The sequence below is a fragment of the Eumetopias jubatus genome, unplaced genomic scaffold (genome assembly GCF_037043125.1).
Source record: "Eumetopias jubatus isolate StellerSeaLion01/CBP00866 unplaced genomic scaffold, mEumJub1_p1.0 scaffold_9, whole genome shotgun sequence".
Lineage (NCBI taxonomy): Eukaryota > Metazoa > Chordata > Mammalia > Carnivora > Otariidae > Eumetopias > Eumetopias jubatus.
Window position 1 is genome coordinate 118018006 of NW_028274815.1, and position 116366 is coordinate 118134371.

Sequence of the window (116366 nt, forward strand, 5' to 3'; positions counted from 1 at the left end):
GCTGACTCTATCCTGAGTCCTGGCCATACCGTGGAAAATGAAACAGGCATGGTGCCCCCCCCCCAATCTCAGAGCCCACAGAGCATGAAGGGGTAGATATTAATCAAGTGCACAAGGAACCAAGCAGAATAACTAGAGATCTTGAGAAGTCCTTTGAAGGAAACCAAGAAGGGGGTGAAGAGAGAAAGTAGGGTGGGATGGAGGAACCGTCTTAGATACAGGGTCGGGGAAGGCCCCCTTGGAGGTAATGTTTGAGCAGAAACTCGAATCAACAGAAGCAGCCGGATTATGTGAAGAGTCAAAAGGAGAACAGCGTGTGTAAAGACCCTGTGGCAGGAAATACAGATGAGGCCAGCTTGGCTGAGTCAGGATGAGGAGGCTGGAGTTTTGCCTGAGGGCAACAGGAGACCTTGAAGGAATTTAAGGGAACTGGGTGAAGTGATTCTATTTGGGTTTTTAAAAGGATGACTCTGTGGTTCTGCCTCTGTGGTCCCTTTGTTCTGAGGGTCTGGGCCTATTTCCTTCTGTCTTTTCCATACCTAGCACACAAAGATGCGTGCTGGGGGCAGGGCTCAGGGGCTTGGTCTGTGACCCCTGGAGCCTCAGCTGAGCCTAGGCAGGTTTCAATGGGGCATGGGCTCAGTGAGGCCTGGTGAGCAGCCCTGTCCCCAGAGAACCCCTCATGCCAGAGGAACTGCAGCACCCCCATGCAGGGCCCTGGATCCAGAGTTCCCTGTCAGGATGGGCAGCAGAGGAATTCAGCTTCGAGCAGAGGAGGAGGCCCTGCTCTGGGGACAGTGGGGACAGTGTTGGCCACATGACCCGAGCAGCCCAATCCAGGGTATTTGCTGGAGCCATTGCCTGCTATCTTGTTGACCAAACAACCAGTTGATTGAATGTTACGCTTTTCAAACAGTTGCTATGGACACAGACATAGGCTGGAACCAATTCGGACCTTGAATTCAACAGGGTAACGGAGCTGTCATAGATGGAAAGGATCCTGGAACCTCAGCCTTGTGGGCAAAGCCACAGAATGTGGCCTCAGGAGTCAGATTGATTCACACCAACACCCCCTCCCTCACCACCTGAGGGGCCTAGAGCAGTTGCCTTTTGCCATTTGAGGTACTTTTTCTCATGGGTGTATTGCCTATTTCTGCATAAAAAATTATGCCAAAACTTGGCAGTGGCTTAAAACAATAAACATGTATTATCTCACACAGTTTCTGAGAGTCAGGAAGCCAGGAGCAGCTTAGTCGGTGGTTCTGGCCCAGGGTCGCCCTGAGGTTCCAGTCAAGTTGCCAGCAGGGGCTGCTGCCATCCAGAGTCCTAACTGGGGCTTAGGATCCCTTTGCAAGGTGGCTCATCACATGGCTCTCAAGTTAGTGCTGGCTCTGAGCAGACCTCATTCCTCCCCATGTGGATCTCTCCTGAGGGCTGCTTGGTTGTCTCACAACATGGCGGCTGACTTGCCTCAGGGATTGAGATCCAAGAGAGCAAGGCGGAAGCCACAATGTCTGCTCTGACCTACCTCAGAAGTCATACTTGGTCATTTCCACAATATCCTGCGGGTTACATGGTCAACCCCACCTCATGTTGCGGCAGGGGAGCGTCAGGGTGCATACACAGGAACGTGCATACCAGGAGATGGGGACCACTGGGGTGCATCTGGAGCCTCACTGCCACAGGGGACTCCTCATCCCCACCAGGAAGAGCTGCAGTGAGGATGAAATGAGTTCACATTTGGGAAGCCTAGTATACAGTAAGCACTCAATAAATGATCACTGTGACTAAGTGGAGCGGAAAACGCACCATCCTGTAGTTGCCCCACTGTCTTCATCATTTCTAGGCATCCCCCAAGACCTTCTGCAGGTCTTTGATTTAGCAAAAGCTGCATGAGCCTCTCCTGTGTCCCGCCCCCATGCTGGGTGCTGGGGACACTGACGGAGACAGACCCTGTCGCTGCGGTTCCAAGCTCTGTCAGACCTAAATCTGGGCAGTGCAGCAGAGGGCTGGCAGGTGAGGTACTGCTGCTGATGGGGGGCAAGGCCAGCCTCTCTGCAGAGGTAGCCTGTGCACTGAGACTGGATGACATGAAGGAGCAGTCTTGTGTCCAGAGGGGGATGCAGCATTTCAGTCAGGCCCATGGGAAGGGCGAGAGCCCCAAGATAGGAGTTAATGACCCGTGTTCAAGGAACAGAATGGAGGTCCAAGGGGGTAAGGGCAAGAAATGAAGTCGGAAAAGCAAGAAGAAACAAGATGAGTAAGCAGACTGGCTTTGAGTCTAAGGGCCATGGGAGTCTTGTCGTCTGGGGGAGAAACGAGGGGGCCCTGGCCCCGGGCAGGGCTGTGGGGTGGTAAGTGGTGGGATTCTGGGATATCTTGAAGACGGAGTCGTTTTGAAGGCTTTGCTGTGTGATGGGATATGGGGCGAAAAGAGGAGTCCAGGATGATCCTGAGCTTTCTGACCTGAGCGAACAGGAGTGTGGTGTTGTCATGAGCGGAATTGGGGTAGACGGTGGGAGGAACAGGTTGGGGTGGGTGGGAGATCAGGCATTCGATTTTGGACCTGTCAGACATCCAGGGCGAGATGTCAGGGAGGCAGAGATAGGCATCTGGCGTTTGAGAGCGATTGGGCGGAAGATGTAAATTTAGGATTGTCAGATATAGGTGGTGTTTAAAGCCACGAGTCTGGATGAGATCAGCAGGAGAGAGAGGGTAAAGAGAAGCAAAGAGCACCCAGTTCCTCTAGAACTTAGAGGTCAGAGGAGGAGAAGCCAGCAAGAGAGAGCGCAGGTGTGGCAAGGAGTGTAGGAGGAAAATGGGAGGGGTACCCAGAGTAACGCAGCCTGCCTCCCCGACCCCACCGCCCCGCCCCAGGCAGCGCCAAGACCCCTGGAGGCTCCGTAGAGCCCATTCTTCCCCTTCCGCACTTCTGCCCTGCAGAGGCCTACGGCAGTGGCTGTGTCGGCCGTGGACTGCCGTGAACATCCCCAGAATGTTCTGCCATTCCACCCTCATCATTCCCAGCCCTTCATCACTTGGCTCACCCTCCCATGCCCTGCTCTAATTCTCTGTCTCTCTCTTAACACGGTTCAGCGCTGAAGAGGACTATCCCCTCCCTTCATTTAGACTCTCTCTCTCTGTTAACATAATCTTAGACAAAACCAGCCTTTCTGGTACCACCAGATACAGAAGATAGAGGCAAGAAATACTAAGGGATCTGGACTGGGTAAAGGGAGCAGCTGTCAAGAGGGGAAGTGGGTTTGTAAATGTCGGGAAAGGGGTTTGGGGTTTACATCAGCAAGGGTCTTGACTGCCTCACAAGGAGTTTGAACTGAGGAGGGAAGAGGATCCACAGAAGGTTCTAGATTAGGGGAATGAGGCAATCAGGTGAGTTTTGCATCAGGAAGAGCCATGCTGGACTCCGTTCCTGGCCTTGTCCCTAATTAGCTCACAGGCCACTCTGGCTCCAGAATGAGTTGCAAGGGCAGGGAGGCCCCACTCTGTGCAGATGAGAGTAGTGACAGCAACCATAGTTGCACCACCGAGCAGGGAGGGTTCCGGGGCGGCAGCAGCTCCGCTACTTCCTCCATGTTTCCGTGAGGGCAATGAGGCTTATATTAATGAGAGATAATTATGGGCACCTGGAGGGGCCTAAGTATAGCTCAGAGACAAAAGCAGTGCGAGGCAGCCACCTGCTTCCCCTGCAAGGCCCAGGCCTGCCTATTTTAAGACCTTCCCAAGGTGAGGCTCCTGCCCCTGCTAGGGGTTGGGTGGCTGAGGGGCTAGCACCCAGTGTCCCAGGTACTCTGACCAACAGTGTTCAGAGGGAATCAGTGTGACCAGATGCCCACATAACCCTCACTCAAACCCCCACTGCCTAGAGGTGGAAATGGAGGCCCAGGGTGACCAGTCCGAGGCTGCAGCAAGGGCAGAGCCAGGACTTGAATCCAGGTGCAGCTGCATGCACTTTGCACGATGCTCTGCAGCATCCCTACCCCAGAAGCATCGGCCTGTCCCCAGGAAAGCACAGTGAGGTGGCGGGGGGAACATGACTGATGTTTATTGAGCCCTAAGTGCCAGATGTCCATATGATATCACAATTAATCCTCATCATAATCTTGAAAAGTAAGGATCCTTATCCCCATGCTATAGAAGAGGAAACTGAGGCCTAAGAGGAGTGATTAAATTGCTGAATGTCCTTTGGTAAGGAGGGAAAGAAGTTGAATCCAGTTATGTCCTGTCTTAGGGTCAGGTTCCCCAGGAGACAGACGCTGAGGTTTGCATGGGAAGTCTGGGAATACCTGTGACAGGTGAGGGGCAGGAACTGAAAGGAGATGCAGTTGCAACAAAGGCTCTGCTGATCCCATGGGCCGATCTGGGGCTGGGCTGGCCCGTTAAGGTTGTTCTGAATTGGGCAAGGGGGCCAAGCTTTGGTGCCCACACATCAACCGGTTACTGGCTGCTGGCTGCCCAGAGAAGGAGTGTAACTGTGGGTGAGGCATCTCCCTTTGGCTGAAACCAAGTGCTAGCAGTTGCCCAGCGTGAACTGTAAGCAGCCCGTGCTTGGCCGCTGGAGACATTATGAGTACCTCAATCCTATGAGGGACCTGAACGGCCATCACAGCGTCCACTACATGGCCATCCATCTCCAGATCCTTTCTCATTCCTCTGGCCCCCAGATGAGAAGAACCAGCCCTTGCCCACAAGGAGGTTATGGGAACATAGACTCATGTTCTTTGTGGGGCCCTCAGGCCAGGGGATGCTGCAAGCAGGGAGGCCATCAGTGCTAATGAGGAAGGAAAGAGTAAGTGGCCAGTCCAGGCAAAGTGTAAAAACACTACCTATTTAAAACCTGTAGGGACAGAATGGGAGGAAACTATTGAAAATCATATTATAGGGGCGCGTGGGTGGCTCAGTCGTTAAGCGTCTGCTTTCGGCTAACGTCATGGTCCCAGGGTCCTGGGATGGAGTCCCACATCGGGCTCCCGGCTCTGCGGGAAGCCTGCTTCTCCCTCTCCCCCTCCCCCTGCTTGTGTTCCCTCTCTTGCTGTGTCTCTCTCTGTCAAATAAATAAATAAAATCTTAAAAAAAAAAAAGAAAGAAAATCCTATTATAAGGACAAGAATATGTAAAAAAGTCCTGGGGCGCCTGGGTGGCTCAGTCGGTTGTGTCTGCCCTCGGCTCAGGTCTCCCTCTCCTTTTGCCACTCCCCCTGCTTGTGCTCTCTCGCTCACTCTCTCAAATAAATAAAATCTTAAAAAAAAAAAAGAACTCCTACAACTCAACCACAAGAAATGACAAATCACCCAATTTTAAAATGAGCAAAAGTCTTAAATAGACATTTCTCCAAAGAAGATATGCAAATTGCCAATAAGCACATGAAAAAATGCTCAACATCATTAGTCATCGGGGAAATGCAAATCAAGATCACAATGAGATACCAGTTCATACCTATTAACATGGGTATAATTTTTAAAAAACCCAAAAGCAAACAATAACTGTTGGTGAAGAGGTAGAGAAATTGGACCCCATACCTTGCAGGTGGGAATGTAAGATGGTAGGAAACAATTTGGTGGTTCCTCAAAAAGTTAAACAGAATTACCGTATGACCCAACAATTACGTTCTTAGGTATATACCCAAGAGAATTGAAAGCAGGGTCTCAAACAGATACTTGTGTGCCAATGTTTCTTGATTGCAGCGTTATTCATAATAGCCGAAAGGTGGCAGCAACCCAAATGCCCATTCAACAAATGAATGGACAAACTGTGGTCTCTACATACAGTGGAATATGATCCAGCCATAAAAAGGAATGAACTTCTGGTACATGGCACAATCTGGATGAACCTTGAAAACATTGTGCTAAATGAAATAAGCCAGATACAGAAGGACAAATGTTGTATGATTCCATTTATATGAAATATCTAGAATAGGTGAATTCATAGAGACAGAAAGTGGATCAGAAATTACCAGGGGCTGGAGGAGAGGAGAGAATAAGGAGTAATTGGTTATAGGGGCACCTGGATGGCTCAGGCAGTTAAGCGCCTGCCTTTGGCTCAGGTCATGATCCCAGGGTCCTGGGATCGAGCCCCACGTCAGGCTCCCTGCTCAGCGGAGAGCATGCTTCTTCCTCTCCCTCTCCCTGCTGTTCTGCCTACTTGTGCGCTCTCTCTCTCTCTCTGTCAAATAAATAAATAAAATCTTTAAAAAAAAAAAGGAGTAATTGGTTATAGAGTTTCTGTTTGGGGTGATGATGAAGAGTTTGGGATGTAGATAATGGTGGTAGTTGCACAACATTGTGAATGTAATTAATGTCAGTGAACTGTACCCTCAAAAATGGCTAAAGTGGCAAATTTTTATGTACATTTTACCACAATTAAAACACATGGGAAATAGGTAAATCCATAGAGACAGAAAGCAGATTGGTGTTTGCCAGGGGCCAGGAGGTGGAGGGAACAGGGAGTGATTGTTCATTGGGTACTGGGTTTCCTCTGGGGTTAAGAAAATATTTTGGAACTAGATGGAGGTAGTGGTTACACAGCATTGTGAATGTACTGAATGGCACTGAATCATACGCTTTAAAATGGCTACTGCTGTGTTACGTGCTTTTCACCTCAATTTTTTTAAAAAGAGGAGGAAAAACCTGTGGGGAAATAAAATCTATGAGATGTAGCCAAATAGGTACTCAGGGAGAAATGTATAGCCTTTCCAATGATACATTTATAGAATATAAAAAATCAGAAAATGAGTGAATTAAGTTTCCAACTAAAAAAATGTGGACCAGGTGTTAGAGGAGAGTATCTTTGACCCCAGCTTTAGAAGGGGGAGCTGGAGTAGGTTTCTTCCTGGAGTTGCGTTTGAAGTTCTAGAACTGTACTATCCAATATGGTAGCCACTTGCCATATGTGATGTTTAAATTTAAGTTAATTAAAATTAAAAAGGCAGCTCCTCAATGTGCCCTAGCTGCACTTCAAGGGCTCTGTAGCCCATGTGTGGCTGGCTAGTGGTTAACCATATTGGACAGGACAGACCCAGGGAACAATGAACAGTAAACTAGCAAGCAAGGAATATGTGAGGGTTTCCAAGAGTGATGAGAGCTATGAAGAAAATCCAGCAAGGTAATGAGTTTGGTTGGCAAGGGGAGCAGGGGATGGGGATGAGGCTGGAGACACTAGACCATGTCTAGTGTCTAGTGGCGAAAACTAGACCATGCTGGGCCTTCCAGACTTCCCCTCTGCCAAGGCACCTCCTCATGTTGTCCTACCCTCCTCACCCTCTGCTCCTCAGCTGGCAATCCTGGCCCCTTCTTTGCAGATCTTCAGTTTCAGGTGAGCCAGTGGGCTGGGGCCTGGGTTGAGTCAAGAGACCCAGGTAACGGGGAGTGGCCTTGCTGTGAGGCCTTATGCTGTCCCTTCCTCAGGCTGACACTCTTTAGCTCCAGAAAGCCATGTGCCTGAGACTGACAGAGGTCTACAGAGAATAGCTCTCCAATGGCCTTGAATGCCAGTCCCAGGAGTCAAGCATTCATCCCAAGAGCCAAGGGGAGCCACTGAAGAGGAAGAACACTAGTGCTTTGGCATTTCAGCAGTATCACTCTAGCTGCAGCTTGGAACCTGCAGGGCTCTTAGAGTGGACACAGAAACACCAGGAAGAAGGCTGTCCAGCTGTCCGGGTGAGTGGTGGGAGCGACAGAGGCAGAGGATGCAGAGGAAATGGCATCAGGAGACACAACCGAGGCAGAATCACTGGGACTCAGTGACTGTCATACCTAAGGTTTCCCAGAAACATGCCCAAGACAAAGATTCAAGTGCAAGTACCTCATTTGGGAACAGGCAGCACAGTGTGGGAGGGGAGAGGTAAGTCAGGGAAGGGGAGGTACCCAACTAAGGGAATGTTATCAAGCAAGTGACCACTGCAGATAACTAGAACTCATTCCCACTGGGCAGCTCCAGGAGTCAGTGTAGAGCCCATTCCTCAGCTGTCCCACCTGAAGCATGAAGGAGCTGGGGTATTTATACACCAACTTCCCAACGGTCACTGGTTGAGAGCTGTAGCTGGTTTGGGAATGGGGGTGGGGGTGGGATTGTTAAGGCTCTGGCAATTTCTGCCAGCCACATGTGAGCAGAGCAGGCTCCAGCTGCTAGAGAAAGCTTCCCCGCCTCCCACAGGGATGCAGATGCTGAGAGTTTGAAGTCAGTCTGTTGGGCAGCGCAGTGATGAGGCCACAGGAGATAAGAGCAGGCACCCACAGCCACCGCTGTAGTGACCAACTGTTCATGAGGCCAATATTGGTCAGGGTCTTGTTGAAAGACACAGAAAACCAACTCAAACTTAAGCAAAAAGTCTCGACTCTCATTTCTGAGACCTTAGGCAAGATCTCAACGAAGGACTCGAGGCTGACGCTCTGCCAAGCACAGCAGCCCTAACAGAGAAAGGCACCTCTTTCCGAAGAGTCCAGCCATAATCCCAGGGCCAGCTCTCATTGGCTAGGAAGGATCCTGTTTCCATCTCTGAGCCAGTCAGTACTCAGGGATGCAGGGCTCTGATTAGCCAGACCTGGGTCGTGTGTCCATTCCTGGGGTTCTGGGATAGAGCTGGCTCCACCTAGACTATAGGATGTAAGACTGGGGTGGAATCATTTTCCAGGCACGGTGGGTATTGTTACAAGGGGAAGGACATAGAAAGTCAGAAGAGGGAAGAATTCCAGGAGATGCCCAGAGGTGTCTCTGAGCCCCACTGGGTGACACTGAAGAATTTTACTGATATGGGGACACCACGTGCCCACTCAGAGCCCTGGAAGGACAGACACGTGGGCCCCAGAAGTCAGAGAAAGGGACTCTTAACGATGAGGGCTCAGTCACAGGAAGGAAAGAAGATGAGAGGTTACTTGTGGTCATTAAGGTGTCTAGGTCTCTAGAGGACTCCCTGATGGTGGCAGCCCCATTCTCCCTCCTGTAATTCCAGTGGCACCTCCAAGGCAGGGACCCAACTCCCCCCACCAGCCAGATGAGGGGCCTCATCAGTCAAGACCACCACCAGGTCTTGGGCCAGGGTTTATCTCCTAGGGAACGAGCGTGTGCCAGCATTTCACAATTCACCAAGCGCTTGCCCACACTTTCCTTCACTTCCTCTTGGCCCCATTTAACACAGTCTGAGGCTTAGGGAGGCAGCCATGGTCCCAGGCTCACATGGTCCTGTTGGGGCAACCCTGGATTCCTGGGGATCAGGAGTGCCTGTGATGTGAAATTGAAGCCAGCTTCTCCCTGGGAAGGATGGAGAAGGTGCCCTGGGCCCTGGGCTGAGAGAACTGAGTGTGGTGTGCACTTCTGGGGCAGCGCCCCGCCACTGCCTTCTGCTCCTGGTGACCAGCCCTCTCCACCTCCAGCATTTCTGGGGCGTCAGGCCCCTGCCAAGCCAGCGAGCCAGCAGGGCTGTGTTTGCAAATAGTGTCCTCCGTTTTCAGGATCTGGCCTTACTTGAGTGGGCATCAAGGACGTATTGCTGCACACACAGTTCTCCAGCTAGAGAACCAAGGAGGCTGGCCCTTGAGCCCAGGGATCACTGCAGCCCCGAGGGGATGCAAGGAAGCCCAGAAGGGATATGGGGGTGGTTTTGCCTGAAATTGTCTTCAAGAAGAGGTTTGCCCAGAGGGAGCCGCTGCTGGCTGGAGCGAGGAGGATCCTTGACTTTCTGGAATACTGATGGGGCAGCTGGTGTCGAAGTTACCCGTTGCGCCTTGGCTAGAATGACCCCTCCCAGCCTTGGTTTCCCCATCTGTAAAATGGAGGTTTCCCATTTCATGTGGCTGTTGTGAGGATATGATGTAATAAAGATGTCAGTCAGTGGACTTCCTCTCCAGCCTGGCGATAAGTGCTCTCACAAGTCAGCTGGTGGGAGCAGAGATGCTTCTCAGGAGCTGCTCAGCCACAAGGGCTGTCATGATGGTGCTCTGGCCTCCAGGGTGGGGTCCATCAGACTCCTAGAGGCAAGGAGGGTGTCTGGCAGGGAGGCAGAGAATTCAAGCCAGGTGGACCCTGCAGAAGTCTCAGGGCTTAGGAAGGCTTAGGGCACAGTTGGTCATGAAACGTCTAGGTCCAAGGAAACAATCCTCAGATCCTTGAGGGCTGTGGGGCTGGCCAGCTCCCGGTGACAGTTGCAAGGCAGCTATGCAGAGGAGTAGGAAGAGCTGTGGGTCCCCCACTGGCCCTGCCACTGGGCCCATTGTGTGACCTTGGGGAAGTTGTTGCCCTCTAAGGGCCTCGGTTTCCCCACCTCTATGATGGGGGTTTCACCTAGGCCAGTGTTTTTCACGCAGTGTTTGGTGGGATCTGGAATTTGCCTTAAGAGCTACTCTTAAGGGGTGAGAGGGAGTCTCAGACACCAGAACCCATTTAGTATAATTGTTTCCTATCGCTGCTGTAACAATTTTCCAAAAACTTAGTGGCTTTAAACAACACAGATTTATTATTTTACAGTTCTAGAGGTCATAAGTCTAAAATGGGTCTCAGGACGGCACTCCTTCTGGAAGCTCTGGAGGAGAATCTGACTCCTTGCCTCTTCTGGCTTCTAACAGCCGCCCACATTCCCTGGCTGGTGACCCCCACACCCCTCTGACCTCTGCTTCTATCATCATATCTTCATGCCTCCCTCTTAAAAAGACCCCTGTGATTAGGTTTGTACCCTTCCAGATAATCCAGGATAATCTCCCCATCTCAAGATCCTTAATCATATCTGCAAAGACCCTTTTAACATGTCAAGTAACATAATCAGAGATTTGGGGGATTAAGACATGGGCAACTTTGGGAGCCATCATTCTGCCTACCACCCTTGGCTTCAGCCAGAGCCTGTCTACTCTGGCCTGGCCCAGCCCTTCAAGATCTCTACCCCCACTGCCCTTGTCCTCACTTGCTCTGTTCCAGCCACACTGGTTGCTTTCAGATCCTCAGCACACCGGGCACACAGTCCATAGTAAGCTGTGGCACTCCTCTGAGTCGAGCTGGGGGTGGGGATAGGGCTTAGAAAGCTCGCTAACCTCCCCTCTGCTTCATGGTACAGATGGGAAGACCGAAGCACAGAAAGGAAAGGTACTTGCCAAAGTACTGAGACTGGTATTTCCAGCATGATCCTGGATGGAAGATCGAAACAGTCCAACTGCCCGATTTTACAGATGGGGAAACTGAGTCACAGTGATTCCACCTAAATGCCACCCCCATCCAAGGCCTTGTCCTTCCACCCAGTCCTGAGGATGTGCTCCGGTTATTGACTCACTCAGAACTCTGTTCAGGCTGACCATCGTTGATTTGTCCCAGTCGGAAATGATGTGCTAATGGGCTTGTCTTCTCTGATGTTTGCAGCCCCCAGCGCCTAGCCCAGAAGTCACACTCGGTAGACATCTGTTGAGGGGCAGAGTGGGTTTTTATAGAGGGTCTACATGTGTCATAGGATTCCTCTGCTAAAGTGAGAGTTGGACAGTACTGCCCTCAGACTCAGGTGAGATGGGTCCTACTCTTTAGAAGGCTTCTCTGGCCCTCTTTCAGCCATGTTGAACTACTCATAGGCAAGAATGTTCAGGGGCCAAGAGGACATGTTTACCCAGAGCCACACTCTGGATACTGGGGACCCTGGAGTTCCCTAACCAAATGGCCCCAGGCCTGTTTCCACAGCCAGCACAGGATCTTCCCATGGGTGGCCTGCACTGCCCATGCGGCCATCCCTAGGCCTGAGGGCATGTGGAGCGAGCTTGGGGTGCATGGGGGCGTGTGGCTCCTTGTAGCAAGGGATAGAGTCAGAGATGGGAGGAAAACAGAGGGTGAGCCACTCCCCCCACCCACTACATTCGATCATGGAATTTGGAGGAGACCAGGAAGTCTGAGTTCGAACTTGGCTTTCCAGGTGATTATGAAGATATGTTCATCAAGGTAGGATCTGTTTAACAGTTTGCCAGCCTGAACTACGACTTTGAATTACACATACAGCACGTGGGCCTCCGTTTGTCTTCTTGTCCTCCACCTTACAGTGTTAAGGGTAGGCCAAGAGTCTTCAGAAATCCTCCCCATCCTGAGATCTGTGGGGGCCTGGGTGACATTCCCAGCACCCTGTCCCCTCCAAATTCAGCTGATTTCCTCTCTGTTTTTTCTCCCCAGGATAGCTGCCGCCCGGGAGACGCAACCCGGGCGCCCCACTAGGGCAACGGCCCCTGCCCTGAGGGCCGGGATCATGAAAGGCCTCGGTGACAGCCGCCCTCGCCACCTCTCCGACAGCCTGGACCCACCGCATGAGCCCCTGTTTGCAGGGCCTGATCGCAACCCCTACCTGCTATCGCCCACGGAGGCCTTTGCCCGCGAGGCTCGATTCCCTGGCCAGAACGCTCTGCCTGGGGATGGTCTCTTTCCACTCAACAACCAACTGCCGCCTCCAAGCAGCACCTTCCCCCGCATCCACTATAACTCCCACTTCGAGGTGCCAGAGGAGAGCCCCTTCCCCAGCCATGCCCAGGCCACCAAGATCAACCGGCTGCCTGCCAACCTCCTGGACCAGTTTGAGAAGCAACTGCCCATCCACCGCGATGGCTTTAGCACGCTCCAGTTCCCCCGTGGTGAGGCCAAGGCCCGAGGTGAGAGTCCTGGCCGCATCCGCCACCTGGTCCATTCGGTCCAGCGGCTTTTCTTCACCAAGGCGCCCTCACTGGAGGGCACGGCAGCCAAGGTCGGTGGCAATGGCAGCAAGAAAGGTGGCCTGGAGGACGGCAAGGGCCGGAGGGCCAAGAGCAAGGAACGGGCCAAGGCTGGGGAACCCAAACGGCGTAGCCGCTCCAACATCTCGGGCTGGTGGAGCTCTGATGACAACTTGGATGGCGAGGGTGGCGCCTTCCGCAGCAGTGGCCCAGCCTCTGGGCTGATGACGCTCGGCCGACAGGCGGAACGCAGCCAGCCACGCTACTTCATGCACGCCTACAACACCATCAGCGGGCACATGCTCAAAGCAGCCAAAAACAACACCGCTGAACTGACTGCCCCGCCACCCCCACCCGCACCCCCAGCCACCTGCCCCAGCCTTGGGGTGGGCACCGACACCAACTATGTCAAGCGGGGCTCCTGGTCCACTCTGACCCTCAGCCACGCCCATGAAGTCTGCCAGAAGACCTCAGCCACCTTGGATAAGAGCCTGCTAAAGTCCAAATCCTGCCACCAGGGTCTAGCCTACCATTACCTGCAGGTGGGTCCCTCCATGATTAGGGGTGGGGTAAGAAATATGGGGAGGGCACCTGTTCTGAGACTCAGCTGTACCACAGATTTACTTGGAAAGTCGCTTCATTATGGGCCTCTGTGAATAAACACCCGTGAAATGGGTATCTGGTGGTACTTGCTAATAAGGGGATTCCTTCCACCGGTCATGCTTTCAGCGGACATTGATTAGGGTTCTTCTGAGCCCAGCCCAAGAGTAGGAACTAAAACGTGTACCTGCCCTCTAGAGGACAAATCTGGAAGCTGTGCCCTCCACCCTCCTCATAGGACCGATTGCATGGCATTCTAAATGCCAGCCTCCTGCCTGCTACCCCCACCAGACCAGGGGCTCCTTGAAGACAGGGACCACATCTGACGCAGCTGTGTGTCCCTAAGGCCCAGGACAGGGTCTGGCAGAGAGGAAGTGCTCAGGAAATGTGAGAAGAGAGAGGGCCAGAGGAACAGATGGACATTTAAGTGAACAGAGCTAGAAATAAATAAGACAGAGCCCCAATTATCAGGATGCTGGGAGAGAAAGATGCATGAACGGATAGTCATGTCAGTGTGAGCAGAGTGTGATGGAGATCAGCATGGAGGGCTGTAGGAGGCCCTAAGCCAGCTTGGGGGACTAGCTTTCTCCTTTCAAGTGTTAATGTTTACTGAGGCACTTAATATGCACTTTGCAAAGCCACACTCCTGGAAATTGGCAGAAGGCTCAGAGACATCTCTGTTGCTACACATCCCCCTGGGGCCCTCAAGAGCAAAGCCCGGGGTTATGAACTGGGTGCAGTTCCTGGGGGCAGAACCCAAGCTGTGGGTGGAAGTTACAGGAAGCAGATTTCAGAACCCACCAAGATGGAAGGGGCTGCTTCTGTAGGTAGTGAGCGCTACATCCTGGGGGGTAGCCCAGCACAGTCCTGGCCAGCCTTTGGGAACACAGATGCATTTTGAACCAGATGAACATCAAAGTCTGACAAAGCCCTGAGTTCTTGTCATTCTATATAAAAATTCCAAAGACAGTGAGACTATGGGGGGAAAAGCTATTTTTTTTTCAATAGGAGGAAAATGGAAATCTAGGCAGTATTTTATATATATAAGGCTTTTGTGGCTCTCAATCCACTTCTTTGGTTTAGAAACATCAGAGAGGGTGGTGTGTGACCTGGCTTCCTCTCAAAATGGTTTGGTTTGGTCTGATCATGTGAAAATGCTTCAGAAACACCATGAAAGGGTGGCCCTGCAGGCTCTGGGGTTTGTGCTATCTGCTTGGGTCATGGGAGGTGGGTGGGTGGGGTGCTGAGGTAGCAACAGGTTTTAAGCAGGAATATCGAAGGCCACCTTCCCAAGGGACAGGTGAAGATAGGGAAGATGGACTAGCAAATGGTTTGGGAGGTAGAATGTGTGGGCCTTAGTGACTGGTTGGGCAGTTAGCTCAGGGGGCGGGGGTCCTGGGGTGGGAATCCCAAACTGGGACCGTCCCTCAGCCGAGAATTGGCCACTGGCAATACGGGCACCTGGAAGGAGGTTGTATCTGTGTGGATGTGATTCTGGGAGTGCAGTTTGCATGTGGTGAAGAATGGCGATGCTGTATACACCGAGAAATGTGTGTCACCCAGGCATCTGTGGTGAAGTGTGTAGAACCTAGCGAGGGTTGTGCACTCTGTATGTGTTGAGGCAAAGACACAGCGAGGTGGGGGACATGCTGCCGTGTGTCCGCAGTGCGGTGTGTTCGTGAGGAGGGTGTTGAGTATGCTCTGTGTTCACGTTGTATACTTGTTGAGGGGCATGCAGTGATGAGTGCCTGCTGGGGGACATGTCCTTGGGGAGATGGGGGGTGGGGGAAGGTACGTTTGCTCTCTGAGATGTGTGTACATGGCAAGGTGTGTTCGCTCTGTGCTTGGGCTGAGGGACCTTGTAAGTGCTAAGATGTGTGAAATCTTTCATCGTGAGGTGAATGTCCACTGTGTATACATGTCAGATGGGAAAACAGCCCCTTTTCCAGGTCACTACCTGGCTGCCAGACCCCCACCAGTCTCTGCACCCTGTGCCTGGGCTTACCCACTAGTAAGGGATACAGGTTGTCCATTGGCTCCAAGGACCCACCCGATCTACTGATGTGCTGGCATCCTCTGACCAGTCCTCCCTGCCCCCACCCCCATCCTAGGACAGGATCTTGGTGCCAGGTCTGAGGGCCTCAGTCTGGTCTGATGTTCTCATCTGTGTAGTGGGATCATAAGCCATCCTCTAAGAGCAGGGTGACGAGATGGGAACACAGTGGGTACTCAGAAAAGGAGCTGCAGTGAACACCCACTGTGATCTTACAGCCTGGCCCGTTTTGCTGGGGCACACCCAGCCTGGGATCCGTGGAGAAATCTGAGGCTTTTGAAGAGGGGCAAGGATTTGCTTAAGGCCACCCAGTGAAGCTGTGGCAGAGCCGACTCTGGAACTCAAGTGTCCTTCCCAGCCCGGGGCTCTGCCCTGCTCCTGGGTGGCTTCAATGGCAGTACCCAGCACGGAAGGCTGAAACCCTCCGAGGCGGGGAGCCGGGGAGCTTCAGGGTCCGGAGCATCATTCTCCAGGTGTTGTGCGCGAGGATGGGCGGCCAGCGGCGCGCTGAGAGTGTGCGCTGCCCCCGATCCCTCCCCACCGTCGCTGAGGTCTGTCCACCCATCCTCAGGTGCCCGGCGGCGGCGGCGAGTGGAGCACCGCGCTGCTGTCCCCGCGCGACGCGGACGCCGCGGCCGAGGGCCCCATCCCGTGCAGGCGCATGCGCAGCGGCAGCTACATCAAGGCCATGGGCGATGAGGACAGTGATGAGTCCGGCGGCAGCCCCAAGCCCTCACCCAAGACGGCCGCGCGGCGCCAGAGCTACCTGAGGGCCACGCAGCAGTCGCTGGGAGAGCAGAGCAACCCCCGCAGGTGAGCGCCCCGCCCCGCTTACTAGAGCCCCGCCCACAGGCTAGCCCGGCCCCCCCGGAGCCCCGCCCCCGGGGAGAGCCGCTGCGAAGTCCGAGTCCCGTCCCAGGAGGTCTCCGAAGTCCCGCCTGCTGGGAGCCCCGCCTACAGGCTTACCAGCTCATTGGAGGCCTCCCCGCCCCCCGCACGTGAGCTCTCCCCTGGGAAAGCCTCCTCCGCTGTCACAGGTTCCGCTCACTGGCAAGGCTAGTCCATAGGTGAGCTCCTCACAGGCGTGTCCCACCCCCGGGAGCCTCGCTTTCCTTCCCTCCGGCCCCTTAGGAAAGCCCCGCCCCATAGGTGAATCCTGCCCTACGGCCTCAGATCCAGGTGAACCCGGGCTCCCAATAATCCAGTCCCCCTAGGTAAACCCGACTTTAGGTTAGCCTTCTCCCTGAGCTCCTCGTCCTTAGGTTGGCCCCTTCCTTTGACGAGTTGACTCGGGAGAGCCGCGCCATTTGGTGAACCACCCCATAAGCCCCCCCAGTTAAGCCCTGACCACCGGTGAGTCTCATCCTTTGGTAAACAATAAGGAGAGTCTCTCTGGAGTGATTGGCCCTGCCCACAGGAGCCACATCACCAGGTGAGTTCCACACCCACAGGGGAACTGGGCCAGGGAACCCTCTTCTTCAGGTTAGGAGAACCCTGCCCCTAGTGATCCCACCCACTTGTACCAGCAAGGTACTTGCTTTCCAGGGAAGGCCAGAGCCCCCTCTGCCCTTGGCCCTGTAATTGATCCCTGTGGTGAGCTCCTAGACTGGGGAGGAGGATGTATCCAGAAGTCAAAGAGAGATAGACAGCCTTCACCTGTCCTGTCACCCTGCCTGGAATTCCACCATTCAAGCCCTTTCCTGTTGCTTTAAGACTTGGAAGAGTTAATGAAAGTATGAACAAATGAGATGCATGCACACAGAAAACAACAATTAAAATGCTAGAGAAAGGTGAGACTTTCGCATGCAGAAATCACCACTGGGATCAGAACAGAAAAGAATGAGAAGGGGGAAAAAAAAGTTACAGAAAACCCATCATCAAGTACAAAACAGGTAAAACTTAGGAGGGAATCAAAGTCCTTTGAGGAAAAGAAACAAAAGCAAGTCAGAAACAAAAAGAAGCATTAAGGGAAACAAGCTTAGTCCTAATTCTTCAACTACTGGGGGCAAGAGCCGAGGCTCCAGGGAGGAGGGGGCCTGGGAGGGACTACGACAGGGGGAAGAGAGCAGGTAGGGTGACGGAGCGCTGAGGCAGAGGGGCAGTGTATTCCGAGAAGCCCGGAGTCCCCTTGCCACAGGGATTTGCTTAGGGGGTTTACAGTGGGACAGAAGGCAGGGAATGGCCTCCAGCTGGGAATTCAGGACACCGCTGGCCAGTCCCAGGTCCGTCCCTCTCTGAGCCTCAGTTTCCCCATCTTTACGTGAGGGGGCTAAGCTGCATGATCTCTAAGACCCCTTCTAGTCCTGGGAGGCTGCATTTCCATGGACGACCAGCGGGCACTGAGGTGGGAAGGGAAGACAGGACCCAGGCCCAGACCTTGAATGAGAGGAAATAAATAATAGTAATAGTATCAGTAAGTAATGGGCACCATCTGTTAGCACTTGCCGCACTCTGGGCTCTGTGCCTGCCCCAGTGCACTTTAGTGTGATTCCCGAATCCTCCTCATCACAGCCCCACGCAGGCAGGCACATTGTCACCCCCGCTTTGTAGGTGAGGAAACGGAGGCATAGGCAAGGGATCATGACTTGCCCAGGGTCACCCAGGGAGGAGGCTCCATTCCAATCCAAGCCCATCTATGTCAAGGCCTGAGCTGTTGGGTGCTTGTCTCCTAACCCCAGAGCAGTGAGTGGTGAGGGAGAAACCCAGGGTCAGGTAGATGTGAGAAAAATTGAAGAGCAGGGGCCATGAGAAGTGCTGAGTCTGGGGGGGCCTGGTGGAAGCTACCTGGATATCGTGTTGAAACCGATGCCCTTTGGGCAGCTCTAGCCTGAGATCAAGGCCGTGAGCCTTGACCTACCTCCTCTGTCCGGGCATCGGATTTGCCCCAGACCTGTGGGGGAGGGGGCTGTAGCATTGGGCTGGTGTGGCCTGCCTCCTTGGAAATGGTCAAATGGTCAAAAGTGAGCTTGTGCTGCCACCTCGTGGCTGCAGCGGACATGACATGTGAGGATCACCCCACCCACCAGATTCAAGCCTCCCAGAGCTGGGAGCTCTCCCCTTGCTCAGTGTCCCCGACCTGCCCACCCCGTCCCCCCGCCCCCCGGACACTGCGCAGTCTGGCAGTGGCTTCTATTTTTCCCTCTGCCACTGGATGGTCTTGGCCAGTCTTTCCCCCTCTGGGCCTGTTTCTCAGGCTGAGCAATGGGTGGGCTGAGCCCTGTCTGCTCCCCACCCTCACCAGGAGTCTGGACCGCCTGGATTCAGTGGACATGCTGCTGCCCTCCAAGTGTCCGAGCTGGGAGGAGGACTACAACCCGGTCAGCGACAGCCTCAACGACTCCAGCTGCATCAGCCAGGTGAGGGTGGCAGCTAGCCAAAGTCAGTGGGCTTGGGAGATCCCCAGCTCTCACCCAGGAGGGCCCCAGGGCGAGTGGTCCCCAGATGTCTGCACTGTGCTTCTGCTTGGTCTTTGTTCCCATAGCTGCCTGTGTACGTATGTCTGTCCCACTGACCGTCCTGTGGCTGGAGAGCAGTCACAGGGCCTGACATGCCATAGCCTGAGCTGAGGGCCCCGAGGGAGGGGCCGCAGCACTGCTATAGACCCAGGAGCCCTGCAGAGAGGGAACTGGAGACCTGAGCTTGAGTCCAGTCTTGTCACTGAGAGTATGAATCCAGGACAAGTCACTCCCTCCCTGAGCCTCAGTCTCCTTATTTACTCAGAAGGGTGATAATTCCTATTTCAAAGCGTTGTGAGGAATTAAGGAGGTAGGAACATAGTGTTCTCAGCAAAGGGTAGCTAACTTTATGGTTATTATTGTTATCTTGCTGTATGACCTTGGGTAAGTTTCTTCTCCACTCTGGACTTCCATGTCCCACAGGCTCAGTAGAAAGTCAGGATTTCAAGGTCCAGACGCGTCTGCCACTAACAGCAATAAGCATGCTGTGCTGCACTTTTCATTCTCTTAACTCCCAGCTCCTTGAAGCCACATCGGGGGGCGGGAGGGAGGTGTGCTTCTTATTTATATCCCCAATTCACAGATGAGGAAACTGAGGCTCAGCTGGTGCGCTCACACAGCAAGGAGGAGGCAGAGCTGGGCAGAGATCCAGAGCTGTCAGACCTACACCTGGACCGCAGCCCCTGCCATGTGCACAGTACTTTAGGGCTTGCAAAGGGAGGACCAGCCATGTTTCGAGGGCTCCCCTATAACGTGGATGGGGAGATGAGGCCCAGAGAGGGCAACACCTGCTAGGAGTAGCAGAGTGGGGCAGTGGAGGCACCCCGTGCGGCCCCAGCCTCCTTTCTGGGCAGGGACAGGCCCCAGGTCCCACTGCACGTAGCCCCATGGCCCGGGCTAATGCGCTGCTTAGCACTGAAAGGCTTTCGGATCCCAGCTCCTCACCACTCCGCTGTTCCTGGCCCAGCCGTAACAACCCCCCTTGAGCCCCTAGCACTGTCCTCAGCGCTCAGCACTGTCGTTCCCAGACCAAGGAGACTGACCTCAGACATGGGGAGGAATAGAGCACCCCAACCATGGGACTCTGTCCCTGCCACCCTCATGCAGGCCCCACCAAGTCTCCTGGCCTCCAGGCCTGCCACCTGCACTCTGTTCCCAACGGCCAGAGGAAGCTTTGTGAAGGATGGAAGGCAGATCACACCATGTCCCTGCTGTAAACCCTCCATGGCTCCTGCCTGCCCCCAGTGAAAGCCAGACTCCTTACGCAGCTGGGTGCGGGCCTGCCTCCCTCTGACACGGGATCGCAGACGCTCTGTCACGTGTCCTGCTCCAGCCACACCTGCCTCCTTTCTGCTCCTCACACACCTCACACACCTTGCTGTTTCCTCTCCCAGGAGCACCCCTCTCTCAGATCTCTGCTCAGCTGGTTCTTCTCTGTGTTTCGGTCTTGGCTCAAATGTCACCTCAGGGGAACCTGCCCTATCACCCGTCGAAAGGTCGAAAGGAGCCCTCAGGACACCATTCCCTTATCCTGCTTGATTTTCTTGACAACACTATCACTGTCTGGAGTTATATTTGTTTATTTACTTGATGTCTGTCTCACTCTTAAGACCGGGAGCTCCCCGCAGGTGGGGACCTTGTGCTGTGTGGTTCCTTGTCCTCAGCCCGTGGCACAGGGCACATGGGTGCCTGCTGAATGGATCGCTGCCCCCCCCGCCCGTGTCTCCTATCCTGCCGCGCTCTCTTGTCTCTCAGTCTTCTGTCTTGGTATCTGTCTCCCTCTGTTTTTCTCTCCCCTCATTCACATTTTTATCTGACTCCCTCTCGTAGGTCCCATATCCATGTTTCTCTCTGAGTCTTTCCCTCTCACATACCCCATTTTCACCTCTGCCTGGCCCTGGCATCTGGAACACTGTGCTTTGGCTACACAAAAGGGTGCATGGAATCAGCCAGGCTGGGGACCCCAGCAGTCTCTGCCACTACCCTCTGCCCAGCCCAGCTCTCTCCTAAGCCAGGGTCCTCTGAGCCCTCAAACCCTCACCCCTAGAGGCTTGAGTGACCCGAGCCACATATGTGCCCCTAGAGTCAGAGATGTCCCAGCTCTCACTGTGTCTCTGAGGCCTTGACTCCTGCCAGGAGGAGCCCCCCTCCCACCAGGCACTGGACTATGTAGGCCCTGACCAGGGAAGAGAAGGCTCTGGGCTCTGGAACTAATCTGTAGATCTGGGGGGTGGGGGCCTGCCTGCCTAGGTGAGAGGCAGCAGACAGGGCATGTCCCAGGGGCCAGACTGAAAGAAAGAAGCATAAACAGCAGATTACAAAGCCTTGGTAGCACCCAGCCCCTGAAGGAGTGAGCCTCCCATCCCTGGAGGAAGCTAAGTGAGACTTCCTAGCAGACTAGGCCTCAGCCAGTCTGAGGAGGACGTTAGCCCAGCCAGCCACTAGTTCTCTTGCAGCCGAATCTGAATACCCTACCCCAGCCCCCAGCCTCGGTCTCCCCATAACCCTCCGCCTCTCTTTCCTGCAGATTTTTGGACAGGCCTCCCTGATCCCCCAGTTGTTTGGCCATGAGCAGCAGGTCAGTATGCTTGCCATTCTCTCGTACCCCAATCCCAGAGTCCAGGGCTAGGTCTGAGGCCTGGCACCTTAGTGGTCCCAGCCCCTGGCCCCAGCAGGTGCCAGCAGAGCCAGTGCCAGGAAAGGCACCATCCTTGAGCACGGAGTCGAGGCTCACGCTCTGCCCTGACCTTTCCCTCACTGACCTTTTCACTTCACTTTTCTGCACCTCAGTTTCCTCTTCTCAAAAATGGGAAAGAATGGGCTAGGTCCTATGGATGGGGCAAGAAATAATCCCAGGGTAAAGGAAAGTGGACCCTGGGAGTCTTCTAGCTAGGGAGACTTTTATTTGGACACGTTGGCAGCTGTGGGCTAGTGGTATTGGCCTCCAGGTCCCAGACCCCAGATTCCCTAACTTTTCTCCTTTCTTGGGCTCCAACAAGACCTTTAAGGATGTTGGGGTGTTGGCATGAATGCAGAGACTTTTCCATTTTACAAAACTTGGTGGGGTGGAGCTAGTCCTGGCATGCCGGCTGTTTGCCCTAAGGGTGCCCCCTTCCTGGGCACACCCACTCTGCCCCGGAAGTGGCCCTCTCCTCCTTCCCAGCTCCAAGACCAGAACGAGATGCTGAAAGGGGCCCCAAGCTCATCCCCTCACTGTGGCCAGGAGTGGACAAGGGACCTGTCCAAGGGGCAAAACTAGGACTGGCCCCTCACCTCCTGATTCTAGCCATGGACGCCTCATGTGCCTGCCTTCCACGTTCAAGTCATAGTTCTTCTTGAACACAGTGTTCCAGAGGGTCTTTGGGGAGCCCACAGGGGGCCAGCTGACCTCTTCCTCTGCTAACTTCCACAGGCTTGTAGTAAGGATGTGATGTGCGAACATACAAAATTCCAGGGTGTTCCCTGCACACAGTAATTCCTCAGTGACACACATACCAACAGCTCTGACCAGCTGGCCTAACCTCCCAGAGCTCGGGAGCATCTTAACCGATACTTACAAATCCTTGTCCTCACCCTACGGAGCTTCCTTTAATAATAGGGACAGGTCACCAGGTGCTTATTCTCCTGACTCTGTTCTCAGCATGTGATATGAATGATCTCATTTAATCTTGACAACAATCCTATGAAATTTGGTCTCTAATTAGCCCTTATTTTATAGATGGGGAAACTGAGGCACAGAGCGGTTAAGTGACTTGCCCATATTCATACTGCAAGGAAATGATGGACCCAGGGTCGAAACTCTGGCAGTCCAGTTCCAGAACTGTGCCATGCCTGCAATCCCAAAGCAAGACCTCATTGCCCTTGGCAATCACAAGGGCCTCTCAGTGTACTTCAGGTTATAGCCGTGGAGGATAAACACCTGTCTCTTTCAAACCTACTCCAAGTAAATGTTGGGTATGTCACATGGCCTACATTTTAATTTATCAGTGTTGTCCGAAAGAACTTTGTGTGAAGATGGATATGTTCTGTACTACACGCTGTCCCGTAAGGTGGCATAAGCAAGTGAAACGTAGCTAGTGTGGCTAAGGAACTGAATTTTTTGTTCAATTTAAATTAATTTAAAACCTAAATAGCCACACGTGGTTAGTTGCTACCATATTGGACAGCACAAATTTAGACCTTTCCAAACACATATGCTCCAAATTGGGTGATGATCCATCTAGTCATTTTACCTGATGCAGTTCCAGGCATTTCATTTAGATAGGAAACACTGACCCAGAGGATGGTGATAGTCGGAGGTCACACAGGCAGAGCTGGCCCCAGGCACAACTCCATCTTTCCTCCACATGGTGCTCAGTCAACTTCTGCCCCCTCCCTTCTTGCCCAGGCCTCCCCTCAGGACCTCCACTCAGTGTCCATCCTTTGCCCGCCGACTCCTCGGCTTATACTCTGTGGTCTCCAGTTACCATCATGACCTAAGACCTGGGTCATACAGACCCTTCCAGAACCCTTGGAGAGTATATGTATGGCGGGGCCCCGTATGCTGTCACACTCTCAGCTGCAGATCTGTAGGATCTTGGATGGCCATCTCTAGAGAGACACTTAGAAACCATCTAGATAGGGTTGAACTAGGTGTGAGATGACAAACAGTATGCATGTCACCATTCTCCATACAGCCCTTGACATCACTAATCAATCCTCACTGCCACTACCCTCGTTCCAGTTTTCTCTTCTCTTACCAGACTGTCGCATCAGCTTCATCTCTGGCCTCAGCCTCCGTTCCAGACTCCCTTCCCAACATTCATTCTGTACCCCAGGGCTAGACTAATCTTCCTTAAATTCATATTTGGAGTATCGATTCAGCCACTTCCTCACTGGGTACACCTGGCAAGTATCTTCCCCTCACTGGCCCTCAGTTTCTTTGCTTGTGAAAATAAAGGAGTTGGACCATAAGATGGTAAATATCTAGCACACCTACTGCCACCTCCCATTCCAACATTCAAGGTAGACATTACTAATTGATGAGAGCCTTCTTTGTGGCTGAATTCAGATGTGACCTCAGGATCTATCAGTTGATCAGTTTGAACACATAAGATCCACTAAGTATCCTTAATAGTTTCTTTTGCGTTGTAGACATGGGAAAATTGAGGTCCAAAGAGTGAGATGTGAGGAAAGGGTGGGCTGACTTGAGCCCCCCACCGCCCCGACTCTCCAGCCCTGCCCCTACCAAGCATCCCATCCCTCCAGAGTGGGCGCTGCTGGCCCCTGACGCCCGCCTTTGCCCGGCTAGGTACGGGAGGCAGATCTGAGCGACCAGTATGAGGCAGCCTGCGAGTCTGCCTGCAGTGAAGCGGAGTCTGCAGCCGCCGAGGCACTGGACTTGCCGTTGCCCAACTACTTTCGCTCCCGCAGCCACAGCTACCTGCGGGCCATCCAGGCGGGCTGCTCGCAGGAGGAGGACAGTGTCTCCCTGCAGTCCCTCTCCCCTCCGCCCAGTACTGGCAGCCTCAGCAACAGTCGCACGCTTCCAAGTGAGTACTGAGATTGGGGGCGGGGGGTGTTTGTTTCACACAAGGGACCCCCAGGGACCATTCCTGGTGGACCAGATGTGGGGAATGCTGGGGAAGAATCCGTGGTGGGCCAGCCAGGGTTGGAGGGATAGTTAGGGGCGCAAGCAGGAAGGCTTGAGACTGAACTTCCCACCAAAGGACAAATTGGAGCTCAAACGGGGGTCACAGAGGGAGATGTCATCACTGGCAATAGGGTGAGGGGGTCAGAGAGGGCCCCTGCTTTGGGATCCCGACCCTGGCTCAGAGGAGCCACCTGCCGGTGGGCAGGGCTTCCTGAAGCCGCACCTCCCTATTTGGATTAGTTCGCGTAGGCGAACCTATGGGGAGGTCAGAATCTGCAAAGAGGAGGATGGCGTCTGCACTGAGCCTTCTCAGCAGGGTGGGTTTGCAGGTGTCTCTCATATGCACAGAGACATCCCTGTCCTTCCTGACTCTTGTTGTAAGTCCTCCGGTGACAGTCTATGCATGATCAGAGAAAAGGGGGAACCCCGCGTCACAGAGTAAGCCATGAAAACCAAGACCAGGGAAAATCATAGACTATTTCTGGTTTAGTAGAGAGAGCTTCACTCTTTCTCTGGCTAGCTAGTTTTCCTCTGGGAGTCTCAGTTTCCTCATCTATACACTGAAGCATAAGCCAGGCCCCAGAGAGTTCTTGGGGAGATGAGATCAGGGAGTGTTCAGGCAGGGCCTTGCACATGGTGGGAGCTATTATTGTTGCTTCTCAGACATGACTCCCGACTTTCCTGGCAGTCAGAAGCAGTTGGGATTGGATTGTTGTAGGAAAAGAGACATGTTTTGAGTGCTCAGTTGGTGTTTGATGTAAATAAATGAACTTGAATCCTATGCATATTCTGTACAAAGGAAATTAGTCTATCGAATGAATGAACTTGCCTTTGCAGGGGCACAGCAAGAAACGACTTTGTCGCCCTATTGTCTTTCCAGTCCTGGGTGATTTCTGGGCAGATCCCTGAGCTTTTCCAGTCACTTTTAGACCGTAAGGAATAGTCTCATGTTTAGGTGTTAAGAGTCAAGTCTGGCCTCACTGCAAAGCTTCAGTCTTACCAACCTCAGATCTCATGCTTCTGCAGGTAGAGCCTGACTCGGGCTCTGAAGCCCACAGGAGGAGCTGGGCATGGTGGTCATTGTCGGCTCTGTCCCTTGTTCCCTAGTGGCCATTTCTGGTCCGTCCATGTGGCAGGGGAAGGTAGCCAGCACAGGTGTTGTCCGATGTCGGGACTTCCTGGATGCCCGAAGCCACATGCTGGCTCTCTCTGCTAAGTGATGCTTTCGGAGGGCCTCACGGTGCCTCCTTCCCTGGCACAGGGAACCCACTGCTTCTTATTCCCCCTCTGCATCTCCATCTGCTGGTCCCCCTCCTCCCCACTCAGCTTCTCTTCGCTAAGGGACTTGGCCTTGCCGGGCGGGCAGCTTAGACAAAAATCCTCTGATGACAACTCCAGCCTTACTTTCCTCCTTGACTCCCATTCTACCTGTGTGACAAAGAGGCCCTGGCCCTGGGGAGCTCTGGAAGTATGGGCTTCTATGCTAAGGCCTTCTTCTAGACCTGCTGTCATGGGTAACCCTGCCAGTCTCTATTTTAGAGGTCTCCTAGCAGATGCTGAGGCCCGGTTCTAGGGCCTCCAAATCCAGGGCATCCCTGCCAGGCTCTCCCAGGCACCCTGCTACGGTCCCCCTAGGAGCCTCAGATAAGGGACCAGATTCCCCCTATCATCAAGCCCGTGAGATGTTCTCTAAGCATGAGGTGGGCCGGCACTTTTCTCCAAATAGACACTCATCCTCTAATCTTTCCCAAACCAAATCACTCATGAATGGACTAAGGATGGGTCATGGGCTACATGTCCCGGAACTGCTTGGGTCCCTGTATTGATCAGCTATTGCCACAATAGTGCTGCATAACAAAGAACCACAAAATTAGTGTAATACAACAATTAACACTTATTTCTTGCGCCCACATTTGTGGGTCAGCTGGAACAGTTCTGTCCCACATCTCTCTCATCATCCTCCTAGAACCAAAGGGTCCTCCCGGAATCAGTGACCCAACCAGGGCATGTTCTTTTCATGGTGATGGCGGAAGCACAAGAGAACAAGCCTAAGGACACAGGCACATTTCAAGGCCTCTACGTACATACTATCTGCTAAAATTCTATTGGTTAAAGGAAGTCATATGACTGAGCTCAAAGACAGGGGATGGAGAGGTACCCTCCTACCTTTGTGTAAGAAACTGTATTTTTATGGCAATGGTGTGGATACAGGGAGGGGTGAAAAGTTAGGGTTAATAATTGAATCTACTGTAGTCCACTCTCTTGGCCACATTTATTCATGTTCCTCTCACGTAGAAAATACACTTATCTGGTGCACATGGGTGGCTCAGTTGGTGAAGCATCTGACTCTGGTTTTAGCTCAGGTCATGATCTCAGGGTCGTGAGTGTGAGCCCTGCATGGGGCTCTGCACTCAGTGCAGAGTCTGCTTGAGATTCTCTCTCCCTCCACCTCTACCCCTCCCCGTGGTGGTGCATGCACTCGCATGTGCACACTCTCTCTCCCTCTCGTTCTCTAATAAATAAATAAATAAATCTTTTTTTTAAAAAAATGCACTTAGCCTCAAGACCCCCAAAGTCTCTTCCAGTCATAACAGTGGGATCTCATGATTTATGTCGGGTCTGGATGTGGCTCCTCTTGATTGAGTAGCCTAAAATCTAAAAAGAAAAAGAGGTCAAAAATTCTATCAACCACACCCACCCCCAACAGTCTGTCCTGTATGGGTGATCCAGCACCTGGCTTTAAATATAGGGAGTAGGCCTCCAATTATTTCTCAGTTTGGGGGCTGTAGTCCAAACCAAGACACTCAAGAAAGTATCATGTCGCAACAATACCTCACACCTACTCAGACATGTGTGCACAAGTTCACCTACTTACAGACATACATGAAGTTGTAGACCCTTAGACCTCTGTATATGAAAAGTTATAAAAACACATGCACATGGATATTCCCCACATGTGCACATATACACGTCATCTCTACATACACCTGCATACACACACACGTGTGTCTCTTTCAAGACTCATGCCCCCTCCACACCTGTGAGGAAATCATGCCTCTAGCAGATTAGAGCCACCAAAAAAACTCACCCCCAACATTTTCCAGGTCAGCCCCCCCTCAAGTCTCCACAGTGACCACTACATACTTGCTCGTCTCTCCTCCACCCTCCAAACCCCTCAGGCTCAAGAGGTAAACCCACCTGCCTTACAGGGAAAACCAAAGCCACCAGATTTTCCAACCTGTGCCCAGAGCTGCAGCTGATCCATACGGTACCTTTGTGCTGGGTTAGGAAAGGGCACTCCCCCCAAGATACTTAATTGCCGTCTGTTGGAAAATTGTCACGATGTATGATTTTTATTAGAACAAGGTCTTTTTCTGCCATCTGTCACAAATTTGTCGTGATAAATATGTAATTCAATTATGTCTGTATTGTAAACAGCACCCGCCCTGTATGTGGCATCCTTAATCAGTGGAAAACTTGCACAACCATCCATGGCAATTCTGCCCATAACGACTTCCCTCCATATAGACCCACACCAACACCAACACGCAGGCCCACCCTATCTCAGCCACTGTTGCCCCGCAGGGGTCACCCCTGCTCAGAAGGCAGCCTCCTCTCCTCAGCTCTGTCTCCAGGAAGTGAGAAGTCCAGGCCCCAGGTACACACACACCCTTAGGGCTGTTCTGAGCCTCCAGGTTGCTGAGGGGTATGAAAGCTCTTTGTCACTCGCACGTGGGCACGCATGGACTCAGGTCATATGCAGGCAGGTGGGTGGATGTGGGCGAGGAGGGGTTATTGAGGCAGTGAGAGCCCGGAAGGGGAGGGCCTCTCTAGAGTGGCCGTGGGCAGAGCCTGGAGCTGCCCACCCACCCACCCACTTAGAGCTCACCAGCTTCCCAGCTGCCAGGACCGCTGCCACCACTCCTCTCTCTCCCCCTCCCCCCTTCTGACCCAGATTCCACATTCCAGAAATAGCTCTGGCAGGTGACTGGCAGGCAGGGTCAGCTCCAGCTTGGATGGTGGGGGAAGCAGCTTGGCTATATATATGTGCCCCTCCCAGCCAAAGGGCCCACCTGGAAGGGGCCACAGGGGTGCCATCACCCTACAGTCGGCCCCATCCTGCCTCCTCTCACCCTCTGGGAAAGAGAAGAAGAAGAAAGAACAAAGAAGACTCTCCCTCCCACTCCCTCCCTCCACGCAGCTCCCATCAGTGCTCATTCTCCTCTCCTCCCTCCTTTTCACTATCCCTTTCTTCCAGCTTCTTCTGCCCTCTCTCCCACCTCCTTAGCCTTTGGTCTGCCTCCATCAACGCTGTTCCCCCCACAGCCCCCCGCTTCCTCCCCTCCCAGTTTCTGGCCATCCTCCCTCCCTGGCCTCCCCTTCTGTGTCTCTCCCACTCTCTCTGAACCACAAGGGAGGCTGTGGCATCACCCAGGGGCCTGGGTGGCACCCCCCACCCTGCAGCTCCTGCCAACTGTGCTCTCTGTACCAGCACATGATTCCATGTGCATGTGTGTTTACACACACGCACATACACACACACCAGGTTACACACCAGGTGACACACACTGAGGGGCTCTCCCTGCAGTCCTTGAAGCTCTAGGCTGAGCTGGGATAGGTTCCTGGCCTGGGATGCACATCTGCTCTTTGCTCAGGAACCCTGAGATCTAGTTTCCTCTCTCCTGTGTCACTCTGGGGGGTTCCAGTCCTCCCTATGCTTCAAATTCTCCATCAATGTTGTGACGCTTGAGTTTGAGGACCCTCTTCCCCACTCAAATACTTCCCATCCAAGTCATCCTCCGGGTCCCTTCTTTGTCCCCTCCCCTCTCCCCCAGAATGTTCCCAGTTTCTCCTCTGATTCACTCCCTCCTCCACAGAGGAAGGGAGGCTGACAAAATTCCAGTAAGCAGTCAACGGTCAGGTCAGCCTTGTCCCCCTGCAGCCCTCCCCCAGGCCTAGCCCTCCACAGTCTCTGATTATTACACCATGGGTTCCTGTCAGAATGAACACTCCAGTTGCCAGAGTGTCAGGGCTGAGAGGAACCTCAAAGACCATTGTGTCCAGAGATTGCAAATAGACTTCAACTCCTGTGTTCATCTCCGATCCCTGGAGCCCAAGACTGAGATTTAGTTAAGCAGAGAAGTGTGCCACCATCGACTGGTGATGTCTGCTGTGGCCAGAATATTTACATATATCTGACATTCCTGAGTTAACCCAGTTTAACCTCACATACATATGCATATACACATGTGACACAACTCTTTCAAAGAAACTACAGCCTAGAGAAGGTGAGTGTCAGGTCAAGGTCACCCAGTTAGTAGGTCAGGGAGCTATTTCCCATCTGGGTCTGCCTGACTCCTAAGCCTTGAGTTTCCCATTATCCTGTGGGCAGGGGAGCCATCCAGGGTCTGGTAAAGAGGTATGGCATGGCTACAAGAGTTTCAGGGAGAATTACATGGCAAGCTGGCCAGGATGGGTTGGAGGTCCAGGCAAAGCAGTGAGGCCTAGGCAGGGACCATAGAGTCAAAGAGTAATGAGAGGATCCAGGAGGCCTTCCCGGAGTGAGTGATGAGGGGTCAGAATTCCCTATTGCTGTACCTCTGCACAAAAGGCACTGAGCAGAAGGCAGGCTTCCTCCCAGGGCTCTACCAAGCCTTGGTCCAGGACATTCCTGGTTAATCGAGTGCCTACTGTGTGCCTAGTGCACAAATCATCACCCTTCTAAATCCTGTTTTTAGGCAGACCCATTGAGGCTTCTGGGGGAAATAATGACTGGGCTTAAGGACTGGTGGGCAGGCTATGAAGCCAGGATTGAGATTCATGAACAAGGGGCATGACTAAGGTCCTTCAGTGGAACCATGGAGCTCCTACTAAGTAGTGGTTAAGGACATGAGCCTTGCAATCAGGCTGCTCTTTCATTGGATAGATGCTTATTGATCACTTACCTACAGTGGGCCAGGCCATGCTCACCCGGTACGCATCAGTGAACAAAACAGAAACTCCTCCCTTCGTGGAGAGTGTATTCTGTTGGGGGTTGGGGGTACAGACAAAACAATAAATAACACATAGAAGCATATGGTTCTTTGGAAAATAGCCCAGAGCAAGGGGAAGGGTTGCAGCACAAACAGGATAGTTAGGGTAGACCTCGCTGAGAAACAGATGTTTAAGCAAAGACTTGGAGGAAGCTGGGGAGGTATGCCAGACAAGGAGGCGAGGTCCTGGAGCAGCAGGGTGCCTGGTGCACTGGAGCAGGGGCAGCGTTCTCTGTGCCTGGGGCCGAGCAAGACTGAGCATGGCTTGTCCTTAGGGGTGTCTTGAATTTTTTTAAATAAGTCAATTTAAAGATGAATGCTACGTGAATAGCACAGGTGTAGCACAGTGACTGTGAGAAGGACAGAGTAAGCTAATACTTTCAATGTGCCTAGCATAGTGTCTGGCATCGATATGGCTCAATAATCCTCCCTTTCTTTTGTTATTAGTAAGCCTTTATACCAAAATCGCTACACTGGTATCAGAAACACTGTATCATCTTACTAAAATTCTTTTCTCCATTTTACATTTATTAATGAGATGCACAGAAAAGGTAAGGGACTTGCCTAAGTCACCCAGCAAGGCAGGTCAGGGAACAGGAGTTGGGTCTGTGGATAGCAGACCTACTATAGGTACAGCCTGGAGAGGTGAGGCCGTAAGGAAACGTCTCAAGACCAGGACTAAATGAGAATGGAGAACAGGGCACAGGGAGATGCCACGAGACACGAAGGGAATGATTTATGGACTTAGGCAGCGCCTACTACACTTTGCCCTTCAGGGCACACTGAGTGTGCTGGTTTTATTTTTGCTGAAGAGGAATCAAAGGCTCAGGGAGGCTGAAAGAGCATCTCGTACAAGGTCACACAGCTCTCCAAAGGGTGAATCAGGATTCGAACCCAATCGGGAGGCCTCTGTCTGAGGACAAAAGGGAGGATGGAGCGGAGGGGACAACTAGAAATACTTAGGACGTAGAGTCCATAGAGTACTTGAGGTCTAATTTGACCATGCAGGGTTGAGAGGACCAGCTCAGGATGCTTGCTGTGACCCTCAGTTTCCCCCAGTGACAGCGAGGTGTCGCCACGGTGAACCAGTGCGAACTCGCACCGCTCCTCCCACGGCACGGAGCATGCGTCCCGTTCCAGCTGGAACCGGTTTGGCGGGGCGGCTCGAGGGGCGGAGCTCCCAGTGCTCAGGCATGCGCGTGCCGACGTGGGCGCGCGCTCCCTCTCACCGTCAGTCGGCCTGGGCGTGGGCTGGCAGAGCGCGCCCAGCGCTTGCGCACCGGCCAAGCCGCGCGCGCGCGCGCGCCAGGCCACGTGCCGAGCGGGCTCTGCGCGTCCCCGCCCGCTCCGGGAGTCCCGGGAGGCGCGCGCGCGCGCGCGGCTGACGCGGGGGGCGGGGCGGGGCGGGGCCGGCGTGGGGCTTTAACACGGAGGCCCCGCCCCTCGGGCGTACAAAACCGGAGCTTCGGGCCGGGCCGCGTGAGGGAGGAGGGTGAGTGCCCGCCGCTGGCCGCAGCTGTCGCCAGCCTCGTCCGTCACTCCATCCGTCTGTCCGGTCCACGCCGTCGCCGCCGCCTCCTCAGCCCGGACGCCCGGGGCCCGCCCAGCGCCGCCCGGAGCAGCCGCGGCCCCGCAAGGAGACGGGCGCCGCCCCCGCCCGGCCCTGCCCCCGCCCTCCTCCCCGTCTGTCCGTCCGTCAGTCCACCCGCCCGCTCGCGCTTCCGTCCTTCTGTCCGGCTGCCAGCCTTCGGGCTGGTCTCCCCGCTCCGCCCGCTTTGTCTCTCCCCGGCTCGCTGTCTCTTTGTCTCTGCCCTCGCGGTGCCTCACAGCCCCTCCCTCACTCCCCGATCTCGGGTCTCCCTCATAGCGCTCCTCTCATCCCTCGGAGCCTCCCTTTCTGGGCGCCCCCGTTCCTCGGGACTCCCCCTTCACGGTACCCCCCATCTTTGGGGGCCTTCAGAACACCGCCCTCCGCCACGGCTCCCCTCTGAGCTTCCCGCACATTCTTTGGGGGGGTCCTCCCATCTGTACCCTCAAATCCCTGTGGTCTTGCTCCTCTGTTAGCCCTCATTTCCTCGGGGTTTTCCCTCTCAGTGCCCCCCCATACACGCTGGGACCTCCGAGATCCTTGGGGTCTCTCTCCTTGGGACCCCCAAAAGCTCCCCAGCTCCCAGACTTAACCCCTCCCTGCCTTCCCTTGGTTTGTCTCCGTGGCTGTCGCTCCTTGTTCTCTCTCAGGCCTCCGTGGCCCCCCAGTTCTGGGGGTTGGGGGGGTCACCCGCTTTGCTCTCCCTGCCTCTACCCTCACATCTGTCTCAGTGGTCTCACCACTTAGTGGCTCTTGTGCTGAAGGCCCCCTTTTGAGCCTGCTCCTTTCCCCAGGGTTCTTGGCCCCCTTGCTTTCTCTGCCCCTGATCCCTGTCTCCCTTGCTCTCTGCTCCCTTGTCTCTCCCTTTCCCCTTTTCTGTCTTTGCCAGTCTCTGGGTCTCTGACCCCCCTCTGGCCCTCATGGCTTTGTGTCTGGAGCTCTTGAAGCAATGTGAGTGGTGGGGTGTCCGGGTCGGGCCGGAGTCCACCCGCAGGCTGGCCGCGGCGAGGCTCCATGGGGTTGGCGCTGGGGCTAGGGCTGGCGCTGGGGCAAGAGGCTCTGGAGCCTCCCAACAAAGGGGCAAGGAGGGAGGGGCCAGGCCATCTGGCAGAGGTGGGAGTGGGGGGGCCTTTTTGCTCTGAGGCTTCTGCTTTAGTTGCTTGAGTGTGTGGAGAGTGCCACGGGCTGGACGTCCTGCCCGCTTGGTCCTGCATGGCCTGGCACTTTGTGATTGCTTGTGGGCAGGCCTGGGCTATTTTGGAGTTGGCAGGATGTGATATCACTTGGGCGTTTATTTAGACCCGGTTGGGGGTGGGGGCTGCGTTCTTGCCAACTTGAGTAATGAAATTTTGCAGGGGGGTGCGGCCTTTAGGCAGCTGGGCTGTAGTGTTTGTGGCAAGAACTTTGCAGGCCACCAGACTGGGCAGGTGAACAAGTTTACTGTGCTGCTTTGGTCTTGCTGAGACTCAGGATGAGGGGAGAGAGTCTTAATCTGACCACCCTTGACTATTCCGTTTGATGATCTAAGAACTCTGGGCCTTGATTCTGCCAGCTTCAAGCTGTGTCAGACCCTCGATCTCTCCAAGCCTCAGTTTCTCCATCTGTAAAAAGGGAATAATTGTGATAGTCTTACCAGGTTGTCATGAAAACCAAATGAAAGGTCCGTAGACATGCTTTGTGAAGTGTTAACTGTGTCTTTAAACTGAGCCCAAAGGGAAAGCCGCTTGTCCAGGGTACACAGCTAGTTCATGGCAGAGCTAGGACAGGGATCCAGCCCCAGGACTCCCCACAGATTTCTTTACCCTTTGCTCCATTATCACCTGATTTTTCAGGATTACAACTGCCCTTCCACTGGGGCAAGGAGCAAGCTGTCCCTTACTTATGCCCTGATTCCTCTTTGTCAGTTTGTAAAGATAAGCAGGTGTGCATAGCTGGATGTCTGCTGGGAGACATTTGGATTTTCCATGTTCCATCCCATTGTTGTTTGAGGGTGGGCCCTGCGTGGCCAGTGGCACTTGGGAATAAGGTCGGTCAGTTTGTGGTTGTGAACCTCTGCTGCTTTTCCTGCTTCCCTGTAGAGTGGGGGAACAAAAGCCTCAGCTGGGAGAGGCTCCACAGACCAGGGTGGGGGTGGGAGTGGGGGTTGCCGTCAAGGAGCCTAGGATGTCCTAGAACTTTGGAGCAGGAGATCAGCTGTTGTAGCATCCTTGTCTTATGGATGAGGTCCAGAGAGGCCAGGGACCTATACAGGGTTGAGCGAGGACTCTTGGCCCTGTTCCATGGCACTGCCTCTGAAGAGGTCACTGTCAGGCTGGTGTCACTTGCCCACTGGTGTATAATGACAATTTCTAACATCCATTGACCTTTTACTACGGGTCCTGTGCTTGACACACTACTCAGACTGTGTGCAGTGGGGAGCAAGAAGGGCTTGGTTCTTGGCCTGGAAGTAGGGGCTTGGGATTCTGGTCCCCACATCTTACCACTCTCAGGGAGGCCACTTTCTCCTGGGCTTCAGCTTCCTTATCTGTAAAATGGGAATGAAAATCTTTGTCGTAAAACTGATTCTGAAATCATAGAATTCCTAAAGAAATTCTGTGAGGCAGAATGCCAGGATTCTATTCCTGGCTATGCTAAGATGCAATGTGACTTCAGACAAGTGTTCCCCTCTCTCTGTATTTTTCTTTCTGAAAAGTGAGGGAGTTGGATAGCGTGGTCTCTTAGGTGCTTCCAGCTCTGACATTTCAGGATTCTGAGGTAACTCAAAGGCTACCCATTTGTACTTACATCTCACCTTACCTGTTAAAGGTGTCGCCTGATTATAGAACAAGAGGGAGAATGTGTTCAATGCTGCAGGGTGTGTGCTGATAGGAGAGACATCCTGTCTGGGCAGAGGGTTCAGAAAAGCTTCCAGGAGGAGGCAGTGTTGGAGTTGGGCCTCTCTATACCAACCATGTTTGGCCTCTAATACAAACTGTTACAGAGAGTAGAATTAATGTGGGATTTAGAGCCATAAACACCTGGTTTTAATTGGTCTCCATCATTCACTCCCTGTGTAATCTTGGGCAAGTTACTTTCTTTGGGCTTCAAGTTTCCTCATCTGGACTCAAGATAATCATATTTACGCTACAGGATTGTGGTGAGGATTAAGTGAGATTATATATTTAAAAAATACCAAGTACGCAGTAGGCACTTAATAAATATGAACTTTCATCTCCCAGTAATATCTGGATCACTTTTTTCTTTGTGGGAACAAGACAGACCCAGCTTCTCCCCGCCTCCCCCCCCCTCCACCGACCCCCTGGTGCTGAGGTTCAGGTTACAAGGAAAGCACCTGACTGTTGTAGTAAATAACAGGAGTAATCCTCTAATCCCTCACTTGATATGTGAGCCATTGTGTAATCTGTCAGGTGCTTTCCTGGCCATTGTTCCTCACGACAGTCATGGGAGGAAGTCAGAAACCACTGGAGTTCTCTCTGCTTCACAGGTGAATGGAGAATAGGGGGCCCAGAGAGGCACGAGGACCTGTTCAGGGTCCCATGGCATGCCAGTGTCGGGGTGGGCTTAAGCCCAGACCTCTTGACTTGTCTCCCACAGCTTTGCTCCAGATGTATTGCTTCTGTCTGGTAGCCTGCCCCTCAGGCCTCCTCCTCTAGTCTGGCATCTATTCTGTAGGGAGGGTTTGCTTGACATTTCCCCAGCCTCTGAGCTCATCCCAAACTTCAGTGGGACTAGCCTGAGGCTGGGCGGGGACTGAGTCACCACCTTCCCTGGCTTTCTCATCCTCAGCAGCTACCAGACTCACCCAGAGGGCCAGAGACCTGCCGGTTGTAGGACAACAGCATGGCAGGCTTTCCTTCCAGCAGCTCAGATTGGCTCAGGGATGTTTCTCCCTGGGCTTTTAGGGAAGGGCTGCAGTGGTGGCTCCCGAGGGATCTGGAAGGACGAGCAATACTGAACAGCTGTCGCCTGGCCTTTCCTGCTCCAAGCCTTTATCTGTGCTGTACCCTCCCACTGTGGTACCTTCTCTTCCCTTCAAGGCCCACATTGTCAAATGCCACCACCTCCTCCAGGAAGTCTCTGATTGCTGCTCTTGAGTAAAACAGACTGAATTCTGTCCCAGGTCCATACTTGCTGAAAAGTGGTTGCTTCACCCCTCTGTGCCTCGGTTTCCTAATACATATAAAATTTAGGTTCCTTATCTTTGTAAAGTTTAGGTTCCATCCCCAAAGAGTCTCCTTTGGCAGATCTGGGGTCAGGAATCAACTTTACAAGTTCAGCCCTCTGGAGGAGTCTGATGCTGAGAACCTGTGGGCTGCACTCTGGGGAAAAGCTGAACTGAGAGTTTCCTGGGTTGGTATCACAGCTTGGCTTGTCCCCACTGCATGACCTTGGATTGATCAACTTTCTGCACCTCAGTTTTCTTTTGTCATATTGGGATCGAAATCCCTTCCTCACACGTTGCCAGGAGAACGAGAACTCCCTCGAGAAACGGGCACCTTTATGCTCTGCCACCGTTTACCAGGTGTCAGGGACTGTGCTGGATTATCTTGGTATCATTGCAGCAATCCCGTGATGCAGATACCAGTACTTTCCTCCTTTTATGGAGGAGGAACCTGGCTCCTCCTCATCTTTGTTGTGGGCAGGGTTGATTGTTTCCAGAAGCAAGTCACCCTTCCCTTGCTCAGCCCTGGCTGCAGATACCAGGCCAGGGTGAGGGCTGTGGAATCGAACACCTGGGCAGGAATGCAATCCAGTTGTCAACAGGAATTTAATGAGGTCAATGAGGTGTGCAGTCTTATCACCTCTCAGATTCCCGGGTTCCCCAGTCCTGGCTGTAGCTGCCTCCTCTCCCTCAGGTTGTGTTGGAATCAGCTGGTTCTTCACCCAGCCACTCCTGGGAACCAAGGCTCCCTTAAAGACAAATAATATATGTATTATACAGCTAAAAGATTATTGTTCCTTATTTCACAGTGAGGAAGCAGGCCCAGGTAAGGGGAAGGACAGGGATGTGCCTAGGATCCCAAACCAAGACCATGCCAGAGCTGGGCCAGAACCATAGCCCTGCCTGCCCACCTAGGTCTCCATTTCTGTGTATCACTGGCCTGGGTCAACCAGTGGAGAGTGGGAACACTGAGGTTTGGTTTGGCCAGTGAAGTTTCCTCACAGGACAAGAGCAGGAGTGGTCCCAAGTGTTTGGAGCTAGACTTGGCTCAGCCTGGAGCTGGTGGGGCTTGGAAAGCACTTTCTGAGGCTTGCCCTCCCAGCCCTGGGCCGGGCTCTGAGAGGATGGGAAAGAACAGACAGGGCCTCTGCCCCTGGGAACTTATGGTCTGACAAGGGAGACAAGGCCTACAATTATGAGAGACTGTGTGACAGTCTGTAATTAAGCGTCTGCTGAGGAAAAGCATTGTTTGAGAAGTAAGAAGTGAGTGTGTGCCAGAGGAAACGAGCCCTCTTGAAGGGGGCTTGATTTGCAGAGACAGAGGGTGGGGCTGACATTCTAGGGAATGGTTTGTGCAAAGGCAGGGGTGCGGAGGCTGGAAGGTAAGCATGTATTTAGGGAAATAGTGAGTAGACGGTTTTGCTGATGCATCAGGACTCTGGATGCAAAATCTGGGAGAGGCCAGGAAGTTGCAGGCAACACTGAACATCAGCTGAAAAGCAGAGGCTTTGGGGAGCCATGGAAGGTTTTACAGCAGGGGTAGCACAACTGGAGGAGTTTTTTTTTCAAGAAGGTGAATCGGGCTGGGTGAATTGGAATGAATGAAAATGATGACAGGGAGGAAGCTTCGCAAGCATCCAGATGAAAGGAGCGGGTGAGGTTTGGGTGGAGCCAGGAAAGGACAGCTGGGCTAGCAGAGGGTGCTATGCCTCCCTCAGGAGAGCCCATTCAGGGGTTTGATGGGCGAGAGGGTGTTGCTGCTTTGGGGGAGGAAATAACAGTCTGAGCAAATTGCTTGTACACCTGCTCTCTGCCAGGGCCTCCATGGGTGCTGTCAGAAATCCTTACACCAAGCCCGACGCAAGTGGGCTTAACATCCCCCTTTTACAGATAAGGAAAATGTGGCTCAGACCCAGGGCTGACTCTCCGCAAACCCTGACTCTTCCCACAGTTCAGCTCTGCTTCTGGGAAAGGAAACTCTATTAGGGTCCCAGGAATAATAGCCTTCTTGCCCCTTGAATTGGAGGTGCACAAATACCTCCCCTAAAGCCTACAAGCCTTTACTTTCTAAAGATCTGGAAAGTTGGGACCGGGTGCCAGTTTAGAATTTCTTCAAGGTAGGAGAGTCAGGGAAGTGAGGGGCCTTCACATCATCAGTTTTACTCGCCAGGCTGTGAGCAGCCTTCAGAGTCAGACCTCATATGTGTCTAGTCCAAGAGTGGGCACATCCATGACTAGGTCCATTGGGATTCTCAGCCAGCTGCCACCGGAGAGGGTGTTCCCTTGCCCATCCAGAGGAATCAGCCGCCCACAAAGACAGGAAGGGACTTGTCCCAAGTTGCTCTCGGCATTGGAGAGCCAGGTGATGGAGCCCAGTTCCCATTTTCCGGGCTGCAGCCAGGGATACCTCCTGGGCAGAGAGAAGGAGAAGGGAACTGGTACTTACCGAGTGGCTTCCATGGGAGGCAGCAAGGGTTGGTCCCAGTGTGCATGTAGGAAACTCATGGCTTGGCCATTCTCCTCTCTGTGTCCGCCTAAGCTGGGCCTTGGGTCATGAAGCAGAGCCACCACATGGAAGGCACGGCCTCAGCTCTGTGCATCCCCCCACCTTGCCTCCAGTAAACACCCCCAGGATCCATATGCCAGTCTACTTTGGCAGATGTTCTCTTAGCCCAACCGTATGCAAGGTAGGATTGTAACTGCACCCCTCTTCTTCTTACCAAAATCTAGACAGAGGCTTTAATGAGGGATTTTTGTGCTCCTTTCAATCAGACACAGCCTGAGAAAATATTCAGACATTGGAACAGTGGAGTAGAGTGGCCTGTACTGTCCCTTTCAAGTGTAATAGTTCATTTGAATAATGCTTTGCCATTTGCCTCATGCTCTCTCATAAATTTGACCATACACACGTATATTCATTTTTTATCTTATTTCAGCACATTGGTTCTGAATCCTTAGCATTTGTTTAGCCTATTTTTGATTTGCAAAGCACTTTCATCCACCTAATCTCAGTAGATCTTATACAACCCTGGGAGGTCATTACTATGCTTGTCATCCTTGTTTTGCAGAAAGTGACTTGACCAAGGTCATTCTGGGATTCACTGGCTGAGCTCATTTAGTCGACCAATACTGGAGTGCCTGCTGAGGGCCAAGCAGTGAGCTGGCCCTGGCACTACAGTGGCAAGCAGAGCAGGCTTAGAGACTCAGTCACTCACCTGCCGGCGTCCACAGTATCAGTTAGATATAGCCAGGACCTAGCCCAGCACTCCTGACCTGAACACTGGGCTCTTTCCTCTGCAGACCCCTACAGTTTGGGCCTGTGGCTTAGGTCTAGACTGTTGTAGCCCGTGAGCCCTCGACCTAGAGCATCATGGTAAATCAAGCCAGGGCAACAAACAGTCTCTGCAAACTGAACTTCCAAAGTGACAAAGACGTCTTCAGTAATGACTTAATTATTAACAAGAAGGTGAGGAAGGGCATCTCAACAGAAGGCCATCTGCTCCTTCTCTTGGGGGCGGGGGGGGGGCGGGGGGCGGCGGGGGGCGGCGGGGAAAGTTGCCTGAGGGCTGCTATACCTAAGATCCTGGCCTGAATTTTCTCTAGCCTCCAAATATTTGATTACAGTCAGCACAGGTGTGGAGCCCTGTGGCCATGTGCTGAGCTGGGGACCCTCCCTTGCCTCCTTTAATATTAAATGAGATGAAATAAAGGCAGATCCTAGGATTTCTGGCCCAGCACCCTCAGGTCCCATGAGTGGGAACCAAGTGTAAGAGAGGTAGGGACCTGTCAGCATCTCCTGTTGAGAGAAACAATCCTTCCTCTTTCCCTGTCTTACCAGCCTGGCATCATTTCCCCATGCTCCCTGTAGGAACTCTCAGCTGAAACTGTTCCACATTCAAAGCCCTCTTCAGATCCTCCCTATACCTTAAGGCCAAGTTTTTCCTGAGTCTTCTCTGACATTGTCCCTCCTGCCCAGAGCCCTGCAGTGTCCAGCCTGCCTCCATCTACTCTCAGAGGCTGGCCACCTGCTCTACAAGGCGGGAGCGGCAGCCTTTGAGGAGCCTTCAAAATCCAGATGCCTGGGCCCTGCCCCCAGGGACTTTGATTCCCCGAGCCATAGAGAGAGGTTTCTATGGGTAAACATTTTGCTGGAGTTATTTTTATGTATAGAAACTACGTTTTTATTGAAAAAGCAATACATGTATGTGTTTAAACATCTCAAACTGTAGAAAAAAGTGCCCAGTGAAATATGTCTCTCCCACTCTCCACTCCTAGAAAATCACTATGAACAGTCTTGATGTTTCCTTCCAGAAATACTCTTCATATGCAGGCAGCTGTGTCAATAACATCCCTTTCTATTACACAAACGGTAGCATATTCTCTCCCTACAGCCTACCATTCTGTATTTTGTCTTTACACAAGTCTCTGTTGTAGATGCACACAGGTCCATGGCCCCCTTTTCCATGACCATGTGACAGTCACACCGATGGATGGACCACCAGTCGTTTGTCCAGTCCTCTACTGGAGGACGTTTAGGTTGTTTCCAGTCTCGCTGCTGTGAGCAGTGCTGCAGCAAGCACCCTTCCCCACGTGTTCGTATGCGGGTGTGCCTGCATGAAACTTGTTACAAAGAGTCTGTGCACCTAACATTTTGTGAGATATTTTGAATTGCCTTTTGCATTCTGAAAATGTGTATTTTTAAAAAAAGTACCCTGCCTTCCCTAGATTCGAGTTCATTTCCTTAGTTAAGAATGAACTATGCTAATTTGGCCCAGACAGGGAAAGGGGGTTGGCCAGTATCACTCAGCAGTCCCTGGCAATGAGGTATTTCCAGAGTAAGGTGTAGCTGAGAGGAAGTGAGGAATGAAGGGAAGAAATGGGCTGGAGGGGACTCTGTTACAGGTACCTGGGGACCTGTTGATGACTTGGTCTCCAGGGAGAAGCATCCCCCCACCACACACACACACTGCATCCTCGTTCCTGCATTTCTTGGGTGTGGCCTGCACCTGCTTGGCAGCTGTGGGGCCGGTGAACTCATTCATTCAGCAAATATTCACTGAGCTCCTGAATCCCAGTGCAGGCTGGGCAGTATGTCCCTGCCCTTCTCTGAGCCTCAGTTTTTTCATCTGAAAAGTGGGGAGGTTCATCTGTGCCTTTCTCATGTCACCAGGCTAGTGGGAAGATTTGGTAAACCAGCCAGTGGGGAGCCCCCATAAAATAGATTATAGTGGTCTTAGCTAGACACTGTGCCAGGCACCCTGGAGTTGCTGAGTCTGATGTTAGTTCCAGTTCTGGGTGGGCTGCCTTCAGTCTTAGCAGATGGCCTGGTCTGTCCTCAGATTGGGAATTTGGGGGCAGCCGTTGGTGGGTGTCTCCACTTGCTGTGCCAGGACAGTCAGGCTCATGCCTAGGATGCCTTTGCTCTGCCCTAGGATGCTGGAACTCTCCAGGGCCCGCCTCAGGATGAAGGTGATCAGATGACAGGTGAGGAAGAGGTAGTCGGAGCCAGGAGGGTCCCACACCGAGGCCAGTTTTGTCTCCTCCAAGCCAACAGAAAGGTCCTTTAGTGTCCTTTACAGGGCATTTCTACGGCTCCCTCTCTGCCTTCAGCGGTGGTAGGGATGAGGAAGGAGAAGTTCTCTAATTTTTCTAGTTCAAGATGACTAGTTTAAATCACAAGCCTAGTTCCTCCCTCCCATTTTATCAACGGGAAAACTAAGTCCTGGAGTTGAGGGCCTCCTCCCAGGTGAGCAGGCAGCCTTAACTGAAATTAGAAGCCAGGGGTTCAGCCCTCTTCGGCCTTACCTCTCCCCATCTTTCCCACATCGTCCCAGTCTTTAGTTTCACTTTGGGGTTAAAAACCAAAGTGAAAGAGAAAGGCAAAGCCGGAAGCAGCTGCTTCAGACCCAGCCCAGGCTGGGATTGGCCCTGGGGGACCCAGGCCGAGCTGGCCTCCCAGGAGGGGGCCGGCCTCTTCTCCCTCTTGCTCTGGAGGCCTGGCAGTGGCTGGGAGCCCAGTAGGGCCCCACAGGAGAGGCGCCAGGCTACAGACGCGCTGGCGTTGTGGCCTGCCGCTGTCTGGAAGACGGCCGGTCGGACGGGTTCCCTGGTGAAAGTCAGCCTCACCCGGGTGTGGTCACAGGTGAGGAGCCTTTTAAACGCCCATCCTTCCGGGGCAGGGCTGAGCTGGGCCTCTGCTGGCCTGGGGAAGAAATTCTGGCTTCCCAAAACCAGCTTTCACAGAACAGTTCCACTCTTCCTGAAGGTAAGAGCTAGGGCCCTGTCTCCACTGTGAAGACTTTTAAACTTTCGGTCACTGTGGGGTGGGCACTTACCTCAACTCCTGGCGGTTTCTTAAGGACCCAGGCGGCCTGAAAGCCTTTTGGTTTCTTGGTTCTGGTCCCAGCCCCAAGAACTTGGCGAGGACAGGGTTTGGGGGAGCAGGAGCCGTGGCTTCTCCCTGAGTTTTTAGGTGACCTCAGGCAAGATCCTCTCCAGCTCTGGGCTTCAGATTCCCTATTGGTTTCTTGGCAGGAGGAGTTTCTTATAGCTCTGCTGTTCAGTTGAATCAGTTTTGGTCCCTTGGAAGCTAGCGAGTATCTTAACACCTGATTTGGTTGGCCTGGGTATTTCAAAGATTAGCTGTTATTGAACTCGCTGAGGTCTTGAGCTCCTATTTCTCTGTGCTTTTTCTAAGAAAATTCTCAGACTTGCCAAAGCAGATACAGTATCAGTCTTGTGGCTTCAACAAATACAATTTCTGTGTACCTCTCTTGTCTGCACAATCACAAGGTCCCCAGACACAGAGCCATTTTGGTTCAAGGCTGCTCCCTGAGCGCACACACTGAGCCCAGGGTGGGAGATCGATCAGGTGGGTCCTCGGTGAAGGACTGCATTGATGATCCACACCTGGCCGTGCTGCCTCTGGAATGCAGAAAGCTCACATTGATGAAGCCCAGCTGTAAGGCTGAGCCAGGCACTGGGGGAGGAGCCCAGAGGTCTCGCAGACCTGCAGTCAGGAGCTTAGGTCTAGTTGTCCTACTGCTGGGGTTTAGATCCTGGGCCGCCACCGAGAGCTGTGAGACCTTGGGCAGGTTCCCTAAACTTTCTAGGCCTCAGTTTCTTCACTTTCAAAATAGAGGTGATAATATTACTGACATTAGTTTCAGTGTGAGGACAAGAGAAAAATGTGTGTAACGCACTGAGCATAGTGTCTGATACAGAGGAACCACTGAAAAAATGTTTGCTGCTATTATATCCAAGGGGAGAGAGAAGACTTGAAATAGCTACAGACTGTCCATGTCCCATGCCTGGAGAGAGCGATGTAGGTGGACTGGATGGGGTGTTTGGAAGGACACCAAGTTATTGTTTGCCAAGTGCAGGGCTCTGATGGGGACTCTGGAGTGAATCAAGGCAGGCTTTCGGGAGGAGGTGGCCTTCAAAACCTCAGAAGCTGGGTAGGATCCGGATGGTTGGAGATTTTGAGGGAAAGACACCCTAGGGTATGGACACGCCCTTTGTAGGGGAGAGGAAGGTGTTGTGGGTCGGGGAGGGATGGCAGGGGTTGGCTGCCCAGGGGCCAGGAGAGCTGAGATCAAGCTAGAATGCCTGATCAAGCTAGAATGCCTGCCGAGGGCAATTAGAATCCATCAGGCACTCATGGCTGGGCACTCAGAGCCAGAGCTTGTCTCTGGAGGGTCATCACTCCTCAGGACGGTTTCCTGCTGGGGCCCATTACTGAGTGTGCTGTGAAGAGATTTGTGAATTCCTGCCTCTCCTGGAACTTTCTTGCCTTCCCGGTCTTCCTACACTTCATGACATGGTATTGCCCTGCACAGGGGTGTGGTAGCAATCTGGAAGTGCCTGCCTGCCCGGGGGCAGTCGTGGGCCAGGGGCGGGTAAGAGGAGCGGGGCTTGTCTGACAGCACCTATACAAGCTGGCTGCCTCCGCTCCTGCTTCCCCTGCAGTTTCCTCAACGGAGACACACATATCCGTGCATGGGGACAGCCCGGGGAAGGGGGTTTGGGTTCATCCCAGCCAGTTCCTCCCTCCTCACCACCCAACCTCCAAACAGCCACCTCTTTTTCCAAACGGTCAGCCATTCCTGTGCTCAGAGAGCCCGGCGCTGAGCCCCGGGGGAGGGGAGAGAACAAGACACACTTGGTCTCTTTCCTCAAGGAGCTTGTGTCCAGCTTGGAGTCCCCATCCCAGCAGGTGACAAACAGGAGAGATACTGTCTGCTTTCGAGAAGAGCCCTGAAGGAAACAAATAGATGCTGAGAGGGACCTATTGAGAGAGGATGGGGAGGGCAAGTCGGGGAAGGTGAGGTGGCCAGTGGGAAAGAGGCAGTCTGGCAGTGGGAACAGCAGGGGCGGGTCAGGACCCTCAGGTGGAAAGTGTTTAGCATATTAAGGAACAAGGAGTGATCTGCAAGGTCAGGCAGGGCCTCATCATCTCAGGGACCTTGTTTGCTCTGAAGCAAACAACTTTGCCCTGTAGGAGCCCAAGGTGTCAATGGGTTGAGGTGTTTTTGGTTTTGTTTTAAAATTAACATGGGGCGCCTGGGTGGCTCAGTCGTTAAGCGTCTGCCTTCGGCTCAGGTCGTGATCCCAGGGTCCTGGGATCGAGCCCCGCATTGGGCTCCCTGCTCCGCGGGAGGCCTGCTTCTCCCTCTCCCACTCCCCCTGCTTGTGTCCCTCTCTCGCTGTCTCTCTCTCTCTCTCTCTCTCTCTCTCTCTCTCTCTCTCTCTCTCTCTCTGTCTCTCTGTCAAGTAAATAAATAAATAAATCTAAAAAAAAATTAAATTAACATCAGAACTCCCAAATACTTACCTTCTGATTGGTTTTCATACTAATCCCTAAGTCATCAAGAAAAGGCTTCTTCACTCTATTTTTTTTAAAGATTTTATTTATTTATTTGACACAGCGAGAGAGGGAACAAAAGCAGGGGGAGTGGGAGATGGAGAAGCGGGCTTCCCATCCCTGATGTGGGGCTCGATGCCAGGGCCCCGGGATCATGACCTGAGCCTAAGGCAGACGCTTAACGACTGAGCCGCCCAGGCGCCCCTTCAGCACTCCGTATTTATTGCTCGCTTCCTCTCACATACTCCCTCACAATTCACGAAGCTTTGTTGCTTCTTCTGGCGGTTTGTTTGCAGTTATTATTGCTGTTTTTAGAGGTGATGGAACAGAGAGGTTAAGTGACTTGCCCAAAGTCACACAGCTTAATCAAGATTTGAAGTCTTCGGTCACTGTTCTTTCTATTCCACCACACTACTGTGTAAGAAGGCCAAAGCGGAAGTTTCTATTTCTTTTTAGCAAGGTTGCAATTCTAAAATGATCACAGTTAGGGCTCCTGGGTGGCTCAGATGGTTAAGCATCTGCCTTCGGCTCGGGTCATGATCCCGGGGTCCTGGGATCGAGCCCTGCATTGGGCTCCCTGCTAGGCAGGGAGCCTGCTTCTCCCTCTGCCTCTGCTTCTCTCTCTCTCTGACTCTCATAAATAAATAAATAAAACATTTAAAAAAAAATGATCACAGTTAAAAAAGTTTTGGTATAGAATGATATTATAATAGTAATTGTGTCCAGGCAATGAGATTAGAATGACCTTCCCCTCCCCCTATTTTCTATAGTTAATTCTTTTTTTAAACTTTTTATTTCCACACACTCCCATCCAACTCTTTTCCAAGGTTCTGATACCATCACTGTCCTTAAGGACTTCGGATCTTCCTTATTTTCTATTTGAATTCTTTGTTTTTATTTCTCTTCCTTGAATGTCTGAAAAGAGAATGCAGGCAGGTCATAGATCAGCCTCTGCTCACAAACACATTTAACTCAAAGCAGAAATTTTTAAAATTTATGCATATAGGAGTTTTAAATACCTTATTCTGTCACTTTTGGATTTGGGGTGTAAAACAGCAATTTGATAATTCGGCTCATTTGTAAGGAATCAGACTCCTTGCTAGCCCCCCCCCCAAGCGATTTGAGATAAAGTGCACCTAACAACAGTTTGCCATCTTATCTGTTTTGAAGTGTACAGTCTAGTGGCAGTAAATACCCTCACATTGTTTCACAATCCCCTTCTCCAGAACTCTTTCCATCTTGCAGAACTGAAACTCTTCACCCATTAAACAAAAGCTCCCCGTTCCTCCCTCCCCCCAGCCCCTGGCAACCACCATTCTACTTTGTCTCTTGGATTCGACTCCCCCAGGTGCCTCATTCACAAGGCCGTCTTAAGAGGATGTATTTGAAAAGGAGGTTATATGATATCTCTGAACAATGAAGTCTTTGGGTGGTGATTAATTCTCCCAGTTAATGCACACTGCAACTCACAGCTTCATGTGACCGCGTTCCAGCAGAGTTAACAGGCTGATCATCTCCTGGGAGGACTTTTCTTCGCAGAGGTAGCCTTGGTTCCAAGGCCCTGTGGCTGCGTGGAACCTGGCCACAGCCTCCCTGTAGAGGTGGGATGATAGGATGGGGAAGGCTGTGGATGTAATCCTAGGACCCAGGCACAGTTCCTCAGCTGCTTACCTGCTGTGGGATTTGGGCCAAGTCCCTCCACCTCTCCGAGCCTCATCTTCCTCCTCTGAGACAGGACAGTACTTTCTGTCATGTGGACATCCCAAAATCAGTGAGATAGATAATGGATTTCCCTTGGCAGTTTTGAGGATCCTAGCACAGTGTTCAATTGTGATTAAATGTAAGGGAAACGGGACTCCTGATCCCCGTGTTACAGAAGCAGCAGAGACTTAGAAGTGGCGTGACAGGCCTGAGGTCATTCAGCACTTTGGCGTCGACCCTGGGCTGAAACCCAGCCACCCTCAGTCACAAGCAGCTACTGTGGGTTCCTCGGTGGTCAGTCTTTTGATGGGTAGGAGACTGTGAAACAAATAGTTGCTTTCCCATCTTACTGGATTGAAAACATTGCCCAAGAAACTCTCTTGTTGGTGGGCCTGCAGGGGAGGACACAGGGTGAAGGTTTTGGTGGGGAGTCATGGATAGTGATTCTGCATCATGGGAATAGAGTCCTAAAGCATTTCTGTGGTGATCATCTTGCCCAGGGACAACACAAATCTTGTACTTCGCAGTTACTTCCCATACTAGGCCTGTGGCAAACATCAGTCAATCACAGGCAGTCCTCACTGAGCCCAGACACAGCTCCAGGATCCTTCTTAACACAGGCAGGTCCTCCCAACCACCCGGAAGGAGCGCACCCAGTGCAACCAGTGCGATCTCCAACCTAGTACGGTCCCCAGCTTTTACAAACAGGTGGCGGTCCTGGGAGGGAAGGGACTGCTTAAGGGGCAGGTGATGTCACAGGTCTCTTTGTGAGAGCAGAAAAGTGTCCTTTGGCAGGACAGCCCAAAGCCTGGAGAGGTGTGATGAGTATGCTTGCAAAAACATCGCGGCACAGCAGCTCCCAGAGGGGTAGAAGTTGTCGAGGTAAAGTCCACCTTCTTCAGGTGTTCTTTGCGGTGCTGGCTTGGGCTTGAGGTCTTTGTGGAGGCGCACTCTCCACCAGCAGAAGGAGGAGACCAAACTTGTCTTTCTATAGCAACTTCTAAGCTTTGAGGGAATGTGTGTGCAGTCTTGCTCGTCAGTGAGCTTGTGTTTTTACTGTTTGTGAGACTGGATGCTGTGAAGGTTGGGTTCTGGAGATTGAAACCTATAGGGTTTGCACTCACTTAGCAGATAGAATGTGACTTGCTGTGTGACGCTGAGCAAGTCCCTCAACCTCTCTGGGCCTCCGTTTCCTCAGCAGCACAAAGGGAGATGGTGAAAACATATCCTGAGGGGATCAAATATAAGATGCAGGTGTAAGGACCTCGGACAGTGACTGGGCCACTGCAGTAGCCACCAATTCCTGAGCAGACCCTAAACACTGGTAATTATGACTATTAGCCGCTAATTTTAACCCACTTAGTACCCTGTGCCATTGTGGGGGCAGGGCTCTATGGGCAGGGCGGGGAGGTTGGTGACCTTCACTTGGGTAGATGGTTCTTTCAAAGAGATCTCCCCAAATGTCACCATAATGTGCTTTCAGAGGTGGTTGGGAAAAAATTGAGCAGGAACGGGTCCGGGGGCATGAGGAGGGAGCCTGCAGTCACGACTTGTCCCAGCGCCTCTGTCTTCTGCTTGCCAAGTCACTTCTTACAGATTTTTTTCTACTTGCTGTGTCCTCAGTCTTCTGGGGGAAGGCCCTGTAGGCCTGTACCACTTTTGGGGTAAAGTCAGAAGCAGGGTCCTATCTCCTAAATATCAGCAGACATTTGCCTGGGCACCTCTTCTGGGCTGGAGACAGGGTTATAGGGATGGAAACCAAATAGCCACTCCCTTCAGGGGCCTCAGGGTCTAAAGGGAGAAGGAGAAAAGCAAACAGCGCCGAGGGCCTGGAGCACATCTAAACATGGGGCGTGGACCCAGTGAGGGAGCCAGTCAGGCAGTCAGGGAAGGCTCCTTGGAGGGAGCCATGCCGGAACTGAAATCTGGAGGAGGCGGCGGAATGAGGGAGGAGGTAGGGTGTTGCAGGCAGGGAGCACCCCTTGCCGAGGCCTGGAAGCTGAGAATGTGATGTGTTGGCGTGAAGAGGGTGGTGGGGAGAGAGGGCAGCTTGGCAAGACAGGGACACCAGTGGTCACCAACCAAAACTATCAGACGGTGATACACGTATGGCATGGAGGGGGGTGGGCAGCTGTGGGTCCTCACACAGGGCACTGAACCCGCCCTCCCCAGCCCCTGGCCTGTGGAGTGCCTCGGCGGGGCTGGGATGGGGCAGCGGCTGCGTGGGCCCCCGCCAGGCCCTTTCGCACCTGCATCCCAGACACTCAGAGCAGTTCTAGGGCAGGGGGCAGGGCAAGTGGCTATTGGTGGCATGTTATAGATGAGAGAAACTGAGGCCCAGGAGCCTAGTGGTACCATGAGTGAGTGCAGAGCTAGTGCTCAGAAGCAGGTAGCGGGTGCTGACGAATCTCCTATTCTGAGGGTGGGCTTATCATCTCAGGTGGGGGCGCTGTGCTGCCAGACTTCCTGGAGGAAGGCATCGTAAGCCCTGGCTGTGCCGAGGCCCTGGTGTTAGTCCTCACATCATTTCCCATGTAGCTGGGCTGAATGAACATTGTCCTCTGTCTCTTTTGCTTGTTGATAACAATTCTCTGGATGGGGGAAAAAAAAAAAGTTCGAAGTGTGAATGTCATACACACACACGAATGATGTCTAATGTCCCGTCCAGAACTGGGTGTGATGTAGGAGGGCAAAGAAAGAACAAACACCTCAGGCTTGGACGGAATCCGAAGGGTCACACCCATGAGGGCTTGTGTCTTCTCCCAGCGGCCATCATGCCTGTGCCTGGCCCCGCTGCACCCTTCTGGGCAGCTCTGCCCTTTAGAAAGTGCCTCCTTATAATGCAGAATCTGGTTCCCCTTAACAGCCTCACCTTCCTGCCCCCACTAGGGTTGTAGTGTGATGACTTGGAGCACATGTGTGTGCGACATCTTCTAGGTATTTGAAGACAGTAGCCATGCCTTTCTGAATTGGCTTTCTTTTCCAGAACACTGTCCCAGTCTCTCCAAGCCCTCACTCGTGTTGAACGAGGCATGACTCGTGTACACATGTATCACACCCCATCTGTGGCACATCTCTGACAGGCAGCACTAACCAGTCACAGCATTCGTGATCAGTCAGTCCCGGCTTTCTCAGGCTCCCTGTGGCCCCGCACAGCAGAGGAGGTGTTTCCTCGCCACCTCGGCATTTACTGCGAGTTGCCTCAGCACAAGGACTTACGCGTCCTGGATCATCCGGCCTGCCCAGGACCCAGCGTGGGACTTCCCCGCTGTAAAATAGGCATTTGTCATCACGGATGGATTTGAGACTTCTGCCCATGTGAATTGCCTTTTCCTCGGGCTCCAGTTGGGCAATGCCCCTTGTCCAGAGTCGCCAGCATTACCCATGGCATCATCCCGAGTTCAGTGGGGGCTGCTCCCCCTGCCCCGCCCCGGTCCTGTCCTGTACCTTTTCTGTCAGTGCAGCCTCAGGCCATGTCTGTGGTCAGCAGGAGTCGCTAAGGCATTTTCCCACGTGTGCTGCTTCCTTATGTAATGGTCTAACATGGGATCCAAACTCAAAATCTTAATATAAGCTCTGAGGACAAGGCCCTCTCCCTTCTTATGTCTCTGTCCCCGGGCCTGGCACCAAGGCAGGCGGCACCGCCAGTGGTGACCTGACCTGAACCCAAGGTTTTCCCCATTCAGTTCCACCCTGTTTGTTTCATCCCATCTCTCAGCTGCCCAGGCTTCTTGGCTCCTGATCCTGTCACCCGATATACCACCTGTCACTCTAGGCACAGTGAATGAGCCCGTTAACACCTTCTTTCTATTCTGGGATCCTCTCGGTCATTCAGAATGACGAAAGAGGCCAGCAATTCGGGTGCATGGGGCCTGGCAGTGTCTGGCTCTGGACACGGGGGCCTGTGACAACTTATAAAAAGCCAGGCTTTTGTGACTCATCACCAGGGTTTGACGTCAGCCCTCCAGAAGTAAGGGTGGTTTTTTAAGGCTTTTTTTAAGTTGTATTTCCCAGACTGGGCTCCTGAGACCTTGGAAAGGCAGCAGTGAAGCCCACATGCTAGAGCCAGTACTTGAAAAGCCAAATCGTGGATTCTCCACACCAACCCCCCAACTCCCCACCAGGCCAGGCAAGGGACTGTACACATCAGCTTTTTACACAGACTGGGGCCACAGCAGCCCGTCACTCTGGGTATCATCTCCGCAGCACCCCCTCCTAGTGGTTGTAACTTTGACATACAACAAGAAAGTCATGATTCAGTAACTGCAGCTTGGAAGCTGCCATCTCTTTAAAGCTCGGACTCCCAGGGGTGGTGGTAATAGGTGTCCTGGGGGTAGGGCAGGGGCCCCTGAGCAGAGCTGCTGGCAAAGTGGACTCCACAGGCAGGTCTCAGAGGATAAATGAGATAGCCAGACGATGTTTGTGGCAGATTCCAACACAGAAGGGATGAGGAGAGTGGCGCCTGGCTGGCCCAGTTTGGTAGAGCGTGATCTTGGATTTGTAATTTCAAGCCCCACATTGGGTATAGAGCTTACTTAAAAATAAAATCTTAAAAAAAAAAGAGAGAATGGGCGAGGAGTGAATGTTGCCTGACAGGTTGCTTACCGGATACTTTGCTGTAATGGTAGAAGTGGATTTTGAGAATAGCATGCTATTTGGGGTCCCCTGGTCAGGGGCTGGAGGAGGTAGGGCTGCCTTCCTGAACGCCTGGAGCGTTCTCCAGGCTGGGAACCTGAAGGCATCTTCCTTTCTCAGTCTGGGGAGAAGAGGGACACACCCACACTTAGAGCCCCAGGCAGAGGCCCCTGCTCTGCCACTTGATCCTCAGCACATGTGCCTTTCTGATCCTCAGTTTCTTCCTTTGTTCTATGAGGAGGCTGAAGTCATGTGGTGGGTCTCGGAGTACTGTGTGGGAATTCCATATGGAGAAAAAATGGGAGTCAAAAAGGCCTTCCTCATTTCCCCCCTGGGGGCCCTCAAAACCTGGTTTGAAAATTACGGGCATTATTATCTCCTAGGACTCTGGAATTTGGAAGCTCCTAATCCCAGCACCCCTTCAACCAGCTGTGTGACGTCTCTGGGCTTTACTTTGAAGCTGTAGTGATAGCCAAGCTGGGGAAATCCTGGGTAACTGGGGAACCCATGTCAAGGGTTCTGGTGTTTCTGGTGAGAGGGCCAGAGTGTCTGGGACCACACACCTGGAGGAGAAGGGCCTGAGGAAGGGCAGTGGGCAGCAGTGGTCACAGGTGGGGGTGGGGGGGGCCACCTTTTCCTTCCATGTGCTAGGGTTCTGGTCTAGGGGGCACCAGGCCTCTGGCCAGCAGAGCCAGAGGCTGCCACCTTCTAACTTACTCAGGAAATCATCAGACCCTGCTTGAGGGCCCCAGGAGCAGAAGCCCGTCTAGGTCGTGCCTGGGGAACTGGCCTGGCCGAGATCTCAGCCAGGTGCTGCTGGGTGGCACCAGACTCCAGCCATGGGTATCATGGTGCAGTAGTAGCTACAAGCACTGGTTCTGGGATCAAAAAGGCTGAGCTCAGATCCGGGCTTTTCCACTGTGCGACCTTGGGTTGCAGAGACCTGCCTGCCACCTGATGTGGCACATAGATCTGTGACTGCTGGAGCAGTGGTCCTCACTGGCTGTGTGACCTTGGGTTGCTCACTTCTCTCTGTGCTTCACTTTCTTCCTCTTTGAAACTGGAACGGTCAGCCTGGTAAAGAGGTAGTAAGCTGAAACCCTTAAAGTGCTCCATGCTAGGCCAGCTCAGGGCCACCCTCAGCCAGGGGAGGCACCCTGGAGCTTGTGAAGTCTCCCGACCCACTGCTTCCCGTCCTGGAAACCCAGCTGAGCTGAACTCTGGGTCCATCCGGAGGGCATTGTGTAACCTTTCCTCTGCCCCTCTGGCCTGAACGTGTCAGGACAGAACCCTCGCACACCCTTGCCCCAGCTGGGGTGTAAACCATGCTTCTGAGGAGCAGGAGCAGCTGTCCCCGGGGCAGGGGGCAACCAAGCGGGGCCCTCTCAAACAACTGCTCCAGGCCCATGAAGGGGGTTGGCCATCTGCACTCCGGACCCTGTACTCTCTCCCCACCTGTGCCCTGGTGCCAAGAACCTAAAGCCAGACCTGGCCTGCCGACCAGAAGGGGCTTTCTCTGCTTTCACCCAGCCAGACCTGAGCCACCGTCAGAAGTACCTCCTGGCTGCCTTAATTTCAAGGTTCCCAAGGGTGTCCTGCCTTTCCAAGGGGGAGGGTCTTGCAGACAGAGCAGGGGGAGAAGGAGCAGGGGAAGAGGGGCTAGAGCTCCAGAAAAAGCAAGGAGGTCTGAGGACTGCTGCTCCAGCAGTCACAATCTATGTGCCACGTTAGGTGGCAGGCAGGTACCTGCACGGTGTTTTTTAAAACTTTGACTGAACTCATTCCATTTAAAAACATAAGGGTTTTATTATTTTTTTTTTTAAGTCCAGATTTCTGACTTCTGTCACCCGGTCTCCACATGGCAGCTGTGGACCCAGAGGGGTTAGATAACCAGTCTCCTATAGACATTTGAACTTGTGACCCCCATTCAAGGCCAGTCTGCTTAGTTTACAGCTGGGGAAACTAAGGCCCAGAAAGGATCAGGTCCTGTGCAAGGGACACTGGCCCACCACGTCCAGTGTTGAGTTTAGAACCTGGCACCTTGGCCTCATAGAACAGAGCTTTTCTATACTGCCACTTGAAAAGCCTGCTCCCTCATCTGTAAAACATCAGTGATAATTATCTCCCCTCCCAGGCCTATGTCTGGAATGAAGTAGCACCTGGGCAGGACTCATTCAGTAATGATCCTTTTAAATCTGAACTTGTGATACGCCTGGCCTGGAAAATGTTGCTGGAAGCACTGTTTACTTTCTCTCTCTGCCAACTTTTAGGAATGGTTATTTTCAAACAATTTCTGACACCCATTCCTTAGGGTTTATTGAGCTCTCATTCCCACAGCCTTGTTACCCAACCTCAAGCAGTGTTGCTCAAGGCTTTACATCCCACCAGACTGTGTCCCTGTAGTGTGCCTGCATGTGTGCATGCATGCGTGTGTGTTTTGGGACTGACCTAAAAGGAGCTCAAAGCCCTGGCCCTGGGCATTGGATTCCAACTCAGACTCAGGAGTTGATCATTTTGCTTCCTTGAGCCTCAGTTTGCCTAACTGTCAAATAGGGGGCTGTTCATTTATTCAGTATTTACAGAACCCAGCCATGTATTGGCCTGGTGCTGGAAAAGCGTTGTAATTATACAAGATATTGAGGGTCTCCACCCTCAGGAACCTGTATTAGATACTCAGGATCCCTTTCTGGTAGGAGAACGACAGAAGACAAGTAAACCAGTAAGTTGATGAATGCATGAATGAAACAGGGTGGTCAGAGAGGTCCTATCGAGGACCTGACTCCTGAGCAGAGACAGATCAGGATGGGAAGGAGTAGACATGCAAAGATGAGGGTGGGGATCATTTCACAGGTTCAGCGGCCCTGAGGTGGGCACGTGCTCAGAATGTTTGAGAACAGCAAAGAGGCTAGTGCAGCTAGAACAGAATGAGCAAGGAGAAGGTATAGGAACCGAGGCTGGAGGTGGGGGGACAGGGGGGCCAGATCTTATTGTAGGCCAAAATGAGCAGTGTGCCTTTTATTCTTCATGGAGTGGGGAGCCTTTGAAGGCTTTAGAAAGGGAAGGAAGTAGTCCATTTTGTACTTTAAAAAGATTCCTCAGGCTGCTGTTGGGAGAGTGGTTGTGAGTGGGTTGGGCCACTGACAAAGCAGAAAGGCCAGAGGACAGAAAGTGGCAACCTAGACCAGGCTGGTGGGGGTAGAAGCCAGTCTCTATAAAATGTGCTTTTGTGGGGGAGGGGCAGATGGAGGTGGATGGGAAGCGGGGGCATTCCCAGGCTTCTGGAGTGTGTAACTGAGTGCATGAGGTCCCCGCTCTCTGAGAGCAAGGCCATTGTGGGGGAGGAAGGGATTCAGATTCATTCTGGACACTCTCAGCTTGAGATGGCCTTGGCACTTCACGTGGAGCTGCCTGGTGCACTGGGCTATTAAGATAGGTGATCTGCCCTCCAGCTGCTGTCAGGTCTGGTGCTATAAAACCCTCTGACTGTAGGCCAGTTGGGAGGGACTTTATGAGGGATACTGCAGGTAGGAAGAAGATGCCTCTGTTCCTGACAGCCCCAGGAAGCCAAGGACACAGCCCTCAGGCCTCCTTGCCTCGGTCCCTGTCTTCCCTTCACCGGCAGCATTACCTCAGTCCTACTTGGCCAAGCCATGCCTTGCTCACAGAGGATCCCTTCACGTGAAAGCCCCACGTTTCCTTGCCACTGGGTGACTTGGGTCTCCAGGAGGTGATCACTCTCTCCTTGATCCAGAAACCATGGTAATAGTAGTTGCAGGGGCCCCGCCCAGGATTATAAAGCTTCCAATCTGTCATCTCTTTGGCTCCTACTCAGGGCATATTGGGTATCACACCCCATTTTCTGGGTGAAATCATTGATGTGCCCAAGGGTCATGTGGAGGCAGCACCCTTGATGCAGTGGGTGGGAGGCATAGGGTAGTAGCCTTCCGGCAGCCCAGGTTTAAGTCCCAGCCCCAACACTGCCTCTCTGGGAGGTGAGCTAGGGCGTTGTTCCGCCCCTCTGAGCCTCATCTGTAAACTGGAACAGTGGCAGACCTACCTCGCATGCACCCATTTTAAGGATTCAGTTGGCTGGAGTGCAATCCATTCTCCTTATTTGCAGTAGTTACATTCATGAAGTGTGACAAACACTGAATTAGTGAATGCGTTCTGAATCATGGCTCCTGGGGGAAATCGAGGCCCTGCAAGACGTTGGTCTCATTTCCACCAACTAATCAATACATAACCTTGTTTTCTGTGTCTTTCTGTTTAAAAATAATATACTGATGGTTTATTAACATTGAATTGGCCAGTAGCGCTATGACTCATGCCTGCACAAGGCTTGTTGGATACCTATTTTCTCCATAGGCATGTCACTGCCTTCAGTGCTATGGAGAAATCACCAACAGAAAGAATAAAAATGTGAAAAACATACTCCTAAATAGACCAGGAAAAGCACACTGGTTTACAGTAGGAGAGCTGAAACAAGGCAGGGTGTCCCCTTGTTCAAGCTTAGCTAAGAAAGTGTGCACTGGGTGGGTGGCTCCGCTTCCCTGTGCGTATCTGGCAGTGACCACAAAAACCCCGTGAGTGTTGGTTTCGGAGTTACAAACAAATGTTATCAAATAGGTGAATTCGGATAGAGAGTCCCGAGTCATGGGGACTGACTGTGTATGAAGCCCCTGCTCAGGCCTGGCCCAGCCAGTGCTCGGTAAGGGCCACTGTTGGCATCGGAACACTACGAACGGGAGCGCATCCTGGTTTCTGGACCGGACTCCATGAATGGGGCCGGGGCTCCCTGAGCTTTGTTGCTTTGTCTTCCCCAGTGTGCCACGTTTGTGACCTCTTGGCTCCTATGCACATTGGGGTCCAAGGCAGGTGTCGTTTCTGGAGGCCCTGAAGGCCCCCACTGAAAGGTTTGTTCTAAGTCCACTGGGTGAGTTGTGGCACCATGGAAAGGTTTCAGACTAAGCCATGATGTGGTTGCATTTCTCAAGTGGCCGACCAAGGTGGAGGAGGGACTGGAAAGGCAGCACAGGAGGTTGGGGGCCAGGGAGAAGCAGTCTGGGTGTTCTAGGGGAGGCTGGCTCTAGATCAAGGGGACAAGGAATGGATGGGAGAGGCAGTTAGGAAGCACCTGGTCCTGGGGAGTGGTGGAGGCTTCCCAGGAGGACGTTGGGGTAAGAGGTGCTGCCAGGCGCTCTCGCTGGAGTTTGGAATTAAAGTTTGACGTTGCGAGCTCTGAAGGCACAGCGAAGGAGGTAGCTTCCAGACCGACACAGTGGGACCGTGGGGTCACGTGGGCTCAGCAGGAATGTGGCTCTGAGAGGGCAGTCTGTCTCTGATCCTGACCTTGCTGCTCGGGATTACTTCCCAACTTCCCCTGTTTCGGGAGAAGAAACAGAGGGATGAAGGGAGGCCTTTGAGGCTGGTAGGTGGAAGCCTTGAGCTGTTTTTCCCATAGCACCCAAATGGGCTGCCCCGTTGAGCTGCGTCATTTGACAGGTTGCTCACTGGTGAGAGAGGGCAGGGATCCCATAGGCCCTCAGCCCTTCCTCTGACAAGCCCTTTCCTCAGCCTGGCAGGGCCAGCAAAGGGAGTTAAGGCAGCTCTGGCTCTGAGGCCAGCGCTGTCTGTCCTCACGGGGCTGGACGTGGGCCCCACGGCCTCTTGTCAGGCCCGCTGCAGTGGCTCCCACGCTGTCTGGGGCCCCCTGCACCCGCTGTTCTTCAGGAGTCTAGGCCTCTTCTTCAGCTCCCCCGCCAAGCTTGGGCCCCCGGTTGCCAGCGGCAGGAGGGCCATGCTGGGCCTCCAAGGCACTTGTAGGGGGCTGCCTGCCCGGGGTGGCTGCGTCTGTATCTCTGGGGAGACGGAGTCACATCCAGTCTGCTGAGTGTCTAAAGCTCTATTTGGTCATCTTGTTACACGTTGACTTAAAAAAAAAAATGCAGAAATAAATTCATTCTGACCTATAGAGTTTGCTGGATAAGATCTTGAAGCAGAAGGCAGAAATGAGACAAAGGGAGCTTCTACTTAGAAGAAGCAAGGACTTGTGTGCTGTAGGGCAGGGAGGCTGGGCTGGATGTCTGGGGCCGGGGGCAGACTGCACGGAGGAGGCCTTGCACAACCGGCTCCTGTATGAGCCTGGGCTTGACAGACTGGCTGGGCCGAGATGGGGGCAGGGAAGCATGCAGCTCCTGGGGTGGGCGGGGGGCGGGAGGGCCTCCGGGTGCACACTGCTGTGGCTCAGCTGGAGGCATGTTCACTCTCTAGCTTCCTAGGCAAATCTGAAAGTTTTCCAGAGTGAATGGACAAAAAAGTTGGACCCACGTGTCATGTTGTTATAATAAATTGTGGCACAAAGAATGTCTCCCCTGGGCAGGGAGGGCCACAGTCCCATCCTGGAGGATGCAGTGCTTGCCAGGTCCAACACCTTGGGTCTCTGGGGGCACTTGTGCCCCTTTAAAGTTTAACTGGCAAATGATGATTGTGCTGGATCCTGGGCTGGGTCCTGGGCTGGTGACATGCATGGGACACACAGTCGGGCACGGCCATAGCCCTGAGTGTTCCAGTTGATCCACAGAGAAATGAGAGGGGCAGACTGCCTGGGCCAGCAAGAGCTTGGGGCGGAGGGACTGGCTGAAGGACCCGCAAAGGGATTCTGGTAGGCCAAGTGCATGTGCAAAGGCTTGGGTGCATGCAGAGTGTGGTGTGTTTGGAAAAGCGTACATTCGGTTCTCTGAAGTTGGAAGGGCCGTGCTAAGGGGGTGGGAGGACAGGAGATGAAGCTGCAGAGATGGGTGGTCAGTTGGAACCAGGCTTTAGAAAGGGCTCCCAGTAGGAGAGGAGACAAGAAGCTTACATACTCCAGTGTTGGGAGCCTTCGCTAAAGCTACATGATCTTGACTTGGGGCAACTAACGGGTTTTTATAGCAGGGATGAGGTTCATTTTCTCATTCGACAAATATTATTGAGAGCTTTCTGAAAAGCCTGAGGTAGTACCCTGGGCCTGGGATATGACCTGCTGTGCCAAGACAGACAGAGTTCCCCCCAACAGCCCCAAGCCTATAACCATCAACAAATAAATGCCTAAATGAGCGGATGACAAATGTGACAGGGGCTCTGACAGAGATGCTGGCTGAGTAGAGTAGAGGGCAGTCAGAGGAGACCTCTCTGAAGAAGGGACACTGGAAGCGTGAGGAGTGGGGACTTTCCAGGTAGAAGGAGCAGCGTGTGTAATAGCCCCACGCTGGGAAGAAGGGCAGTGGGGGCAAGGAACACAGAATGGCCGGAGTGTCCAGTCCTGGGCCTGTTTTTCATCCTCCTGCCCTGGGGATAGACAGTGCTCAGAGCTGAGGGATGCCTGCCACCCAGGGAGCCCCCCAAGGCCCTGAAATCCTCCCTCTTAGTCACACCACTTATCTGGCTGTGACTTGTGCCCCAGGAGACAGAAAATCCTAGATAACTTCACCTTTCCTCTTATCACATCTTAGCCATGTGGCCTGGCCCCTTGCTAGTTCACTTTCCCTCTGAGCGTGTGTCAGCAGGACTCTGGACCTGGACAACCCTGAGCGAGAGGCTGGAGGGTTAGTCTTCTTTCTGGGCACCCCCACTGTCTCCTGACGGGGATACCTCTTCCGCATAGGTCACTGCACACACTAGCTCCTTTAGGCCAGTGATAGCACCACCCCACAGATGGGGACAAGGACCGTGATGAGTCCCACAGCCTCAGCCAGGCTTAGAACCCAGTTCTTGCTCTGCTGGGTGCTGTTGGCCATTGGCTTCAGCAAACTGCTCTTAATGTCTAGCTTGTGCAGGAAAACTTCCCCAGGGTTGGTCAGAGAACCAGCCCAGCCTCTCTGACCAGTGACCCCAAGGGTAGCTCACCACCCCCCACCGCCACTCCAGGTCTGGCTCACTCTGTACCAGAAACTAGTAGGAGCCATGTCAGCCCTGGGCCTGAGCCTTACTCTCTGTGATGTAGCCTCTGTAATCCCTTCCTGTGGCTACCAAATTAGTATAAGACAGAGCTGGGATCTGAACTCCGGCTTGTCTGGCTCCTTACCATCAAAGGAATGACTCTCAAATGGTAGAATTTCAGGCAGTGGAGAGAAGGGATTTAGAGCAGGAATCTCTCCTATCCTTGAATGAGAACCAATAGGAAAATGCTTTGAGTGTCAAGGGCCGTGTGAATATGGTGTGCTACCACCTGGGTTAGAACTCCTCCCCACCCACTGAACAGATGGGGGTACTGGAAAGTCCAGAGTGGGCCAGAGACTTCCATGAGTAATTGCCAGGGCCTCTGCCTTTAGTCTAGGCCCTTCCTCCTCCAGCAGTCCGATCTCAGCTTGGGCATGCCCCCAGCAGACGGGCTCCAGAATCTAGCAGGATACTGCGGGGCACAGTGATCAGTGCAGCCCCGTCCTAGCAGGGAGGGGCCTAAAGCTGGGTTAGCAGAGTGAGAGAGGCTGCGCAGCTGAACGGATGCTGGTTGCCACTTGCTGTGAGCAGCTCTGGGTAAGTTATCTGACCTTTCTGAACCTCACATGCCCCATCTGTAAAGTGGGCACAATCCTGTCCCCGCCTCACAGGGTCACTATGAGGTTTAAATTACAAAGCCATAAAGCTGCTGAGTACAGCTCAGTGAATGACCCAGCTTGGGGCTGAGCCTGTGCCTCATGGCCAGCTGAACACAGGAGCCCCTCTTCCCCGAGCAGGCCCATCCCTTCTCCCGTCAGGCAGTGCATGGAAGGGTCATGCTCCTGTTGACCACAGCCCCACCTCCTCCCTGCCCTGCCTGTCTTCTTCTGCCCATGGGCCGCCCTTCTCAGGCTGAGAGTGTGTCTGGACGGATCCCTCCCTCAAGACCTCAGCAGGACTGGGAAATTCTGAGCAGAATGGGAACTGAGTGCTCCTGGCTCAGAGCTCCCAGAGCTCTTCGTCACCTCCAGACTCAGACTTGAGGCCCGGCTCCCAGGCTCTTCCACTGTGGCCTCTGTTACCGTTCAAGCACTCCTTTCATGACCGATTCTCTGCTGATGAGACTCCTAGCTTTCCTGGAGTCTATACAGGGCCTGGCCTAACCCATTTGTCGGATGAACCGACTGATGGAAGGGCTTTTTAAATTAAATTTTTTATTTTTAGGTAATTGCAATGTACATACAGTTTTAAGAAATAATAAGAGGATCCGATCTACTCTTTTCCCAGTTTCCCTCAATGGTATAATCTTGTAAAACTAATATAATATCATAACCAGAATATTGACGTAGATACCAGCCAGCCGGTCTCACTCAGACTCCACCATTTTCCCTTTACTCGCTTTGTGTCCAGTGCTGTGTGCGTTCATGTGTCCACCGCCTGTCCCCACTTCTTAGCACACGGAGAATCCTTGCCACCCTTTTATAGCCACACCCATGTCCCTCCCAGCCTCTGCATCACCCTCTCCCCTTCGTCTCCCCACCAACCAATAATCTGCTTCCCATCTCTTGTAGTCATGCTGAATAGTATGTACCTTTTTGAGATTGCTTTTTTTCACTTGGCATAATTCACTTGCGATTCATCCAAGTTGTTGCTTATATCAGTAGCTGGTTCCTTTTTATTGCTCAGTAGTATTCCAGTCTGGATGTGCCACAGGTTGTCAAACCAGTCACTGAAGCGCATCTAGGTTGTTTCTAGTTTTTGGCTAGGACAGATAAAGCTACCATGAACACTCATGTAGGAGTTCTTTTGTGAATATGTCCCCATTTCTGTGGGATAAGTAAATGCCCAAGAGTGCAATTGCTGGATTGTATGATTAGTGCATATTTAGCTTTAAAGGAAACTGCCGAGGGGCTCCTGGCTGGCTCAGTCAGTAGAGCGTGTGACTCTTGATCTCCGGGTTGTGAGTTTGAGAGCCCCTAAGTAATAGAGATTCTTAAAAATAAATAAAATCTTCAAAAGAAAGAAACTGCCAAACCATTTTCCAGGGTGGTGGTACCATCTCGCATTCCCAGCAGCAATGTATGAGTGATTCCGTTTCCCCACATCCCCACCAGCACTTAAGTGTTGTCACTGTTTTGTAATTTAGCCATTCTGATAGGGCTGGGTAGTGATTCTCACAGCGGTGGACGGATTCTGCTGTGCCTTGCTGGTGGCCCCTGCGGCACCGGGCCTGGTTTTGTGGGTTTCCGCTGGGCCATCAGCATCACCCTGATCAGTAGCCCCTTGAAGGCAGAGCTTAAAGTCACTCAGGTAGAGGTTTGTTTTAATCCTCATGGGGGAAAGGGCATTTGGAATTAAGATGCTGAGAAAAGCTGTCAGGTCTGACCCAGCCCCTCACAGCAAGTGGCGACTGCTGTTTGAACAGCACCTTCTGTTTCAGACAAAAAGTTGGGCATTTAATAAGAGGCCAGCTGTGGGTCTTCAGCGTTCTGTGCCCCTGCTGTGGGCCAGCCCCAGGCCAGATGCGTTAATTACATCTGGAATTCAGAGATGACCCCAACTCCCACCCATGGTAGGTCCTGGTTCCCTGAATCATGGGGAGAGTGGGGAATTGGACCAGGTACGGTGGAGTCTTGAGGGAGGCCGACTGGTGTATGGGGTTTCCACATAACTTGGGCAGGGGATAGCAAGATGGGGGTAGGGTTAGCTGGACCCTGAAGGAGGTGTTGGCCTTTGACCAAACCGAGAGGGCGCGTCCAAGCAGAGGGAAGGTAGAGGAGGAAAAGTCCAGGGGGAGCAGTAGGTCTCTCAGTGAGCTTTAGGAAGCAAGGTTAACATTGCTTAGCATTCTTGCGCTCTACTCTGCTGTCACTGTCTCCCCTCGCACTGGGTCAGGCTCTGTCACAGCCTGTGGCACCATGAACTTTATCATCTAGCCCATGTCCCAGCTGGAAAATACCTTTGTATGGGACTACGAGGTGGAGGATGTCTTTAGTCCATGTTGGCATCCCCAGCTAGACTTGGCCTTGGGCTAGTAGGAGGGTAGGCAGGGCCTGTGTCTGTCTGTCTTGGTCATTGCTGTCAGCTCCCCCCCACTCTCCTGCTCCAGAAATCCTCCTTGAGGGAACAGCTGAGGCCAGAGCTAGGGCCTGTCAGGTGGGTTCTCGAACCTGGAAGGGTTTCGCGAGGGTTGGGACCTTACCTTCTCCCTGTTCTCCTCTCCCCTCTCTGCAGGTTCATCATGCCTAGTGGCGTATAAGAAGACCCCACCACCAGTCCCTCCACGTACCACGTCAAAGCCCTTCATCTCTGTCACGGTCCAGAGCAGTACTGAGTCTGCCCAGGACACCTACCTGGACAGCCAGGACCACAAGAGTGAGGTGACAAGCCAGTCGGGCCTGAGCAACTCATCGGACAGCCTGGACAGCAGTACTCGACCGCCCAGTGTGACACGGGGCGGAGTCACCCCAGCCCCTGAGGCTCCTGAGCCACCCCCAAAACATGCAGCTCTGAAGAGTGAACAAGGGACGCTGACCAGCTCTGAATCCCACCCTGAGGCCATCCCCAAAAGGAAACTGTCATCTATAGGAATACAAGTAGGGGTCCCTTTCACACTCTTACGTCCTCAGCCCACTCTGCACCTACCTGTGTGTAATTACATCTGGTGGAGGCCCACACGGGCTCTGGGGCAAAGTGGTTTGTCTGTATTTGGGGGGGGGGTTGGCTCCAAGTGGCCAAACCAAATTCCATGCATAGCCACGCCTTCCTTGCATTCGCCCACTCCTTTGGCAGTCTGCAGCTGTGGGCATGTGGCCCTGCTCCTCCAATGGGCTGTCCCAGTGAATGTAGTTACACTCAGCCAGCCATCTCCTGTCCACTGTTCACCTGTCCACCGTCTGTCTGTCCACTCTACCCTTTGCCCTGCCAGCCGACTCGTGGGAGGTGGGACTGGCCTAACAGTTCTCTAATCCAAGGTCAGCTCGGGTGCGGAGGCCACAGCCCCGCTTGGCGGCGGGAGCAGCATGGAGCCTAGACGCCGATGGGCCTGGGGCCCGGGACTCAGAGCCCTTGAGCCATGGGGGTTACTTGAGGGAAACTTTACCCAGAGCCCCCTCGGGCCCTGGGGACAGGTAGGTGGCTCGAGGCACCAGGCCCATGTCAAATTGAGAAGTGTGATGCTGGTCCCGATGCCTCCCTCCACGGGAAAGGATCCAGGCAGATATTTCCCTGGGACCGAGTGGCCAAAGCCAGCAGACCCTCCTAGAAGCCAAACTCACTATCCACCCATGGCCGCAGCACGCGGTGGGACAGGGCACACCAGCCTCCCCTCCCCTGCTTCACTGCGCCTCCTGCATGCACCAGACAGCAGTAATCTGTTTTCTGGCAGCCGAGCTGGGGCACCTGGAGCCCTGCGTCACAGGAGTCAAGAGTTGCTCTGAGTCCAGAGTGAGAGGACTCTCCCTGCTCTGGCCAGACCTCAGACTAAAGCGGACCACACTCAGGGCAGGGAGGAAGGGAGGGCAGCTGCGGTGAGCCTTGAGCTTGGGGAAGGTGGAGCCCTCAGGGAGGTCAAGCTGGTGTGTGTTGTGGCTTAGGGCTGCAAGGGCTCCCCATTTCCCCAGCCGCCCCTGAGCAACCGGATGTGGCCGAGTGGATGGCAGAGTGCTAGAATGCCCGAGGAACTTGAGACACGAGGAAGACCACATGGCTCTGACCACAGAAGGCTCACTAGCCAATTTCTTGCACTGGCCTGAATTATTTTCCCCCTAAGAGGCAACTTGGGGCTTGAGTTTCCCCACAAATACAGGAACAGAGTTGTCTGGGAGACTAATGGTTTCTGGGCTCCTCCTTAAGGAGTCCAGCCCCCGCCCTGTGAAGCTGCTCCAAGAGGGATTCTTAGGGACATCAGAATAGCCTAGTCTCTTGGCCTTGACCACTGAGGGTCATGGTTTGGGCAGCCCCACCCTCTCCTTGGCCAAACCAGAGGCTCCTGTCTTTTCAGAAGATCTGACCTAGGCTCACCGTTGGTTCCTTTCATCTAGAAATTCACATGGGGTTGAGGATCCTAGCTCTTGGGACCATCCTGGGCTTTCCCCTTCCTGGGATTCACCCCCACCCCTGTGCCGAGCTCTTGTCACGGCTCTTTGAAATCCGTGATGCTGCACTTCCCAAGTGAACTCTTGTTGCAGGAGAAATGCAGCTGCGTCCCCATGGCGAGGAGCCTGGCGCCCAGCCTCTGCCCCAGAAAGCCTTGCAGCCCCCCTTCCACATCTGTGAAGACAAGGGACTGGGAGTCCCCAATTTCCAGGGATGCTCTGACAACCCTCATCCCACCCCTTGGTACCTCAAGCCCTAGGTCAGGTGTGGGTTCTCTCTCATTCATGAGCAGTGACGGAAGGGCATGACTGCTGCCGGGTTTCTTTCCACTTCACAGGAGTGTAGGAAAAGTGCTAGCTTTTGAGTTAGCTGGCCCTGGTCCTTCCTACTGCTCCCCAGGCCCACCCACGGCTGAAGGTCACCTCGGCCATCCAGGCCCAGGGACGGCATCCCAGAGTGTCCTGGGGCTTCACTGTATCACCTTGGGGCAGTTTCCAAATCCAGAACTGCTGTCCAAGGTTTGGCCCTGAGACAAGCGCCTCCAGCCTGCCCTTCAGCGGCAGTGTTGGGGGAGCCATCCTTGCCTCGAGACAGCCCCCAGCTTCGACTACACCAGATAACGGCTGTGGCTTTGTGTGTGTGTGTGTGTGTTTTCTTTCTCTCTCGTCGTCCTTCTTTTTTTTTCTTCTCTGATGCGTGTAAAGGAGAGGACTAGAAGGAACGGTTCCCACCTCTCGGAGGACAACGGACCCAAAGCAATCGATGTGATGGCACCCTCCTCAGAGTAGGGAAAGCCAGTCATCTCCACTCCATCCCCCCTTCCCGCCCACCTGCCCGCCCGCCTCCGCGCGAATGAGCAGTGCCCGGCTTCACTGGGTCCGGCCTCGGGCCCATGTGCAGTGTCCGCATGCCTTGTGTCTGTCTGTCCTTCTGCGTCGTCCCACTAATGTGAATTTCAGCAGCAAGTGTGGTGTTTGTTTTTTATTTTTGTCTTTGTCTCCGTGCGTTGCTGTCGTTGTCCTTCAATAAGGTTGACTGCATTCAGCCAGTGCCAAAAGAGGAGCCCAGTCCCGCTACCAAATTCCAGTCCATCGGGGTTCAGGTAGAGGACGACTGGCGGTAAGTCGCACAGAGGTGGTGGCTGCTTCTCCCCCTCCTCTCCCTCCCTCTGCTCTCACCTCTCCTGCGCCTTCTCCTCCTGCTCTCCCTAACCCACTTCTCCTTGCTGGATTTCTAATAACCAAGCTGGGTTTGGGGTTTGGGCAGTGGCCCAGGCATGGGAGGCTGGGCAGGCAGGTGGGTGGGCCAGTGAGCGCTTGCTCTGCGAGATTAATAAGCCCTCAGGGGGCCGAGGCCAGCAGAGACATGGCCCAGCACCCCGATGTTGGTGGGCTTCCTGGCCCCACTGCAGTAAACAGGCAACCTTATGACCTTGTCCATGTGTGTGTGTGCGCGTGCGCGTGTGGGCGCGGACGGGTGGGGCAAGGGCTGAGCAGAGAATGAGACGGGGGGCTGTGGGACCCGCTTCAGGCGCATGGTGAGCAGACGATGCATCCGTTTCTCTGTCTCCCGTGTGTCCGGGTTGGGGTGGCCTCTGGTCCCTGGCCCTCCTGGTGACTCACCTTTTCCTGTCCCCGCCCCACTTCACCCCCCCCCTCCCACCCCCTAGAAGCAGCGCCCCTTCTCACAGCATGTCCTCCCGACGGGACACCGACTCAGATACCCAGGATGCCAATGACTCAAGCTGTAAGTCATCTGAGAGGAGCCTCCCGGACTGTACCCCACACCCCAACTCCATCAGCATCGATGCCGGCCCTCGGCAGGCCCCCAAGATTGCCCAGATCAAGCGCAACCTCTCCTATGGAGACAACAGCGACCCTGCCCTAGAGGCATCCTCGCTGCCCCCACCCGACCCCTGGCTCGAGACCTCCTCCAGCTCCCCGGCAGAGCCAGTGCAGCCGGGCGCCTGCCGCCGGGACGGCTTCTGGTTCCTGAAGCTCCTGCAGGCAGAAACGGAGCGGCTGGAGGGCTGGTGCTGCCAGATGGACAAGGAGACCAAAGAGAACAACCTCTCCGAAGAAGGTGAGTGCCGCAGGGACGGCCTCCGGGCTGGAGAGAAGGGGGCCCGGCTCGTGCCTCAGGTTCCCTGCTGGAGTCGGCTGTGAGCTCACCTCCTGTTTCCCTTCTTTCTGCCATCTCTCTACCTAACCTAACCTTTCTCCGGGAAGGATTTATGGCAGCAGCTGCTGGGGGCACAGGCTGTGTGGGCTCAGCCACACCTGGGCGGGGATGCTGCTCTTCCCTTCCTCGTGAAGCGACCATAGTCACGTGCCTCCCAGCCTCAGTTTGTTCTGTGTAACAGAGAGGTAGATACTCCTGCCCTCCAACTGTGTGAGCGTTTGTGAGGATGGAAGGTGGCCATGCGTGGCAGGGCCCGAAGAAGTGGCTGACATGGAGACAGCTGGTACCATACTTATGCCTTCAGCAGCTCCTTACTGAGCACCTACCATATGCCCAGCCCCAGGGATCTAACCTCAGGCCTCAGCAGGGTGTGAGGAACTGTGAACAGATGACACAGAAGCCAGCTACTCCGCCACTTCTGTTACTATCTGTACCGTGCCCATTTCAAAAAATTCCCTTGAGAAATGAGTCCCAGAAAGAGCTAAAATTACGCGGGGAGCCTAGATTCACAGGTGGTTGATAACCTCCAGGCCACGGCCCCAGGGGCCACAGCTCATCCTCAGTCTCAGTGAGGGCCCTCTCCAGAGAACATGCAGGAAGGACAGGTCTCCAGAGTATCCAGAAGGGATGGAGCCAGCATCCCACTGACCCCAGATGGCATGGGGCCTGAGGAGAGCCCCCTTGGATGGGTCCGTATCCACGGACCTTTAGGCAGGTGTCCCAGCTTTGATGTCACATGCTGCTGCGCAGAGAACAGTCATAAGAACTTTCCACAGTGAGAGTATTTAACAAGTCAGAATGGAGGCAAGGCCCAGAGAAGGCAATGAAAGCCTTCAAACAGGAACCAGGTAGCCCACTACCCGGCCCCCACCTTCCCTGCTTGCAGCTCTTGGCAGCTGTGCGTTCTGGTATTTTATTTCCTCTCAAATTCATCATCATGTATTGATTTCCTGCTCCAAGAGATGAGCAGTTAGCTCTGTCACGTCTGCCTCCTGTCCCACCCTCCATGTGGGACGTCACCATTTGGGGTTAAATACCACCAGTAGTTCTGAGCACCGTGAGCATGGAAATACTGTTCACTGCAGAGCCTAATACTGTATGGTGATTTCATTTCCTTTTCCACATTTTATTTTTCCTAAAATGAATGATTGCCTCATCTTTTTTATACCCGTTTTCTAAGCTCTTGTTACTATCTCACACGTTCCACCAGATCTGCCAGCCTGCATCTGTGTTATTTCCCAGATCTGCACACGTATCAGATAACCTCATGATTTCATATTTTTCCTGGTGCCCTCTCGTTCTCTCTTCTCATCTGGCCGGATTACTCTCTCGGCCTGCTGCCTGGCTGCTGTCCAGAGACTTCCCTTTCCATCACCTGGGACTGCCCTTGGCCACTGTCCCATGGTGGACACCCCGCTTTCCAGACCAGTGGCCTTCTGCTTTCTTGGCTGTCGTCCCTCATTTTGCTGCCACACACCTTCAGTTCAAGATAAATTTTTGGAAACTGCGTATCTTTATTCAGACCTCGCATGGTTGGGCTGGGTGTAAAGTTGAAAATAATAAATTATATATGTAAATGTGTAAGTTTATAGGTGTATACATTATACATAACCTACATCTGTAACCTATATATATACACACACACAAACACACCTATAAACATAAAGTTGAAAATCATTTCCCCTCAGAATCTTCAAGGCTATATTGTGTTTAGCTTCCTTTACTTGTACTGGAAAGTTTGATGCATTCCACCTCTCAGGCCTTTGTGGTTTTTTATTGGCAGAAGCTGTTAGGCTCCTCACTTGACCTCTCTTGTGAATTCCGCAGTGCCATGCCGCGTAGGGCTTTGTTCGTGTGCTAGCAGCGGATAGGCCCTTTCTAGGTGGAGACGCAGGTCTTTTGTTTCTGACAAATAGCCTTGCATTAACTTTCTTTTAAAGATTTTATTTACTGATTTGAGGGAGAGTACAAGTGAGAGCACAAGCAGGGGGAGTGGGAGAGGGAGAAGCAGGCTCCCCGCTGAGCAGGGAGCCCGACGCGGGACTCAATCTCAGGACCCTGGGATCATGACCTGAGCTAAAGGCAGATGTTTAACCGACTGAGCCACCCAGGTGCTCTGCCTCGCATTTACTTTTAAAAATAATTTCCTCACTTGCATTTGTTCTGTTCTCTTTCCGAGATCCCCATTGCTCAGATGTGGGACCTGCCGGCTGGAGCCTCAGCCTCTCATCTTTTCTTCCTTCTATCTTTCAGTTGTCTTTCTGGAAGCCTTTCTTTTTCTTTCCTTTTTTTCACGCTGTAACAGCTTTATTGATCTGATTCACATGCCATGAAATTCACCCTTTTAAAGTGTGTACCGTTCAGTGGCAGCTAGTACACTCACAGTGTTGTTCAAGCTCACAGTGTTGTTCAACCCTCACTACTGATTTCATTTTCAACGCTCCAAAAAGAAACCCTGTAACTATTAGTAGTCGCTCCTCATTCCCCCCTCCTCCTCAGCTCTTAGCAACCATGAATTCCATCTCTGCTATTCTGGATACTTATACAAATGGTGGTCTTTTGTGTCTGGCTTCTTTCATTTTGCGTAATGTTCCCAAGGTCCATCCAAGTTGTAGCGTCTATGAGCACGTCCTTCCTTCTGCTGTTATGGGTATACTTCACTAGTATCGGTAACACTGCTGTTGAACACGTGTGTGTGTGTGTGTGTGTGTGTGTGTGTGTGTGTATTATGTTCATTTCTTTTGGATACATGCCTAGGAGTAAAAGTGCTGGATCATATGGTAACTCTGTGTTTAACGCTCTGAGGAACGTGCCAAACAATTGTCCACAGTGGCTGCACCATTTAACATTCCCACCAGTGGAATATGAGGATTCTCATTTCTCCACATCTTCACCAATGCTTGCAATTATTGGTCTTTTTGAATCTAGCCATCCTAGTGGACATGAAGTAGTATCTCCTTGTGGTTTTAATTTGCATCTCCAAGATGGCTAATAATGTCAAGCATCTTTGCATATACCTGTTGGCTATTTTTACATTTTTGTTGGAGAAATCTGTGGAGATTGGGAGGTTTTTTTTTACTTTATCTCCAAACTCTGTCCATCAAATGTTTACTATGGCCATCCATATAAGAGGTCGTCCTTCCTCTGTTCCTTTTTCATGATTTTTTTTTAAAACATGGACGAAGCCAGTTTTGTTTTTTTTTTTTAAGATTTTATTTATTTGACAGGGAGAGAAGAGAGGGAGAGAGCACGAGCAGGGGGAGCGGCAGAGGGAGAGGGAGAAGCAGGCTCCCCACTGAACAGGAAGCCTGATGAGGGACTCAATCCCAGGGTCATGACCTGAGTGGAAGGCAGACGCTCAACGATCTGAGCCACCAAGGCACCCCTTGTCCATTTGTTAACTGGGTTGTCTTTTTGTTGTTGAGTTGCAAGAGTTCTTTATATGTTTTGAATAATGGACCCTTATTAAATATGTGATTTGCAAATACTTTCTCCATTCTATAAGTTGCCCTTTCATTTTCTTGATAGTATCATTTGATACACGGTAGTTTTTTTATTTTTTTAAAAGATTTTATTTATTCATTTGAGAGAAGAGAGAGAGTATGCGCAAGAGAGAGCACGAGCAGGGGAGGGGCAGAGGGAGAGGGAGAAACAGACTCCCCAATGAGCAGGGAGGCTGATGCAATGCAACGCGGGGCTCAATCTCAGGACCCCGAGATCATGACCTGAGCCCAAGGCAGACACTTAACTGACTGAGCCACTGAGGTGCCCCTGTACATGGTAGGGCTAAACTATCTAGTTTTCTTTCACTGCTGTGCTTTTACTTATTTTTAAAGTTGTGAACATATAGTAATTTAATAAAAATTAAAATTAGGGGGGTGCCTGGGTGGCTCAGTTGGTTAAGTGTCTGCCTTTGCCTCAGGTCATGATCCCAGCATCTGGGATCAAGCCCCACATTGGGCTCCTTGCTCAGTGGGGAGCTTGCTTCTCCTTCTTCCTCTGCCTGCCGCTCCCCCTGCTGGTGCTCTCTCTGTCAAATAAATGAATAAAATCTTTTTAAAAAATTAAAATTAGGATAAAAACATCAAGGCACTGAGAAACTGGCAGCTCTGTGTGGGCAGGGCTTGTTGAAAGGTAGGTTTTTGTGGATACCTCAAAAAATTGGCTTTAAATCACATATAGTAGAAATTATATCACAATAACAAAGGAAACCAATTATATTAATAGAGTCATCAAAATGTATACTTTTTTGTTAAGACATTAACACAATCTAGCAGTGAGTCTAATTACTATAATTTCCAAGTAGTGATGACAGTAAACATTATTTCAAGATAACTGTGACAGCTGTAATGTGATATGAAATTTTCTGTGATTTCTATTGGTGCCAAAGTGACAGGTACTGCTAACATTAAAGTGGTTTTATTGCCCATCTAAGTTTAAGGACATCCTGCTGGAGGGTGACAAACTGGCCCTTTCCTTAGGGAAAGACCTTTAAATGCCAGTACTCTTTCTTGGCAGTCCTACAAAATCTTCAGAGAAGAATCTTGTTACTCTAGGGGTCAATATTTTCTCTGATACTATCGCGTGTGTGGTTTTTTTTTTTTAAGATTTTATTTATTTATTTGACAGAGACAGAGAGAAGGAACACAAGCAGCAGGGGTGGGAGAGGGAGAAGCAGGCTTTCCGCGGAGCAGGGAGCCCGATGTGGGGCTCCATCCCAGGATCATGACCTGAGCCGAAGGCAGCCGCTTAACGACTGAGCCACCCAGGCGCCACTATCGCTTGTGTTTTAAAATTAATGATTTTGGGGATGCCTGGGTGGCTCAATTGGTTAAGCATTTGCCTTCGGCTCAGGTCATGATCCTGGGGTCCTGGGATCGAGCCCCGCATCGGGCTCCTTGCTCAGTGGGGAGTCTGCTTCTCCCTCTCCCTCTGCCTGCCACTCTCCCTGCTTGTGCTCGCTCTCCCTCTCTGACGAATAAATAAATAAAATCTTTAAAAAGAAAAATTAATGATTTTGTGGGGCACCTGGCTGGCTCAGTCGGTAGAGCATGCAACTCTTGATCTTGGGGTTTTGAGTTTGAGCCCCACACTGGGTGTAGAGATTGCTTAAAAATAGAATCTTTAAAAAAAAAATTGGGGCACCTGGGTGGCTCAGTCAGTTAAGCGACCAACTCTTGATTTCAGCTCAGGTCAGGATCTCAGGGTTGTGAGATTGAGCCCTGCATCAGGCTCTGTGCTCAGCAAAAGTCTGCTTGTACCTCTCCTTCCCTCTCTGCCCCTCCCCTTGCGTGGACATGTGCACACTCACTCTGTCTCAAAAAAAATAAATCTTAAAAAAATAAATAAAATGAATGACTTTTTTAATCACTAACTTTTTTTTAAAGATTTTATTTATTTGAGAGAGAGAGAATGAGAGAGAGAGAGAGCGCACATGAGAGGGGGAGGGTCAGAGGGAGAAGCAGACTCCCTGCTGAGCAGGGAGCCCGATGCGGGACTCGATCCCGGGACTCCAGGATCATGACCTGAGCCGAAGGCAGTCGCTTAACCAACTGAGCCACCCAGGCGCCCCTTTAATCACTAACTTTTAAATTTGATAGGTTCATATCAATCTTTTACACCCTTGATTTTTTTTTTGAATTTTTTACTGTGGCAAAATGTAACATCTTAACTGGTTTTGTTTTGTTTTTAAGATTTACCTGTTTACTTAGAGGGGATGCAGGGGAAGGGGCAGAGGGAGAGAGAGAATCTCAAGCAGACTCCCCACTGAGCAGAGTCCAACACAGGGCTCCATCTCACAACCCCAAGATCATGACTGGAGCTGAAATCAACAGTCGGATACTTAACCAACTGAGCCACCCAGGCGCCCTGTATCTTAACCGTTTTTAAAATGTTTTCAGTGGTATTAAATACATTCATATTGTTGTACAGCTGTCACCACCATCCATCCCCATAAACTTTTTATCTTGTAAAACTGAAACTCTACCCATTAACCAATAACCCCTCATTCTCCCTTCCTCCCCAGCCCCGGGCACCCATTATTATACTTTGTCTTTATGTTCCAGCTACTCCAAGTACCTCATAAAAGGTACTTCACACAGTATTTACCTTTTTGTGATTGGTTTGGCATTAACGTCCTCAAAGTTCTTCCATGTTATGGCATATCTCAGAACACCATTCCTTTTTATGACCGAACAACACTCCATTGTGTGTGTACACCACATTTGCTTGTCCTTTCATCTGTCAATAGACATTTGGATCGCTTCCACGTTTCAGCCGCTGTGAGTAATGCTGCTGTGAACGTGGGCGTACAAATACCTCTTCAAGTCCTTGTCTTTCGGTCCTTTTGGATTTATACCCAGAAGTGGAACTGCAGGATCGTATGGTAATTCTGTTTTTAGTTTTTTGAGGAACCACCAGTGTTTTTCACAGTCACTGTATCATTTTACACTCCCACCAGCAGTGCTCAAGGATTCCAGTTTCTCCATGTTCTTGCCAACACTTGTTTCCCATTTTCTTTCAGAGTAGCCATCCTAATGGGTGTGAGGTGGTATCTTATTATAGATTTGACTCACATTTCCCTAAGGATTAGTGATTCTGAGCATGTCTTCATGTGCTTGTTGGCCGTTCATATGTCTTCCTTCAAGAAATGTCTATGGAGGTCCTTTGCCCATTTTTAAGTCAGGTTGTTTGCTTTTTTGTTATTGAGTTTTAAGAGATATCTATATATATTCTAAATATTAATTCCTTACCCAGATATATGACTTGCAATATTTTCTCCCATTTTGAGGGTTATCTTTTTACTCTGTAGATGACTTTTGTAATGCACAAAATTTTACATTTTCATGAAGTCCAGTTTGTTTTTTCTTTTGTTACCTATGCTTTTCATGTCATAGCCAAGAAATCATTACAAATCCAATGTCTTGGGGCGCCTGGGTGGCTCAGTCATTAAGCGTCTGCCTTCAGCTCAGGTCATGATCCCAGGGTCCTGGGATCGAGCCCCGCATCGGGCTCCCCGCTCCACAGGAAGCCTGCTTCTCCCTCGCCCACTCCCCCTGCTTCTGTTCCCTCTCTTGCTTGTCTCTGTGAAATAAATAAATAAAATCTTAAAAAAAAAAAAAAAAAATCCAATGTCCTGAAGCTTTTCTGTTTTTTCTTCTAAGAGTTTTACTGTTGTAAAAAGGTCTTACATTCAGGTCCTTGATCCATTTTGAGTTAATTTTTGTAGATGGCATTAGGTGGGTCTAAGTTTTGCATGTGGATGTCCAGTTTTCCCAGCCCCATCTGTTGAAAGGACCATCCTTTCCCATTTGTCTTGGTACCCTTGTCAAAAATCATTTGACCGTATATGCAAGGGTTTATTTCAGGGCTATTTTATTCCATTGATCTATGTCTTTATGCCAACATCACACTGTTTTGATTTCTGTGGCTTTGTAGTAGGTTTTGAAATCACGATGTAGGAGTCCTCCCATTTTGTTCTTTTTCAAGATTGTTTTGCGTATTTGGGGTCCCCTGAGATTGCATATGACTTTTAGGATGGGTTTTTCTATTTTTGCAAAAACACACTGTTGGGATTTTTGAAAGGGACTGTATTCAATCTGTAGATGGCTTTGGGTAGTATTGATATTTTAACAATATTAAGTCTTAAACAGGGGGATGTACTTCTGTTTATTGCGTCTTCTTTGATTTCATTCAGCAGTGCTTTGTAGTTTCCATTGTACAAGCCTTTCTCCTCCTTGGTTAATTCTTAAATATTTTATACTATTTGATGCTATTGTAAATGGAATTGTTATTTCCTTTTCAGCTTATTCATCCTTAGCATATAGAAATGCAACTCATTTTTGTTAGCTTTGTATCCTGCTGCTTTGCTGAATTCACATAATAGTTCTGTGTGTGTGCGTGCATGTGTAATCTTTGGAGTTTTCTACATAGAATATCATATCTGTAAACAGATCATTTTACTTCTTCCTTTCCAATTTGGATGTCTTTTCTTTTCCTTGCCTAACTGCTCTGGCTAGACCTTCCAGTACTGTTGAACAGACGTGGTAATAGTAGGCATCCTTGCCATATCTCTGGTCTTAGAGGAAACACTTTCAGACTTTCATCATTGAGTATGATGCTCACTGTGGGTTTTTCATAGATGGCTTCTATTATGTTGAGGCAGTTTCCTTCTATTCCTAGTTTGTTGAGTGTTTTTCTCATGAAAAGGTGTTGGATTTTGTCAGGTGCTTTTTCTGTACGAATTGAGATGATCGTGTGGTTGTTTTCCTCATTCTGTCGATGTGGCATAGTAGTACACTGATTGATTTTCATGTTGAATCATCCTTCCATTCCAGGAATAAATCCCACTTGGTCATGATATGTAACCCTTTTAATGTGCCAATGAGTTGTATTTGCTAGTATTTTCTTGAGGATTTTTGTGTTGACATTCATAGAGATACTGGTCTGTAGCTTTCTTTTCTTGCAGTGTCTTCATCTGGCTTTGGTTTCAGGGTAATGGAGCCTCAGAGAATGAGTTAGGAAGTGTTTCCTGCTCTTCAGTTTTTGAAAAGTTTGAAGATTAGTGATTAGTTCTTTAAAACTTTGGTAAAATTCACCAATGAAGCCATCAGATCTAGGACTTTTCTTTATTGGGAGATTTTGAGTACTGATTCAGTCTCCTTACTAGATAAAGATCTATTCCGATTTTCTGTTTTTTCATGATTTAGTCTGGCAGGTTTTGTGTTTCTAGGAATTTGTCCATTTCATCCCAGTTACCCAGTGTATTGGTATGTAACTGTTCTAGTATCCTTACAATCTTTTCATTCCTGTAGAATTGGTAGTAAATGCCTCCACTTCCATTTCTGATTTTTGTATTCGTTTTTTCTCTTAGTCCATCTAGCTGAAAGGTTTGTCAGTTCTGATCTTTTTGTTTCATTAATTTTTCTCTATTGTTTTTCTAGTCTCTATTTATCTCTGCTGTAATCCTTCTTGTTTTCTTCTTTCTGCTGGCTTTGGGTTTATTTTGTTCTTCTTTTCTGGTTCCTTAAGTTGTAAAGTTAGATTGTTGATTTGAGATCTTTCATAAGTTTTTAACGTATATTTTATAGCCATAAATTTCCCCCTTAGCACCACTTTTGTTGTTTTTCGTAAGTTTGGGTATGTTTTATTTTCTTTCATCTCTCAGTATTTTCTAATTTCCTTTCTTCTTTGACCCATTGGTTGTTTAAAGGTATATTGTTCTCTCTCTCTCTCCCTCTCTAAAAAAAAGGTGGGGGGTGGTGCCTGCGTGGCTCAGTCAGTTAAGCATCCAACTCTTTATTTTGGCTCAGGTCATGATCTAAGGGTCATGAGATCAAGCCCTGCATCAGGCTCTGAACTGGGCATGGAGCCTGCTGCTTAAGACTTTCTCTCTCTGGGGCGCCTGGGTGGCTCAGTTGTTAAACATCTGCCTTTGGCTCAGGTCATGATCCCAGGGTCCTGGGATCGAGCCCCGCATCGGGCTCCCTGCTCCGCGGGAGGCCTGCTTCTCCCTCTCCCTCTCCCCCTGCTTGTGTTCCCTCTCTCGCTGTGTGTCTCTCTGTCAAATAAATAAGTAAAATCTTAAAAAAAAAAAACTTTCTCTCTCCCTCTCCTCCCTCCCCCTCTCCCTCCACCCTCTAAAAATAAATAAGTGTATTGTTTATTGTTTAATTTACACAGTTTTTTGAGTTTTCCCGTTTTCCTTTTGTTAAATTGATTTCTAACTTCATCCTGCTGTGTTCAGAGGAGATATTTGTATGACTTATATCTTTTTAAAAATCTATTAAGACTTAATTTGTGGGGACATCTGCCTGGCTCAGTCAGTGTAGCATGTGACTCTTGATCTTGGGGTTCTGAGTTCAGGACCCATGTTGGGCCTAGAGCTTACTTTAAAAAAAAACTTGGGGGGAAAAAAGACTTAATTTGTGCCCCAAACATATGGTCTGTCGTAGAAAACGTCCCATGTATACTTGAGAAGAATGTGTATTCTTTTGTTGGGTAGGGTGTTCTGTATAAGTCTGTTAAATCTAGTTGGTTTATTTTGTTGTTTAAATGCTCTATTTCTTTATCTTCCGTCTTGTTCTGTTATTGTGAGTGGGACATTAAAGTCTCCAACTGTCACCATAGAACTGTCAATTTCTCCCTTCACTTCTGTCCATTTTTGCTTTCATGTATTTTGGTGGTCATTAGATGTATACATGTCTATAATTGTTACATCTTCTTGGGGCGCCTGGGTGGCTCAGTCAGTTGTGTCTGCGTTCAGCTCAGGTCATGATCTCAGGGTCGAGCCCCACTTCAGGCTCCCTGCTCAGTAGGGAGTATGCTTCTCCCCCTCCCTCTGCCCCTCTCCCCACTTGTGTTCTCTCTGTCTCAATAAAATCTTTTAAAAAAATTGTTACATCTTCTTGCTTTACTGAATGCACCTTTGATTCTTAAGAATATCTGTGTTCCAAAGGTATAGAGATTTTTTCATGGTTTCAAAATTTGGGTTTGGTTTTTTTTTTCATTTTTTCATATTTAGGTATTCATCTGCAGTTCATATTTGTGCATTCTACAATCTCGTTTTGTTTTTTTCATATGGAAAGCCAGTTGTCACAACACCAGTTACTGAAGTCCTTACTTTCCTCACTGATGAGTGATACTGGTCGGTCATAACCGCTGCCAAACTTTACGTACGCAGGGCTGTGCTTCTGGGCTCCATTCTGTTCTGCTGTTCTATTTCTGCGTTAATACAGCTGTTAACTGCCAGAGCTTTTTAACATTCCTTGGTACCCGGCAGGGCGAATTCCTCTTCCTTACTGTGTTCAGAAATAAAAAGTTCATATACTTCTTCATTTGTCCAATACTAATTCTGGAATTAGTATAGCAAATTCCTTGGAAAAATTTTGCTGGAGCATTGCCTGGAAATAGAATTTATAGATTAATTTGGGAAAACTTGATACCTGTAAAATATTGAGTCTTCTTAGCTATGAACAAAGCTCCTGTCTCCATTTATCCAGCTATCCCTTTTATAGCCTTCTCGTCAAGTTTGATGAATTGCTCCATGATGGTTTTACATATTTTTATTAGGTTTATTTCTTGGTGCTATCTAGTTTTTTTATAGTCAAATCAATCCGTTTTCTATTTTGCATATTCTGATTAGTTATTTTGAGATTTGTACGTTGATCTCATGTGCAGCAACCTTGTATAACTCTGCTCTCTTGGATTTACATTATAAATAGTATTTGATATAATGACAATTTTGTGTCTAATTTTACTGTGTCTCATGCATCTCTTTTCTAACTGTGGGAGCGTCAGGACACTGGAGCAGTTGGAAGTTTGTAGCACCCCCTCCCTGGTCCTACCTTCCCTCATTCTGTGAATATTTACTGGCACTTTTTCTAGCTTCTGGGGAGAAGGCAGTGAACAAAACCAAGCCCCTGCCCTCGTGAAGCTTATGTTCTCATGGGGCGAGACAGAAAATAACCAAATAAGCAAACAACATGGAAGATGTTTAGACGCGCAACAGAGAGAACAGCACAGAAAGCAGGACAGTGAGGGCTGCGGGGGTTGGGCGGTGTGGCCGTCCCCACAGCGTGGCGGGGAAGGAAACCTGATGCAAGGGAGAGAGCAGCAGCAATCCTGGAGGCCTGGAGGGCAGAGGCAGGGGCAGGGATTGAGAGCTCCTGGGGTGGGCAGGTGTCTGACGGGCTCCAGGCCCAGGGAGTGGCCGGCGTGGCTGCAGCGGCAAGCGGGACGTGGGAGATGGAGTCGGGGCAGTGGCGCCCCACATCACACAGGGCCTCAGAGGGGTAGGAAGGGCTTGGCTTTTACTTTCAGAGGAGAACTCACTGGAGAGTTTTGAGTGCTGCAACTTGACATTCTTTTTTAAAAGGGTGAATCTGGTTTCTCTGTTCAAAGGAGAGTGGAGTGAGGGGCACAGGTGGAAGGTGGGAGGGCGGAGGAGGGTGTCACCATAATCTGGGTAAGACAAGATGGTGGTGGCCACGGAGCACTTCTGAGAGAGGGGGCAGTTCTGGATACATCTGAAAGGCAGAGCAGACTTCCTGACAGATTGGGTACAGAATAGGAGTGAAAGGAGTCAAACCCGGTTTGGAATGTGGGTGACAGAAAGGACAGAGGTGCTCCTGGGATAGGGAAGGCTAGGGTAAATACCAGGAGCAGAGTCGGGAGTTCCGTTTCCAGCATGTCACATGCGACGCGCATCATCCGCTCTCAGAGTGGAGCCGTCAAGCGGGCGGCTGGATACAGGAGCCGGGGAAGGCCCAGGCTTGAAGGTTCTACTGGGAGTCCTCGGAGTATACGTTAAGGTCAGAAATGAGATGGCAGGGGCGACTGGGTGGCTCAGTCGGTTAAGCGTCCCGCTCTTGGTTTCGGCTCAGGTCATGATCTCATTGGTCAGGAGACTGAGTTCCGCGTGGGGCTCGCGCTCAGCGGGGAGTCTGCTTGAGATTCTCTTACTCCACCCCTCTCCCCACTCACACGTATGTGCTCTCTCCCCTCCCTCCCTAAAATAAATAAATAAATCTTAAAAAAAAAAAGAAAAAGAAATGAGATGGCAAAGCCTAAGGAGTGGAGACATGAACACTGAATGGTGGGAAAGGAGGAGTGCCCGGTGAGGTGGGAGGGAAAGCAACTGGAACGCACCTGAAGAGTTTTCTAGAAGAGAGACTGCTGGGTCAGATGCTGCCGCTGCTGTGGGCACCACAGGTTCGATCTAGAGACGGAAGGTCGTTGGAGACCTTGAAGAAGGGGGCTGGTGGACGCGGGGCAGCCTGACTGGAGAAGGGTTAAGGGGAAACAGTAGTAATTGGAGACAGCAAGTATTGTTTAATCGTATGGATGACTTTTTCTGTACAGGGAACCAAGAAATGAAGGGCTACAGGGTCAGAGGACAGGGTTGGGGGTTTTTGTTCCTTTTGTTTTTAAACAGAGTGATATAAGCATGTTTAAATGTTGAGAATGACCTTGTAGGGAAGGGGAAATTCATCATGCCAGAGAGAGAGGGGACAACTGCTAGGGTGGTCTTCTTAGGTGAGTGAGAAGAAACTGAATTAGTGCTCAAGTGGGAAACAGGCAGTTGCAGGGAGTGTTTGGGGGGCACAGAGTGTAGGATTGTGATATTCCTGATGAATGGATAGTAATCCACTCTATTTGTCTGGATGTATATCATGTTCTGCTTTAAACTCTTATGTGTTTTGAGTTCTGCTGCACAGCTGTCCTGTGGCTATGGTCTGTCTGGTATACCACGTCTTTCCGGGCACTTACTTTCAACTTCTCTCTCACTGTCCTTATAATCATATCTCCTATAATCAGCATATGTCTGGATTTTGAGTTTTGTCCAGTCTGTTAATTTTTACTTCAGAAGTAGACCATGTAGTCCATTTACAATGGGATTTCTATATACTTGGGGTTGTTCCTACCATGTTATTTTGTGGTATCTGTTCTATTTTTTGAGGGTTTTTTTTTTTTCTCTCTCTCGCCTTCTTTTGGATTAACATGCCCCTCTCCTGCTTCTCTTGTATCGAGGCTGTATTAATTGGTATTAAGCTTGCCTACAAATAACATTTAAAAAAGAAAAAGTGGTTTGAACAAGACTGTTCATATCTCTCAAGTTCAAGAATGTCTGAGATAGGAATGCTAGAGCCCCAGGCTTGCTTTTTCTGAGGTTTGATCTCATAAAATTGGCTTCCATTCACCAAATCTTACCATTCTGGGGGCCTGAGTGGCTAGTCAGTTGAGTGCCCGATTCTTGATTTCAGCTCAGGTCATGATCTCAGGGTCCTGGGATCAAGCCCCATGTCAGGCTCCACACTCAGCATAGAGTCTGTTTCTCCCTTTCCCTCTGCTCCCCCAGCTCACGCTCACCCTCTCTCTCTCTCTCAAATAAATAAAATCTTTAAAAAAAAAAAATCTCATCATTCAAAGTGGCTGCTGGGTTCCAGAAGTGCCAAGTGCATTCCAGCCAGCAAAGGCACCAGGAGCATACAGGAGCAGTTCGGCCCCACACGCTACTTTTTCCACCCACTTCATTGCTTGTTGCAAGGGTAGCCAAGGGAATGCTTGGGTCCAGGCTGCTGTGTGCCCAGTTACAAATCGAAGGTCCCTATACATCTCTTGTTTTCAGAATCCTTTGCTGTGCTTAGCAGAGCGTGCACATTATAGAGATGCGACATAATACCAGTCACAGAAGTCCTTATTCTAATCCTGATTCTAGTGTAGCTTGTTTTGGGGTTCTGATCTTGTGCATACCCTGCCTGTTTTCCATTTGACAGTACTTTGTCCTGGAAAATTCACACTATGCCTAAGAAATTTCTGTATTTTTACCTCATTTGAATACAGTTTGCTATTTGACATCTTGAATCTCAGAGGTGTTATTTCTGAGGGATAAAGAGAAACAAACATTGGAGACAGCCAACCTTAACTATCACAGGAGTTACACACTGCACTGCTATTCTTTCAGCCCTTAAAATCTTAACATTAAATTATTTAACATCTTTACCTTTCTCCCAGACAACACAAGGACCTTAAGATATGATTTATCTAATTGTTTTCTTATGGTTAAACCCCGCCTCCCCGATGATTCTTTTTTTTTTTAAGTTTTTTTTTTTTTTAAGATTTTATTTATTTATTTGACAGAGACAGAGACAGCGAGAGAGGGAACAGAAGCAGGGGGAGTGGGAGAGGGAGAAGCAGGCTTCCCGCTGAGCAGGGAGCCTGATGCGGGCTCGATCCCAGGAGCCTGGGATCATGACCTGAACCGAAGGCAGACGCTTAACGACTGAGCCACCCAGGCGCCCCCCACTGATGATTCTTATATAATTATGGGAATAATTTTTTATACATGTATTTATATTTACCTGTGTGTATATCATTTTCTTTGCTCTTCCCTCCTTATTATCTCAGATCTTCCTTCTTTGATCTTTCTTTGCTAAGTACATCCTTTATTGTTTTTTAAGGTTCATTTTGTTTTTAGTAATCTCTACACCCCATGTGGGGCTTGAACTCACGACCCCAAGATCAAGAGTCGCATGCTCTACCGACTGAGTCAGCCAGGTGCCCCCTGAGTACATCCTTGAGAACTTCCTTCACTGAGAACCTGAGAGCTGGCATTAACTCTGTTATTTTGCTCTCATTCTTCTTAATCTTTATATACATGCAAAGAGTAGACAGAGTAAAGAGAAATAAAAAGAACACTCATGTATCCACCACCTCGTTTACAAATAGAATGTTACCATCTTTGAAGTCCAGTGGTATCACCTTCTTTCTGCCATAGCAGTAAGCACTATCCTAAAGTTTAATTATACCCTTTTCTTTTTATACTTATACCACATAGATGTGTAACCCTAAGGAATATGTTTTATTTTGCCTGTGTTTGAATTTTATACTAACAGAACCACAGGGTATGTAGTTTTCTGAGGCTTGCCTTTTTTTTTTTTTTTTTTTTTTTTGTGGAGCCCAACAAAAGCCTTGAACTCACAACCCTGAGATCAAGACCTGAACTGAGATCAAAAGTCAGATGCTCAACCGACGAGACACCCAGGCACCCTGAGGCTTGCTTTTTCTTTTATTCAACCTTGTGTTTAAACTTCATCCATGTTAATGTCTGTACCTGTCGATCATTCTTCTCATTGATAAGTAGCACTGTGGGGAGCCTGGGTGGCTCAGTTGGTTAAGCGACTGCTTTCGGCCCAGGTCGTGATCCTGGAGTCCCAGGATCGAGTCCCACATCAGGCTCCCTGCTCGGCGGGGAGTCTGCTTCTCCCTCTGACCCTCTTCCCTCTCGTGCTCTCTATCTCTCATTCTCTTTCTCTCAAATAAATAAATAAAATCTTTAAAAAAAAAAAATAAGCACTGTGCTGTATGAATATACTATTGCTTCTCTACTCCGCTGATGAGCCCTTGAATTGTTTCTAGTTTTCAGTTGTGAACAATTCTTTAATAACAGCATTGAGATACAATTTATATATCATAAAATTCACCCCTTTAAAATATACAATTCAGTGGTTTTTAGTATATTCACACAGTTGTGCAACCTTCATCACTACCTAATTTTAGAACATTTTCATCACACCAGAAAGAAACCTTGTACCCATGGAGTCATCATTCCCTACCCCTCTCTCCTGCGCCCTCCCACCTTAAGCAAACACTGATCTGCTTTCTTTATGGATTTTCCTATTCTAGACATTTCACATAAATGGAATCACACAATATATGTGGTCTTTTGTGGCTGGCTTCTTTCGTTTTGCATATTTTTGAGGTTTATCCATGTTATAAATTAGTATTCCGTTCCTTCTAATTGCTGAGTAAAATTCCATTGTATGGATATACTGTATTTTCCTTATCCGTTTGCCAGTTTTTTCCATTTTTTTGGCTATTAGGTATTCTTTGAAACATAAAAGTTTAATTTTAGTGAAGTCCAACTGTTTTTTTCTTTGGTTGCTTGCGATTTTGGTGTCAGGTCTAAGAAACCATTGCCTAATCCAGGATCTTGAAGATTTACTCCTATTTGCTTCTAAGAGTTTTTATAATTTTAGCTGTTACATTTATGTAATTTTTGTGTATGGTGTGAGGTGTATGGGTCAACTTTTAATCTTTTACATTTGGATATCCAGTTGTCCCAGTACCATTTGTTAGAGTAACTGTTCCTTCCCCATTGAATGGTTCAGGTCATGATCCCAGGGTCCTGGAATGGAGCCCCGCATCGGGCTCCCTGCTCAGCGGGGAGTCTGCTTCTCCCTCTGCCCCTCCCCCTGCTCCTCTCTCTCTCGCTCTCGCTAGCTCTCTCATATAAATCAATAAATAAATCTTAAAAAAAAAAAAAAGGAAATGCGAAATTTTCTGAAGTGATTATACCAATTTATTATTTCCTCAGCACAGTGTGGATGTACCCAGTGCTCTACATCTTTGCTTACACTTAGTACATCAGGTTATTTTCAATCTACAAATATGAAACAGTGGTTATAATTTGCATTTCATTGTTACTAATGACACTCAGCATCTTTTCACATATTAGTCATTCATGGTTTCTTCCCCTGTGAAATTCCTGTTCATGTTTTTTCCCCATTTTTCTATTAAGTTGTCTGCCTTTTTCTTACTGCCTCACAGGTGATCTTTATATATCTGGATTCTAGAATTTTGTCAATTTTTATATATGGTAAATATCTTCTCCCAGTTTGTGACTTGTCTTTTCACTTTCTTTATGGCATCTTCTAAGTAAACAGATATTCTTAATTTTAATGTAAAATTTCCTTTTATGATTTTTTACTTTTTAATATCTAAAGAAATCCATCCTTCTCCAAAACTCAAAAAGGTATTTTACTGTATTCTTGGGATACCTGGCTGGCTCAGTCAGTGGTACATGTGGCTCTTGATCTCAGAGTCCTGGGTTCAAGCCCCACATTGGGTATAGAGATTGCTTAAATAAATAAACTTTAAAAAAATAAAAAATATATGTGTGTGTGTGTGTGTACACACACACACACACACATACACACATATTTTAAAGATTTTATTTTTTTATAAAGATTTTATTTATTTGACAGAGAAGGACACAGCGAGAGAGGGAACACAAGCAGGGGGAGTGGGAGAGGGAGAAGCAGACTCTCCGCTGAGCAGGGAGCCCGACGCGGGGCTCGATCCCAGGACCCTGGGATCATGACCTGAGCCGAAGGCAGACGCTTAACGACTGAGCCACCCAGGCGCCCCTTTAAAGATTTTATTTTTAAATAATCTCTACACCCAACATGGGGCTCAAATTCACAACCCCGAGATGAAGAGTCACACGTTCCACCAACTGAACCAGCCGGGCGCTCCCCAAAAGATATATTACTGCTTTCTTGTAACAGTTTTCATCTTCCCCATATAAGTCTTCGATCCCTTAGAATTGATTTGTTCTGCAGTGGAGTGAGATAAGGCTCTATGTTAATTTTTTCTTATTGGATAATGATGTATTAAAATGTTTGTCCTTGTTCTGTTAACATGCAGTAAAACTCTGACAAATATCAGGTTTCCTGTATGTGTTGATCTGTTTCTGAGCTTTCTGTTTTGTTCATTAGTCTGTACCTAAGCCCACACTTTCTTCATTGTTATAACTGCACAAGGAATCTTGATAATAGGAAGGACAAGCTCCCCGTTCTTGAACAGTGTGTTGGCTAATCTTGGCTCTCTGCTTTCCCATATAAATTTCAGAATCAGCTTTTCAAATTCCAGGTTGAGATTTTGATTGGAATTATATTAAATCTGTAGATCAACTGGGGGTAAGATGACATCTTTATAAAATTAAGTCTTTGCTATCCAAGAACATGATTATGTGTCTCCATTTAGGTCTTCTTTACTGTCCCCAATTAGATTTTGTATTTCCTCCATAAGATTTTGTCAAATTAGTATTTTCATTTTGCAGTGTTAATGTATTTTGTTTATTGTTAATGAAATGCTCTTGACCTTTATAGTGATGTTATATCTAGAAACCTTGTTATATTCTTACTATTTGTAAATAAGGAATTGCCTTTTCAGGGGCACCTGGCTGGCTCAGTCCATAGAGCATGCAACTGTTGCTCTCTCAGGGTGTTGAGTTCAAGCTCCATGTTGGGTGTGGAGCCTACTCAAAAAAAAAAAAAGAGGAATTGCTTTTTCACATTGTACCATTGAGTATGATGTTTGCCATAGGTTTCTTGCAGATACTCTTTTTCTGGTTTAAGAAAATTGTTGAATTTAAAGGAACTTTTTTACTGTATCTGTTTAGATAATCATATGGTTTCACTTTCTTAATCTAATAATGTAAATTTTATTAAGAGATTTTCCTCCTTTCTTGACTTCTTTTTGGATTAACCATGTATTTCCACTTTTCTCCTGTTAGCTTATTATTCTTTCAGTAGTTACTCTGAAGATCACAACCTGCATCTGACTTTGTAAAGACTACCTTTACCACTTCACAGATGATGCAAGGACCTTAGAACACTTTTATTTCCTTCCTGACTTGTGTACTATTGCTGTGAAGTGTTACAGTTCTATAAATAGTCTAGCTGCTACAAGACTTTATTTCTGTTTTATGCAATCAATATTACAATGAAGATTTACTTAGCGTTACCTTTTTTTTTTTTTTAACCTCTTCTGTTACTCTTCACTCCTTTATTTCTATGCTTCTACTTAGGGTCATTTTCATTCCTAAAGAACTAAAGCAAAGGGCACCTGGGTGGCTCAGTTGGTTAAGCATCCCACTCTTGATTTTGGCTCAGGCCATGATCTCGGGGTCCTGGGATAGAGCCCTACATCGGGCTCTGCACTCAGTTGGGAGTCGGCTTGAGGATTCTCTCTCTCCCTCTGCTCCTCCCCCCACTTGCATGCACTCTCTCAAATAATCTTTTTTATTTTTATTTTTTTAAGATTTATTTATTTGACAGAGAGCGAGAGCAGGAACACAAGCAGGGGGAGTGGGAGAGGGAGAAGCAGGCTCCCCGCTGAACAGAGAGCCCGATGTGGGACTGGATCCCCAGACCCTGGGATCATGACCTGAGCTGAAGGCAGACGCTTAACGACTGAGCCACCCAGGCGCCCCTCTCAAATAATCTTTTAAAAAATATTAAAAAACGAAAGCAAAAGCCTAAAGAACTCTGCTCAGTATTCAATGCAGTATTTGTCTTAAAATGTCTGTAATTGTCCCATCTTTTTTTTAATAGTATTTCTGCTAAGAGTTGTAGGTTGGTATTGATCTTTCAATACTTTATGTCTTTGATTATGTTCTGATTCCCAGCTTTTCTCTTAGTCATCTGTCAGTCTTCGTGCTGCTCCACTGAAGGATCATTTGTTTCCCCCTCTGCTTTGAAGATTTTCTCCTTGTGTTGTAGTTTTATCAGTTTTTGATACCTGGGTGTGGTTTTCTTTTTATTTGCCCAGCTTGATGTTCACAGGGTTTCTTGAATCCTGGGCTTTCCTCACTTCCATCGGTTTCAGACAAGTCCTAGCCATTATTTCCTCAGATTCTGCTCCATTTTATTTCTTCTCTCCTGGGGGTGCCAATGACACGTATGTCAGACGGCCGTGTTTTATATTTCTTCATCCTCTTTTCTGTATTTGCCCTTTCATTTTCCTGCTCAGGGCCTCAGTCTGGGTATTTCCTGCTGGATTATTTTATAGGTCAGCTGTAACTAATGTATTAAATCCATCTCTTTGCAGTCCTAGTTTCAGTTACTCTATTTTTTAATTCTAGAGCTTCCATTTGATTCTTTTTGATCGATTCTTGTTCTCTGCTAATGTTCTTCATCTTGCCACATATTTCCTTGGACATACTCAGTTATTTAACACCCTTGTCCAGTAACTCCAGTATCTACATCCCCTGTGAGTCTTTTTTCTGTTTTCTGTCTTTTGGTGTGCAGTCATTTGGGCCCTTGTGTGCTATGCTTGGTAATTTTTATTCAGAAACTATATATGAAAACAACTCGGCTCAGGATGATTTTCTGTTCTTCAAGAAAGGATTTACTTTTCCTTCTTGCAGGCAATCAGAGGAGGGCCAGATCAACTGAATCCAGTATGGGATTGAACTGTTTCAGAGCTGGGTGTTTTGAGACAGTCTGGTTCTACTTCCCCTCATCCTACTGTGCACTCTCCAGGGAATCCCAGAGAGAGCCTGCGGTATGCTCGAAGCCCCTCCTCCCTGGCAGACCCTGAACTCCAATTTTCATCTCCCACTCAAGACTACGGGAAGCATTGCTTAGCTTAATGCACTCTCCTGACTTCAAGTCCTCTCTCCCTGGGTAGTTCTGAATCCAGTTTTGTTTTCCCTATCCCTACGGAACTGCCTCAGGCTCTGCTCAGCTTCTCAGCCTCCTAAGCACCACCTTCGGCTCTCAGCCTCAGCATTGTGCTGCTTATAAATTGGGAGATGCCATAGGGTACAAGCAGTGCAGAATATCACACTCGCCTGAATATTGTTTCCCTTCTTGCTGGGGATCTTAGCCTCTCAGATTCTGGTTGCTTTGGTAATTTTTCGATGCCTTTAAATTTTCTTGGGTTTTGTTTTGGTTTGTGTTTTACTTAGTTTTTTCACTTGTTCCTTGTGGGTTTGGTTTGTCTCCTACTAACTAGTTTTTCACGGCCAGAATCAGAAGTCATTAGAATTTTCTAATGTTGGATCAGTCTTGTATTACCAGAGTAAACCCAGATGCATAATGATATATTAGTAGTATATTGCTGGGCTCGATTTGATAATATCTGACTTAATAATTTTGCCTTTGTTCATGAGAGTTGGCTGGTAATTTTCCTTTCTCATGCTTGTCCTATTTTAGTATAAAGGTTATCTAGCTTCATAAAATGAGTTTGAGATGTTTCCTCTATTCGTATGCTTTTTTGTTTAAGAACAAAATTATCTTTTATTTCACTGTTTCTTAGAATTTTTAAAAAAATATCTTTTCCAGGGGCTTCTGGATAGCTCAGTCAGTTAGGAGTCTGCCTTCAGCTCTAGTCATGATCCCAGGGTCCTGGGATGGAGTCTAACGTCAGGCTCTCTGCTCAGCTGGGAACCTGCTTCTCCCTCTGCCTCTGCAGCTCCCCCTGCTTGTGCATGTGCTCTCTCTCTGTCAAATAAATAAAATGTTTAGAAATATATATATATATTGTCCAGGGGCACCTGGCTGGCTCAGTTGGTGGAATGTGCGGCTCTTAATCTTGGACTCATGAGTTCAAGCCCCATGTTGCGTATAAAGATTACTTTAAAATCTTTTAAAAATATATATCTTTTCTACTATGGTTATGTCATATGATTCTTTTTTCCGTTCATAATATTTTTTGTTTGCACCTGTCTCCTTTTTATTTTGATCAGTCTGGCAGGGTTTGTTAATTTTATTAATCCTCTATTATTATATGTTGGTTTATTTATCAAATTTCTCCTCTTTTTGGGCTCATTGTATTGTTCCTTCACTAATGTCTTAAATTGGGTACAATTTTTTTCAGCCTGTCCTTTTTAAAAATATGTTTTGAAACCTCTGGATTTCCCTTTAAGTACTACTTTAGCCATATCTAACAAGTTAGGACATGTAATATTTCTAACTTCCACTGTGATTTCCTTGACCAGTGGGTTATTTAGAAGTTTGTTTTTGTTTTTTAAATAAACTCTACACCCAATGTGGGGCTCAAAATCACGACCTCGAGATCGAGTCACACGCTCTACCAACTGAGCCAGCCAGGTGCCCCTATTTTTGTTTTTAAACATGAGAGTTTATATATGAGAACTTCGTTCCTTTTTTATGGCTGAGTAATATTCCATTGTATGTATATACCATTTTATCCATTTATCTATTTTTTCTAAAGATTTTATTTATTGATTTATTTGAGAGAGAGAGCACGCACGAGAGGGGGGAGGGAGAAGCAGACTCCCTGCTGAGCAGGGAGCCTGATGCAGGGCTCGACCCTGGGACTCTGCAATCATAACCTGAGCCAAAAGCAGACGCTCAACCATCTGAGTCACCCAGGCGCCCCTCCATTCATCTACTGATGAGCCCTCGGGTGGCTTCCACCTTTGACTACTGTGGACATTACCACTATGACTATCAGCACACAGGTAACCTGTTTACTCTCTTTCCAATTCTTTGGGGGTATATACCTAGGAGTGGAATTTTTTAGTTATATGGTAATTGGATGTTTAACTTTTTGAGGAACCGCGAGACCGCAGCAGCTGTGCCATTTTACATTCCCACCAGTGAGGCACAAGGGTTCTAGTTTCCCCACATCTTTGCCAACTTTGGTTTTTTGGTTTTGGTTGTTTTATTTTATTAACAGCCATATGAATGGGTGTGAAATGGTATCTCGTGGTTTTGATTTGCAGCTCCCTAATGGCTGGCAATGTTGAGGAGAAGCTTACTGACCATTGGTGTTATCTCTGGAGAAATGTCTGTTCAGCTCCTTGCTCCTTTTTTAACTGGATTATCTTTCTGTTGTTGGGTTATAGGAGTTCTTTATATTGTCTGGATGTTAACCCTTTGTTAGATATGTAATTTGCAAGTAATTTTCCCATTATGTGGGTTGTCATTCCACTTTCTTCATAGCATCCTTTGATACATAAAAGTTTTGTTTTACTGAAGCCAGATTTATCTTTTGTTGCCTGTGCTTTTCAGGTCTTAAACTACTGCCCAATCCCAGGTCATGAAGATTTACTGCTTTTATGTAAGAGTTTTATAGTTTTTGCTTAGATTGGTTCTTCAGGGTCCAACTTCATTTTTTTGCTTGTGGATAGTTTTTCCAGCACTCTGCGGAAGAGACTGTCTTTCCCCATCCACACTCATTCTGGAATGACAGAATACTACATGCAGAGAAACTCACTCAATACTTTTCCGTTGTTGTAGTTGAGAAATTTGCTGTTGAATTCATTTCTTTAGCAGAAAGATTGTTGTTAATCTTTCCTTGCCTTTTGGCTGCTTTTTAGGAGCTTCTCTGTGTCTTCCGTTTTATTGTCAGTGTGAATTTGCTTGGGATTCATTTGGCTTCCTGAATGCCAGGTGTCATTAGCCATTTCTGGAAAGTTCTATATCATGAGCTCTTTCTATGTGTCTTCTCTTCCATTCTCTCTGTTCTTTTCTTGTAGAGCTGACCGGTATACACAAAGGCCCACTCCCTTCAATATCTCTCAGCCCCTTTCTTTTTTGATCGTCTATTTTTCATATTTAGTTGCTGCTTTTATTTCAAAAAATGAGGTGCCCAAGTGCAATCTTATGGTTGGGAATTCTCAGGAGAGACCTTCCCTTTTATTCCTACTCTACTCTAGACCAAATGTCTCTGCTACCTGCCTTGAGAAGGGGGTGGGGAATGGCTCATTTTATTCCCCGCAACTTAGCTATTCATTTAAAAAGACGTCTTGTTTTGTTACCAAGCAGTTGAAGTGTTTCACACCAGGAGCCTTTTCACTCCTCTTCTCGTCCTCGGGGCCTGGGGGTGGGCTTTATTCCACGATGGCCCTGGTTTCCGTGACGGTGATGGCCTGGCTTTTCTCTCATGCTAGTTCCAAGCTCTGTTGTCTCTCCTGCTTCTCAGGGCACCTCCATCCTGGCCTTGAACGACCGCTTGACATATTCATGGCTTTTCATTTTCTAGCAACAACTTTCTGGGGAATGTTCACGTGCCATTTGCTGTTCCTGTCATCTGTGTAGTTCCTTTTTACTTTTTCTGAATGAGGCAGAATTCTTCCTTGATGAGTGCGTGTGAAGTAGATCACTGTGAGAGAGGGGCCAGGTCTGCGTCCCAGGAGGACAGGAGTTCCTAAGACACAGGGACAGGGGCTGTGTTCCGCCTTGTCCTCTCCCCCGTTACGATGCCAAGGCCCCTACCCCCTGGTGTTGAACCAGGTTCAGGAAAGCTCTTGCTCCAGTCCGCACCCCCTTTTCATTTCAAATACGAGAGAACTAGCTTCTCCCGTCAAGGCATGCTGCTTTGGAGAACTCGAAACTGCCACCTCAATCCAGACTTGCAGCCCATGTCACGCCCAGTGCTGCCGAGTTCTGTCACAGGAGAGTTCGATGTCGATTTCTTCTTTACTCTGTTTTGCTTCGCAGTGATTGTGCGGCGGCTGAGAAATAGCACTGTCTTCATGCTACAACTACTAAAAGGTCAACCTTACGTTCCTGGGCTGAGCCCTTCACGGCTAACTCGCCTGTTGGAGTCTATTTGCTTATATTTTACAAGCAAATAGACTCCGAGACTTTTCCATTTATGTTCAGAATGAAGGTGGTCTATTCTTGGCATGTCTTACCTGTTCTCAAGGCTCCTGAAATGAGTGGTGTCATTTCTTATGTTTATGGACTCTCTGGAACAGTCTGAGTATATAATACCAGGATTTTCTGTTCCTTGAGATTTTATCAAACGTCACCTGTAAAACTACATAGTTTAGCTTGGTTCCTTTTTCTGGGAAGATTTTTAACTTCTTCAGTTTTTTAAAAACAGCTTTGGTCTAATAAGATTTTCTGTTTCTTCTTGACTCTATGATAATTCATGTTTTCCTGGAAATTTTTTCCATTTAAACTCAATTTTCAAATCTATTGCCATAAAATATCCGTAGGAACTAGGGCATGGGGCTCACTTTATCTGTAGTGTTTGCATTTTTCACGAGAGCAGATTAAAGTGGGTGTAAAATGAAGACCAGGTGCCATGCACCCAAATGATGACTGGTAACCTGGGGGGGTGGGGGATAAAAATCCCCGATCCTGCCTCCTACCCCAACAAACCCTGTGCTCTGCTCAGTCTCTCTCTCTTTTCTCTTTCTCAGTCTTAGGAAAAGTCCTCAGTGCTGTGGGCAGTGCCCAGCTACTGATGTCCCAGAAATTCCAGCAGTTCCGGGGCCTCTGTGAGCAAAACCTGGTGAGTGTGATTCTTCTTCCCCCACTGCGGGGCCTCCAGCCTTTGCTGGAATTAGCCCAAGCCTCTGTGCCCTCCTCCCTAACATGGAGAAGGTGCTGGTGACACATGTCCGTGCCTTGCATGAGGAGAGGGTCTTCCAAATTTCTAATGCCTCTTCAAATAGAAAAGCAAAGCCTTTGTGAAAAAAATCAGCACTAATTTGTGTTAAACGTGCTCTAAGACGACAGGTGAGGGCTGAAGACATACCACCCCTGGCTTGCTGGGTTTCCTTTCCCTCTCTTTCAACCTTCCCTGTCAGGAGGGCAGCGTTTCCTGTGGAAGCCTCGCCTCACTCCACCTGGCCAGGGGCAGTGTGCTCCTAGGGCCGGAGGACAAGGGCGAGTGTTTGTCTCCAGGACCTGCAGGGGTGTAGCATTGGCTGGGGCAGTCACCATGAGCAGTGTGTTGTTGGAGAACAGACTAGGGGGACAGAACAGAAACCCCATGGATTCTGCAATCCTACCCACGTGGCAGGGATCCTGGCTCCTCCCCGTCTTACTGAGCTCACGGCCAGGAACTTCTGTACAATGAGACCAGCTCTTGGCCTGGCATACAGTAGGAGCCTGAGGGCCTTCCTCCCCGTAGCCCTACAGCGGTGGTCAAGGCCTCAGTCCCGTGTATGTGCAGGGCCTGCTCTCACGATGGGACTGTCTCTTTCTCCCAACGATCTGCCCCATCAGGGCTGGCAGTGAGCAGGAACTGGCTTTCATTCCCTCCTACAGATCCTGATGCTGGGAATGGGGGAGCAAGACGAGGCCTCCAGAGACCCTAACCAAGGCCGGCAGGGCCACAAGGCCATAGTTGGGGTGGGGTGCAGGACGAGCGCCTACGTTGCTCGCCCCACTGATCCCCATCTCCCCCCGCCCCCCACAGAACCCTGAAGCCAACCCACGTCCGACAGCCCAGGACCTGGCCGGGTTCTGGGATCTGCTACAGCTGTCCATCGAGGACATCAGCATGAAGTTTGATGAACTCTACCACCTCAAGGCCAACAGCTGGCAGCTGGTGGAAACCCCCGAGAAGAGGAAGGTGAGCATGGAGCAGTGCGGAGGGGAAGTCCAGGGACAAATTCCTGGTCGGCACTAACGCTGCCCACATCGGTCAGTGCTGCTTGGCTCCCTTCTCCGTGTGTCGTTTTCGAGCTGGGGGCTCACGTCCATCAGTGCGCGGGGTCCATGCTCGGCTCTCGTCCAGCATGCCGCTCGCTCTGTGTCGTCCAGGCTGCCCCCCGAAGCATGCCATCCCGCCCTGCATGTTCAGAAAGGGGGCTCCTAGGAGACAGGTGCCCACAGCCCTGAGCACAGACAGACACGTGACTGTCAGAACTCTGGAGGCAGAAGATCAGTCCTCCTGGGGCCAGCCTCTTCCGTGAGGCGCGGGCTTCCTTCCGTAAAACCATGGCACCCAAGGACCCCTGTGGTTCTTGGGTACTGTTCTGACCCCCTCCCTCCCCCCGCCCGGGGAAGAGCCTGTGACATGTGGCCTGGGGGCCCGAGGCCCTGAACTGAAATCCCAGCTCAGGCTGTGTGACTCAGGCTCCCCGTGGTTCAAAGCAGGGGTGGGAAAGGTGCTCTGTCCGTCCCTTCCTGCTAGAACATTCTAGGATCCTAAGCTTGCTTTTTGCTCCTATGCCTTGTGCTGTTCCCACTATCATCGCTTCTTGGGGCTTTCTGAGTCCACGTGTGTGTTGCGTGTGCCCGACGTGGGGAGGCTGGGGCGGAGGCTGCGGCTGCCAACATCGAGCAGGAGGGAGCGCCCCACAAAAGGTGCACCTTTATTTTATTTTTCTCCCCTCCTCACTATCTCACTAAAGGAAGAGAAGAAACCACCCCCTCCGGTCCCAAAGAAGCCAGCTAAACCCAAGCCGGCAGGGAGCCGCGACAAGGCCTCGGACGCCGGGGACAGGCAGCGTCAGGAAGCCCGCAAGAGACTCCTGGCGGCCAAGCGGGCGGCCTCCGTGCGGCAGAACTCAGCCACCGAGAGTGCGGACAGCATCGAGATTTACGTCCCTGAGGCCCAGACCCGACTCTGAGACCAGGAAGCAAACAATTTTAAGTCATTAAAAACAACACCCACCACCCACACAAACTAAATGTGAACGGAACACCATTTTCTCAACCTTTAAGATGGTTATTCTGTCCAGAGACCCTGAGCCAACTTTCAAATTGACGCATACAAAGGGCTCACAATTTGGCTTTTTTGGGTCCCTCCCAGCTTTAGGTTATGAAGACTTCATACAAACAAACTCTCAAACGTTTTCTCCCCTCCGGCTGGCCGCGGTGGGCTAGGTAGACGGACCTCGGCCCCTCCCGGCCCAGCCTCCAGACCGCGGTCTTTTTACTTGTTCTGTCTCACGAGAACTCGCACTAGCTTGTTTACAAGACGAGGACGGTCCGAGGACAGCCTTGGGCCCCTGCCCCGCCCTTCCTCCTCCCGCTGCCCCGCTCTAACCTGGCAGTTTCCGTTCCTCGGCTCCTCTCCCCGCAGCGCTCACCAGGCCGCCGTGGTGGCGGCCGGCTTGCCCTCGGCCCCGCGCCCCTCATGCTCACGCGCACCGGCAGGCGCGGGCCCGCAGCGGCGGCCGGCCCCCCGGGGGGAGGGGGAGGGGAGGGCCGGCCTCTCCGAGAAGGGGGAGGGTTCAAGGCTTCGGGCGGCGGGGGGGGGGGGGGGGGGGGGGGGGAACGACAATGAGATAAAAGCCACCATTACCACACTCCAGCCTCCCGCCTCTTTCTTCTCTCCAGCCCCCCCTCCTTCGGTAAAACGTTTGACTCAGAGTGACTTGCAGGGGACACTCGAGAGAGGGACCCCATTTCCCAGGGGTCGTCTGTCCCTGGCCGAGCCTGTGTCCAGCACCCGAGGGGCGGGCGGCTGTGTCTGTACGTACGTGTACATATGCACATAGACCTTAGAGTGTATATTTAACGAACGCCGATCTGCTCACCCATGCCCCCCAGCGCCGCCGCTGGCTCTCGGGGCACCTGGCAGGAGGCGGGTGTGTGAATAGCATATATTTTTACATGTACTATATCTAGGTGTGTGTACAAGTGTGTGTAAAAATATATACCTTGTGTGTAAGCGGCCTTTTTTTTGGTCTCCCACCTGCCCCCTGCCGTAGGCCCATCTGCCCCGCCTCTTTTTTTTTCTTTTTAACCCCAATCATCCTTCTCTCTCCCGCCCCCCCCCCCGCCCCCCACAGTCCCACTCCCAGGGTGGCATGAGCCCTGAGCTGCAGTGGCCCGGGCTTGCAGGGTGGGGGTGGGCAGGGGGAGGGGGAGGCCCAGTGCAGAGGGCTGCTCTCAACCGCAGAGACCACAATGGCATTGGAGACGTCCTCGCGTCCGACACTCGCTGCAGGGGCCCCGGGTGAATGGAGGGCCTGCTCTGGGGCCCCATTCCAGCTTGGCCGCCGTCTGTGACCTTGGGCAAGTCACTTGACCTCTGTGTGCCTCAACTTCCTCCTCTGTAAAATGGGGACAGTCCCTGCCCCTCCCTACCTCACAGGCATGTTGTGAGAATAAATGAGGTAACGTGTACCAAGGGCTCATGGTGTTCTTGCAGCGGGACGGGCCAGGCTGGGGAGAGGTGGGCGGACACCCCGGGAGACTGAGCCAGACCCCCTGCCACATGGCAGCTCTTCGGAGACAGGGTGACTTGCGTGTAAACTGTCATTCCAGCTCTGGCACAACCCGGCTCGTGACCCTGGGCAAGAAAGCAGCCCCTGGCTCCCTGACCTCAAAAATGAGTAACATCCACCTTAACCTGCCTCCTGTGAGAAACAGACACTTAATTCACAGTTGCTCTATGGAAGCCAAGCTAGGCTGCCCTGGCCCTCACCCCAGACCCCAGGACTGGAACTCTGTCCCCCCAGCAGCTGCCTCCCCCTGACAGTCGTTCACAGAACCACACTCTGGTGGAGGAGAGAGACCGTGAACGAGGCCTACGTGAGTTCAAGTCTACCACGGGCGGCAGAACACAAGATGCAGCACCAGGAGGCTGCAAGAAGCTGTGATGGCAGCATCACACGCAGCCTGGGCAGGAGCACTCTGCTCCATTCCAGAAGCACGGCGGGTATTAACCTGCTCTGGGGGACGGCAAGCCCGGGGAGAGTGCGTTCTAGGCAGAAGGACGTTCAGCGCCAATGCCCGGTGGTACAAACTTGCCTTTCAAAGTTCTTGGGCCAAGCTGAGCTGCAGACACCTGGTCTCCTCCCTCAGCCCCACCCAGCTAAGATGCAGTGACCTCGGGCTCAGGGGCTGCACAGAACCGCCTCCTAGGAGCTTTGTTCAGGCTGCCCCCCCGGGGGCCCCTCCTGAGCTCAGCTCCTCCCGCGGGCCAGACCCCCTGCGCTCAGAGCAGCGTGCCCTCCTCTCTGGATCGTGTTAGTGGTGGCTGAGCACCCGCTGACCACAGGCAGCTCCGATGACCTGCCGGGGCTGGCACTCCCTGGACCTAGCCCTGCCCCGAGACCTGGCGGGGCCGGGGGGGGGGGGGGGGATGACTAGAAGAGTAGGTGAAGAGGTTTCAGGTTGCCGTGGGCACTGAGCCAGACACTCAGAGGTGAGTGAACGCCGGAGGGGGCCAGACTGGACTTGAGGGCCACCGGCCAGCTAGCAGCCCAGCTCTACTCCTGACAGCCTCAAGGGAAAAGGGGGGACCCTTACCCCTCAGGGCCTCAGTGTTTCTGCTACAGCAGGCGAGGGGCCTTGACAGTTGGGTCAGGGTCTCTGTCTGGCAGGGATCCTGCACTCCCTGCAGCAGAGCACCACGATGTGCAGAATTGGGGCCTCCACTCCCCGCCCTACTGACGCCACAGTGAAGGAACCCCCCCAACAGCTGAGAGAACAAGATAATGAACACCAGGTCCTTTACCCAGAATCACCAACCATCAACACTGTGCCGTGTTTGTACCAACCCTCACTTGCCCCACCTAACCCGGAGGCATTCGAAAGCTAGCTGCAGACACCATACTTCAGCCCCAAACACACCAGGCAACGCCTGAGAATAAGGACCTTCCTGCACGACCACAATACCATTGTCACCCTCTAATTTAAAAAAAGACTGGTCTACGAGCCTCCCCCCATTACCCAGGAGAGCGCCCAGTGCCCAGTAATGTCCTCTCTGGCTCTTCCTTTGTACCCACCCAGGATCCACATACGGATCATTCACTGCTTTCAGTCATCACGTCTCTTTAGTCTCACTGAACCAGACCTGACATTCATGACATGACATCTTTTATGTATCCAAGCATCTTGCAGAGGGTTGCATGATCTGGACTTACATATTCTCGTGACTAGATTCGGATTAAACAGTATGAACCAGAATATGACTAAGATAATAAATATCCCATTCCCTGTACTTTCAAGGAGGCATTTGTCTGTTTAGGAAAAGACCGACAGCAGCTTCCCAGGGAAGCTGCATTTCCAAAGCGCAGTCCTGGAGGGACAGAAAGGGTCAGGAGGGAGAGACTGCAGGCTGAGGGGTGCTGGCGAAGAGGCAGAGGGAGACGGAGCCTGTGCGCTGACCCTGGGTCCCCGAGAACCAGCCTCAGGGCGGCACATCCTAGAGCAGGAGGCCCAGGGTCCTGAGTTCCCAAGCCTGGCGTCTCCCCCACCCCGTGGCCTGAGCAGAGAGAGAAGGCGGGGCTGCAGCCAGGAGCAGCACTGGGTTCAGAGGCCTTCTGGCCAGGACGGTAGAACAAAGCCATCACCAGGCGGCCTGCCAGCCAGGAACCACGTAGATGCCGGCACAGCTAAGTGCTCCAGAGGATCCCCAGCCCAACTGAGAAGCTGTTTCTGCCACCATCGCTGCAGTGGAGTTTCTTTTCTCTTTTTTTTAAGATTTTATTCATTTATTTGAGGGAGAGAGAGCAAGTGAGCAAGAGCACAAGCAGGATGAAGGGCAGAGGGAGAAGCAGGCTCCCCACTGAGCAGGGAGCCCCGATGTGGGGCTCGATCCCGGGACTCCGGGGTCATGACCTGAGTCAAAGGCAGTTGCTTAACCACCTGAGCCACCCAGGCGTCCCTGGAGTGGAGTTTCTAAGAGAAACACAGAATGAAGTTGTGGCTCCTGCGCTTTGGGGAATCTGGCTGATCTGAAAAAGCAGTGTGGCAACTGCTAATGCCAGAGGGTCTTTACTGCAGTCTCGCCTCCACTGGCTCCAGAAGTCACCCTCCGCTCAGGAGCCTTTGCAGCCTGCCCAGGGCCAGCAGGAGAAAACCCAGCTTCCTCCCCTTGGCCTGAGAGGCCCCTGCCCCGCTTTCCAGCTACAGCTCCCGTGGGATCCCCTTCCGTGCTCTGTCCTCCAGCCTCACCTCAGGCCTTGCACGGGGAGCCCCACCAATGCAGTTAACGTTACCCCAGCTGGCAGTTCCTCGGGGAAACCCTCCGGAAGTACCTGGGCCAGGCCAGGCTGGTGCAAAACCCCTGCTCTGGCCTTGGAGCATGAGAGCCACTTGGCTTGTCTTTCTTTGTTGCGGTCGCTGATGTGAGGATACCCCTATCCGTGTGATTATGAGTACCTGTCTCCACCAGGAGACGGTGGGCTCCCAGAGGGCAGGAAGCGAGTTTGTTCACCAGCCTCAGTGCCTAGCACAGACGAGAGCTTCAAGACCGTTATTTCCTGGCTAGCTCAGCCGGTGGAGCATGCGACTCTTGATCTTGGGGTGGTAAGTTCGAGCCCCACGTTAGGTGTAGAGATTACATAAAAATAAAATATTTAGGGGAGAAAAAAGGAACTACTATTTCCTAAACGAGTGAGCTTGTTGCGGAGAGGAGGGGTGGGACTTTAGAGAAGACTCTGAAGGATGAGCAGTTCTCCAAGCTGAGGCAGAGAGAGGCCAGCACACAGGCAGAAGTGTGAGGCTGCTGGGGCGCAGGAAGGGCCTCAAATGCCAGGTTTAGTAGTAAGGGCTTTGAATGGAGCAGAACCCAGCTTCCCATGAGACGGGCCCCCAGTCCCAGCTTCTGGGGGGGCGTGGTCCCCTAGTGACCCACCCAGCATCGGGGTTTAATCTCTGGCACATGTGTGCAGAGTCCAAACCCGGTGACGCCCTGTGACCAACAGGGAACATGGGCCCTGGGCGGGGGGGGGGGGGGGGGAGGCTCAACTGCTAATGCCTCTAACCTTCTGGGGACTGACAGATGACCCCCACATCTGAATCTGCAACCCAAATTTCCACTCACATCTCTACTTGGATGGCGAACAGGTGCTCCCAAAATGAACATGTCCAGCAACCAGGAGAAGTAAAAGGAAGTGAGAAGGGCCAGAAAGTGACCACTGAGCAGCTGTCACAAAATTGAATACCAGTGGGTGTTACAAGTCATGGGTGGAAGTTTGCTGAGGGACAGAATATTCGGTCTCAAAGGAGCAGCCCACAAATTACTTACTCACGAACATACTGATTACAAAAGGGAAAAATGTAACTTTCTGATGGATAACCAGCAGACACTACCTCAGCAAGATGGCTGAAGTTATTCTTGCCAAAATTTTCTTGGGAAAAATTAACATCCTACGTCTCCTGTTGAGATACACTGAGAAGGGCACAACATCATTTCTGTGATATTCCTGTCAAAAATCCATCACTTGAGGGGCGCCTGGGTGGCTCAGCTGGTTGAGCATCGGACTCTTGATTTCAGCTCAGGTCATGCTATCAGGGTCGTGAGATCGAGCCCAGCGTTGGGCTCTGTGCTCAGAGGAGAGTCTGCTGGAGATTCTCTCTCTCTCCCTCTCCCTCTGCCCCTCCCCCTGCTCATGAGTGCATGTGTGCACACACACACTCTCTCTCTCTCTCAAATAAATAATCTTTCAAAAAAAAAATCTGTAACTTGAAGCTAATCATGAGGGAGCACCATGTAACTGGCCTGGACTCTCCAGAAGTGTCAATGTCTTGAAAAACAAAAGCTAAGGAACATATTAAAAGAGATTAAAGAGGGGCACCTGAGTGGCTCAGATGGCTGAGTGTCTGCCTTTGGCTCAGGTCACGATCTCCAGGTCGTGGGATGCAGCCCCACGTCTGGCTCCCAGCTCAGTGGGGAGTCTGCTTCTCCCTCTCCCTCTCTCCCCCTGCTTGTGTCTTCTGTCTCTCCCTCTCTCGAATAAATAAAAAAATCTTTAAAATAAAAAAAAAGATGTTAAAGACATCTCAATAGATGCATAAAAAAACATTTGATGAAACCCAACACCCTTTCATGATAAAAACACTCAACCAGGAACAGAATTTCTTCAAGCTGATAAAGGACATCCAAGAAAAACCCACAGCTAACATCATATTTAATGGTGAATGACTGAGCTTTTCCCCTAAGATCAAGAACAAGACAAGGAGGTCTGTTTTTACTACTTCTCTTTTTTTTAAGATTTATTTATTTATTAGAGAGAGCACATGTGCAAGAGAGCAAGTGAATGCGGGGGGGGGCGGGGGGAGAGGGAGGGAGAGGAGTTCAAAGCAGACTCCCTGTTGAGCATGGAGCCCACTGTGGGGCTCCATGAGGGGCTCCATCCCAGAACCCTGAGATCATGACCTGAGTCAAAATCAAGAGTCGGACATTCAACTGACTGAGCCACCCAGGTGCCCCCATTTTTACTACTTCTATTTGATGTACTGGAGGGCAGTGTTGGCCAGGCAAGAGAATGAATGAATGAATGAATGAATGAAACCCAGATTGGGAAGAAAGAAGTTAAACTATCTCTATTTGCAGATAACATGATCTTTCATAAAGAAAATCCTAAAGCATCCATAAATAAACTATTAGTTAATAAATGAGTTCAGTAATGTTCCTGGAAATAAGATCAATACACAAAAATCAATTGTAGGGTGCCTGGGTGGTGGTGATGGTTGCACAACAATGTGAATGTGCTTAATGTCCCCCAAATACAGATTTCAAATGGTTAAAATGGTAATTTTTATGTTTTGTTGTGTTTTTTTTTTAATGTCCCCCCTCCCCCCACACACACACAAATTAAAGAAACTTGATAACCTTGGACTGGCTCCTGGACCAGAAAAAAAAATTTCTGTAAAGGACATTACTGGGATCATTGACAAAACTTGAATATGGATTGTAAATTAGATAACAGTATTAAATCAATGTTAAAATTTTTCTGATTTTGATAAATGTACTATGGATTTGGAAAAGAATCTCCTTTTCAGGAGATACTCACTGAAGTATTTCCAGGTAAAAGGGTAATGAAGAATGCAAGTTACTCTCAAATAATGTTGGCAGGGGCAGGATATACACACAGACACACAGACACACAGAAGAGAATATAATAAAGCCAAATGTTAGCAACTGGAGAGTCTGGGTGAACTCTTTGTATAGTTCCTATACCTTTACTGTAAGTCTGAAATTATTTCAAAGTTAACAGTTTTAAAAAATTAATAGGTCCAAAATAGAACTGAGCTCTCCTCAAATCTGCTCCTTCCATAGCCAACCCGTGTTAGAAACAGGTCGGCTCTCTCCCACTGCTCAGACCAAAACCCTTGGAGTCATCCCTGACTCTTCTCTTTCACACACATTCCAATCCATGTGCAAATCCTATTGGACGCAACTTCAGAATAGTTCCAGAATCCCACCCCTTCTCCCCAGCACCAATGCTACACTAGTCTGAATACATCATCTTGCTAGAAAGCTCCTCACTGGCCTCACCCAGAGGGATTCAGTTAAAACATAAGTCAGATCATGCCGTCCTTCCGCTCAGGACACTGATGTCTCATGGTGGCCTACGAGGAGCCCCTGGCAAGGCCCCCACTGCTTCTCAGACCTCATCTCCCACCCTTCTCCCCACAGTCACACTCACCTCTGGCTGCTCCTAGACCGGGAGCTGGGCAAACTCCCCCCACCTGCCTCCCTCACTCACTCACTCACTGGGCATGGCTTCTGGTTGTCCCAAATGTCACTTCCCAGGAGGCACCCTCCTCTCTCTTTGGTCACTCTGCTTTATTTCCCTTCAAAGAACTCACTTCTCTCTCCGAGCCATGGAGCTACTTACTTGTTCACTGTATTTCCCGCACAAATACTGCTTCCCCAGGGTGATTACTTTAGTGCAGTGCTGTTTCCCCAGCACTTGGTACAGTGCCTCGCACGTAAGAGGGGTCGGTTCATACAGACAGAGTAAGTAACTGGGTGCTGTAAGGTCTGTGACGGTCCAAAGTGCGGCAGGGAGAGAAAAACGGGCTGGAGTCCTGGTGAGTAGCGTGTTCCTTCAAGGGTCAAAACGACGGATAGGAGCTGATGCATGATGGGGGAGCCAGCGGTCTGTCCTCTCCGACTCCCTCCTCCAACTAATGCCAACAAGAGCGGGTAAGGGGTGCTGACACCTGAGGATACACCATGCTCCCCCCAGCCCCTGCCCCTCTCACTGGCCCCCAGGGTGCTACTTGGCCCTTTCTGGACACTCTTTTTCCTGAATCTTCACCACCACCCTCCCATTTTACAGGAAACTGAGGCCAGCTGGAAAGGACAGTGACTTGGCTGAGGTGGGCTGTCCCCAGCACAGTCTGCCTACCCAACACCCAGGGGAGCCCCCACACCAGCAGGGGCCTGACCAATGACCCTTCACGTGAGGATGGTGAAGACCATCTGACACGCCTTCTCTCGGATTCGGAAAAAAGCCATACTTGGCCTGATGGAAGGAAGCCCTCCCACGGGAATGGGCCAGGCAGCGTGGGCCTTTGGGGGAAAGAAGGATGGAGGGCCTGAGAACAAGAAGCCCTGGGCGTTCTGCCTGCCTCACTGACGAGGAAGGGGCGGCCCACATAAATCCCCCTCCCCTGACAATCAGGGGCGAGGGGGCCCAGCGCTGCCCCGCATCATCGCACGGTATCACCTCCCCTGCCAATTCCGGGAAGGCGCCCCGCCGCCGCCGCCCGTGGGTCAAGGCCAAATAAGGCTGTGCCGGAGCGCCGCGCCGCCCCGCCCCGCCGCGCGCATTCTTCTGCCTTGTAAGGCCCGCGCCACCGCGCCCACCGAGCCCGAAGCTGGACCGACGGCCCGCCGCCCCGCACCGGCTCCGCGCAGCGAGCGAAAGAGCAAGTGAGCCAGCGAGCGAGCGCCTTCTCCGCACCAGGTGGGAGTCGCGGCCGCGGGGGGCTAGAGGAGGCGGTGTGATGGCCCCACGGACGGGGACGCCGGAGGGTGTCGGCGAGGACAGCCCTCGTGGGGCTGGGGCTGCGAGTTGAGGGTCGGACGGGGACTCTGGCAGGGGGTGGGCAGCAGGGAGGCTGTTCCAGGCTCGGGCAGCCGGTGGTCCTTGGGCGAGGGAACTCTGTCCGGGCCCTGCCCCTTTGCTATGGAGTTACAGGCTCCAAGCCCAGAGCTCTGGGGTGGGGTGGGCAGAAGGAGGGGAGGGGGTTGTGGTCGCTGGTGTTCCCTGCCCCAGTAAACCCATGTGTGTCAGACAGGAAACTGAGCCCTGTTAAGGCTCCTTGAGACTCCTCCAGAACTCCTAGGGCAGGAGAGAGGGATGGAGACTGGGGTAATGCACCCCCCCATCCATACACACCAACGCTGTGTGCATGCACTTGGGCCTTCGACGCACTGGGCCATCTGCCCAACTGTGTCTGTTGGGTGTGGAGGGTCTGCCAACGGCTCTGGGGGCTGGACAGGGACCTGGGCTGGGGGACCTCGGTCTCTGCTCCTCCTTTCCAGCCCTCCAACTGCCCTGAGGAATGAGTCAGATAACTCAGCTGCAGAGGAGTTGAGTTTACTAGCAAGACATCTGGCACTACCAGCCATAGGGACCAAGAGATAATGGGGGACACAGGCCTTGTCTTTGCTGTTATGGGGGGATTTCAGGCACCAGAAGGGGGGAGGTGTCACCTAGGTGAGGCCAGTCCAACTACCAGCTATATATGATCCCTAGTGTCTAGGACCTCCAGGAGCAGTAGGGCATGGCTCCAGGGCTAAAATCCTAAGCCTGCCTCTCTAACCCCATTTCCTCAACCAAGCCTAGAAACTGCCTCTGGGCACACAGAGCCCTCAGCTGCAGCAGGCCCACCATGAGCCTCTTAGGGTATGTGTTTCTTCATGTGTTCAGGTGTCAAGGGCACCAAGGGCTGGCCATTACCACTCACTGACCCAAGCTTAGCCCAAGGGATTGGACTCTATCCCTCTCATGAGCATGCCACTTCCCTTCTTGGGCATCACTTCTTAAACTGCACAGTCGGGGTGGGGGGTGTCCCCCCAAGAATGCTGGGTTGGACAAAACCTAAAGTTCAGTGCTTTCAGCCACGTCATGGCCTCTGGACAAAAGAGGGTGGGGAAGGGGGAGGCCTGGAGACAGAAGGGCCCAGCCAGTATCACAGCAGTGGGTGAGGTCCTACCCGTTCCATTCCTCTCTCCTCGGGGCTGAGTCTGCCCCAGAGCTGTGCAGACAGGAGGGTGGTGGCAATAGCGATGATGACCATCACAGCCCCTCGTGGCCATGGACTACTCCTTGGCTGCCTTCCGTGGGTGCCATGAGTCAAAGTTCCCAGTGAACAGTGGGCTCGGGGAAGGACTGGGCCCCTCAAAGCACTAAACCCCTGCCGATGCCACCATCCCACTCCGACCCAGGTCATGGGTGAGAAGGGCTCTCGTCTACCCACCCCGAACCACGTGAGGATCACCCAGGGCCAGCCGTGTCAGGCCAGTGGGACACAGCAGCCTGTGTGGCCCTGGGGAAGGACTGCGGCTGGCCGGGATCCCTGCTCCCGGTTTAGGAGCTAAAAGACCAAAGTCTGAGAATGACCAAACAGGGTCTTGGGATAAAGGCCTGGAGATAGGTCGAGGAACATTCACAACCACACAATTTGGGGCTAAAAACAGGCAGAGGCTTCCTGGAGGCTGGCCCTCAACCGAGGGCTCAGGGCAGAGGAGAAAGGGGGACAGGAGTCCTAGGGCCTCAGCCAGGCCCACAGCTGCCCCAGCTGAGGGGCACACAGCCCCGGGTCTTCAGGGGCAGAGTCCCCACAGGCCATGACAGGGGTTCAGGGAAAGAGCACCTTGTCGTGCCTCAGTTTCCCCATCAGTGCAGTGGGGGCAGTAGACTGGCTGCAATTGCCCTCACAGCCATTCATTAAACAATCATCTATTAGCCTACTGATTGGTAAACCAGGGGAGGGAGAGAAAGATCTCTAAGTGCTTACTGTCAGAGCAAGGGTGCAGGAACTGCTCCCCAAGGGGGTGTCTCAAGAAGTAGGCTGGAAAAGGAAGGGCGTTCAGGGGGAGGGACCAAGAAGGAAAGTCTGGGGGTGCCTGGGAAACATCCAGAGGTCCAGCATGGCAGAATCACAGAGGGCAAGAGGGACACAGTGAAGGGTGCCACGGTCCGTCAGAGAGAAGGGTTGGAGGGCTTCACACGGGGTCTTAAACGCCAGGCTCGGGGGGCCCAGACTTGTTCCAGGAACTTTTGAGGGCTTCACAGTGAAATGACAAGTACTACAGGTCTGGATCTCTATGGGATGGGAGAGACTGGCTAGAAACTAGGAGGCCAGGTCTAGACAAGGGTGACAGGAAGCTGGGGCTCCCAGTCCGGGGAAGCCTCATGCCCCTATAAGCACGGAGAAGTGAGAACAAATCAGGTCTATCGCCCACCTAAGGGGCTGGTCAAGTGTGGGCAGGATGGGGGAGGGGAGACTGCCCAGAGTACATGCCTTCCAGAAAGAACACCCAGAGCAGGGAGCACAGCTGGATGGGGAGGAGGGAGAAGGACCTGACAAGAATGTCAGGAATGCAGGGCCTCCGACTGCTGGGGGCAGGGGAGCCGGCAGGGAGCCTCCCAGCCTCCCAGTTTTCAACCCACCTTGTCACTTGGAGGGAGAGAGACAGTGTAAATGCTCAGAGAAAGCAAGGACAGGTTGTCACGGAACCCAATCCTAAGTGTCATACGCAAACAGCCACAGTGAAAGTCGCTTACTCTGTGCCTGGCACCATTCCAGGGGCTGTCCCCGGCACCATTCCTACTGCTGGGCATTCCTCACGTCCCCGTTCCCACATGGGCAAACTCCCCCAGAGAGGTAGAGAAGCTGTTTACGATCACACGGAGCCCACGCCTGTCTGCTTTTGTGACAAGTTGGGTGACAGGAGCCCCAAGTCTGTGGGAGGCTTTGAAATGCCAGGCCCAGGTGCTAACAGCCAGTCTGGGGTGGGCAGGAAGACCCCTGGCCCAGGGTCATAGGCTCTTCCCCCCACACCCACTTCCTGCAGGGAAGCCCCGCCCACCCGAAGCCAAGATGTCCAGTAAGCGGGCCAAGGCCAAAACCACCAAGAAGCGGCCACAGCGGGCCACATCCAATGTCTTCGCGATGTTTGACCAGTCCCAGATCCAGGAGTTTAAGGAGGCCTTCAACATGATCGACCAGAACCGAGATGGCTTCATCGACAAGGAGGACTTGCATGACATGCTGGCCTCACTGGGTGAGCAGGGACAGGGGGGCTGGGGTCTAAGTGGGTCCCGTGAGGGTTACAATTGTTGCAGGCAGCAGGGCTGCTCATCACGTATGGAGTCCTTCCCGTGGAGGGACATGTGGTACCCACCCTGGTGAGCAGATGCCAGTACTTTCTCCATTTAACAGATAGGGAAACTGAGGCACTGGGCACTGGATCTGAACCCAGGCTCACTCCAGAGCCAGACTGCCTCAGGCAGATTTGTGGTTGGGCTGCCTGGTTCCACTTCATTTAAAGAAAAGGATGGGCAACTAAAGAAAGTTGGAACTGCACAGACTTTCCATTGTATGGATGGAGAGCTGCGGCTGGAGAGGGGCCAGAGTGCCCCACCCCTTTAGAAGTCACCCAAGCCAGTCCTTAGAGCCTCTCTGACTCCACGACTTCCCTAGAGTCAGAATCTTAGAGCTGAACGGGCTCAGGAACTTTGTACAATGCACACTGCTCAGATGGGGACCCCCCCCCAAGTCTGTGGCCCTGCCCCCACATCCCTCCCCTGTGCTCGCCACAGATACCACCCCAGCCCCAGTTCCTGGCAGGCCCTTGGTCCAGGTCAGACACTGGCTGGGGGAGAGAGGAAGCCTCTGGTAGTGGAGGAGGCAGCTTGTGCTGGCCAAGCCCCAAGCACTGAGGCCAGACAGGCCCGAGTGAGTCCCTGGCCCTCACAGCAGGGCAGCCCCACTCTGCCCATTTCCCTTCCTGCGCAGTGGTGCCCGAGGCCCTCATGTCCACGCCCAGGAAGTCTGGTGGGAGGACAGGGCAACCCTGAGTTTCTGGGCATCTACCCAGAAAAACCTGCATTCCTGTTTGTAGCTCCTGTCGGTGGGGCCACCGGTGAGTCGTGGCCTTCTGGTTAAGAACATCATCCTCCGTTTAGAAAGTAAGAGCAGCAGACAACAAAAGCTGCAGCAGCTGCACAAGTATCTTAAACCTCACAGCTGTCCTACTGGGTAGATGTGATTAGCGCGTCATGGTGAGCTCGCAGCGCGGCGAAGGTGAACGCAGGCAGGAGGCGGAGCAGACCCGCGGGCAGTCAGCACAGGGTGGCCCTTACACTCCGGGGATCACGGATGTCCGGACCGGAGGCTCTAACTGGTCAAGGGGCCTGGAGAGCCGGGAGGGAGGGAGCAGTCAGAACGCTGGCCACCCCAGTGAGACACTCCACAGTTTACAGAGCTTAGCGTCTCCTGCCTGTGGGACTGTCACACAGGCCATGAAGGGAGGGGACAGGGAGGCAGGAGGGGACAGGGCAGTGACAGCAGGAATGTCCCACCTGCCACAGGGAAGAACCCCACCGACGAGTACCTGGAGGGCATGATGAGCGAGGCCCCGGGGCCCATCAACTTCACCATGTTTCTCACCATGTTTGGGGAGAAGCTGAACGGCACAGACCCCGAGGACGTGATCCGAAACGCCTTCGCCTGCTTCGATGAGGAGGCCTCAGGTCAGCAGCCTCCCGATGAAGGCCTGGACAGGGCTGGAGCTGAATGCTTCACCCAGGGCGCCCCCAAGGATGCGAGTGGAGCTGGGCTGCGCTGGGACTGCAGGGTCCCTGTCCCCAAAGGCCAGAACAGAAATCCCCCATCTGCTGGGGTTTCCGTGGCTGGAACTGGAAAAACTAAGCTGTGTCCTTGTTCCCTTCCCCCAGATGCTAGACCACAACAGCCCACGTCCACCAAGGCTTCCCACGTCTTGAGTTCACCTGTTGGCCCAGCACACTGCCCCCACGTTAGACCTTCCCAGAAACCAAATCATTCCAGGCCCTTCTGGCCAATAAGGTGCAAAAACCAGCCCCCATATCAGACTTTACAAAGGACTTCTGTCCCACAGCTAGTGTGTCCCAGGGACAGGCCAGAGTGACACTGCCAGTGATTTCAGTAGTTTCTCCGGGGCCACAGGCCCAATTCAGAACGTTTTCCTGACGACCTTCGTGGTCCCCTACCAGGATGGCATATTTTCATCTCTATTTTCCAGATCAAACAGGCACAGAGAGGTTAAATAACTTGCCCATGGTCACACAGCCGGGAAAGGGGATAAGCATGCAGACTCAGGCAGTGGAACTCTAGGGCTCATGTCAAAGTAAGACATATCCAGCCCCCACACTCACAGCCCCAAGGATCCCACAGACACACTGCAGAACGCCTCCCCACCGTGGGGTCCCGGGGAGTTGAACTGGCCGGAGACCCACTACGAGGACTGGTGGTGGGCCGTGGGCTGAGGGTGTTGGGCATGTCCCAGCCTGAGTCCCTGTCTCATGGGCCCTGGCCCCACCCCCAGGTTTTATCCATGAGGACCACCTTCGGGAGCTGCTCACCACCATGGGCGACCGCTTCACAGATGAGGAAGTGGACGAGATGTACCGAGAGGCCCCCATTGATAAGAAAGGCAACTTCAACTACGTGGAGTTCACCCGCATCCTCAAGCACGGTGCCAAGGACAAGGACGACTAGCCCACCCCGCCCCCATGCCCGGGCCCCTGTCCCACTCTGCTGCTCCCCAAACTCACTGTGCTCCATGCCCACAGGACCCTCTCAGGGGAGCCTCCCCCTGAGGAGCTAGGGGCCCAGCTCCCCGTGGAGAAACAGGCGGAGCGCGCGCAGTGCCAGGCAAGCGGCACACGGCCAACGTGAGGCAGGTGTTCCACCAGGACCCCCCCCAGAGAGGACTGTCTTCCCGGGAGCTGGGCCTCATGGCTGCTCCCCACCGGACGGGCCCTGTGTCCTGTCGGACACAAGTTCACATGCACCCCCACACAGGGCATGACCGCTCTTTCCCAGCCACTGCCACTGCCACAAAGCTCACCAAGGTCCCTTCTCAAAGGACAGGATGCCAGGCCCCTCCTCTGTGCCCTGCCCAGCCACCCCACTGGGAGTGTGGTCCAGAAGATGCACGCAGGGTGGATACTGGACCAGGGGAGGCAGAATCTCCAATAGAAGTCTGCGCACTGCTTTGGGTCTGTGTGTCTGTTGCCGGGATGAAATAGAGGAGCTCCTAGTCCCTAAACACCCTCCTGCCCTCTCCTGTCCCTACTGGCTGCCCAGACCCCCACCTCCTCCCAGCCAGGGAGAGGCTCCCCTGAGACCAGACCAGCAGTCGGGGGCAGACAGAGGTGCTGCGGGAAAACAGTCCTCCTGGGAGAGAGAGGCCCAAGTGCAGAGGACCCTCAGGAATCACCACAGCGTATCTCGGTGGGGGGTTTGGCGCACTGGGAAGACAGGGGTCAAGGTCACCCAGCCTTCAGGACTAAAGCCTGGATCTCCAGGGACACAGCAATGCTCCTGGAAAGCCAAGTGGTCCTGGAAGAACAAGGAGGCTCTGGAAACGGGGAGGAGGGTGCAACCCAGAAGCTCCGGGTGAACGTGGGAACAATGGGTGTAAAAGATTCCCTGAGGTCAGCTCCAGGCAGCCACCACGTGAGGCCTGGGCTGTGCCCTCTGCACCTGCAAGGTCAGTTCAGCCACATGACCAGTTTTCACATCGCACACAAGGTGGGCAGGGCTGGGATCTCTGTTACACATGATGATGGGGACACTGACCAAAGTGCCTGGGGCACAAGAGGAACAGAAATATTGGTTGAACAGATAGCCAAGAGGGGCAGGGACTACCTGAGGTGACCCAGTGGATCTGGGGCAGAGGGACAGCTGGACCCTGGCCTCTAGATCCCCCAAAGGGCTCAGACCTGGGCTAGACACATCCCACCAGACCCCACAAAGGTCGGGGAGCAGCTGCTGGGCCTGGTGTGATCCTGATGCCTTCCCTAAAGGTCACCCATAGTCAGCCAACCACATCACACAGCAAAGGTCCCAGATCAGATCTTACTGCTGAGCACTAAGAGAACCGTGTATTGGACGAGGAGGGTCTAACTTCCCACAAGCCTCTGCCCCACCTCAGCTCCAGGCCCTTCCCAGCCAGGTCTTGGCCAGAATGCCATGAAACACCCCCTCTCTTGCCTCTAGATGGAGCCCCACAAGTCCCTGATCTCCACTCCTGATGGAGCCAACCCCAAACAAGTCCTGACCAGGCCCAAATTCTGCAACAGACTCAGTCCGACCGTGCCCTCACCCCCGGCCCTAGATGGGAGGGCCGCTCACTGCAGCTAGTCCCAAGGGAGGGACCAGGGAGTGGGGCAGGCTCTGGGTGTCCTCTGAGGACCCCTGGAGTCTGGCCACAAATGCCCTGCATCAGGGTCACAGGGCACTCTGCAGAGCCACTGTGGCACCAAAAGCCTTTCTGAAGATGGCAGGGACAGGGTTAGAAACAAGCCTCCTCGGGTTCTGACCCCTCAGTCTGCAATCCTGTCACAAGCCTCCTCCCCCTTCACCCCAGAGAAAGGGACAGAACCCATCCAGCCTCACTGGTTTCCTAGCTGGCGTGGGCCTGACCTGACGGGATCCAGAAGATGGACAAGGGAAGTGTTGTGTGTGGAAGGGCAGGACCAGCAGACAGGAGGAACGTGCAGGAACGGAACTGGAGGAAGCCGTGTGAATGAAGTCCGGGAGCAGGAAGGCATACAGCACATTCAGAAGCCAGGAAGATGGCAGTTTTCTAATTGTGAGCTCATTTATTAAGATCCTAGCAGCTTTTTAGAGAAGCAGCAGTACCTACTGTTTTCTCTCTCACAGGCAACATCTACAGGTAACAGTGAAACATGCCCAGAACTTTTAAAGTCTGGCACAAAACTCAGAAACCACAAAGGAAAAGACTGATACATTTAAATCCATGAAGATTATCTCTTAGGGCTCCGGGCCAGCTCAGCGACTCTTGATCCCAGGGTTGTGAGTTCAAGCCCATTGAGTTCAAGCCCATGCTGGGTATGGAGATCACTTTAAAATAAATTTTTTTTTTTAAGATTTTATTTATTTGACAGAGAGGGAACACAAGCAGGGGGAGCAGGAGAGGGAGAAGCAGGCTTCCCGCAGAGCAGGGAGCCCGATGTGGGGCTCGATCCCAGGACCCTGGGGTCATGACTTGAGCCAAAGGCAGATGCTTAACAACTGGGCCACCCAGGCACCCCTAAAATAAAATCTTAAAAAAAAAATCCATGAAAATTAAAAAAAAAAACAAAAAACCATAAGGAGGGGTGCCTGGGTGGCTCAGTGGGTTAATTGTCCAACTCTTGATCTTGGCTCAGGTCATGAGCTCAAGGTCGTGAGATCAACCCCCACATTGGGCTCCATGCTGGGTATGGAGCCTGCTTAAAATTCTCTCTGTCTGCCACCCCACTCACTCTCTCACTCTCTAAAAAAGAAAAAGAAGAAAGGGGGGGCACCTGGGTGGCTCAGTTAGTTAAGCGACTGCCTTTGGCTCAGGTCATGATTCCAGAGTCCTGGACTTGATCAAGTCCCACATTGGGCTCCTGGCTCAATGGGGAGCCTGCTTCTCCCTCTGACCGTCTCCCCTCTCATGCTGTTTCTCTCTGTCTCACAAATAAATAAATAAAATCTTTAAAAAAAAAGAAAAGAAGAAGAAGAAAAAGAAAGGGGCACCTGGGTGGCTCAGTTGGTTAAGTCTCTGCCTTCGGCTCAGGTCATGATCCCGGCCCAGCATGGGGCTCCCTGCTCAGTGGGGAGTCCACTTCTCCCTCCCCCTGCTCCTGTGCTCTCACTTGCACTCTCTCTCTCCCCCGCCTCAGATAAATAAATATTTAAAAAAAAAAGAGTAAATGGCCATGAGTTGCCAGATATTTATGAAAAAGAAGAGGAAAATAAGATGTAACTTCTAGAATTCAGGGCTTACCATGAAGCTATAGTAAACATGATGATGGTGTGATACTGGTGAAGAGCCAGACTGATCCATGGAATGGAACAGAGTCCAGGGACAGACCCACACATTGATGACTCTTGTTACATGACAAAGGTGGTATATCATAGATCAGTGGGGAGATGAGAGATTTAATAAATGAAGTTGACACCCACCAAAAGGGAAACAATGAACAAAACTCCCAAAACCAAGTACTGGTGAGGAGGGGAATGGAGAGCATCTAGAATCCTCACACACTACAGACAGGAGTGTAAACAGGTACGATCACTTTGGAAAACAATTTGGCATTACCTCCTAAAGTGGAACATCCATCTACCCCATGACTCAGCAACTCCACTCTTAGGAATGTACATACCCAATAGAAACGTGGACATGTGTTCACCAAAAGGCACCTGCAAGAAGGCTCACAGCAGCATCACTGTAATAACCCCGTACTGAAAACAGCCCAATCTGCCCAACAATGGAATGGACAAGGAAATGGCGATGAACTATAGCTACATGCATCAACATGGATAAATCTCACAAACATAATGTCAAAAAAAAACAAACAAACAAACAAACAAAAAAACCAGACACAAAAGAATACACATTTGTATCAGTCAGGATTTGATCGGGGGCAGAAACCACACTGGTTATTTCAACAGAGATTATTTAATATAAATAACTGTTAATTAAGTATAAAGTTTTAATTAAGTAACTAAAAGGATAGAAAGGGAACTCAAGGGGCACCTGGGTGGCTCAGTCAGTTGAGCATCAACTCTTGATTTCGGCTCAGATCATGATCTCAGGGTCATGACATCAAGCCCCACACTGGGCTCTGTGCTCAGTGCAGAATCTGCTTGAGATTCTCTCTCCCTCTCCCTCTATCCCTCCCATTTGTGCGTGCTTGCTCTCTATAAAATACATAAATAAATCTTAAAAAAAAAAAAGAGAACTCAAGAAATTTGAAAATCCATGGGTGGGATTTTTTTCTGGGGAAGTACAAGAAATAAGCGAAATTTAAATAGAGTAATTCACATCAAGAAAGTGAAAATAGGGGCACCTGGCTGACTCAGTTGGAGGAGCCTGCAACTCTTGACTTTGAGATCCTGAATTTGAGTCCCACAATGGGGTGTAGAGATTTAAAAAAAAAAAAAAAAAGTGAAAATAAAATAAAATATTTGCAAATCACATCTGATTAGAGGCTTACATATAAAGAACTCTCACAACTCAATAATAAAAAGATAAATAACCAATTTAAAAATGATCAAAGGATAGGAACAGACATTTCTCCAAAGATAAGCAAACAGGGCGCCTGGGTGGCTCAGATGGTTAAGCGTCTGCGTTCGGCTCAGGTCATGATCCCAGGGTCCTGGGATTGAGTCCTGCATCGGGCTCCCTGCTCCTTGGGAGCCTGCTTCTCCCTCTGCCTCTCTCTCTCTCTCATGAATAAATAAATAAAATCTTTAAAAAAAAAAAAAAAACAAAGATAAGCAAACAGCCAGTAGGCAAATGTACAGATGCTCAACATCATTAGGCATTAGGGAAATTAATGGCTATAATAATAATAATTTTAAAAACCTAGAAAATAACAAGGTTGGGAAAGATTTAAAGAAATTAGAACCGTCACACACCACGGGAGGAAATGTAAATGGTGCAGCTTGGGAAAATAGTCCAGCAGTTCCTCAAAAGGCTGAACAGTTACCACGTGACTCAGCAATTCTACTCCTAGGTATACTCCCCAGAAAATGAAAACATACATCCACGCAAAAACTTCTACACAAATGCTCATAGCAGCATTATTCAAAATAGCCAAAAACCAGACACAACCCCGATGTCCATCAACTACTGAACAGATAAGTAAATATTGTTGCTCCATGCACCAGAATGTTATTCAGCACCAAAAAGAATGGAGTGCTGATTCATGTTACAACATGGATACACCTCAAAAACACTATGCTAAATCAAAGAAGTCCTTAACAAAAGACCACGAATTGCATGATTCTATTTACATGAAATGTCTCCAATGGGCCAATCTATAGAGAATGAGGTGTATCAGTGTTAGCCGATGGCTGGGGGTAGGGAGAACGCAGATGGGGAGTGAAGCTGATTATGCTGACGGTTGCACGACTCTTTAAATATGCGAAAACTAACTGAATTGTACACTTTAAATTGGTGAATTTCCAGTATGTAATTTATTTAACAATAAAGCTGTTAAAACAAATAGTAACTATTCAAAATAAATCTTCCTAAGCTAATGTTTGTGTAAACTTTTTCTTTTCAAAGGCTAGTACATTGAAACTATTAGAACTTCCATTTCATTTCTTGTAAATTTTTTTATTTCCTTCTATTATATGCCCCATTAGGTCTGATAAACCAATCAAAACAAACCTTAAATTTAAGACATGTTACAATTTAACTTATTTAACACTACAAAGTAGGAAAATATTTCAGACCCCTCCAGACACACTGCAAACTTTCAGCTTCAGATCTGTGACCACAGCCATGTGCCAAAATAAACCAAGAAACACAAAAACCCACTAGCCTCAATGGGCTGTTCTCCTTTTGATGCTTTCTTAATTCTCCCAATATTTTCTTAATTGATTTGAGCTTGCAAATAGGCAAGCAAACTATTAAAAAAAAAAAAACTAACAAATCAGAGTTTCCCACATTCCCCACTGAAGAGAGAACAGACCCCCACTGTCCTGTTAAGAGATCAACAAATACACCATAAAAACAATTGTCGATCACTGCTGCCAGCAATGGGAAATAGTTTGGACAAGAACTAAAACCAAAACAGAGTCTGAAAACAAAGAACAAAGAAAACAAAAATGAAAGAAAACAAGAAAGAGAAAGAGAGAGACAGGTGGTATGGGGGGGAGGAACAGAGTCAGGAAAGGTAGTTTTAATGATGGTTAAAGCCTGTGTGGGGGCGCCTGGGTGGCTCAGTCGTCAGGCATCTGCCTTCGGCTCAGGTCATGATTCCAGGGTCCTGGGATCGAGCCCCGCATCGGGCTCCCTGCTCAATGGGCAGCCTGCTTCTCCCTCTCCACCGCTTGTGTTCTCACTCTAATAAATAAATAAAATCTCTAAAAACAAAAACAAAAACCTCTGAGACTTCCATTGCAGACAACAGTGTAACTGGCTCTGGCAAGTAAGTCCCTGAGCATCCCAATGGGATGTCCTCCAAATTCAAGGCGTAATGTTCAAGAAATTAGACATGACTCTAGAGCATTCTACAAAATACCTGACCAGTACCCAAAACTGGCAAGGTCATCAGAAACAAATTTACAAATCTGGAAACAATTCAAATATCTTTCAAATGATAAATGGTTAAATAAAATGTAGTATATTCATCCAATGGAATGTTCTTCATCAATAAGAAGGAACCGATGGCCTAAAGATACACACAACGTGGGTGAGTCTCAATTGCATTCTTCTAAAAGAATGAAGCAAACTCAAAGGCTTTATATATATGACCCCATTTTATATGATAGTCTGAATATGGCAGAACCATAGGACAGACAACAGCATAGTGGGCTGCCGGGGACACGAGGTGGGAAGAGAGACTGTGGGGGCCTGAGGGAATTCGGGGGGTGACGAAACCACTCTGGATCGTGACTGTGGTGCTGATTATGTAGTAGTATATGTTTGTTAAGACTCATTTTTTTGGGCACCTGGGTGGCTCAGTCAGTTAAGCGACTGCCTTTGGCTCAGGTCATGATCCTGGAGTCCCGGGATCGAGTCCTGCATCGGGCTCCCTGCTCAGCAGGGAATCTGCTTCTCCCTCTGACCTTCCCCCTTCATGCTCTCTCTATCTCATTCTCTCTCTCAAATAAATAAATAAAATCTTTAAAAAAAAAAAAGACTCATTTTTTTAGGGGCACCTGGGTGGCTCAGTTGTTGGGCGTCTGCCTTCGGCTCAGGTCATAATCCCGGGGTCCTGGAATCGAGCCCCGCATCGGGCTCCCTGCTCAGCAGGAAGCCTGCTTCTCCCTCTCCCCCTCCCCCTGCTTGTGTTCCCTCTCTCACTGTGTCTCTGTCAAATAAATAAATAAAATCTTCAAAAAAAAAGACTCATTTTTTTAAAAGGGTGAATTTTTACTATATTAAAATGAACCAAGGAATTAATACCTAACACATTGCAAGAAAAAGTTGGGGCATCTAATAGGCAAACGGGCAAAGCATATAAAAAGGAGATTCACAAAAGGGAAATTTCAACTAACAAGTACAACAGAA

General features: G+C 50.9%; 2 protein-coding genes across 6 annotated transcripts; both read left to right on the plus strand.

The window, feature by feature from the left end:
- The first annotated feature begins 12217 nt into the window (after positions 1-12217).
- Positions 12218-94613, plus strand: DLGAP4 (DLG associated protein 4). 4 transcript variants are annotated; one of them, XM_028118784.2, is made up of 11 exons: positions 12218-13216; positions 15899-16140; positions 18569-18683; positions 21310-21360; positions 24073-24313; positions 62547-62908; positions 65114-65193; positions 66079-66491; positions 91840-91931; positions 92844-92999; positions 93784-94613. In XM_028118784.2, exons 1-11 carry the CDS (start codon positions 12218-12220, stop codon positions 94000-94002), a joined length of 2970 nt encoding a protein of 989 aa, XP_027974585.1. In that variant the 3' UTR covers positions 94003-94613. The 4 variants fall into 4 exon arrangements, with proteins under 4 accessions (XP_027974585.1, XP_027974584.1, XP_027974586.1 ...); XM_028118783.2 differs by lacking the exon at positions 65114-65193 and adding an exon at positions 65440-65528 and having other exon boundaries at positions 93784-94612; XM_028118785.2 differs by lacking the exons at positions 21310-21360; positions 65114-65193 and adding an exon at positions 65440-65528 and having other exon boundaries at positions 93784-94612.
- An 8282-nt stretch (positions 94614-102895) lies between these two features.
- On the plus strand, positions 102896-109336 carry MYL9 (myosin light chain 9). 2 transcript variants are annotated; one of them, XM_088026766.1, is made up of 4 exons: positions 102896-103032; positions 106098-106361; positions 107671-107832; positions 108666-109336. In XM_088026766.1, the coding sequence occupies exons 2-4, from the start codon at positions 106178-106180 to the stop codon at positions 108836-108838; spliced, it is 519 nt and encodes a 172-aa protein (XP_087882892.1). In that variant the 5' UTR covers positions 102896-103032; positions 106098-106177; the 3' UTR covers positions 108839-109336. The 2 variants fall into 2 exon arrangements, with proteins under 2 accessions (XP_087882892.1, XP_027974605.1); XM_028118804.2 differs by having other exon boundaries at positions 102897-103032; positions 106152-106361.
- Positions 109337-116366: the final 7030 nt, after the last annotated feature.

Bases quoted from the DNA above. Each gene is read 5' to 3' on its own strand.
- DLGAP4 (XM_028118783.2), top strand. From the start codon at position 12,218: ATGAAAGGCCTCGGTGACAGCCGCCCTCGCCACCTCTCCGACAGCCTG. The intron at 16,141-18,568 runs GTGAGCGCCCCG...CACCCTCACCAG, and splicing joins GAGCAGAGCAACCCCCGCAG to GAGTCTGGACCGCCTGGATT. The intron at 91,932-92,843 runs GTGAGTGTGATT...CGCCCCCCACAG, and splicing joins GCCTCTGTGAGCAAAACCTG to AACCCTGAAGCCAACCCACG.
- MYL9 (XM_088026766.1), top strand. From the start codon at position 106,178: ATGTCCAGTAAGCGGGCCAAGGCCAAAACCACCAAGAAGCGGCCACAG. The intron at 106,362-107,670 runs GTGAGCAGGGAC...CACCTGCCACAG, and splicing joins TGACATGCTGGCCTCACTGG to GGAAGAACCCCACCGACGAG. The intron at 107,833-108,665 runs GTCAGCAGCCTC...CCCCACCCCCAG, and splicing joins CTTCGATGAGGAGGCCTCAG to GTTTTATCCATGAGGACCAC.